Source organism: Rutilus rutilus, assembly GCF_951802725.1.
Source record: "Rutilus rutilus genome assembly, chromosome: 10".
Lineage (NCBI taxonomy): Eukaryota > Metazoa > Chordata > Actinopteri > Cypriniformes > Leuciscidae > Rutilus > Rutilus rutilus.
In genome coordinates, this window is record NC_140215.1 from 19,128,059 (window position 1) to 19,260,718 (window position 132,660).

The window sequence follows — 132,660 nt, forward strand, 5'->3', positions numbered from 1 at the left end:
CGTGTCTATCCCAGGAGAAAAAAATAGTTATATCTAACACACACACACACACACACACACACACACACACACACACACACACACACACACACACACACACACACACACACACACACACACACACACATTTAATGCAAACACATTAAAGAAACAAACTGAAATAAAAAAAAATACTTACTTTCAAACATGTTCTCTTTTTTCTGTGTAAGACTGTAGTTCTGCATCAGGCATTTAAGATTTCAATTACACTTTGCATTAGGGTTCAACTGGTTAATGCATGCAATAACAATAATATTTTGAATTGTACTGCATTGAATGAATACTAATATTACTATAATGCACATTAGTTAATTGTAAATGCATTCTGAATAAACATTTAACAATGAGCAATAGTATTTATTAACATTAACAAAGATTAATAAATGGTAATTATTACAATTTGTTTGCATTAATAATGTTTTTTTTTTTTTTTTTTTTTTTTTTTTTTTTAAATATGCATTCTTTAAATGTTGGACAAAACTCATGAAAATATGTTCTGTCAGGGTTGAAACCTCTGGTATGGAGCATTAGAGAGACATTTTCATTCCATAAATCTTCTGTTAGATGTAGCACACTTGACTCTGCTCTGTTGAGGACAGCATTTGTATTCATATGTGCTTTATTCTGAACACTCAAAGACCCTCTCACTTGATCTCACTCCAAACTCCTGTGTTCACATTAATTCTGTGCCGTAAATGAGCTGTATGGGCCAAATGACTTATGTATTTATGAATGGAGAGGTAGACTGTTCAGTGAAGCGGAACGGTGCATCGGATATTAGAAGACATTGTGATTAAATAATTATCTGTCTTTCAACTGAGATGAAAGAAAACTTCAACCTCTCCGTCTAAACCCAGTCAAATGGTGTTTTGGCAGCTACAGTTGCCAAATCTCAGCAGGACTAACAGCCATCTGTTTGGCTGAGGAAAAAATGCAAAATATCAGTAAATGTGACTAATTAGCAGGAATTAAAAGGGCACTGGCAATAAGGGATTTTTTTTAGGAATTACTAACACATACCACTCACCTTTTAAAGGGACTGAAGAAGAGAAAAAGAGAAGCACATTTTTATATCCAGGGCACTCTTTGAGAGTGTCAAGCTAAATAAATAAATAATACATTTAATATATATATATATATATTTTTAGGTACATTTAAATAAAATGTAAAAAGACAACTATATAATATAAATAAATTAAGGAATAATAATTTAAACAATGTAAACAATTACAACATCACTGTACATCACATCTTCATAGCATGCATCGTATTCTTGTTATATTACTTCAGAGTATGAAGGGACACAAACTGCCAGCCCACTCTAATATGCAAAACACCATGCTCAAAGACAAAGGGTTGTAAACTTTCCCTCCGACGGAGTGACCTCCACAGAAGTTAAAGGTCACTGTCCCAGTTACTCTTCTCTCTTCTGTGCATCTTTGGGTTGCTGTTTGTGTGGAACACCATGAGACCTAAGTTACAACCATTGTAACTTCCTCAACCATAACAGAGTCAAACTAAGACTTACTGAAACATCGAGACTTTCTCCTGAGACTGCAGCCGGACACTTGTGCAAGTATCATACATTTGAATAACTAAACAGAGGCTTAGTATGCGCAGTAGACCGCTTGTTAACAAGGTGCTTTGAAATAAGAAACTGATGGTTCTGTTCAGACGGTTAAAGGGATGGTTTGGAGTAAAATCAACCTATAGGGTCCTTTGCACCATGACCTCGAGCCAAACACCCCCCCAGAAGCCTTTTTCCACCTGGTCGAACATTATTAAAGTTAGAGCTTATTTAGAGATATCAGCCAAATGGCTTAGTGCGGGCGATAAGGATGTAGTGTAACAACAAAATAATGATTATTTTTTCCGAAATGTTGACAACTTAGTGTTAACTAATAATTGTTGCAAAATGGTACTACCAACAAAATATTAGTGCATTCCTGGAACTGGTTGTTGTTACACTGCATCCTATGCATCGCTTTCTGCCAGGACTTTCACGTGCTTTTCCCAAACCACTGAAGTGACGTCGACGTCCGGGTTAGCAGTAGCATGAGCCGTCAGGCAAGTGTTATTTAAATAAACTCCTGATGTACTTACACACTTTCCAATGCCTTGTTTTATTAGTATAGAACCTATTTGTACTACTGTAGAAGTTTGGTACCATTCTGGTCATTATTAGTGGGGTAATCTACGAGATACAACCTAGGTTCCATTAGCGCCTGCACTAAGCCATTCGGCTGATATCTCTAAATAAGCTCTAACTTTAATAATGTGCGACCAAGGGAAAAAAGGCTTCTGGGGGGGTGTTTGGCTAGAGGTCATGGTGCAATGGACCCTATAGGTTGATTTTTACTCCGAACCATCCCTTTAAATTACTCTTTTAGCTTCATTTACTTTCACTTTACATTTTACCCATGTATGCGTGATTGTGTGTATGTGTTTTAGATTAGTTATGCGTTTATGATTTAGTTAAATAAAACTTTTGTGCACATTTCACATGAGTTTTGATTCTGGTCCCTGCTTTTAAATCAATGTCCCTTTAACGATGCGAAGCTACATGCTAAGAAAGAGTTATTTTCTGTGGCCACGAAAAATATCCTTTCTGAGAGTTGATAGACGATCAATACTGAGTGTTCGCTGGACGAACAGATTGATTGTTGTAATATTTATTCAGCTACATCAAGATAATTTAATTAACTGATCCAAATATTTATAATTAATTATAACAAGTTATTTAACAAGTTTATTAATTATTCATGTTTCCCTTTTGAGCTAATTTGCTACACAACAAATGAATTGGTCTATATGACTCATGTGGCTTTTCTTAGATCTAAAAAAAAAAAAAAAAAAGATCACAACCACACACACAATGTTCAATAAACTTGAGAACCAACTCTCCGTAAACGATTTTATTGGAACTGCAGTAGTGCTCAAATTGCACGTATTTTTGGGTAAAATAACATTTTAAGATATATAAACACTATAAGCCATTGACTCCACAACACATTCACAACCTGAGAATGTTCAGTTTGTTATTTCACCATATACAAATAATTAAATATGCAAATACCTTCTTATCCTGCACAGTCTGTAACAAATTTCATTACAAAACAGGTGCACAACATCTGACACTTTCTAGCATGTCTGTATATTAAATAACAATAAAAGACGCTCCAGAAATAAGCATGAATAATTATAATAATCACCATATTAAGAAAACAACGATCACAGCCAATCACAGTGACGCTGCTGTTTGACCAAACAGGTGTAAGCCAATGATGTTAAATCCCGACCGCCAGTAGAAGTGCTAATATGTTAGCATACACGTGCTAACAGACAGTGCTTCATCACAGATCAGTATAAAAGAGGCATTGACAAATGTTTATTTACACTCTCTTACAGTTTAGTTACCGCACATGAGTGAAATATGTTCATTACAAAAGCACTACAAACCAAGCAAAACAGCACTATAATCACACTTGTATTACCTTCTACATCTCTTAGTAAATATTTTGTAATATTATGTTTTAGTGAGCAATTTACAACTGCTGATTTATGCTTTCATTTGAAAATATTACAAAATGTAAATACTTATTATTCAGCTTTCAAGTGAGACAAGTAATATAAACTCCTTACAATACAGATTTACAACTCTCCGTTACATAAAACAGACGAGTCACTGTAGTGAGTGAGTCACTGCAACTATATTAAAGCAAAACAGTATTTAGGTTCATGAGGCAGTGAGCTGCATTTTATTAAAAAATAAATAAAAAAGTCAAAACAGTCACAGCTAAACTTGAAGCCCATCATCTGAGACCCCACTCAAAACCAACAGAAATACTGAATTTGTGTTTCTCACACAGAACATGACTGTGGGATGTTCAGGCTTGTAGGCTTTTGTTCCCTCCAATCACATTTGTTTTTAAAGGTTGATTATTGTTCGACTGATCTAAAAAATAAAAATGTTATACTGAACATTTTGTTTTGTTTTGCTTTATAATTCAATTTTTAATTGTCAATCAATTTTAACATTACATTTTTAAATTCAAATTTAATCTATTCCATTTAATCTTTAGGGGTCGGTAGGATATTGGTCACCAAAGCTGCATTTATGTGATCAGAAATACCGTAATATTGTGAAATTTTTCTTATTTTAATATGTAATTTATTCACATGAATTTTCAGTAGCCGTTATTCTAGTCCTCAATGTCACATGATCCTTCAGAAATTATTTTGATGTTGACCAATGTTGAAAAAGGTTGTGCCAATTAATATTTTGTGGAAACCGTGATTTATTTTTTTCAGGATTCATTATATAAAGTTAAAAAGAAAAGCATTTGAAATAGAATTTTATCACTTTTGACGAACTGAAATTAAGATATCTAACTGAACCCAAACTTTGGAAATTTCCAGTGGGGAATTCCTGTCTTTACAATTAACATTGAACATTGTGATATTAATCACATAACACAATCAACACAACACTCTATTAAACAAAATAAGTTTATGCAAGTTCTTCATTAAATTTCACTCAGCAGAAGCCTCGCTAGCATCAATACAAACATTGCTGTCATTGCTGCAGAGTTAAAGAGTTTCTGTTGGATCTGTTTGGCTTCATTGCAGACGGTGAGTGTACTCATTACATGACCAGGACAGATCTGGCCCTAAATAAGCAGTCCTTGCTTCGAGACATAAAATCAGATCCTGGCCTCAAAATATCGTGGCACATCACAGTGAACATCGATGAAAACGATCAGTCACAATCATACTGATAGAAAAAAGGCATCCTTTCAGACTTTCACCACAAAAACAGCTTAAATTTAGCATGAGGCAGAGCAAGATTGCAACATACAGTTACAGTACCATAAAAAAGACAACACACATCAAAGCTCACTGCAAAACATCTCAAATACACACACACTCGTACATTCACAGTGCAGAGGACACAATTCCGTGCCATAGGATTATTTTTTTTTTGGTCAAGTACATCCTGTGAGAGAAGGAAATCTGATTTAAATATCAGACTACTTGGATGGACTGACAAATATCCTCAACATCCGTCCTCAATGACGAGAAGGTTAAATTGCAAATCGGTATCAGAGAAGCAGGGGCATATTACAAGAAAGGCACCGTTTCTCTCATTTGATTCAGGATGACAAAGTATCTTTTCAGCTCTCAGGTAAGCGATCCTGAATCATGAGCAGATCAAATGATGAAAGAGCAGATGGACGCTGCTGAGCAGTGTGTGAGGAACACAGACCATCAACAGCATTCTTCAAACATTACAGTAAAAAAAAGCTATTCAGACAGCAACAATCTCATGGCTACTGTGACTGTGGCAGTGTTTCTAATAATTCGTCTCAGGTCATGAGACTGCTCTATAACCATAAATGTAACTATGATGTCTCTTTAACACCACAAATTGTGCACATTGATGCTGATATAAAATCATCATATTGCTCATCTGTCCAGTTCTGTGATTGCACCTATGTTATGTTTCTTGCCTTACAGCTTCAGCTAATGCAAAAAAATTAATTAAAAAAGGCGTGTTAATACGAACAGATCTGAGATATTTCAGAATTTACAGGCATTACATGTGCATTCTAAGCTAAATGGTTTAAGGCAGAAATGACAGATCGAAGATAGAACAGGCAGAGATCCGATCATTCTCACAAACAGACGTGAATTGCAGAAAAGCGGAACAAACACCTAAAGCTGCTTTTACACCCTTAAAGTCAACATGAAAAAGCATTCGCAATCCAACTCATTTTACTTCTGTAATGTGACATTTTTTTTTAAATGATGTACGAGATGAAACTGGAAATAAATTGACTAAAGAATGAAGTGAAGATTTCCATGAACAGCATGATTGACAGAAACATTTGTAAAAATCGATTGGTTAACAGGGGCTGGAATGAATCGTAAAAGCATTTTCAAAATTTGCTTTTCAAAATAGTTCTATGTGATATGACTACATTTTTTGATTACTGTGAATCAGAATTGAAGAAAATGCTTGTTTACCGTCAACTGAAAAAAGAAAAGCCTCATTTAAAAAGTGATAACATTAGTGTAAGTGAACAAAACGGTTTTACAACACATTCACTGTGAACTTTTCAGTTACTATCCACACTACAGTTAGCTGAATTTGACGTAAAATAAAATAATTCACATTCTGGAGCGAATGTAGGTGTTCTTACTGATCTGTTTCTCAAGATTTTTTTTCTTTCTTTGGAATAAGCAGCACTGATGATTTATGCACAAGAACAGGAAGTAACCCGGGCAAGTTCTTAGGGCACCTTTTTTTTTTTATTCTGGGTGATACAGATAATCGATTATTACATTATGGCCGATAACCATTACTTGACTAATATTAAAATAACACATAATTTTGTATAAATAAATAACTAAAAACAGAAAAAAATATTTTTAAATGCTACCTGTGAATTTAGGCATCACAATATTATAATGTAGGTTTTAAATTTCATAAAGATTGCATTTAACAGCGTTATTAGAATATTAGTGTTTTTAAAGATGAATTAAGTGAGTTTTAGATGACAGCAAAGGTAATCTAAATTTTATAATAGGGGAAATGAGAAGCAAAATTAAATATCCAATGTCATCAGATGCTGATAAATAAAAAAAAACCTTTACCATATCTGTTTTCAGATATAATTTTTTTACTGATATATTGTGTATCCCTATCAATTATGATTTCATGTTGACTTTAAGAATTAACACTAAATCAGAACAATACACTCTCACCACCCCCAATACACACACCAGTACAGGCTAGCTTCCCAGACACTGATTAAATAGCATGCTCAGGTTTGACTGTAATATTGTGACAATTGCAAAAAAAAAATGCTAAACTTTGACAATTTCTTTATTGTTATAATGATTTTATAATGTCTAAACATAAATCTAAATGAAAACCCATTGAGTAATCATCTGCAGCCATCTAGTGGCTATAGTTAAAATTTCATGTTAATTGAATTGAGGTTAGTGGCATGATATAACTGATGTGATGTGAAAACGAGCCGATCACACATTCCATTTTTTGGGGTTTTGCAAGGGCGCCCCTTGCTGCCCCCCCGGCAAGATGCCGGCCTGGGCAGTTGCCCAAGTCGCCTATGCCTAAATCCACCACTGGTTAAGGCTTAAAATGTGTCTGGAAAACTAGCCTTATGGACAAGAGGTATTTCTCATGAATACAGACATACCATCATTAACAAATGTAATACCCTGTCAAGAAACTACAAATGATGACATATGACAAATCACATAACTCTGGATGTGCTGGTCCACTGATGTCACAAGTCCATGTGATCCCAATGAATACACACAGGGTTATAAGGCTGTTTTGGTCTGATCTGGTCTAAATTTATACAAAACTCAAGTCTTGTTCTAATCTCAATGCATACTCACATTTAAAGTTTGTTGGGAGGTCAAAAGAAACAAGAACAGACCAAGAGGGTAAGTGCTGCGGACAAGAAGTAAGTGACTCTGTAAATGTGCAGCGGACAAAAAGCCAGCATTCCCACACACAGCGGCAGCAGTAGATGGAGCATCAGATTAAGCATCAGTTTGCTGTAATACAAGTGTAAATACAGACACACAGCCTTGTTTTAACTTTTTTTTGTAAGAAAGAAATTAATACTTTTATTCAGAAAGGAAGCATTAAATTGATCAAAAGATACAGTAAAGGCATTTGATTTCAAATAAATGCTGTTCTTTTGGACATTCCATGAAAGAATCCTGACAAATGTATCATGGCTTCTTCTACAAAAATTTAAGCAGCGAAAAAAATATTTCTTAAGCACCAAATCAGCATATTAGAATGATTTCTGAAGGATCATGTGATACTTCAGCTTTGCCATCACAAGAATAGTTACTACTATTTTACAATCCTGTTTTACTGTATTTTTGCTCAAATAAATGCAGCCTTAGTGAGCATAGACTTCTTTCAAAAAAATAGTGCGCGCATATGTCTGTTTGTATATACTGTATATATACAGTACTGTGCAAAAGTCTTAGGCACGTTAGTATTTCAAAAAAGGTTTTAAGCCAGTTATTTATATATTTTGCTGTAGTTTGTCAGTAGGAAATATCAGTTTACATGTCCAAACATTCCTTTTGCCATTTATTGTAATAATCCATGATATTTTTGTATGCACAAGGAGCCTGACAACAGCTGGTATGATCCACACACAGATCATCTGGGATTAACAAAGAAAACCCAGAAGAACTGCGGCAACGTCTCCAAGACGCTACTGCCTGTTGTCAGACTCCTTTTGCATACAAACATCTCACTGGATTATTACAATAATAAAAGTAATGTTTGGAAATGTAAACTGATATTTTCTACTGACACACAACAGCAAAATATATAAATAACTGGCTAAAAACCATTTTTTTGTGAAAATACTAACGTGCCTAAGACTTTTGCACAGTACTATATATGTATTCACTACATATTTGTGATGATTTTGAATTATACTTAAAGGCACAGTCAGTAAGTTTCACTGCTAGAGGTTGCTTATTCAAAACAATGAATGAGTGTGGAATCATGGGAGTTGTCGTCTTCACCTCCACAGCCGACAGAAAGCAATCTGATGGGACTCAGAAACCATGTTCATGAGTGAGCTAAAGTATTAAAGTTTTATTAATGTTACTGTGGTATGACGCAGGGTGAAGAAGAGAGCCAGGGAAATTTGACATTGCTGTTTTTATTATGCTTGTCTGCCGCAGTCGGCCGTTCATGCCCCTTTCGTTTCGTTGCTTATGTTTATTTTACGATTAAAGTTACGTTTAATGTCCGCCTCCTTCCTTGAACTTGAAGCAGCTGAATTGCTACTCATACAGGTCACTTTATCTGACAAATTAAATTGCGGGGTAATGTAGCAATGTTTTACTTGGTCAAAACTATCATACTAAAAATAAGTGTGAGTGTGTCGAAAGTTATGTTATAAATGTGTGCTCTGTGCGTTCACTCGGTGGCTGGTTTGAGACACTTGTTGCACATTGCAGTAAGCTAGATCGATATTAAAATATATTAATAAAAGCTGGATGATTTGTGTTGAAAAATGGCATTCATTTTCAAATATATTGTATGGTGGAGAAAATGCTGTATTACTGTTACTGCAAATAAAGCTCTTTCTGATTATGCCATGCAAGGCATGGTACAAACATCTTTCTCATAGTAATTCAAGAAAACAAGAGATTCAAACAAACGTGTTGAGCTATATGAGCTATACAACAATTATTAGTTTTCAGTCGATGCAGGTATCCAAACAGTTGCTCACCTGTCTAATAAAACACATAATATATTAAAGCATCTTTGTTGTTTCTATGGTTTCTACGGAAGTAAAACCGGAAAACGAGGGTAACGCAGATATGACGTCGTTGACAGGTGACGCAATGACAAGGGCTGTCACACTGGTTAAAATAGCTGATTTCTCAGGATTTAAACATTGTTGGAAACATTTAGGATAATGCAGGTATAGAAGTCAACAAAATATCTAACATTGTTCTAGTGGTTTTTGGATATTTTAACCCAAAATGTTTACATATTGTGCCTTTAAGCAACATCATAAATATTGATTGAGATGATTTTAAATGCTCTTTGATGTGGCCATATTAAGCTTCCTAAAGAGTGTGTCAGTAATGAACATTGCGATTTTAAATTATGTAAAATTACATGACTAATTCTGTGAGAAATGCACACAAACCTGCGGAGGAGTGTATCTGTGTTACAGTTGATGAGCAGTACAGAGCTGATGAGCAGGGGCACAATGTGAGGCCAACAGGGGTCAGGATCCAAATGAACCCAATATCTGAACAAGACACAAACACATGTTTAAATTAAAAACTCCTACAGGTCTTTGGCTATAGAGTAGTTTCTCTTCACCTTCAAGGCATTTTCTCTCTTCTAGGACTTTACTTGCACTACTTTAGTAACCTGTATTAAAAATTCAGAAATTTCTAATCAACTTGCACCTTAAATTGCTCTGTTACCTGAGATTGTTCTTCCAGTGGATAAGGGAAGGGGCGCTGAACATCATGGTAAGAGTAAGCATTGTGGACAAACTAAAGTGGAGCTCCAGATCATCTCTGACGTCTTGTAGCACTGATTCTGACAGTAAAGGGCTGCCGTTACATTCTTTACTCTTGCTGTGAGAATCACTGCCATGAAAACCATTTTCTGTGTTTTGTGAAACTTTCTGGGGCGCCTGGTTTAACGGGAACAAAACATTTAGAAATTACAGGTACTGTGAGCCAACTAGAGTAAAAAAAAAGAAAAGAAAGAAAGAAAAATTATGTAAAATAAGGCCTTTATACCAGGTTCAACATGTGGCTCAGTGATCTCTCTGTCATCTGTAATTTAAGCACCTGGACAAAGACAGACAATCACAGGAGACTAAACTCATTATGAAGACAATTGTTAATTAAGAGAGATTAGAGATTAAGAAAGAGAAAGATTTTAATAACTATTACAGGCATCAGCAGGAATAACTTCTTAAGTCAAGCATCCAACTTGAGGTAAAAAAGATTAGAATAATGATTTATCTTACCAACTCCAACCTACTTTATATGAAGTAGGTATGAAACTAAGGAAGGGAGGACAGATCACTCACTCTGTAGAGGTGGAGAAGAGTGGAGACCATAAGAGCCAGCGCTCCACAGGTGACGCCTCCAAGCACACTCAGAGAGACTATCAGGAGAATCTGAGTATGAAGACGAAGCGTGCCACAGTCCCGGGACACTGAAGGTCTGTAAACAAACACAGTGTTACACATGATTTGTGGAAACATTTCTGAAAAGACCAGCAGCTGGCAAGTAGTTTCTATGCCAGAAAATGAACAATCTCAGCTATTAACTGCATTAGGGACGTTGTTATAACATACATAATGCTTTTTCTATTTTTTAATTCAGCATCAAGATTTTAGATCAAAATACATAGTGCATAGTCTATATATAAGGAAAGCAGTTTATTTTATGTCCTACAAACAACGCTGAAACGGCAATATATGTCGATATAAATTTATTAATGGACACTTAAAGGGGTCATCGGATGCAAAATTTACATATAAATGTGTCTTGCAGTGTGTGGACACAACCACCATACAATGAAAAAAATCCATACACTCTTTTTTTTTATCCTCAAAAAGCCTAAACACTCTCAATAATCAAGCAGTTTGGATTTTCTGAGCAATATGATGTCATATTGCTCATGCTCCGCCCACAACCACTGAAGGACTGTCCGGTATTAGCATATTTCCGCCCTCAGCCATTTGTATACCGTCCACCAGGGCAGCACTTTATATGTTTTGTGTCAACACGCCCCATGGAAGAGAGGGGTGGGGTGAGCAGTTGCTCATTATCATTTAAAGAGACATGCACCAAAACGCGTTGCTGTGAACAGAGCTGTTTTTGAAAAAGGGTGTTGTTTCACACAACCATCCGATGACCCCTTTAAGATTTATAGACACCTCAAGATACAGTCATGTTAAAAAAAAGAAAAAAAAAAGAAGCCTTCTTGCATGTGCATTTGAAGGGTGTCCGTAAGGTTTTTGAGAGTCTCTTTTGCCCAGCAAGGCTGTATTTATTTGATTAAAAATACAGTAAAATAATAATTCTATTTGACTATGTTTTAAATGCAAAGCTGAATTTTCAGCATCATTACTCCAGTCTTCAGTGTCACATGATCCTTCAGAAATTCTAATATGCTGATTTGATGCTTATGAAACATTTCTTAATATTATCAATGTTGAAAACAGTTGTTCTGCTTAAAATATTGGTGGAAATGTGATTCTTTTTCTTTTTTTAGGATTCTTTGTAAGAGCATTTGTTTGAAACAGAAATCTTTGTAACATTATAAATGTCTCTACTCAAACTTTTGATCAATTTAATGTATCCATGAAGGATAAAAGGATTAATTTCTTCAAAAAACAAAATCTTACTGACCCTAAACTTTTAAAAAGTAGTGTATAAATATGAAACATTTTAACATTTAGATAAATGCATTGTTGAACTCACAGAATGACAAATGTGTTTATTTTTGTTTGTGGATTTAGATCAAAACATAAAACTTAATTCATGCAAAACATCTATTTATTTAGAGCACCTACTACAAAGCAATTAGTAACATGATTTTCACCTGTGCAGTGGAGCAAGAAAAAAGGACAGGAAGTAGACAGACACTCTGAGGACTGTGCTACCCCAGAATGCAATGGCTGCACCGAGCACACAGAGCAGTGGGGATACCAGACGAGGCCATTCCTGCATAGAGGCTTTTGGATCCTGGGATATGCTTTCCACAGAGTTTAGAGGAAGAGTATCCACCCCAGGCAGACCCAGAGAGGACCAGACATCATGAAACCAGCTCTGCCTATAGCAGAAAACCCCTCGAAAAGATTAAAACGGGAGCACTGCCTGACTAGGCTCCTGTGTTTTGCAGAAAAATAGAATCCGCATTCAAATACAGCAGATAGACACTGTGTCAAGACTCACCTGAGCAGCAGCAGCAGCAGGAGGACAGGTAGTTCCAGTTTGTGGACCTGTAATGATTTACTCATGGCTTCTTGCATTCCAACAGGATGCCCCAATCTTTTGATGGAGCTCAGCTGAGCCCTGATCATCAGAAGAAGCACTACTGCTGAGTAGACAGGCAGAACTGGACCACAGAAACGTAGAATCTAAAGAACAACGATTTTTTTTTAATACGAGACTCTGGGTTCCAAGTTAAAATTGGCAGATGAAATACCACAGTGTAAGCACACCTGCCCAAGCACTTTTGGAAACGAAGTCCGAATAGACACCTGTAGAAAAACAAGACAATGTTAGTTGTCTTACTGGTAGGTTTACCTGTGAGGAAAACAAAGGATGTGGATGAAATACCTTGTATTGGCAGTTGGGGGCAGTGTGGAGCTGCAGGAGGGCACTGGAGGTGTTGTCCGGGCGGCTGGTGTGAAGCATGCTGTAGATCTCAGATACCGAAGGAATACTTGGATTGAAAACATTTAAGAGTTTTAAAAGACACAATCATCTCTACTCTGATGCAAAAAGAGAGCTGCGGTGAGATGAAGAAAGCTGGCTGATTATTCTACCTTGCCATAGCAAAGGAGTCTTCTTGAAACCAAGGTACCCTCACTCTGTACACACTTGGCAGTCTGTCTGTATAACACAACACGTATAGTATCAGACGCGAGTCTTTTAAAACACCATGCTGAATTTCTGGCAAATGAAGCTGAACTGGTTACCTTTAGTGGTTTTACAGTGACTCATGACCGTTATTCTGAAAGCCTGATAAACCTGAAGGAGCACAAACTAGAGTTCACATGTCTTTTGCTTTGGGGTATCTTATTTTAGTAAAAGGATTAATGCATAACCAATTACTACTAATAATAATAGGAACATTATCCTCAAAAGACTTTATAATGATAAAGATTATTATGGGATTTAAGCCATTACAAATGCTTCTATGTATAAAACTGAATATTTGAAAAACCAGAGAGATTAAATCTATAGAGAAGCTGAGGTTAACAGGGAATGTTGTGAGCGATCACCTGATGAAAGTCTTGTAGCAGTAGTGTATGGAGCAGCCCAGAGGAGTTAATGCTGATGTCACTGACGGTCAGACCTGCAAACAGTCACATTCAGGTTAAAGTGTTTGCATACATTAAACACAACTTACTTGGTTTTAAAAGGTAAGAAAGAAAGACTGTATTTGACACTGTATTTTATTCGACTATTACATGCTTATTTTTTTCTGCCAATTTTAAAGTTAAAATGCCCCTATTATGCGTTTTAGGATATTACCTTTCATGTAGTGTTTAACATAGCTGTTTGTATATGTAAAATGTCTACAACGTTTCAAAGATTAAAGTGCACGATAAATGAGTTGTTTTCCAAAATAAAGAACCGATTCTGAACTGCCTGAAACGAGTCGTCAGTAAATCCAGTTTTACTTCCTGCACAAATCTACATAGGTCTGTAACAAATTTACATAATGTCAGCCTATGGTCTTCATTGGCTTCCAGCGAACAACGTCTACTTTGACCCGCCATCAAACACTGTAGTTATAGTAGAGGCCCGAAAGGGTTCGTGTTGTCGACATGTCAAATCCACTTTGTATGCACTTCCAAAGGATGAGGACTCAAGCTCAAATTGATAATATGGTAAAACTGAAGCCCTTGTTACTAAGTGCTGTGTAAGCCTCCAGAGCTGAAAATCAGATGTGGTAATGGACGTGTCCGTTCTTGTTTTTTTACTTTGGATGCATGTAAACCTATTTTAGGAGACCTCCAAAACAAAATTAGGAACCTTAAAAATGCCATAACAGGGGAACTTTAAATGTGCATAAAAATAAAAGAGTTCATGCAGCTGTCATTACAGAAAAAAGAGAACAAAAAATACTAAAACACTGCTCTGGATTAAAGTGTCTGCTAAATGCCTTAAAAGTAAAATGTCAATATATACATGTATGTGATTTTGGCTCACCAAAGGACAGCGTATGAGGCACTTGCACTGAGACGGTCAGGCTCTGCTCTCTCTGCAGCTCACACTCCACTAAAAACTACAATCAGACAATCAAGCATTTAGAATGGATCTTTAAATAGTTCATCATGCAAATTGTTTTGACATGAATCAACCTATGCATGTTTTAAAAAGAAAGATCTACTAATGTGGTCTGTCATGTAATGTAAGTTTTCATAATGAACATGATAATGTGGACTGTAAGTTAACCTGTCCTCCGCTGGGGTTAGAGGCATCAATGATGAGGTGAGAGACCGACATGAGTTCACTGATTTTCACTGTCACCGCCTATAAAAGAACAGACTGTTTATAGATCAAATTTATTTTAAATGTAGTACTATAAGTTGTGTTTTTGCATGTGTAAGAAAAACTAGACTGACCTTATAGGCTGGAAGGAGCTCTGTCTCAGATGACAGATCTATTGCCTGAACACTAGAAAATGAGGAAAAACAGAGAAAAAAACACTTTACAAAGCAAATCTAACATATTCAACAATAGTCCAGAGTGCTGGTATGGATATGGATCAGCATGTGTGCGCGATGCACCAGATAGATGAAAATGTGTCAACTTTGTGAAAGACATTTTTTTTGTTTTTATGCACATGCAGAAATGACTGGCGCAGATTCTGTATGGGCCCTGGTCATTTCCAATTACAAGAGGATTAGAATTCATCTGGTTCATTTTACTCACCACATGGAGCCGCTCATTTGTGAGCAGCCGTACAGCCAGCTGGTCATTTCCTGTTAAACATGCAGAAATAAACAGAGCTCTTCAAAACATGCTTGAGAACATTCACAATCAGCATAAGTCATGACAGATACTTGGACCACAGCCTGCCTGAAGGAAAAACTGTATTTTCCTGCAAAATATGTACTTTTTTGCTTATTACAATACTATTATTATAATTTTTTTACAAGTGTGAGCAGTGAGAATCCAAATGCTTTGCAAAATTAACAAGCGAGTTTCTTTTCTTAATTTATACTCAATAACTAAATTCTGCTTCATAATATTTGACCTTTTTTTTTTTTTTTATTTGTACATTAATTTATATTTAAATGCACAATAATACTGCAGATTTTCTTTAAGACTGGGACAGCTGACACCACATAAAAAAATGTCAAAGGAATGCTCTTAAATAGACTTAATTTCACTGTAATGTTTGGTGACATTCAAATCAAAATGATACATTTAAAGGAAAAATAGGGTTCTGAGTGTGACGCTGTTGGACTCCCTCACCATATTATTACTGCGGCAATGGAAATGACTGTAGGCCTTCCTTCGACTGGAGAGAGCAAACAGGAAGTACTTGACTTGAGCTTCCTGCCAAGAGGATAGTTTACATCAGTGCAATGTTCAGAGAGAAGCTGCTGGCATAATTTTTCCCAGAGATGATGAAACATATTGTCACCTTGGGGGCAGTGTAGAACAGACGGAGTGTGTTGACCTCCTTCCATGCCTCAGGAGGAGCTGGAAGGATGGATGAATGAATAGAATCGGATAAAAATAGTAAGAAGTAACAGAGATTCAGATATTATCTTCCAGCTGTGTGGAAGACTATAAATATGTTCGCACAAACACAGACCTGAGAAAGTGACAGGGTCTTCCTGTGCTTCTCCAGGCTGCAGCACTGGGTGTCTAAAGAAGTGATAGTTCAACACTGACATTCGCTTCTCAGGACTCTCTGTAAACTAAAGAGAAGCATCAGTCAATAAAAACAACTTGAACACGAACATTAACACGGTATTAATTTAGGACAGTGTAGGAATCTCAGACGTGAACACAAGGAGACTCGGTTGTATCTTCAGCAGGATTCTTTATTGAGAAAGAGCTGTTGGTACTGTAGCTGTAGTCATCAAGACTAACTAAGGCAATGTACATTGTAGTTTGTATAGATTTTAGGAGGCAGTGCTTAGAAACAGAGACAAAGCACCTGGCTGATGACCTTATACAAAGCATGCAAAAATGAAGAATCCAGGTATAGGAACCCACACCAGACTCTAGACTAGAGTGTCACCAGTCCTAATCCAATCCACATAACTATTCAAAGAATAGGACAGGGGCTCCAGGAGCCATTAAAGACAATGGGTGAGAGCCTCAGAAATCAGACTCATTAGACTTACAATAAAGAGAACAGGACTGGCAGGAACCAGTTTTTCATGTGATGTTATGTGAGGATGTAAGATCAGAAGATCTTAAACAGATTCTTATATTTGTAATTCCACACAGTGCTCACCTGCCCCGTTTCAGGTTCAATAAGGTCGAAGAACGCCCGAACTGTGGCCAGAACCAGCTCCTTGCACCTTGTATGAAGCATTTGAAATTACAAAGAAGGAAATTCACTGGTTGTTAAGAAGCTAAGTAGCTTAAAAGCAGAATAATTAGGCATCAGTTTTTAAGCTCAATGTTAGCATACAAAAACATACCAAACAATGGAAATATGATCCGTGGAAACCCATGTTCGAGGAACTGCAGTCACCTAAAACCAATTTACAAAACACACATGTAAGGAAGGACATAAAAAAGGCAGGTTGAGCTCTTTAGGTTAACTAAAGAGAATTTTTAAAGAAAGATCTCAAAGAAAATGGCTTGTAGACCTACCACAACTGACATCTTATTGAGGTCATCAATGGGACAGGACAGCGCCGTCAAGCCAGAGCGCACTTGGAAGTCAAGGTAACCACCACCCACAGAGAGAACGGTTATATTACGAAAGTCTTCAGCATTTGTGGCCCAGCGATTCCTGACTGTGGAGTAAAACTCTACAACAGACACACAATTCAGATGTTAGCGTACCAACTATGTTTACATCAACATTTTTGTTTGAGAAAGTAAATGTACAATTATGCAAGTCCATACCTTCTGAATACACTATCGTTCAAAGATTTGGGGTTGATAAGATTTTTTTTATCTTTTTGAAAGAGTCTCGTGTTCAGCAAAGGGTACATGTTTTTGATCAAAATTACAAATTACAAATAAAAATAATTGTTTTCCATTTTAATATATTTTGAAATGTAATTTATTCCTGTAATGCAAAGCTGAATTTTCAGCATCGTTCGTCCAGTCTTCAGTGTCACATGATCCTTCAGGAATCATTATAATAAGCTGATTTTGTGCTTAAAAAACATTTATTATTATTATCAATGTTGAAAACAGCTGTGTTGCTTAATATTGTTGTGGAAACCGTATTACATTTGTTTGTTTTTTGGGGGGATTCTTGGATAAATATAAACTTCAAAAGAATATCTTTTATAAAAATAAAAATGTCTTTACTGTCCCTTGTTATCCACTTAATGCATCCTTGCAGAATAAAAGTACTAATTTCTTAAGAAAATACCTCACCCCAAACTTTTGAACAGTAGTGTACCTTCAAAACTCTCAAACAAATTTTCTGTACAGTTGCAATCAAGATTATTTAACCCCTCTGGAGACTGTAATAATTTACAAATGTAAGCTTTTGTTAAGATACAGAGTTTAAAAAAAATGCATCTATAACAGTTTAGTGGCTAATTAAATGTGATACTGTTAATTTACAATGTAATGCTTTTGAGTTTTTTTTTTTTTGCAAAACAGCTATTTCATAATTATTCAGCCCCTATTCAACACTGCTGTTTGTGTAAAACACAATTAAACCTGTAATGTAACACATACATACATTTAGCCCATGCATGTGCTAAAGTTGAGTATCAAATATGGCAAAAGGCAAAATAGCTCTCACAAAAGCACAATTTTTTATTACATTAAAAAGTCTATGGCTACAATAAGATTTCCAAAACACTAAAAGTTTCTAGAGACACAGCTGGCAGCCTTATTCATAAGTTTAAAATTTGTTGTACCAGAAAATCTTTGAGGGTGTTGAAGAAAAAGCACAATAAGGGGAATAAAATGTTGGTTACACTTTATTTTAATGTGTCCCTGTTACAGTGTAATTATAGATTTAAGTACTGAGTAATAATAATTAACTACATGTACTTACTATTGGGTTTGGGTAGGATCAGGATTTGGTTGAGGGTTAATTGCATGTAATTATGCATAATTTAGAGTTATTACTACAGTAAATACATGTAACGTGTGTAACAAGGACACATTAAAATAAAGTGTTACCAAAATGTTTGATCAGAGGAACTGAGAAAACCCCTCAATTTACAGCCAAAGGATTTCAAGATGACCAGATAAAAGGAGGAAAAATCATTTTAGATATTCATCCAAATCTACTTCAGCTTGGTTCAGGGATCAGTCGTAGAATGTTCTCGAGTGGCCTGTACAGTCTTCAGATTTACATCTCATTGAAAATATTTGGTGGAATTTAATGAAAGCAGTAGTATGGGGAAAACCAAAGATTATCAGTGATCTGGAAGCTTTTCAAATAAGGAATGGGCCAAGATTGCAGTAGAGAGGTGACAGAAACGTCTAAGCACTTACAGTTTATTGGAGGTTATAAAGAATAAAACATTCTGCACAAAATGTGACTCTTGTAATTTTTTACATAATTGTATAGAGCAAATAAAAAAAATTTCTTCTTCAATTTTTCATCAACTTAACAAGAATCACTCAAATGTGTATTAATAAACTTTCTATAATGCTTTTCTTTAACTGTTTTCATAACATTTTGTTCTCAGCGGCAAAATGTCTTGCAGTATAATCATTTTATAAATAATTTTGATTGCAACTGTATGTGTGTCTGTATGTTTTTTTCCCCTACCCAGTATATAAGGGTCAACAGACAGGACAGGTGCCTGGTGGGGGGAGGCCTGGGTGATGATGAGGCTGACCAGCCGTGGATTGAAGCGTGCCAGGGTGAACAAGGCTCTTGCCACCACTCCACCCATGGAGTGACCCACCAGAACCACACCTGTGGGGGGGTCTGGACGGTCCTGCAGCCATGAGAATGTAGTAAAAAGACCATTGGTTTGGATGTGGATAATCTACTAATTGCAGTGAGCTTTAATTACTAAATCAATAAAGGCTGGAATACACCACATGACTTTTAAAGTCTGGCATCATACACTTGCTGACTTGCAGAGGGAAAAACTGGGCATCATACACAAAACAAACGAGAATCATATGCCAAAATATCAAACATTTGTTAAATCTTCCACGTGGATGGAATCATAGTCTGAAGCTAAAAATCAGAATCTGTGCCCATCATACAGTACGTGATTTTCTGTGAAATCTGTCAACTCCAACTTCCCAAAATCTGCAGACTCACTCTAACTTTCGGCAACAAGCACTGTCTCCTCCAGACTGAAAATTGCACAAAAAAAATCTGTGCCAAAGTCATGTGGTATATATTCCAGCCACATTAACCCTTTGGGGTCTGAGGTGTTTTTTGGGGCACTGGAGATGTTTTGACATGCCATGACATTTGTGCTTATTTCAGTTACTTATAACATTTTAATGGCTAAAACTGCAAGTAATCTTTTATAAGCATATATATTTTCTGTGCGGTCAACCCAAAACTGATACTGGAAAGATACTGGTCCATAAATTCGATCATTACTATTATTGCTCTTAAAGGAGAACTCCGGTCAATTTTAACATTGAGCTAATTTTTTTGTACATTTGGAGTGCTGTCAGTACAGAGAACAACGACAAAAATCGGTTCCTCAGTAGTCAATTGTCGAGTTCACGCGCATAGGTTTAGTACCTATGATCACGTGCGTGAACTCGACAATCGACTACTGTGGACTTCGACCGAAAACAGGAAAAAAATACAGGTATGTGCGCTGGCTGAATAAACATCATTTTTATTAATATCTTTCACATCTACTGCAGTCAGATTCACCCGCGTTCACTCCGAAGGAATCACTCACATGACCTGTGCACTTGTAATGACACATCAAGGATGTTAAGAGGCTAAAAGCAGGTTTAAAACTTGCCCCATTGAAGTCAACAGGGTGCAAATTTTAAAACGAGGATAACTCGGTGTAGGCAACACCGATTTTTGTCGTTGTTCTCTGTACTGACAGCACTCCAAATGTACAAAAAATGAGCTCAATGTTAAAATTGACCGGAGTTCTCCTTTAAACCACAGTGCATAAAGTGTGAGAAAAGTGTAGAATACTGTAATTTGTGATCTGTAATTTCAACAAAGAGACAGAAAGGGACAGAAAATGATAGATAGGAAAGGGTGAAGGAAAGAAAAGTAAAGGAAATAAAGAAAATTAAGGAAGAAAAGTGGAAGTAAAGGGACAAAAAGATACACAGTAAAAAGGACCTTGACCTCTGACCTTATAAAGGCGCAAGATGGCTTTGATGCTTTCATGTAGAAACTGAGTCTGTCTGCGCAAACTGCCCCCGTACAGGGCCACCAGCTCCTCGTTGAAGTCAATAGTGAACACATTCATATGGATCCCTCTCTCCAGGTTCTCAGCCTTCCTCAACGCCACTGAACCCAGAGAACGAGCTGCAAGAGAGAGTATAACAACATTTTTGTTTTGCAATGAGCTCTCACATCCTCCATGTGCTATTTATAATCTGAAAATTTCATTTGCATTGGGAGTCGGGACAAATTCAGTAGGAGGATCAAGACTGACTGAGCAAACAAACCAGCTGTCAAAACCCAGGCAAATTAAACAAGGCCAAGCTATTTATATACATGTGTACAAGATGTGCTGATTGAAATATTGAAGACAAAACAGTTCCATCTCACCTTGCTTGTAGCTGCCCGCATTCCCAGGCAGGAAGAGCACAGGTGCGCCGGTGAGCTTGAGTCCTCTGGTCTCCTGAGCATATGCGCCCTCTCCATACAGATACAGGCCGTATGATGGGTACTGGCGCGCGACACGCCTCGGAAGCGGCACGCGCTGCAAACGCACGCGCACAAAATGACAGGTGTGACTGTGAATATTCACGCGCAGAGTATAATAATGCAAACCGAGTTGTGGAACAGGATTTCTGACACAAACGAAACTTTAAATGAATGTACAGGTTTTGATGCAGGTATGACATTTAGAGCTTCATTTTAAGATGTACTATGTCACCATAATAAGTAAACATCTAAATACAAAAAAAGAATAACAATTAAGAAGTAAATATTGTTTACACAAAATATACAGTCAATTCATTAAAAGAAATGTTACGCTTACTGTCTTCGGCTTGGTTTGACTGAGGAACACAAGTGTGACCCCTTATACCACGGTTTTACCCATAAATATTGTGTAATGACTGATGTGGCTGATTAGGTTTGTTTATTATTGCCAAAACAACAGGTATGATGACATGTATGAGGAACTGATGGCCTGCCAGTGAATTGTGCACACTATCCTTAGCCAGTAATGTTGCCTTATTTATAATAAATGGTGCATTTTGCTAAATGCAAACCAAACATATCAAGAAAACAACAGTGATAAAGACTATATTTGCAGTGATACTCACTCGGTATTCTGGGTACTCGAACATGTATGTCATGCTGCATCGATTCTCCTCGAAACTAAATAATAATTCCCGCAAACCCACGAGCAAAAGCCCAAGAGCAAAGCCGTAAAACGCGTATACAGCGAGTCTCATGTCTCCACAAAATAAGCTTGATTATATTCACAAATTCATTGTAATCGTGTCTCCGCTTTCCTTGTTGTAAACCCACACTATCTGTTTGAACCTATAGGAAACCACCCACGGACCTGTCATGCAGCTCCTGGGACGACGTCACGGCGCAGACAGGACAGTTAGCCAATAGAGAGAGGGAATGTGTTCTTGGTTTGACCAATCAGAATTGAAAGTGGGAGGGATGGCAAGAGAACAGTGGGATCATCGAAGAAAATTTCTCCTCTATTTAAAACGCAGAAAGGCGTAAATCGAAGTCCATCTCGTCACTTTGAATAAGTTTAAGGCGAAGGGACGTATAGTGCCTGCATCGCACGATTACACATCAAATATCAGTAATTCATCTTATGTAGCAGTAGCACACTTTCATATTGCCTTTATATGTCTTAATATAATAGATAAAACATTAAAGACAGCAATTTTCTTTAATCACAATCATGTGGGTATTGACATTTTTACCATGAAAAATGGCACTTTCCATCTTGCTAGTATTTTGTATTTTCCCTGTTACTAACACAATTATTTGCCAGGATAGCCAGAGCACAAAAAAATAAAAACAATGAGCAATAACATCTGTACTTTTTTTTTTGTGGATTATGTTGGATTGCCTTAAAACCTTTCACTTCAAAACATTGCATTTAGAAATTACAGAAACCAGTTATGAAAAAATCCTGTTCATTTTCTTGCCACTGAATTAATAATCCAGCTATAATTAACACTGTTTAAAGGTGTCTTAGCTTCACCAGAGCATATTTCTGAAAATCCTTATAGAAACACTTCCTTAACTTACTACATAACAGACATATTAAGTTCTAAAGTTCTAAAAGGTACTGCATTACATGTTCAATAGAAAACAAGCCTGTACCAAATAGAGAAAAAGAATAACGATAAAAAATATGGCTATTTTTCAGTTGTACTGTATATATGACATATGGCAAAATAACGATTCCATTAAAATAACTAACCATTTATAATATTCAGCCAGAATCATTTAAATGTACAATATTTTGATGAATTATGATATTTTAATATTAAATAAAAAACAGATTTTACTTGTTGCTGCTGTTTTGCATAAGATGTAATTTCTGATAAAACCGTTAAAGAAGGTCAGTTCATCAATCTGTATTAGCCTGTCTTTCAAATGATCCAAGCAGTGATTCAAGGGTTTTCAGATGCTTCTGATACAATGTTACAGTTATAGAGCCAAACATTAATCACTAATCTTAATCTAAGATCAGTGAGATGTGATCCACTGAAGCACACATGAAACCAACATTCATAACTTTCTATTGTCCATGGAGAGTATCTGGAGCTGACAATTGTTTTTTCCAGTGAGGGTTAGAGATTCATGGCTAATTTTTTTTGCATGTTGAGCAATATTGAATGGGAAAAAAAAATATTGCTCTCCAAGTTCAGCACACTTAGTCAAGAAGCTTTGAGTGTTCTATCCTTGTGATGATCCAATCTGGAGTCACACCCTGGGTAAACTCCCTTTGGAACCTGCCAAAACAAAGAAAACAAGACAGACATAACTTTTACTGATGTTTACATATTTACTACAATTATAACATAATACTGATATTACTGGACATTAACTCAAGGTAAATGGTAGTTTCTCTTAATCATAAAATCTATAAGCAATTTAAACTATAATAAACAATATTTAATAAGAAAGAATCTTGCAATCCATCTCAATCTCACTATGAGACGCAATACACGAGCAATGAAGAGTAATCACAGTACTCACTCATAATTGGCTGTAAGCAATCTCTTGGTCTCTGGACTCTCTCCCTCTCCACCAATGTCAACCTGGAAAATTCTCGCTCCCTCCATACCATCTTCAGGAATTCTGGCACTCGTTAAGTACCAAAACCGCATCAAAATACTTACAAATTTCCTCCCTGAAAATGAAAGAAAGACACTGCAAATATTTGTGTCATACATATGATTTTATGGACTACTTCAAACAAAATGATATATTTTTTTAAAACATCTTGGCCTGGTTTCACAGACAGGGCTTAAATTAAGCCAGGAGTAGGCCTTAGTTCAATTAGGACATTCGAGTAGCTTTTATAAACGTGCCTTAGAATCACTGGTGTGCATCTTGAGACAAAACAATGACACTGACATATATTAAGTTATTTCAGTGCAAGTTGCTTTCAGTAAAAACATCTCAAACATGCATTTTAGTCTGGGACTAGGCTTAAGCCTTGTCTGTGAAACTGGGGGCTAGTAACCTAAATTGGCTTTCATAAGAACCAGTCCGATAAAAAGGAGGAGAATATGCTGGATGCACGCTACAAGGCTATTATATTTATTTTTTTACTTAAATTACTCGCCCACAAACAATAATTAAACATATTACCTGGGCGAATATTGCATGGTATGACTATGAAGCTTATAGGGTCTCACCGTTATCATCATAGTAAATGCCCACATCTCCAGTAGTTGTGTACATGATCTCATCAGACTCGGCTGACAGCGCCCTCTGGTGGCTCAAAGGCAGATGAGCGCATTTTTCCTCAAGTTTTTCTATTAGCTATGGGAGAGAATATAAATCATATATTATGGGAGTTTATTAAACATAAAATACTCCTATTGACATTAAATAATCTTCAACAGGAAAATAATAGAATAATTGTTATCTTCATGACATGTACTTACATCTTTAGCCACTAATCCATCAAGAGACTCAAACTGACACTGAGACAGCAATCTTGAAACGTGTGAGAAAGCCTGAGAGAGAAGTTTTAATATTCAGTTTAAATCATGTAACTCAAAACAGTAAACAGTTGACAAATAACAAAATGTATGTGTATTAAAATTATCAAGAAAGATAAGAAAGATCAAGAAAGAAAGAGGCATAAAAAGAAAAAAAGAAACATATATTTGATTTTGTTATTATTGAGATTTAAAAATGATATAAACGTATAACATTATAATGCTCCATATCCTTTACAAATTGTGAAATAAGGTTTACAAGTTGGCATTTATTGATATAGGCTAAAAATACACTGAGATTTACAAATAAACATGCATCTTTTTTTGGTATGTTCATTCATAAAGTATAAATCTTATATAAATGCATAAAAGACAGTTGGGGAAAGTCTTATAAAATGTTATCAATTAAGACATAAATTTTTGGTCCAAGATTATTATGAACAAGTACTGTTATATATCTAACATTATTCATATTTAGTGTCCATAACATGTCGGTTAAGCAATTGAAAAAATAATAATACGCCGTCGGTTTAGTTCATAATGTGATGACATTAAATAAAGAAGACACATATTGGCATCTATAACTCACCTGTTTGGCTCCTTCCGAGAACTCCTCGATGTTAAACTCTTTGTCGAAGTATGTTCGGATGAGAAAGAAGTAGATGCGGGTTCGGAACCAGATGAAGGGGTTCGGGATGCCGACAACCACAACTTTTTGGTTCTGTTTGTGTCTCCCCCGTTCAGAGCTGTACTGACGAACACTACACACAGAAGACGATAAGGGTGCGAGACCTCTGGACTGACTCAATAAATGCGGCTTTGATGTAAAGTACCGGATCAGAATGGAAACGGGCCTGTTACAGCTACAGCACCTCAGTAAGGGCAGCGCCATCTTTCTCCCATCATCCTCAGTGGGCCGACTGTTAGAGGAATCCGACTGACAACATACAAAAGAGAGAAGAGTTCCACATTTACAGACAAATAAAACGGATTTCAACACTATATCAGTATTGTTCAGACAAAACAAACTTACACTTTATTTAAATTAATTAAATGTATATTATGTGTGTTGTTTGTAAAAAGAATACGTTGAACACGTTCCTAGTAACTAACGGTGTCCAATTTGTTCACATATTGTTCTTTTGAGTCAGTTTATTTGATCATTTGAATCGGTTCTCAAAACGGGCTGAGCGATTCGTTAACGAATCAGACTGAATGGTTCTGAGAGGTTATTCTCGGGTCAACAACTCACCTACTCATTTAACCACCATTATGAATAAAAAAAACACAGCAATAACCAACAATATATGTCTTCGTGGCTTTACTTGAGCATTTTTTTTTAACCGGTTCTTTGAAACGAACTGTTTGAAAGAATCGACTCTTGGAAACAAGTTGGACTTCCTATCAGTTTCGGAAGGCGAAAGAGTGCAGCGAATGGACTCGCAGTCAACTTCAGATTGTCAGAAATGGACTGTCAGGAAAAGCTGGAGGTGCCCGTATACACCGATGTGGACAGAGAGACTTTCTTGAGGGACATATATCCTCTGGTAACTCGTGTTATGTATAATAACAGCAATGTACTGCGGTGTTGTGAGTGTGTTGCGTGTAAATGAAACACGTGTCTCGTTCAGCGCAGACCAGTGGTTCTAAAGCGCGTGCCCCTGGGGCCCTGTGTGCGCGCGTGGACGGTGAGTTATCTCGCAGAAAAAGGGGGTGACCGCGAGGTCAAAGTGCACGTGTCCCCAGAGCCCAGGATGGACTTTCTGCATAAGAACTTTGTGTACAGGTGTGTGATTTAACACAGATCATGAGTCTAACAAAAACTGTGCAAGTTAAAACATTATTCTGTATTTCAGGACACTGCCATTTGACAAGTTTATTCAGAGAGCTGCAGAGGCAAAACACTCTGATTTCTTCATTAGTCAGGTTAGTGATAATGTGCAGTGTGATAAGGAGTATATTCTGTAAGATTTTTAATATCCAAAATACAAATATTATATTTGAGTGTAAATGCATTGCATTGTGCCACTTAATTCTAAAGTTGGAAGTAGTTCTGGCTTCAGACAATCTAACCCATTTTAATGTATCTATATTTTCATATACTTTGATATTTATTTATTTATCAATTTGCTATGGCCCACAAGTTTTTTTTGTGAGCCAAACACAATTTTCTTTCCCAACAGGATGAAAGCTATTACTTGCGCTCACTTGGAGAAGATGTTCGTAAGGTAGTCTGAATTAGAAATTAATATTCTACTTGTTTGGGACTGTAGATTTTCATTCGAATAAAGCTGTAATATGCCTCAGTATATTCACTGTAGAATGCCTAGAAAATATTCTTGTCCTTTCCCTTTGAGGAACCTGCTGATTTAAAGAAGCAGTTCCCTGAGCTGGCAGAGGACTTCTATATACCCCAGTTCTTTGAGCCGGAGCAGTTTTTCTCCAGTGTCTTTCGTATTAGTTCCCCTGGTCTACAGCTGTGGACGCACTATGATGTGAGTTCCACGTAACTATAAGTTGTGCCAATTTTTTGCAGAAAGACAGACAATGAGAATCTGACCATGCAGTTTCTTGTAAAGTTGTACATTTTTTAAAGCACTCTTGGCTTATGGCGGCTATGTTAATGTTTACCATCAGGTAATGGACAACCTTCTAGCTCAGGTTACAGGACGAAAGCGTGTTGTTCTCTACAGCCCCAAAGATGCCCTTTATCTCTACCTCACAGGTGATCCTTAATACTTTACAAATGACAACTATGTGTAGAATATAAAATGTTATTAATTGTATCTATGTGTGTGATAAAGCTGTGTCTGCTAGATTTTAAATTGGTAAAATGCATCTGCATAATTGTTGAATTGTCATTTTTTTAAGGGGACAAGTCTGAAGTTTTGGACATCGACACTCCTGATCTGCAACGTTATCCTGACTTTGTGAAAGCGTGCCGCTATGAGTGTTTTCTGGATCCAGGAGACCTGCTCTTCATCCCAGGTATGATTCTTTACCCGCACCAATTATTTAAACTTCTATATCAGGGACGTGCACAGACATTTTGAGGGGCAGGGGCTCAAGTGAAATAAAGGGCACTTCTCATAATTACGTATTTTTTCCCCTTTTTTTTAAACAAAAAAGTATATATATTAACGCAACTCTGACTTCCTTTTTAAAAAAAATTATTAAAAAAGTTAATTAATTTTATCTTCCTCAAACTCACGCAATTGTTTCATTTTCAAAAGATGCTACTAGTTTCAAGTATATATTTAGAATAACCTAAATACCTGCATCAAGCAGAGGGACGTGTTTTACTAATAATTTGTTTATTTTTGCACAAGGCACTATACATAATTTTAATTATTTTGGTGTTATCAGAATACATAACACTTTAAAATCAACACAAATATTCACTCTAAACTGAAGAGGGCTGTTGCTGCTATTTTGTTAACTTTACTGAAAAAAATCACTGCAAAAATACAAAAATACAGCAATTTAATACAATAAAAAAAAAAGGTCTTCTACTTCAAAATAAAATCTGTTACTTCCATTCCCTGGTTGTCTCTCCCTCCTCCCTTACAGCGGGCAACCTTCTGAAGGTCCATGTCCCTGTAGATGTTTATGCATGTACACACACATACACAATAACTGATGGTGACTGACATGGACTTAGTTTCACATTTGAGGGAGGACTGTATCATCATCAAATAAAACCTTCAAAATCCACATTTAGATGGAGTTTGTTTTAAACCTACTACACTCTAAAAAATATTCTGTGGCTTAGTAAATATTACAGAAATATTTAACTTTATTAACTTAATAAAATCTCTGAAAATCTTACTTGATTGTTTGAATTAAACTTAACAAAATAATTGAGTAAAAATTCAATAAAAGCCAATGTCATGTATGTGGTTGTATGGAATACTATTTTATAAAGGTTTAGAGGAAATAAAAAAAGTTAAATTACTCATAAATAAAAAGTTAATTTATAAATATTGTTATTTTTATTGTTTAATGTTAACTTATTTCTACTCAGTTTTATGTATTAATGTACCAGATGCAGTTACTCAGATTTACTACATTTTTTAGAGTGTACCCTCCATCTGTTTGCATCTGTAGATTTCTTCTAAATTCACCTATTTAGATTTCTAAATTTCAGGGGGGAAGACTCTTGATGTAAGTCATTAACTGGGGACGTTCTTTATGCAAATTAGGCGTCAACTAGTTAAACGGATAGTTCACTTTGAAATAAAATTTTGGTATGTTTTAGCTTACCTCAAGGGCATCCAAGATGTAGGTGTCTTTGTTTCCGCAGTAGTTTCAATTTTGATATTTTTAGGTCAAACCGTTCTTGTCTGTCAGTCATATAATGCAGGTCTGTGGTCACGGTCTCAAAGAGGATGCATCCAAATTGAAACAATTCCCCATCGTCCAAATTAAACAATTCCCCATCGTCAAAATTAAACAATTCCCCATCGTAAGTACACATTGATGGCCTAAGACACGAAACGAGCGGTTTGTGTGAGAAAACGAACAGTATTTATATCGTTTTTAGCTCTTATACACAGCCACGTCCAAGTGATCTGAGGGCGCGCGCACATCCTGGTGTGTGACGTGTGCGCAGACTGGTGCATAGATATATACACTAGATCAGTGTTTCCCAACCCTGTTCCTGGAGGCACAACAACACTACACATTTTCCAACTCTTCCTAATCAATCACACCTGAATCAACTCATCAGCTCGTTAGTAGAGACTCCCAAGACCAGAAATATATGGGTCAGATAAGGGAGACATCCAAAATGTGCACTGTTGGTGTGCCTCCAGGAGCAGGGTTGGGAAACACTGCACTAGATGACGCCTTAAAGACATTCGTTCCAGTGACCTGCCGTAGACAAGGCGACATCTAGTGTATATATCTATGCACCAGTCTGCGCACACGTCACACACCAGGATGCGCGCGCGCCCTCAGATCACTTGGACGGACCTGATATTTAGATATACTATTCTTCAATAAATATATTTGTTTGACAGGGAAGCTGTGCGCAAACAGGAATATATATTATTTTTCAAAAATAGAAAAAAAGCACCCCAGAAAAAAGGGCACTTTCTCTCCAGTAATAAAAAGGGCAGGTGCTCAAGCCCCCTTTGATGTCTATGTGTGCACGTGCCTGTTCTATATACTTACACACAGCACTCATAACTTGAAGTAATGTTGAACTAATTGCATTCAAAGAATAGCATTTTTTTTTTTTTATGAAATGAAATTTTAATTGCATTTCCTCAGCTCTTTGGTTTCACAATACCCTGGCTCTCCAGTTTGGAGTTGGTGTCAACGTGTTCTGGAAGCATCTTCCACCTGAGAGTTATGATAAGAAAGATCCATATGGAAACAAAGACCCAGTAGCAGCTACTCGAGCGCTGCAGGCACTGGAGAGGACTCTAGGCATCTTAGAAGAACTGCCACCTGAGTATCGGGATTTCTATGCTCGCCGCATGGTGTCGCGGATTCAAAGTCGGGCGTACATTAGGCAACCTATGGAGGCGGCACAGGAAGATTAAGACACTAAATAGTTCTGTCATTCTAAAGTGACTAAATGGAGCTGTACACTTGGAAATGCCAAATTAAGACTTTGCTGTGCCATCGCCGTCAAAGGAAATCTGAGAGTGATGAGGAGAATGTGTATGGACCATGAACAAACTGTTTAAATTAAAATTGACATTTTATTGCAGATAACAGTTCATAAATTTAACCTACATGTTAAAGCATTGTAAACAGGGTGGAACCGCCTCTCATCCGGGCTGGTGGTTGTGATCACAACAGTCTTCAACAATTAATGCTTCTGATAATTGGTTTCAATGGTTTGGAAAACATGAGAATGACTCTCAATCTAGTCTTCTTCATCACCTGGAGGTTGAATGTTAAATCTTGTCAAAGGCAGTTACAACATCAAGAGTTGTTGCTGCTCAGCCAGAACTCCTTGAACAAATTCCTGATCAATGTGTTTCTGTTGGGTGACATTGTCAGCATCAATACAACAATAACATTCACTAAGAATCAGTATTCATCTTAATTTATATCACTTCAGTCTTTCTGACATGTAGGGAACAGCATGATAGGAAGACCATTGTAGACAATTCATTAGAGGAACAAAAAATAAAAGAACACAGATGGCAAAATCCAGCTGTGTGACCTCAATATTCCAGAAACTTTGGATTCAGATAAATATGGAAGAGCTAACTCAACCAGTGTTAATAAAATATCTGAAAGTGGAACACATAAAAGCATCACACATACTTATCTTTCATCTTTGTGAAGCAACAGGTGTCTTACACACCTACAACAAACCAAACAAACGACCACCCAGACTTCCTTGAGCTGGACAACATATGTCCTGATCTTCACAGTCAGAATTCCAAAGCATAACTTCTCAGATCCTTCTACAAATAATCTCAGGCAGCCTTGCACGTTAGGTTTGAATAAATTCAGTCATAGCAACATTCAAATGAGACAATTAGCATTCTAACTTTTTGAACTACAGTGTTTGTGCTTTTGAACATGCCACACTAAGAGTCATCTTGCATCATTCAAAAAAGTCCTGACTGGGTTCTCCAAAGATGAAGAACTCAACTTAAACAGGAAGAAATGGCACGGTTGCAGGATGTAACATATCAGGGTTCTCATGGGCGTGAATGATTATGAGCAGAGAGCTCTTTTGGAGGCTGCCCAATGGGAAATGGACAGGCAGTGGAGGTGAACCTAGGCAGATTATGGGACAGATCTGAAACCATTAGGGAGTTGCTGCTGTTCCTCGGCCATTCTTCATCTTCTCCAGCCTTTTTGAGAGGTGGCTGTTACTAGACTCCAACTCTTCAATCTTGTCCAATGCAGATCGTAACTGCCATGAAGCAAAGTTGAGCAAGCCATTAATTTTATTATATGTACATATTAGTAGGACTTTGTCTGTTATTTTGATGAAAGCAGTGCTATTGTACCTCTCGCTGCAGTTTGCGTTTTTCAGCTTTGAGTTCGTCTTCCACCTTCTCTGAATTTTCAGATGCAGCTTTGTACCGGGTCACCTGACCCTCGAGCCTTGTGACCTACAAAATGAGTTTCAATTAAAACCATGTCAAATTTTAATTCACTATTTCATATTTTAAGAAAAGTAAAATGTGTTAAAAATATAAACACTTATACAAATATAAAAAAATATATATTAAAAGAACTCACATTCTGTTCAAGTGCTGTGACTTCTTGCTCTGATTTGACAAGTTTAAATTTGAGGTCATTGACTTGCCTGTTGGCATCCCCTGAAACAAGGAACAATTACACATTTCTCAACAGCTGAGGATGAAAGTCTTATTTTCTTGAACTATGAACCAAACCTGTTAAAAATCATTGTTAATGATGCAATGAATATTTTGAGCTGGTTTCCAAAACTTTTACCCTGAACCTGATTGAGAGTGCAGGCATTTCCTTACTCTGTATATCCATGATGTTGGAGTCAGCACCATTCTCCAGCATATCCCCCTCTGGGGTGGATGAGTCCTCTATGCCATTATTCGGTTTCTTCTGCTCAAGTTGACCTTTCAATCTCTTAACCTGGATAAAACAAATACATGCATGTTACGGCACAAAATGAGGACAAAGCGAGTGTGAAGCAAGCAACTGCCAGATACGCACCTGCTCTATTAAGTTCTCCCTCTCATCAACCAGTTTTCGCAAACGAATTTCTGAAAAGCAAGTGCAACAGATTGACTATAAGACAACAACAAATGTTCTATTTTCCTGCAGTTTTTGTTTGGGGGGAGGGGGAGGGGGGGTGATATGATAATTTTGTAACAAATCTAGTAAAATGTAAAAACAAAAAAGTATTCTGCAATAATAAAATACATTCATGTCTTAAAACAAACCAAGGTTAGACAGGAAAATGTTCACATACCAGGGGTGGGAGGAGCCAAAGGCATGGAGGGGGAGGAGTCAGGGCATGCAAAAGTGAGGCTATCCTATGCTGGGATGTGAAGGATGAGGATGGACAACATGCAGAAACTTAACTCAGAGAAACTCAGAGGCCTCAGCCTCATGCAGTCAATTCTCTCAGCATTCACTCAACTGTACATCTATTACATGTCATTATTTTCCATGATTGTGAGCTTACTTGAGCTTATGCAAATGAGTGTGATCTGGCATCAAACAAAAACTCCCTAAAATTCATGAATGTACCTTGACTGTAGTTTTGTTTGTATACTTGTAGCAGTTTAATTAAATGTCCTCTATCATTATATAAAAAAACGTATTCAGTTAGCTGGGAAATTAAATTATAAAATATTAAACTGTAACACAATCAACAACAATAGTTTAAAATATCTATTTTTAATTTATTCATTTTATTTGAACATAGATGTTTAATTAACATGCATGTTTCAATGTTCCAACACCATCTTCACCAAACAGAATTAAAATGAAATATTTGTTTTCAATCAGATCTCCCAAAAAATTAATTGGAAAAACTCAGAGGAATGTTTAATAGGGTTGGCACACAATAACATTTTTTTTATTTACCACATTTGGAACAACATACCACCCATTTAAAGTACATACAAAGTACATTCTGGGTCCTTTGCAATAGAAAAAAACCTAAATGCTAATCATGACCGCAGCATAGACAGAAAGATGGCAGTTCCAAAAAAAAATGTTTTTATTAATCTCATATTCTCATAAAAAACATTGTATTCATGATTATGTAAAATTTCTAAATAAATATGACACATTACACCCATTACTGCTAGCATTAAATGTGTGTGTGTTTTTTTTAGATTTGGCAAATTATTTGACCTAATTTCCAGATTTCATTCAGTATTGTTATTCAGATGTAAAACATGCTTGCTGAAACAGCTGTGATGACTGATAATCTGGCTTGACTGTATGATAACTTTGGTTTTCTAGGGGTCTCCGAAGTAATGGTCCCAAAATAATTTCGTTTGGACCAACAAGTGCAATGTTAATTGTTGAATTGGACACTCAGCAACATCCTTGTATTAAGACATTTTACATTCTTCTTTCCCCTTGCCCTTTCCTTTCCCTTTTCCATTTTTTTTAGATTCTTTTCTATCATTTTCCTTGTTGATCCCTGTGGCTTCCTGCTCTTCAGAAATATTTGATGCCTTGTTTTCATGGTGAATGGAGCTATTGATCTCTTGGCCTACATCTCTTGTCTCCATCTCTGAACTTTCATTAACCCCTTTACTGAGTGTCACATCTCCTGATGCCTGCTGATGCTCCTCAAATGCATCAGGTCTGTCATGCTGCTGATCATTAGGTCTGACTTCACTGTTGGTTTGACTGATTTCTTCTGTTAAACATCTTTCTACATCTGTTGCTGTTTGTGGGTTTTCTGTGGCATGACAATCGTCTTTCTGCTCCGTTGGCATTGATTCCTGATCTGCAAGTTCCAGATTTTCATCTTCTTGAATCGGGTCCTCATCCTTGACATTGCTTTGGTATTCATGGCTTGCTTCTTGTGCACTCTCTTTTAACAATGAGTCCTGATTTGAATGATCAAGAAGGTTTTTTAAAGGGGCACTTGATGATGCTTCAAGATCCATTTCATCAAAATCAAATGATTCTCCTTCGTCTTCCTCATCATCATCTTTTTCCTTGAGCTCTTGAAGAACCACATCTGACTTTACCTGAGGGTCAACCTCATCTTCAGGCAGTTCCACATTAAGTGTAATTTGATCTTGGTTTGATATTTCCTCCTGGACATGTTCTACCTTGGGTTCTTGGTCAGAAGCGTCTGACTCTACAACCGATTCCTGATTTGCTTCACTGGCAGACAGGTGATCCTCATGTATAACCTGAATCTGTGATTCAATTAAAGGAGTGTCGTCAACTTGGCATCCATCAAACACTTTTTCACTAGGCACATTAAGGTTTTCTTCATCTGGTTCATCTTGTGTCTTAACCTCTTCCTGGTCCACGTCTGCTACAATACTGTCTTGAAGTTGACTTTCCATTGGCTGATCAATAGGTTGTTCCTGGAATACCTTTTCAGCTTCGTTTTCCAACTTCTCCATCATCACAGGGGAAGAGGAATGAGCAGAATTATCTTGATCTTCAGAGTTAGTGTCACAATCTAGAGCAATATTTTGGAGCCTTTCCTTCTGTTCTTCTACTTCACAGTCCAGCTGACTCTTCTCTTCCTTGACACCTACCAATGAAGAATTCTCAATGTTCTCAGAGCTGCTGATGGACTCGATGCACACTCCAACAGCATCCATGGGCTGAGCAGAAGGTTCATGAGGCAGTGAAGTCTCTGTTTCTGAAAGCATACGCTCACTGCTGAAGATTCCAGGTTCTGGGTCAGGATTAGTCAAATCCTCAGTGTGGTCATCAATAATGGTGGCAGGGTTAGAGATAATGTTGTTGGACTGCTCATCTGAAAGGACACCGTTGCTAGATTCAGGGCAATCAAAATTTGTGATGGTTTTAGACATTTCTGCAGAATCAGCTTCATCTGTAACTAACTGAATTACATTATTAACTAACTCTTGAGCATCATCAGCATTAATATTTGTGCTTGTTATTTCGATACAGTCCAATTCATTGGTTCCTTTATCACCATGTGGGACATCTGTATTCATGGTTGTTTCGGATATGTCATTCCCTAAGGGCTTGTCGTGGTTTTCTTCTAGATCACCTTCCACTTCTTGGTTTGGATTGTCTTCACTCAAAACCATTTCATTATTGTCATCCAGCTTTGTGTCACTCTCTTGCTTGTCACTTTGTTTCTGCTTCTGTTTGTTTTTCTTCTTCCTTTTCTTTTTTTTATTGGAAGCACTGCCACCCTGTGTTTTGGGAAGTTTCTCCACTTGAGATGATTCCACAGACTCCTCTTTGAGTTGATCATCAATCACTGCCTCACCAGGTTTGTCGGTTTCATCATGGATTGAACAAGAGATAGGCTCTAAAGGAGCTTCCTCTTTGATTTCATCACTAGGTTTGACAAATTCGCTCTCTTGTTGTTCTGTCTCCATAAGTCCATCCTTGTGAACTTTGCACTCTAATTCTTCAGTATATTTTGAATCTTCCGGAATATGTGCCTCAGATTTGATCTTCTCCTTGGGTCTTGTTGCAGTGAGTTCATCATCACCAACAGGACTCGGAGGTTCTTCAGGTCTATTTTCAAGCTGCCCTACACCCTGATTCATTTGGTCCCCAAGGTCTCTATGCTCATTTGCTTCTAAAGCTGTCTTTGTAGAACTGAAATGGGCATGTGAAGACTGTTGATTCCCTTGCATCCTGTCATCCAAATCTTTTTGTTGCTGGTCTTTACACAGCGTCAACTGATGAGTGCCTGGGAGATGATGGAGGTGTCAGTAGTTAAAGCCAGAATTAATGCGTCTGTAGAAGCCAATGAGTATCTTGCAAATGTTTAAAGCAAGAAGTAAAAGGAAGAAGGAAAGGAGGGAAAAATGAAGACTCCAAGGCAAAGCTCTTAAATCTATACAAATCAAATGTGTTTAAAGGATGTCCCAAAAAAGAAAACCCCAGAGTTTAAAGTCAAGAACCGAAGAAACTACTCAGCAAATCCTTCTCTTGATTTTGATTTCAAAGTCAAGAATGAGTAAACATTTGCAGCAATTTGATAAACACTTGTCCAGCAGAATATTGAAATATGTACTCAAGAAAGAGACAAGATCCTGTGTAGTGTTTGGTTCATGATATGCCATTAATTAGTTGTATATGCAAAATGAATACAGGGAAACAGGAAAGTGTGAGAGATGTTAATGTAACCAGGTTCATAGAAACAGTTTAGTTGGATTTGGCTCAAGCTCAACAAGATGGAAATGCAAAGTGGCAAAGATAAAGTAATGTAAGCATGCAATGAATGACATTAAGAAAAGCAGCTTACCTAGTACACTACTCCCCTCTCGGATTTCAGTTGATGCGGTTTGAAAATTCTGTTCAGCTTCTTCCCCAGTTTCTATATTGGTGGCCAAGTCGGGTCCAAGGACAATGCCATGTTTCTGTGCAGGAAAACAATTTAATATTAGTATACTTAGTTTACTCCAGCAGAGTTTAGCTCCAACCCTAATCAAACAAACCTGAACAAGCTAATATAATGTCTTCAGGATTATTAGAAAGCTACAGGCAGGTGAGTTTTTTTTTTATTAGGGTTGGTGCTAAACTCTGCAGAACAGTGAGTTTCCAGGACCAAAGTTGCCCATCCCTGGTCTAGAGTTATTTTTTAAACGCATCAGTATTTGTTGATGCACCAATATTATGATAACATTCTAATATAATATATTCAGTTCATTCAGTCATAAGTTGAGAGTTAAAGAATCAGTCTCGATTTATATTACATTCTGGATCTTAGTACCTTTATATTAATACATATCAGTAAAAAGCTGAACAGTATCAAGTCCAGAAGGTCTGTCTACAAAAATATGCAAACTATTTGTTCTGTTAGGAAATGTTCATGGGAAAAGAAAGAGTCCTATTTTTCACCACACATATCAATACCTTTAAAATATCTTTGAGCTGAACAACCTCATCTCTGAGCTCATCCCGCTCATTTCGAATGGCATCAGAAAATTCCTTCTGCCTCTCTAATGCCTGAACAGCACCAGAAGGGCAAAGATGCAGCAAAGAGGAGAACAAGGAGAAAGCAATGAAAACACAAGAATGAAAGCGACAAGAATAGTTTGGCAAAGTACAGACAGTTTGTAGCAGGAAACAGATGTAGAATCAAGCAAATATTATAATTATAATTCGTAATATCTTAATGTGAAGGTAAAGACAAATAAAACTTTAACAGGAGTTGGATACTGAGGGATCATACCCCAATTTTTTTATTCTTCCACTCAATAGTTTCCTGGAGGTCAGAAATCTCTCTAACAAAGCCGTCTTGCTTGAGCCGTAATTGACGGATATCCTAGAAAGAGGTATTATGCATGGAAGTAGACCAAATTTAAAGGAAGGGAAGAAATTGTTCAGGCAGATGAGCAGAAGCCAAGCATTTGAAAAAGACAAACGTTTCATGACAGACACATAAATACAACAATACTCACAGTGAGCAGTTCTTCACTCTGTTTCAATGTTTCCTTTAATTCACTGAACTGGAACTGCAGTATACTATGAGCATGCTTCTCTCGTTCAAGGTCCTGAAAAATAAATAGAACTGCTATCAGTTATTTCATTTCAAAAATCCTTTAAATTTCAAACGAAGAACAGTGCGAATACACCAAGTGTACACTTTTGTATTTTAAATCACAAAAATGAGAATGAAATTACAAACAATAACAAAAAGTTAATAAATATACAAATTAATAAATTAAAGTTCCAATTAAAAGCATTTACTATTTGAATCTATTCTAATAAATTATTCGACAATGTATTACAACAGATTTATCTGCAACGTACTATAATGCACACCCGACTGTACAGACCTTAGTCTTTTCCTCAAGCTCACGACGCGTTTCAAACAGCATCTCCTCCAGTTCCATTAAAGAGTCTTTTAAAGTGTCCACTTCATACATCATATTGGTCTTCTCATTGTCCAGCTGTGCATTAGACACCATGGCCTTACGGTACTTCTCTTCCACTTCCAAAAGGGAATCCTTCAAAAAGTCAAGACACCATATTAAAAAGAGCACACTCACAAACACACCTCTGAACATGTATTACAAAATACTAACTAAATTAACCATGAACACACTTTTAGACTAAATTCCAAAATATCATGAAGAAGGATGTGTAACAATATGTTTTGGAGAATAATATCAAGTCAAAGATGGAAGCAAGGCAGAGAAATCAGACTACAGACTTCTGTGGCACAGAAGTATAAACATGCAAGACGAGAGCCAGATAAGAACCAGAGGCTAGATATCACATCGTTTCATCATGTTCCCAGTCAGCCACTTGCTGATTAAAAAGCACAAATTTGTATATGTAACTCAGATAAAGTAGGTTTGCTGGGGTTTTGACTGGCACTGTCTTTACCAGACATGTACCTTGAGCTCTTTGAGGTTCTGCATGTGCTTCGCCTCCACATCTTGAATCTGATCCTTAAGCTCATGGATCTCCTGAATGAAAAGCATGAAGAGTGAGAATGAGAAGGAAGGATAAAGAATGCAGTGGAGTAAGAGCAATGGAAGGGTAAAGAACAGCTGACTTATTTTCGGATTAATTACTGTGCAAGAAAGTAAAAAGCAAAAAAAATAACAGGGAAGCAGATTGTAGCAGGTGCTCAGTCCTACTCATTAAGAGTTTAACACACAAACATCAAAATCTGCAAAGGGGGTAATAATGGGCCAAAAATTTAAAAAAGTGATTTTTCACTATTATTTACAAAAGGATCTGCATTTTAATGGGTTTAAATAAAAGATTTTTGTTATAGGAGACAATAAAACAACTTTGTGCATCAAAACCCCTCCTTTCCTGGTAAAAAATTTACTTGATTTTCAAAATTCAATGAATTTGTGATTGTAAAATTGTTAACAAGCCAAACATGTCAGTCTCTAAATAACATGTAATTTATTTAAGCCATGAAATAGACTTTCAGTAATCAATCACTTCACTGAATACTTGCTGGCTAAGAAATAAAATATTATTACCTTACTATCCATCTTTTTTTTTTTAAATCTAAGTCTGTCAGAAAATAACGTGCAAAATGTACGGCAGCATTTACGAGAGGTTCAGCGACATACATTTGCTGTCTGTCAGAGGCGGTAACATGCATAATATATAACGCACATACATAACGAGTATACATTTATTCTTCACTCGCTGAAATTGAATGATCAGGGAACGATCTTGAGTCCCTGTATAGTCATTCAATTTGACTCTCATATGATGATGTAATATAAACTTGACAGGTGATTTTTTTTATAAAATGTAGTTTGAATACTATCTTCCCAGTTGTTTAAAAGATTAAGGCAATTATCAATGTTTGATAAAATGATTAATTTTCCAATAAAAGATGATACATTTTTAAACGATTTGTTACATTTAATTGCCCCTTAGCAGATTTTGACTCTTATCTGGTTCAGGTGTGTTTAGAGACTAAACGGAAGGCAGATCTCTAGGAACAGTGTAAATGACAGTGTACTGAGCTTCTGTGAAGAAGGTGAGTGATGAAAATGTTATCTTAAATCAGATTCTCAAGCTGAACAAATATGGCTGTACATTTTTAAATCAAATCAACATAATCACAAATATAAATGTGAAAATAAATAAAATACAAAATATCAAACAAAGACTTGGAGTATAATGACATTTAATTAATTAATAAAAAAATAAATGAATAAAAAAATGTATATTGCATACTGTAGGTATGTGGTCATGGGATGATACCATGTGTTTATATTAATCTGCTGCCTAAATTTAAACTGGCACCAGACAAAAAGATAAGGACACCTTGATTTCCCGTATAGATGCTTCTGTGTCAGCAGAGATGGATGTATCTCCGCTTCCTCTCCGTGAGGATGTCCCACCCAGAGAGGTAAGAGTGGCGCCAGATATAGTTGATGCTCGTGAAGAGCCCTAAAAATACAGCAGGTCATAAGTCATATGGATTGTTTATACAGCTCACCATGACAATTTGCCTAATTGGTGAAATATCTACACAAATTAAACAAAAATCACAAACCTTTTCTAAGTAGTCTCGCTCTGACCTGTCATCAACCTGTAAGTAAACAAAATTATACAGTCAATAGGTTTTGTAGTCTTGCAAGTCAAGTCGAGCCATTACAAGTCTCTTATTCGGTCATTGTGATTCATGTTGTCCACTGAAGACATGCTGTCGAGCAAAAAAAGAAATGTTTCTATTTATTAGAGGAAGTTCAACTTAGTTCAAGAAGATTCAAAACCCAATGATAGTATTTGATTAAAAAGACTGATAAATCAAAATGCAACCAGCAAGCAGTTCTGTAATAATTTTCAAGGTGTTGCAAATATCTTTTCACAATAAACTTAAAGTAGAATATTAACAACTGGAAAGTTCCATCAAACATCATGTCACTCAAGACGTCAGTGTTTTTCCTCACATAAATTCAGTTTGCTGAAGCAAATGACCACTGACCATCTCTCACATGCAGACCACCATCTCAATCCAACATGCCATTGCTTTTATGCATAAATACACACACGTTTTAAACCAGGGCATCAAAGCACCACAGATCAAATGAACCCCAAGATTTCACTCTCGTACCATAAGCAGCCTCCCATTAACATTCGGCAGGTCAGGAATGACAACGCGGTCAAGGTCTTTAGAGAGGCCACTGATACTAGCTGTGCTGCGCATAAAACTAGCCACTGAGCTGCTGCAGTCCTCCTGGAAACCACCAGATAGCAGCAATTAACATCAATGCGAGAGGTATTTCAACTATTTAAGGCTCAAGTTTAACAGTCGGTTTTCTGCATGCACCCAAAGGAGGAATGCACACAAAAACATCACCTCTGGAGTCCTTTCTTACACTGTTAACGTAATTTAATACTACTCAATATGTAAACATCAAATGTAATTTAGCATTTTAATGGAAAGACAAAAAGCACATTCATGACTCAAGTAGAAACATCCACAATCAATGACACACACATAGTTAACTATACAGGCACCAGATTTAAGAGACATTAAAATCAAAAGCCATGTAAAAGTAGCCGTTACTGAATTTGTCACTGTGAAATAAAATTGTGTTGGTCCATGATCATCTTGGGAATCAGTGACACCCGGTTGCTCACCACAGGGCTGCCACACGCAGAATTTGCCCTGGACGAAGTCCTAGAGCTGGAGCCCAGGAAACCACTGTATTCAGAGGACTAGAGGAATACACACACTTGCACTATGAGTATGTGAAGATATATGTATATACACAAATAGGTTTGGAGATCGACAGACATTTCAGGCACAAAACTCAGAAAAGCAAGCTGGTAGATGAACTACTTTGAGAACACACATGCCTGTTATTGTCTTGTAGATCCTCTGAATGTGCTAGATGGGTAGTTGATATGAAATACCAATTTGACTTATTACCTGAAGTGTGACAAGCTGTACTCCATCTAAAACTAAACATGTATTAATTTGAGATACCATACTATGGAAAAAAAAACAGCACCTGAAAATACACTTTCACTTACAGGAATTTTAACCAAATATTTTGATGAATATTTGGAATATTTTAATTGAAAAAGACAAATGTCACGTGACATGTCAAGCATCAGCTGCATGCATAAAGCACTCTCAGCTTTACACCATTCCCAAAACACATTCAAAGTCTTTTCAAAGCCTTATTTTGACATCTTCATGATACACAAGCAACCTGTTTTAGCCTCTAAATCTCTCTCTCTCTCACACACACACACACACACACACACACACACACACACACACACACACACACACACACACACACACACACACACACACACACACACACACACACACACACACACACACACACACACACACACAGAATGTTAAATAAACTTGAGAACCAACTCTCCGTACTCTCCACTGTGTGTTAAAATGAACACAATTAGTATTTTGAGAATAGAGTGCATTAGCGCCCACCCCAATTTTCAGTGGCTTTAGGTGAGGGAAATAACGATCATAACAATCCCATGAAGCATTGCAAACTGCATACTTTAATTAAAAATGATGGAGAAACATACAACTACTCATTTACAAATGTATACAAATTGTATTACAAATTATATGTATACAAATTGTATTACAAATATTATATATATATATACACACATAAACATTTAAGTATTTTGAGAGCGTAGTGAGATCGACTAGATTACGTAATTCGCAGTGCTTCATGGGAGTGGGCAGAGTCGATTTTTTTGGCATGTGTTGCTTTTTTCGACTCTCTGATTGGTGGAATTTTCTGTACAGCATAATGGGTAATGTAGGTTTTGACCAGAAATTCTGCTGTTAAGCACAATTGTTTTAAAAAAAAAATCTAAAATAATGTTCAACAGAAGCAAATACTATCGATTAAAAACCTTGTAGCTCACAGTAGGTCTGTCTTTAAAGGTGTATAAGTTATTGTTCAAAATCAATTTCCCTATGTAGAAATGAATGGAGTTTTTACTTTCGGAACCTGACTGTTGCACTCTATAGTCTGAGTGAGTAACATAACATTATAAGGGTAAATAATAATGAGCCAACTATGCAAAATAATTAAAAAAACTCACACTTTGGTTAGGGAACTGAATCCACAGATTAATAGGGTAATATTTCATGCACATTTACAGTTTAGCTCTATAATTCTTACAGCACGAGCACTGGAGCGTCGAGAGCCACTGTAGAGACTGTCCTCATATATAGAGCCCTGATAATAGACAGATATAGACACACAGACAAGAAACAACATTTATATCACACCTCAAGGTCTGACAAATATCTGTGCAAGTAAGCATGCAAACTCTCTAGTCTCAGTTCTCCTTTTATGCACAATGCATCAATACAGCTGTCTTTCATCACTTTCAGATGATTTAATTTCATCTGATTTCTGCCAGGCTGGTGAGGGAAAAATAATCTACAACTTTTAAAGCTGAAGTGTGTATTTTTTCATTATATTAAAAATATGTTTGTTTGTTTTTTCATCCCAGTTACAGAGACCACTATTCATAGAATGAATGGCTTCCCACTGTAACTATGTGGCACTTTTAAAAAATCAACCTCTGGCTCAGCTAATGGTGGAAGTAAGAGAAAGATCACAGCTATGTAGGAATTTTTGTTAAAACAGTAAATTACTGCATAATTTTCTAATCAATTCAAAAAAATAAAATAAATAAATTTACCAGGAAATAAGCATTGTAGGCATTGAATATGCAATAGTACATTAAATATTCAATAAGTAGGCCTATTTAGGAAGCCTGGTTGGAAAATATATATCACACACTTCATCTTTAAGGATGGTATGTCAAAGCAAAAGCACAAGCAATTAGCTCGGTCCTCAGGCGTTTGTGGTCTGTGTGGGTTTAAGATCTAATAACCCTACATGACCTGCTGTGGATGAGAGAGTGAAAGCATGTGAAATGTGTGTACAGAGGCAGAGCTGCACATATTATTGTACAGGAAGTGCTGTGGGGCAGAGAGTATAAAATGAGGAGCAGCACAAACCCTGTGCTTCCTGCTGTGCAGCAAAGGGAGCTAAACAGACAGGAGAGATGAACATTTCAAATCAAAAACAGACCGAAAAAGCAGAGAACAGCAAAACTTGTCTGAAGAAAAAGAAAGCTCCAAATGCTAAAGTACAAGAAAAGAGGGGATTTGAACACTGGACAGAGATTAAGTGAGATGGAAGGAGAGGATGAAGATAACAGACCTGGTAGCCACTGTAGGAAGGGACTTGATGTTTAGCGGAATAACTACTACTGCTGTTGTACAACTCAGATGAATAGAAGGCACTCTAAAATAATGGGAAATAATATAGATGGGAATGAACGATGAACTGAGAGACGACACGAAAAGCTGCAATGCAAGGGCGTCATGCCAGCTAAAGTCAGAAATTGTACTACATCGGCTTTTCACACTTGAAAACATTCACCCAGGATATTTTAAACTAATGATCTTATTTCAGCTTTACACTGTTTATACAATCCCTGGGTTGGGATTTCACACTGCTCACACATTTAATTTAGTAATTTAGCATTCTACTCTGAAAATGCTAACCTCTTTTTACAATAAGTGTGAATCGTTGCTTACCTAAGTGGCTTTAAAGGGTTAGTTGGTTAAAAATAAAAATTCTGTCATTAATTACTCACCCTCATGTCGTTCCAAATCCATAAGACCTTCGTTCATCTTCGGAACATAAATTAAGATATTTTTGGTGAAATCTGAGAGCTTTCTGTCCCTCCATTGAAAGCAACGTCATTGCAACTTTCAAGGCCCAGAAAGGTTGTAAAAACATTGTTAAAATGGTCCATGTGACTACAGTAGTTCAACCTTAATGTTATAAAGTGATGAGAGTACTTTGCGCAAAAAATAAATAAATAACGACTTTATTCAACAATCTCTTCTCTTCAATGTCATTCTCCTACACTGTTGACATAGTCTAAACAGCGCAGCGCTTCTGGGTTCTAGGGCTGTAATCTCCCAATCGATTAGTCGATTATTTGGTCGATACGTTCTGGCTCGACCAAAATTCTGATTGGTCGATTTTTTGCCGCGTTCATTTCATCAGTTTTGCCGCGTTCATTTCATCAGGTGGAAAGCACTAATTGCTAATGGGGGTGTTTTCAGAGCACCCCTGTTTCACAGGTAACAGTCTGTCTTCAGAACACCCCCCTTGTTTTCACTTCTTTTGGATTAGTACAACCCACTGGAGAGGAGAGACAGATTGAAGAAAGTAGGCTACTAGAAGGTTTGCTGAATATTATTTATTTAATTGTGAGAGCGTTTAATTCATAGTCAGTCAGTCCTCTTCTACCATGTCAACAAAGACATCGGCAGTGTGGCAGCATTTTTTTTAAAGTTAATAGTCTATTCGTGTCTCAGCCGCGAAGCTGAGCTCCACAGAGCGGCTGAAATGATAGTGTCTGTCAGTTATTATAATACATATGACAAAAACAATTGTCTAAATTATGTTGCATATTCCTCAAAAGTTCTTGTGATGATATCACTAGTTGACAACATAGTACTATTTTCAGAAATCATAGGCTATGATATTGCGCAGGTTCATATGATGCAACGCTGTCAGAGCCGACAGACTCATGTGTCAGACTCATTTCAGTGCAAAATAATTAGGTCAAATAGCCTACTAGTTTTTTATGTTTATTTATAATTCATTTAGGCAGACAACAAGGCTACCAAGTACTGCGCACAGTGCGCAGCTAATTAATTTAACGTTTTTTTTCCTACCGTAATTTTTTGTAGATTTTTTGTCGAAAATTTCAGGACTTCAGTCGACCAAGATTTTATTTGGTTGATTACAGCCCTACTGGGTTCTACGTCAGAACATTATTGGCTAGCTCCTGGGTCATCACTCACGACCAGCGTCAGCCAATAGTGAGCCTACGTTGTGACACAAAAAGTATTCTCGTCGCTTCATAATATTAAGGTTGAACCACTGTAATTTTAACAATGTTTTTACTACATTTCTGGGCCTTGAAAGTTGCAATGACGTTGCTTTCAATGGAGGGACAGAAAGCTCTCAGATTTCTTCCAAAATATCGTACTTTGTGTTCCGAAGATGAACAATATTTTATTACGGGTATTACGGGTTTGGAACGATATGAGGGTGAGTAATTAACGACAGAATTTGAATTTTTGGGTGAACTAACCCTTTAAGATGTTACCCTAAGACAAAGTTTTAGTGTGAAAAGCCTTTTTTGATACAATTCACATGCATAAAACCATTAGAACCACACCTAGTATTTAGTCATGTTGAACCTACTATTTTTCAAAAATATAATGCCTAAGATCTTTAGTTTGTTTTAGCTGGTCTCCCACACGTGCCAAGCTAGTATTCATAAATAAATAAAATAAAGTCTTCGACAATTATCGGCCGATGCCGATAATTAAAAACAAAAACAAATATAAGCCAATTTTCGTAAACAAACACATTCCTTCTCAAACACAGTGGCAATCATCCACTCATGTTAGACATATTTTCATGTTAATAACATAAAAAGTGACAAGGCCAGAGAATCAGGAGGTTAAAGAAATGCAGGATTGAGACCCACCGACTGCAGATCAAGTCTAGAGGAGCGAGACCTTTTGCTCTCGTCACTGAGTTTGGAGCTCTGTGTACAAATACACAGAATTCAGTTTACAAACATCACACCACAATTAGTCACACTTTTGCATCATGATCACTGCGAACGTGTGAACAACACAGTCTCCTAGACTTCATTAAAGGTGAATCAACACGCTATTAATCCTCAAACACTATCATTGCACAGTTATTTGGGTCACTAACCCGACTAGACAATGTGCTGAGATCATCATCATAGCCATTGCTCTGTGGGAAAGACAATATGTCATGATTGATATAACATTCTCTCTTTATAGAACACAAATATGATGTGCATAATTGCTGTGAACGTACGGTTTTAGAAGAATGTTTTTTCTTTTTCTTGGACTTCTTATGTGAGTGAGAGGAGGTGGCCTGGGGAAGCTGGGCAAGATGGTGGGAAATGGAAGTAGGATTAAAACGGCAGAAATTGCTGCTCAATACTTCATAGTTGTGCACTGTGACCCTGACATGCAGGTGAAGTGAACAGACATTTAACTGTCACACACAGTCATATTTGTTAAAACCCATCACACCCCATTTGTAATGTTGATGAAACAATTAAAACATCACAAATGTAACATCAGGTATTACAAGTGTTAGCTATACTTAGTTGAATCACACCACAGTGCAAAAACAAAATGTCTTGTGAACTCAGTTATGTGCTCATCTTACTTTTACAGGAACCCAAAAGTAATGACATAAAACTGGTGCCTGAAACATTTCCCAGCCTGCGATTCTTACCCCGACATAAGCACCCGCCGCATCCAAATCCAACTGCCCAGACAAACAAAACCATCATCAGAATGTAGAACAATTTGGTCTGTTTTATAACCTTTAGACAACACACTCACATGTATCTTCACCATACACTCTGACCCACAGTACAGAATGTCTGAAAGGAACAATACAGTTACATTGATACTGACCCGTATGTTGCTCTTGCTCCCCACTGACATCTGTTCTTCATCATCTGACACCTTGGATAAAAAAAAAAAAAAAAAAGAGGTCAAATGAGATGGAGCCCACAGTTAGCACAAGTTTAAAGATATGAAACTCACCACTGTGCACATATACAGCACATCAGTAGTGAGCCCCAAAATGTAAGTCTGCCTTAACGTCTCTATTGAATTGCATTTAAAATGGAATTTCCAGTGTTTTTCAAGTGTTTTTCAAGTGTTTGAAGAAATGTTTTGCTTGAGAAGTGTTCATGGAAGTTTGAGGAAGACAGACAGTGAAAAGACAGAAATACAAACCGAAGCATTTCTCCGTGAGACACGAGTATATCGCTCACTATCCTCCTGAGAGAAGAGAAGAGAAGAGAAGAGAAGAGAAGAGAAGAGAAGAGAAGAGAAGAGAAGAGAAGAGAAGAGAAGAGAAGAGAAGAGAAGAGAAGAGAAGAGAAGAGAAGAGAAGAGAAGAGAAGAGAAGAGAAGTATAATATATGCAAGATGGCAGAAGAGACACAACACTCAGCAAGCAAGGTGAGCAATGGAAGCAAGCAAATCAGTAATAATTGATACAAGAGCAATCTCTTTTAAAAAAAACAGACAACTCAATACAAAACACAACCCACACTATTAATTGTACACAGTTGTTATTGTTTTTTGTAAAATAGTGTGAAACACATATACACTCACATTGCCGATCAAAAGTTTGGGGTAAGTACGATTTTTTTAGTAATTAATAGTAATTAGTAATTAATAATACTGTTAATTATCAAGGATGCATTAAGTTGATAAAAAGCGAAAGTAAAGACATTTATAACGTTACAAAAGATTTTTTTTTAAATAAATGTATAAAAAATATGACAAAAAATATTAAACAAAAATATGAATACATGTTTTCAACATGGATAATAATAAGAAAAAACTATTTTTTAGCATCAAATCAGCATATTAGAATGATTTCTGAAGGATCATGTGACACTGAAGACTGGAGTAATGATGCTGAAAATTCAGCTTTGCCATCACAGGAATAAACAATGTTTTAAAATATATTGAAATAGAAAATAGTTTTACTGTATTTTCTTAATCAAATAAATGCAGCCTTGGTAAGCATAAAAGACTACTTTCACAACAAACAGTAGTGTACATAAAAGAATCTACAGTGCCATTAAACACAGATTAATATAAAGGCTGATTTCACTTGTTGAAAGTGCAAATCAGCCTTGTAGAGGTAATGACCTAGTGTTATGAGACAAGTAACCATGTGCTGACTCTCTTAATTATTAACAGATAAAACATGAATGCATCCTGTTTCGCAATGGATCCCTAATATCATGCAAAAATGCTGATAAAACTAGAGGCCTGAAACATGCACAAAATCCCAACAGTGAATGTACCATCCACTGTTCAATGTCCCCCCATTTGTTGTCCAGGTTATCCAGTCCATAGTATTTCTAAAATGAGAAATCCAACAGAAAACAGGAAAGAAAAAGAACTTCAGCTAACAAGAATGACCTGAAAGTAATTACATTAGACTAACAAAATATGACAGAAACAGCTAAATAAGCAAGAACAGAAGGAAAGGAATTAAAATAGTAGAGTAGATCTACAGCATTAGATGTCCTACCTTCTGCACCTGATAAATCTACATCACAGGAGGCCAGCAAAAGAGGATCAGATGAGCAAAGGAAAGAAAGAAGCCAGATTGGGAAAGAAAGGGAAAAAGAGAGGCATTGATTATTTGACATGACAGAGAGCGAACCAAGCGGAAGATTGTGTACACAAAGATAATGGAATGGAAAGAGAAAGCTGTTAAATTTTTAGCGATCCATCAGGCAGGTGTCATATTACTTGGCCTAACAGGTGAAAGTGAAAAACACCAGTTCACATACTTGACTCAAATGCATGAAAGTTATGTGGATCAACAAGCAGCAAAATTCAAAGGCATCACAGATAAGATAGAATTATCAGTCAGGAATTTTAAGAATCACACTGCAAGTTAATAAAAGCATCGGAATTATGCCATGCAGATATCTAAAGATAATTAAGGATGGTCATGTGATTAGGTCTGTGGGGTAACAGGATTCTTTCCACTGATATTTAAGGTTTCATTCAGTCCACTAGTGACCAAACCAATGAACAGCACTAGACTAGTAAAGCAGTGGTGCGTTTAAAATGACACATTTTCATATTTGTTCTTGGCCATCATTTTTGTAATTTTGTAAGTAACCATAACATCAGCAGAAAAGCTGAAGATTTGGGTTTTAAAGCTACTTTAAAAAACTACTAACCACATGGTCCCGTCCTCACAGTAAACTTAAATTGACCTCCTGCTAATGACACAACTAAACATTGTAAATAGTTTTTTAAAAAGCCTAGGCTATTCTTCCATTCATTTCTTGATAGAAAAAGAATTTTAATAATATAATCAATAATTTGGAATCTGATTATCTTATTGTCTAATATTCTACTGAACTTCTTTTTACTATGACCTTTCATTCTCACTTACTGTGAAAAACCTACAGAATCTCACCCAACTGGTTTCCCATTCCCATGTATTTGCTCCAGTTTTGATGAGTGTTTATTAACATAACATTCCTGTAACAAAATCTCTTCCTTGGAGGTAATCTTTAATTAGAGACTTTACCACAACATCAGTGCTCATTTGTTTCTGCAAAACTCTGCACTCTCATAAAACAAAGAAACTGTCAGGGTATGATAAGAAAATGTTTAAGATGACCGTGTACAACATTTCTCATCTTTCTAATGCTCATCTAGTAAATTCAAGCTCACCTTCCTCAGCACAGGGGTCTGGGGTCGCCCAACGATCACTTCCCTAGCCCCTCTACGCACTAGTCGCTTGCAAGCCGTCCTACTAGTATCACAGTGTCCCCGTCTACCTCAAGACTGAGGAAGACAGAGACTTTAAATGATCCCAAAGATATAGTCTGTCATATAATCCAAACCCCACAGCCTGTTTGCGCTACAAGTTCATCTTCACAAAGTCCTGATTGAACTCTTCCAGATCTATTTTGTCACAGCATGTTCAATCTTGAGTCATCGTGTTCCTGATTACCATAATGATCACATCCCAGATAGTGAATGGGAACTGAGTCTGTTATCCTGCTGCAGGTATGGCTGAAAGCTCATAATCTACTTTAATACTTGGCTGGAGTTTTAAAGCCACAAAGCACACACCCTTAACATTCTCACACACCTCCTGATCAGACCGGGTTTAACTCTGAATACTAGCTAATCTTTCAAGTGTGACCTGGGTATGTGTAAAGGCTGTGTTTATCTTCATTACATAAGTTTGTTGCGTCTGAGCTCACAGTGTGAGTTTCTGGTTTTCCATTCATTTACGAACCCTGAGCAACAGTTCATTCATATGCAAGCACGAAGCACCTAATCAAATCCCCCTAAATAGCTACAATTTGTTTGTATTCGTGCTACTGAACCCATGCCATACATACCTGTGTGTGCAGTTGGCTGTAGCAAACCAGCATGAGCAGTCATAGTGCATTAAATTACTAATTACACAGAATCAATCATACACCTATTGGAACCAAACCTTTCTTAAAATTCAGCTCCCTTTACAATGAGGAATGTTCAGACAATGTACTATTACAGTTCAAAAAGCCTGACACATCAAATGAGTAACTCAAAAACATCTATAAATTCTGTTTGTAACTGTACTGTAACTGGGGTAAAGTACAAAACCTGCAGTAAAGCTGCAGAGTGCTACACCAAAATAAGCATAAAGACAGACCAAGCTTTTTCATGAATGGTAATGCTACTTGAGCAAATTCCACAGACAACCTAATCCAAATAAATCAATTGCATGTTATTGTTCATTTACAATTGCTGTCAATAGACCTTAAAAAGATAGTTTACCCCAAAATGTAAATTCTGTCATCATTTAACTTATGTCAAAAAGACATTTTGAAAAATGTCTTCTTTTTTTTCCATGCAAAAAGTAAATGGGGCCTTAAGCAACACTGGACCCCATAAAAACAAAAAACAATCTATTTAAAAACACCAAACCGCTCATGATATTTCTGAGTATTAGCTGAGGCTGAAGATCCAATGTAGCAGTTCAAAGGGCCTCTTAGGAGGTCCTGACCCAAGGGGTGATTAACTGACCCTGATCCCTGTTAACCCAGCCAAAACATGTCCGTCAAACCACAGAGCCCACAATCATGATGAAGATTAAACAAATTGAACATAATCGGCTGACAGCGTTGTACAGAAGCAAGTCAACAAGCATGAGAAAGATTTAATTTTGAGAATAAAGGCGGCGTTTTCTGCTGGCAGTTCAATAGAAGTTTTAAAGGCCTACAGCTCAACACACTCTTGAACGCTGTTGGAAAGGTCTCTTCCTGTGTTTCAACATTGTGTAATGCAGATTATTTGTTTTTGAGATGCTTTCAGTGCTTAAACTGTTCGTAAGTGTGATGATTATTACACCAGTCAAAGGGGACATATCCACCGTATGCACAGGAAGGAGTTAAGCAGGTAAGACCACATGGATGAGATTTTCCCAGGATTTTTCCAGAAAGTCACCTCTTGCTGGTGGGCATCTAAAACAAATCTAGGTGCTGGAACAGCACCGTCATGCTAGAATATTTGCCGAACCCCTTTTTAAAATGTCTACATATATCTGATTTATACTGAGATCAGGTCTAAGTTCTATACAGATAGATAGATAAGATAGATGACAAGATGTATAAATGGATAGATTGTAACAATATGTACATAAAAGTTGATACCAATCATATTTTGACAAATGAACACATGGAGCAAAACTAAGGCTAAATTTCAACCCGAGATTAAGCTCACAGTGCTTGTGTGTTTCTTCACCTCTTTCTGTTGTCTCTCCAGTTCTCTCATTCTGATCTCACGAGCTTCTGCACGGGCTGCTCTCTTAGCTGCCAAACGGGCTTCAGCCTGCAGGGGGCGGGTGGGGGAAAGAAAAAGAGAGAGAGGTAAATTCATTAAACCATGATTATGAGAGCATGAGCAATGTAGTAAATGCAAAAAAACACAAAACAAACACATAAAAGCTTTGCACTAAACTTAAAAAAAAAAAAAAAATGTACAGAAGGATCACAGGAAACAATGTCATATGTGATTACATGAATATGTTTGTGTACCTCACTGTCATAATGTTTCATGTACTGTAACTGTGAACAGTGTTTGTAACTCTGAACTATGAATGTGTTTGTTTACATGAGTACGCATGCGTGTATTTGTGACTTTAGTCAATCACACTTTGAAAGTCCTTTTAAGGAAAAGACTCCCTTTCAGGCATGAGGGGGAGAGAGAGAACATGCACATTTCCTTCCTGTAGATGATGCCACAAAATGTGCAACAACCAGAAAAAAAAAGAAGAAACCTCAACTCCAATATTACATCACAGACACCCTCACATAGTGATGTCTCTACCTTAACTCCACCTACTCTTCCACACAATCCCATGCTACAAATAATCTTTACACCAGAGCAGTGACTGTAACATTCCCAGTTTTGCACCAGTTCCACAACACATTCCTGAAAAAGCAGCAAAATATGTATGATTTAAAGAATAGGGGTTAAAATAGTGAAATTACTGCTTGAAGGGATGCATGCAAAGCTTTAAAATGATTTCCTGTGTTTGTTTGCCGATGGAGAAAACCATAATGTCGTGTTCCCGAGTAAATGTCAGATCATATCTTAATGTCTCAGACTGAGGCCTTCCGTCCTTAACAGAGTCGAGCAACTTTCCAAGGAAGCAGCTGTTTCTCACCACAAAGGTCTTGCATCCCTGTGCCAACAACGATGAAAGAAATATGGATCCAAAATAAATATTTCCACAGTTTCAACTTTCAACCATAGTTATAGTACTAGTAGTTATAACAGAAAATTATGGCTCTAATTTTGTTTTTAAGGACAAGCAAACTGGAACTGTAAGCTTTCACATCCTCAATGATATTTTACAAAACCATTTGACTTAATTAAATGACGGTGCTGTGCAGCGGTCAAACAACATCAGAATTAAATGTCCAAAATGTTAAAAACATCTCTCTTTTATATTTAAAATCACTACTTTGTTAACAGGAAATGTGTGACCATGTCTTGTTAGTCAGTACGGTTGTAATGAAGGCAGATAATTATGTAGATAAACTGCTAGGGAGAAGTTACCAAAGCAAACCCCAGCACTTAAGCAGCTGTCTAAACATGTTTAGAACTTTTCATTTTCCACGAGCACAACAATACACCCATGCATACAAGCTTTAAAATAACAGCATTACCAGCCAACATGGCTTTGACTCTGTTGAAAATGTTGAATAATATTTCACTTAAAAAAAAAAAAAAAAAAACTTAGACTAAACATCAAGAGTAATAGAGTCTTCTAAAAACATGCAGGAATAAATGCACTCTATGACTGTGGGACTAACAGGGTAACCAAAACTATGCTTTTTTTGACCATAGCAGGAAGTTAGAGGGCTGAGTCATTCACAGTCTGATCACACCCTTCCTGCAGTATTAACAGAACTAACTGCTGATCGCACAAACACCCATCACTGCTGCTCGGTCCTGATGTGGACATCATGTGCATGTACTATGATTTGCATCAACAGGAAATAATAATGCATTTTACTAAACAAAATCTATTCACTCTATGCATAAAATTGTGCATATGCACCTAAAAGGAGCAGGATAGAGGCAGCCACCTTAAAGAAAGCATGCACTATTCTTCCTCTCTGAACTAATAACTTTTTTTGATAACCCATATTCATATTAAGGCCTACCTTCTTGCAGTTATCAAAGTAGACCATTATATCTGTCACGGTGAGCATATGATAGCCTGGGTCATCCGCATTTCCCCCCATCATGACAATTCACACACTCTTATCACAGAAGAGAAAAACAAAGTGGCCTATTTCACACACCTCTCTCCTCTCACTCTCTCCTCAACAGCTATTTTTAATGACCCAAATGGAGCAGGCTCTATCAATAAACCCAAAATGCTCTAATTTAATGAACGTTCTGTGACGCGGCTGTTCTCAACGGGAATGAAGAGCTAGTTCCACAGCTGCCTGGTAGAGACCTTTTTTGGGATAAAACACATTGTTTAATTGTTCATCAAGTTTACGTTGTGCCTGCATCAATTTTTTTTGTTTGTGTGGCGCTAGCTGATACGCCTACATCTTGGATGTAAACTACTATACAACACAATAATAAAATTCTCTGACATTTCCAGGTGTTCCATGATGACCATTGGAATCCTACATGCACGTGAGTGTATTGCACTGTTCTTACTGACCTTTTTTCCCCCTAAATTGCAAATATGAGCACCCATGGAACATCTTAGGGTTCAATAAACTCTAAGATGGAATTTTGTAAGATAATGACATATTTGTCTCAAATGATTGTGGACAGCTTTACTAAAACCCTTTATGTGGTGCCTTTTAAGGTAGACATGCAGAACAGTTCTGGGAGTTCGATGAATGCCAGAGTCCAGAGCTCTTATCTATTGACATAAATACCACAGAAGGAGATGCCAAGTTCACCAGATCTCTCTCTCCCACGGCCTCTTGTACCAGCATGCTAGGCTGAGCGGGTACATGCTAATCAGCGGGACTGCTAATAGACCAGCTGTAATGGAAAATGAAGGGAACAAACAGAAGATATGCAACACAAATGACTGGAAGTCCACAACTGCTTCTTCTTCACTGTGTTTTTGGACAGTACTCTGGAAGCAAAACTTACTATAGTGTAAAAAATGTGGCATTATTAACTCCAAAACTATGACTTATATAAACCAATAGAGACTCTGGCCAGTTTCATTCATTTTAATGTGGAAAGCTCAATATTCAAAATGTGAATCATTTTGCCATCTGTGTAAACTGGATTAACTGTCTTCAGTATGAGACATAAACAGTCTTTCTCACTCCAGTACAAACGTAAGAGCCAGAGACTGGAACATATGAGATCACTGGAGACGTCTGCCACATTTCTGGTCTGCCCATATTAACACCTACATAAATTGTGCCAGCCTGCCATGTCAAACATAAACCATACAATGTCGGATCTGTGTGTGGTGGGTCCATATTTTAGCAGTCCCTAGGATCTGTGACAGGTTTTAATATCAAAAGTGAGCTTGAGCAAAAAGAAACCGACCATGTAGGGCTAAAAGTGTTTAGGAACATGAATTTGGGTCATTCCCAGAATGGAGAAAATGATGGCAAAAAGGGAGGGAAAGAAAAAGAAGGAAAAGAGATGATAAAATTAAGTGACCATTACTTAGTGGTAATACATCATTTCTAATATAAACCTCAGACAATGGAAAAGTAAATTTTCTACGTTTAAGGGATAGTTCTAAATATAAAGTATTATATATGATCGCCCAATGCTAACTTGCTAAATGCTACTATGTTAACACATTCTAAACATTAATATCATGATTTTGCTTTGAAATCATGTGTATTGTTAAAAACGCTTTACAAATAAAATTGACTTGAAAATGCTGTCATCTTTTACTCACCCTCTTTTCGTTTTGGCTTATTTGACTTACGGTCTACTGTGAAAATGCAAAAGAAGATCATTTTAAAAATGTCTTCTTGTTTTGGACCCCAAATGACTTTCATTATATGGACAAAACTGTTGAAACATTCATCAAAATATTATCTACTGCTTTCTGCAGAAGAAATTCAGACAGGTTTGGAATGACATGAAAGTGAGTAAATGATGAAGGAATTTTCTTTAGGTATTTACCTATCCCTTTAAATACTTTGCCGTTCCAAATTAATCTGCAGAGGGAACTATAAGTAAGCCATTCATATTGACATATCGACCCAAAAAGTCCAAACACTGTAGCTCTGCGGTGCTATCAAAACATTAGCATTTTGTTTGAACAGTTCGACATGTCCTGTTCTGTCTCAACCAATGAAATTTGCATATTTAAGCAAACCCTTTTGATACATTTCATCCTTAAACCCTGAGAAACCTGAGGCAGGCAGGGTGATGTTTTGATGCCAGAGTGCCCATCTCAGATGACTGCACAGAAAAGCAGCTCTTCACAGAAGAGAAGACCTAGAGTACTTGACCAACGCTTGCTTCACTGACAACACGAGTTACTCAAGAGTAAGCGCAAACCTGTGAGAGAAACTCTAGCCTGTTGAAATGTAAGAATAAGAAGAGAGTAGCATGATGGTGAAAGAGTGTCTCATCTACTGGTCTCTGGTTTCTAATGGCATTCATTACTCTCTGTTCTAATACCTAAGAAAATGACTCGCAGGTGAGCTAGGTTTACAATGCAGTAGAGCTGATAGCACTCTAGATTTCTCCAGAAGAGATTAAGAGTACGAGTCAGAGACCAGGGGCCGGTTGCATAAACCTCTGAGACAGTCTTACAACTTAGACATCAATTTATTTTCTTTAAGACTGTTCATATCTTTTTTAAATCAGTTACATAAAAATGTAGATTAGCCTAATCTGATACCAAAAACTAAGACTGACTGCCCCTGATTAACTGCTAGTGGGTCATACTTGAACTTAAGACACTGTCTTAACATAATGGCTGTGTTTATGCAACCGGCCACAGAGCTCATTCAACAGACTGGAGAAGGTGGTGAAGCACTTTGAATTTATGGAAATTGTATTTGTTTATCCTGCATTTTTTATGTGACATCTTAAAATTTGCATTAAAATATTCAGATGGAAACCCAGATATTTAAACCCTAGTAATTGTAATATGTCTGTGGACTCCTTTCTCAATTTTTAATGATCATACTTTTATATTATATTGGGCTCATGTAACAAGACTTGTTAGAATCTCTGAGATGGAGAGGTCAGCTGGAGTCAGGTCAGAGTGAGGGAAAACAGAAGACAAATTGTTTCTTCATACAGAGGAATGAGCAGTGTCTTTGCAACATAACAGAATGTTTTACACATCAAGCTGTTTCACACCTACATTTGTCAAATAAACAAACAACTTGCACCAAATGGCCAATCCGATACCAGAGCAAGAGTTTGTCCGAATTCCTTTCCCTTTAGCAAATGGTTTTATCAGACCAAAATCCACAACATGACCTTGTACACCAAGTTAATAAATCATGAAACAGGAACCATTTTCTCTCTCTCTGCATTTCACATTTTTGAGCAGAAATGTAACTTAAAGGGATACTCCACTTTTTTTGGAAATAGGCTCATTTTACAACTCCCCCAGAGTTAAACAGTTGAGTTTTACCGTTTTCGAATCCATTCAGCCGAACTCCGGGTCTGGCGGTACCACTTTTAGCATAGCTTAGCATAGAGCATTGAATCAGACCATTAGCATCTCTCTCAAAAAAATGACCAAAGAGTTTCGATATTTTTCCAATTTAAAACTTGACTCTTCTGTAGTTACATCGTGTACTAAGACCGACGGAAAATGTAAAGTTGCGATTTTCTAGGCTGATATGGCTAGGAACTATACTCTCATTCCTGCGTAATAATCAAGAAACTTTGCTGCCGTACCATGGGTATAGCAGGCGTAATGATATGACGCAGCGCCTGAAAATAGTCCCCAGCTCTGTAACTTCCAACGTGACCGGGACTAAGTTTGTCTAACCTATTAGGACCTATTTTCAGGTGCTGCGTCATATCATTACACCTGCTGGACTCATGGTACGGCAGCAAAGTTTCTTGATTATTACGCAGAAATGAGAGTATAGTTCCTAGCCATATCAGCCTAGAAAATCACAACTTTACATTTTCCGTCGGTCTTAGTACACGATGTAACTACAGAAGAGTCAAGTTTTAAATAGGAAAAATATTGAAACTCTTTGGTCATTTTTTTGAGAGAGATGCTAATGGTCTTGTCCGATTCAATGCTCTATGCTAAGCTATGCTAAAAGTGGTACCGCCAGACCCGGAGATCGGCTGAATAGATTCGAAAACGGTAAAACTCAACTGTTTAACTCTGGGGGAGTTGTAAAATGAGCCTATTTCCAAAAAAAGTGGAGTATCCCTTTAAGGGAATACAAGTTTAACACTTTTTTAAAAAATGGAGAAAACCCCCCCAATAAAACAAGTTGTATATGCGTAGGATTACCATGTACCTCAAATCCAACAAAAACTATATTTTAAAGATAAGTCATTGTTGGTTATTCTGAGGATTATGACAGAAAGCATCATTGTATGGTGCTAGGTCACTGAAAACCCTCTTTGACCTTGCTATAAACTGTTGAACTACTAAAATTAGGAGCACCTTATATTGTGTTTACATTTACTCATTTAGACACTTATCTAAATCAACTAACACTAAAAAATACTTAGGTCTTAATGTAAGATGTATGCATTTTAATTGTATGTAATGTGATGCATATTTGTCAGTCATACATAAATGAAACAATAATGTGATTTTTGTAATAGTACTTTTAAACAGTATACCCAATAACCAGGTTATATATTTATCATTAATAAATCAAACATCATACATTTTATCTATCTGAATCTTACTTGTTCCACAGCTAGCCATATTTAACCATGTTCATGCTTTTTAATTGATTAAATTGAACTATTTTTACAATTTACATATTTATGCTGATTTTCATTTGAAAATATGATTTAAATAAAATGGATACTAAAACCTAATAATAAACTATGCCATTATTTTTTTTTAATGTACAAATGAGGAACATCGCAACCAATTTGTCGCAAGAGGAAATAATATTCATAGTACACAATGCTAGTTTTACAACACTAAAGTCAAGTAAAAAAAAAAGATAAGTAAACAAGCTAGAGGTGAAATACAGAAACGAAGAGAAAGAGACCTTTAAATAAATAAATAGGAGTTATGTCTAAGAAGCAGTTATCGCAGCAACCATGCTTATACACAAACATCCTGACCAATCAGCATAAAGAGCACTAGAAATAAGGACTCCGCATTACTCCTTTAAATGGGATGCATCCCAACAGCAGAGAATAAACAGGAAAGCAATTGTGATAACAATCTTCAGGGGCCCATCAGTGACGTCAGGAAAAAGGAAGAAAACCCTTTCTGAATCCATGTCCTTATATGGAGAGGTTCCATTCTTGATGAAAGATATCAGCATGCGAAAAATGTTTCTGACTTAAGTGTGCTGACATTATTTGAGAGTTTTCTACAGTGTCTTGCTTCAACCTGTATAAACAGTTCTGCAACAAGGCTCTTGAAGAAAACTGAAAGGAATAATGCGTTGTTGAATACAATGTTGAATAGCGCAAGTTTAACCTTGGGGGCACTCAGAGCTTATCCTGAGGGAGGCAGAATTTTTTTTTATGATTGTCATTGACCAGTGATAAGCAGGTGATAATGCGTCAATGAGCTACTGTGCTTGGTATTATTCATATACCCATATTTGTGTGTAGGCTCACACATTATGTATTATGATGTCAGGACTCTTCTTCTGAATGCAGAAATACAAAACTGCTCCTGACAATGAGTTTAGATTAACAAACAGCTCTCATCCCACAATCCAAAGTCTGAGCCCAGATTAATGATCTAAACACCCTCCAGAGCACAAAGCCTGGCATCTTAATCTGCTTGTAACCATCTCAGATGCATTCTGGCACTGTCACAGTGTCAGCCAATGGCTGAGCTTGCTAGTAGCTTCCAGTGGAGAAGTTTAACAAAATCATTTTTGAAATGTTGAGACTGTTAGCAATGAGAAATGTTAAGTACAAGCTAGTTTACACTATCAAATATTTGGGGTCGGTAAGATTTTTAAATGTTTTTGAAAGAAGTCCTCTATGCTCACCAAGGCTGCATTTATGTGATTAGAAATACAGTAAAAACAGTAATATTGTGAAATAATTTTACAATTTAAAATAACTGTTTTCTATTGTGATATATTTTAAAATGTAATTTATTCCTGTGATGGCAAAGCTGAATTTTCAGCATCAATACTCAGTGTCATATGATCCTTCAGAAATCATTCATGCTGACTTCCTTATATATATATATATATATATATATATATATATATATATATATATATATATATATATACACATTCCTTATTATTATCATACTTTATTATCAATGTTGAAAACGGTTGTGGTGCTTAATATTTTTTCAGGATTCATTGATAAACAGGAAGAACAAAATGCCAGCACTTATTTGACAGAAATCTATAACATTAGCCTATGTTTTATTGCGCATTTGATCAATTTAATGCATCCTCGCTGTATAATATTTTTATTATATTTTTCAAACACACTTTTGAACGGTTGTGTGTGTGTGTGTGTGTGTGTGTGTGTGTGTGTGTGTGTTTTAAACAATAAGATGGAGAACATTGGCTCAGCCTGGCCTACTTTGAACTATCCATGTGCTAATCTCACTAAAACTATTCTCACACAATTAATTAAGAGCTCTATTGTTTTAAACCAATCCAATCATTCTCTTATAACAAAACTATTGAACACATTTTGAACAGACTTGCCAACATGCGTCTGTCTCAATAGCCGATTTTCAGCTGTAAGCCTCTTTTACATAGTAGGGACCAGTCCTGCCAGCAACTCAACTTCCTATTGTGAGTTAATTGCTCTAAAGACTGGAAATCAACTTTCATCTTGCTTGAAATAACACTGGTAGGGACATTGACAAATGTGCTTTTGACAAACCATTGTCCTGCACACATCTGATTAATCATACAGACTGACATGGTACAGTTACGCCATAAATCACATCATAAATCAGTCAGCACACAAAATGGTTTACAAGCAGAGAGCATTTCTGATTGGCTAGTTTTCTGGCTTAAATAATAATTAGCTTAATAAAAGCACAGGCTGCTCCCCTGACTGTAGAAATGTGAAATGTTAATACAATTCGAAATAACTGTTTTCTAAATTTAAAAATGTAATTTAATTCAGCTGAATTTTCAGCACTATTACTCCAGTCTTTAGTTCAGTGTCACAAAATCCTTCAGAAATCACTCTAATATGCTGATTTGCTGCTCAGGTCACATTGCTTATTATCAATGTTGATAACAGTTGTGCAACTTGTGCTGCTTAGTATTTTTGTTTAAAAAAAAAACATGATACCTTTTTCCAGGATTATTTGATGAGTAGAAAGTCCAAAATAAAAGCATTCACTTAAAATAAGTATTTTATAATATTATTATAAATGTCTTTACTGTCATTTTGGAAACGTTCAGTGCATCCTTGAAGTTGTTCTGCATTTAAATTTAAATACCTCATCTAATAAATGAGGAGTGTTGTTGTAAGAAACTTTTTGTGCCAAAACTTTGCGAAATGTGGTCATGAACCATACATGATAGCTGAAAACAATCTATTTATGTCATGCGTTTGTCTTACCAGATTCCACAATTTGAATGTGTAACTAGAAGGACAAACAAAATACCAAATCAAAGTGTTGAGTAGCAATTGTTGAAATTGTTTTACAGGAAATCCTTCACTGACTCATGTTTTACTGAGGCCATTTCTCACTCTTACCAGCTTAGCTACATAAGAGAGCAGCAGAAAAGCACAGCCATTAAGGATTACTAATGCAGATGTTATCAGCATGTGTTTCCATAGCATTCATCATCAGATGCCCCTGTTCCCTACTTCTGCTCATTGTAATGGCCCCCCAGAACTTCATGTCTGGGCTTGAGGCTGCACTAACAGCTGCCCTGAGGGCCTTCTATTTTTAAAGCTCTTGTTAGAGAATCAACGATCACATGAGGGCCAACATACCAGCCTGTCAGAGAGCAGCAAGTGTGGGACGGCAGCCTATATCAGCAACAAATGCAGGTACCAGGTGAATAAATGTGGGACATGCATGGAACTGCAGGAAGTAAATACTGAAACAGGCCCTCAAAAGAAGATAAAGTGGCTCTGAAAGAAATATATATAAACATTAAAAAAGTCCTAGGAAAATTTAAATAACTAGCTTATTTAAAGGCATTCAAAAACCCTTGAAACCGTGCCAAGCAGCAAGTAAAAAAAAAAAAAGAAGGGTTAGACCACAGTATCTTGTCATCGTCTAACTGAAACTAAACCTGCTCAGAGAGAAGCTCTAAGACCTTACGTGACCTCGCTGTTTAAATTTGCAAAAGCTCTGTTGCAAAGCCACAAGGGAGAATACTAAAAAATGTATTTCCATTTCAAGAGAAACAGGTTTGATCAGAAAAAAACATTAGCGGTCATGCTGAAATTATACAAATGTGAGACTGAAAGATGCTTCCTGATTCGATGTTCCACAACATTGGTGTGTTTAACCTGAATCTCTCTTTATCCACATGCTCACTTGTTACTAGAGATCAACTCAATGTGCTACAGAAAACAAAATGCACTCTTACAAATGGGCAATTGTCAAGTTAGGCTACTTTTAAACATTTCAAATAGGTCCTTCCTTCCATCAGCAGTCAGACTCTTTAACTGCAATAACAACATCATGCAGCACTTTTTGTGTATTTTCTCACCTGTTGTTTTGTCTGAATTTGTAGCTGGGGTAACAAGTGAATTTCCCCGGTGTGGGATCAATAAAGTCTATCAAAGTTTTACACATCCTCTGACACTTGTGTATGTATTAAATATTTTAGCTTATTGATAATGCATAAACACCAATAAGTGTTTCATACTGTAACTCTGACTTCCCCTAAAACCACTGCATAAATTACAAAAATTACAGATGCATATTACACACAGATATAACATGCTTCTCTGACTGTATTTCTCACTCTAAACTGAGAGTACAGTGCATGCTGACAGTAGAGTGAGAAGGCCTCTATCCTGCCTACTACTAAGCATGATGTCTCAAGCAGAGACACACTTACTAATAATAGAATTAAACATTAGCTACAAATGATATGTATAACTGTCTATTACACTCTTTACTTGTCACTATGGGTGTGCAAGGAAGGAACATCATGTCAGTCGAAGATCTGACTGGCCAAAATCATTTCCTAAGCACTCAAATCAAGGTTCTCTCCACCATGACCCAAACACCTGTTCCAGCACATCAAACTCAGCTTATGTTGCACAGTGCTAGCACTTTCAAACACATTACTGCCATGTTGCAGAAAAAGAACACCTTTGACCAAAACAGCTCAGAAACTTGTAGATAGGCGAAAGCAACTAAAAACACTAGGAGGAAGCAGACATAAGGAAATGATCTACAACTTGTACATAAGAATAAAATATGAACAATGCAGGGCCACGTGAGGGCAAAAGCTTGGACTTTACCTTAGTTAGGCTTCTGTTATGTTAATTGGGTACTTGTGAAACTGTGTAATGCTCTTTGGTTTAATAAATAAACTGACTCAGGATGTAGAACCATGTGATTTTCTTATTTTCCACGGGAGTTTAACCCTGTAATTCTGCAAATGAGACCATTACATTAATGTAGCCTATCTCTTATGAGATCAATTTACCTCTTTTGCGATTACGTTGAGGGCATCTTCCTCGGCAGTCAACCCATTTTTGCTGGTGGTTCTTTTACGTCCTGGCCCTTGAGACCCCATTGGTAACCTTTAATAACTCTTTCCGAGAAACACACGCTCCTTTACGCGTGAGAACCGATCCTTTGGAGAGTTATTCCTTCAGCAGAGGCATAAAAAAAAAGAAAACACGTTTCCAACTCTAACCAAAAAAACCCACACAAAAAACAGCGCGACTACGTCGTGTCGTTCGCGACGCGGCTCATTGTGTTACATCCGTCTTTTTGCACTCTTCCTAGTGCTGTACTGAGAAAGACTGAAGAGTCACCGGTTCTGAGAGCGCAAACGCCTTTTCATGACACACGTGTCGCCTCAGAGGAGCTGCCAAAATGGCTGTAAATGATCTAGACTGGAGTTTGTTCGCTTAGAGAGTTGGGTTCTTTAACAGTGTGATTGTCAGTATAACCGCTGGGTTAAAAGTTTTCTTTCAGTTCATTGTTGCGCGGATGTACTGTGAGCGTCTTTTCGGGGAGTTTTAGGGCTCGCACTCGCAGACCCTCTTCGCTATTTTTAATCATGGGAGTCTGCTGCTAAAAACAGAAACCTTATCTTGCACTTCTTAAAGTCATACCCATGTGCTTACGCGCCTTTCGCAATAATAAACTGCTGGATTTCATTCTGAAGTGAAAAAAGGCACTGCTGGGTGGGCAGTGCTATATCATTGCTATAACAAAATATATTGCTACAGTCTAACTAGCCTCAGCCTGACCAAGTATCCGATTTAGGTGGTCTCAAGCACATCAATCCTAACCAGTTAAAAAAAAACACACAAACTACACCAAAGACCAAAAAGTTTCCTTTTTCCCTAGCAGAAAATTGTAGTCATAATTATAACCTGGCCATGATACAAACAATTTCTAAGCAAAACAGATCGTTGTCTAAACCGAGTCACCAAATTTATAGTTGGCCTATTTTTTTCTTTAACATGATATTTTATCTGTATCATATAGGTATTTTATTTGTATGGCTCTAATAGACGTCTATGCATATAGCTCCAGTTGCTGGTGCATGTTGACATCTAGTGGTAAAAAGGTAAACTTAGCAGGCATAATGCGATTCTAGTTTTTTTTTTTTTTTTTTTACGATTCATATGCCGCTGTTAAGAAGAAATACATCCAGGTAATAATCACTTTTGTTAAACTTTTTTTGCTGTAGATTTTTGGAAAGCCCCTAGCCTGCCAAATTGATTAGTAAATTACTTTCAGCTGTGCTCAGGTGATTGGGGGGTTTAAAAGAAGCTCACAAAGCTGTTGTTTTAGTTGACGCTCTGAGACCTGTGGAGAGAAACATGGGTATGTTTTTTTGTTTTTGCAGTTTATATTTGTTTGTTTGTTTGTTTGTTTCTTTTGTTGCTGCAGGTGTTTTTTTTTTTCTTCTTCCAGCTGCAAAGACAGTGTTGATCGTGTATGCGCACCAGAGTGCTGGCTCTTTCAATGCGGCTGTTAAAGATGCTGCTGTAGATGTGCTGAAGAAACAGGGCTGCAATGTTCTTGTGTCTGACCTGTATGAAATGAAATTCGAGGCCACAGCAACCAAGGAGGATATTACTGGTGTGGAGGCAGTGTTATATCTGTTTAGAAAATATTAAACTTAAAACTTTTGCCCTTATTGGAGCGCAATGGCTGTTTTGCACAATTTTCTGTTTCAGGAGCAGTGAAGAACCCAGAACATTTCTGCTATGGAGAGGAGACCATGCTGGCCTGGCAGGAGGGACGACTAGCTTCTGATATTGTAGAGGAGCACAAGAAACTAAAAGAAGCAGATATTGTTATTTTTCAGGTAAAGCTTCTATATATCAGAAATCGGATTTCGTTTAATTTTTTTGTGTTGCTCTTGGGTACTTGTTCTTTAGTTTTTTTTGTCTGTCTTTTGCAGTTTCCCATGTACTGGTTCTCGGTTCCTGCCATCATGAAAGGTTGGATGGATCGGGTTCTTACCCTTGGTTTTGCATACACCTCAGAAAAGCGTTACAGTGCGGGCATCTTCAGGGTAAGGCCTACAAATCATAAACTAATCTCTCATTACATGCTTTAATCAGAAAAGGTTAGATGAAAGAAATTTAAAGAAATGTGAGTGGGTTATTAATAGGTGAGTGGGTTTTTTAACTTGTGTCAGGACAAGAAAGCCATGTTATCATTCACCACTGGTTCCCATGAGACCATGTTCAGCTCCAATGGGATCAATGGAGATATGAATGTTACTCTGTGGCCAGTTCAGGTAAGAAACTTCATCCCTCATTTTACAGGCTTAATTTTGCACTATTTGATTTTTTGCATGTCATACTAACCTGGGACTGCTGTTCTAATGTTTTACACTTTGTAGAATGGTGTCCTCAATTACTGTGGCTTCCAGGTCCTCGCACCACAGGTCTTCTGGGCACCCACACATCTCTCTGCTGAGGCTCGTGACAGCCTGTTGAAAGGCTGGCGTACTCGTCTTCAAGGTCTTTTAAGCGAAGCGCCTCTCTCCTTTCCACCTGTAGACAGTTTTGATAAGGTGAAAGGCTTTCAGCTGAAGCCTGAAGTTCATGAAAAGCAGGCTGATTCCCCCTTCGGTCTCACTGTGGGTCACCACCTGGAGAAACCTCTGCCACCGCACAGTCAGATGAAAGCTGGTGTATGAGATATGAGCAACACTGTCCCCATGTGGCCATGTTCCTGTTTAACTATCATGAAGCTTAATTTTTTCGACTTGAATAAACTGTTCATGGTTTGAATTTGAGTATTGTAATTCATTGTAAGCCATGTGGAACCCACAACTCCTAGCTTATTTCCTAAAGTTAATATCAGATTGGGAAATTTAGAAACCAAAACAGTGGTTTATCTGTGCTCCCTAGTCAAGTGTTTCCTGACTTTTTGTTTTTGTTGCTGTTTAAGTGGTCTTCTAACAGTTTACCCAGAACACATGGAATCTGAGAGCTTGACAGTGAAAAGTCTGCATTTATTGGCAGTTACACAGGCAGGTCAATCCTCTCCTACAGGGACTAGCTCTTATGAGCTTTACAAATAAAAGGTCAAATCTTTCACAGAGGAAGAGCAGACATGACCACTTTTCCCTGCACAGTCATGCAGTCTCATAAGTGTGTTGTCTAATGCGATGCATGTAATGCCTTGTTTTTGCCATTAGTCACCCTTAGCAGGCTTTATCCAAACAATTATATGGTCCAAATACCAACCGTGTTTAAATAAGAACAAGCAGCACCTTAATGACACACTTATTTGGTGCACATAATTAAATTGGATTCGTTTACTCTCTGAAAGATGTCTTGTGTGCACAGCTTCCCCATTTCCTATGGCAATTTCTTGGAGGCATGTCCTTTTCTGCATCAAAGTGCTTTGCAGATGTCTGCTGATAAAGCTTTGAAATGCATTTGGATTCTAAAGTAATCTAAAACCGATCCTAAATGGTAATCTAGAAACCGGTACAGTCCCAGGAAACTTGGAATATATTACTCATTAAGAGTGTCAGGCCGCCTTCTTGCTTTGTGTGAATTAACCAATAAGTGAAATTGTCATCTCTTATTTTAACCAAGTTAACTGTTGGATGCGAAATAGTTTAAGGTAATCAGATCATGATGTGACAATGTAACGTTAGCATTTTGCCATTTTAATTCATTACTTGTGTGCTGTTTCACATATTATTGATGTATACTGTGCAGATAATTTCCAAGTGTTCTCTCTAGTAACCACTCAGACCTGCATAGTGATTTGAGTATACTTTTAATGAACATAGCCTATAAAGGTCCATGTTTAATAATTTTCACAAAACTAAAATGTTTAAGAGATCTTTAATTTAGTTGTATACATGTTCTCATATCCATATCTTTTGTTCTGATGTCATAAGTAATAATCTCAAGGTTTGCTTACACGATTCTTTTATAGCATATTGGTAGTGTACTAAAATAAACATTGTCACGTGTGTAACTTACTTCTTCTCACCGCTGATTCCTGATTGTTTAGAGGACATTTAGTCCGAGTCGCCCCCTTTCGTTTCAAAGAATAGTACAACGGCGAGCGCGTCAAATGCCTCGTCGAGTCGTCCGCTTGGGGAGGTGCGCGCGCTGCAGAGCCAGGCGAAAGTATAAACGGCTCTCTGGAACAACGTCAAACAAACCCATCATTTTACCATCAAATTGAAGTTTTATCAGAAAACTATAGAAAGAAATCACTGGAAACTAGCGAGATCGCAAAACGAATATGATAAAAGCGACCTTGCTGACATTTTTATTGTTTAGGCTACTTAAAGATTATAACCCATGCACGCATCGATGTTTTACCACAGGTTTACAATAAAAAGTGACATTGATCATAATGAATTAACCTGTGTCAAGATTGCACATTAGTCACACAGAAATAAAGTGATTTACGTTATTTCACAAAAGAAAGAGGACACACACGGATAGCACGCGCAGCTCGCGGAGACATCTGTGTGACGTCGTCATTTTCATGAGTAGAGCTGTCACACACACACACACACACACACACACACACACACACACACACAAGGCTTGTTCGACTTGAACCGGCGCTGCACAGACCGATCGGTTTATGACATCAAAGTACCGCGAGAGCAATTCAAAAGCATATAGGAGCCGTCTACTTTCTATTCGCTCTCGCGGTACTTTGATGTCATTCACCGATCGGTCTGTGAAGCGCCGGTTCAAGTCGAACAAGCCTACACACACACACACACACACACACACACACACACACACACACACACACACACACACACAAAAACTAGGGTCCTAGAACTGCGGTCCTGAAATTGCGGCCTCCGGGACTGCAGTCAGGTAATATTGGAATGAACTGCTGGATCTCATTTAAAAAAAAAAAAAAGCACTGCTGGGGGAAAATAGGCCTATATCAAAATTGTCTAACTTGTGAGTTAAATTCAGCCTGAGCAAGTGTCCGGTTAAGGTGGTCTCAAGCACATCATCCACCACAAACTACACCAAAGACCAGAATATATATATATATATATATATATATATATATATATATATATATATATTTTTTTTTTAGCAGAAATTTTTTGTCATAATTAACCTGGCCATGATACAAAAATATCTAAGCAAAACAGCTCGTTTTCTAAACGGAGTCACCAAATTTATAGGGCCTATATATTTTTTATCTTTATCATATAGGTGCATGTTGACATCTAGTGGTAAAAAGGTAAACTAACCACCAGGCATAATGCAATTATAGGTCTTTTTTTTGTTGTTGTTGTTTTTTTGTGTGTGTTTTACAATTCATAGATGCCGCTTTTAAGAAGAAATAGGGTACATCCAGTTAATAATCACTTTTGTTTAACTTTTTTTTTGCTGTAGATTTTTGTTTTTGGAAAGCCTCTAGCCTGCCAACACTAATTGATTAGTAAATTACTTTCAGCTGTGCTCAGGTGATTGTGGTTTTAAAAGAAGCTCACAAAGCTGTTGTTTTAGTTGATGCTCTGAGACCTATGGGTGAGAAACATGGGTATGTTCTTTTGTTATTGCAGCTTATTTTTGTTGTTGTTGCTGCAGGTGATTGATTGGTTTTTTTTTTTTCAGCTGCAAAGACAGTGTTGATCGTGTATGCGCACCAGAGTGCTGGCTCTTTCAATGCGGCTGTTAAAGATGCTGCTGTAGATGTGCTGAAGAAACAGGGCTGCAATGTTCTTGTGTCTGATCTGTATGAAATGAAATTTGAGGCCACAGCAACCAAGGAGGATATTACTGGTGTGGAGGCAGTGTTATATTTAGAAAATATTACACTTAAAACTTCTGCGCTTATTGGAGCGCAATGGCTGTTTTGCACAATTTTCTGTTTCAGGAGTAGTGAAGAACCCAGAACATTTCTGCTATGGAGAGGAGACCATGCTGGCCTGGCAGGAGGGACGACTAGCTTCTGATATTGTAGAGGAGCACAAGAAACTAAAAGAAGCAGATATTGTTATTTTTCAGGTGAAACTTCTATATCAGAAATCGGATTTCGTTTAACTTATTTTTGTTGCTTTTGGGTACTTGTAGTTCTTAGTTTCTTTCTTTTGCAGTTTCCCATGTACTGGTTCTCGGTTCCTGCCATCATGAAAGGTTGGATGGATCGGGTTCTTACCCTTGGTTTTGCATACACCTCAGAAAAGCGTTACAGTGCGGGCATCTTCAGGGTAAGGCCTACAAATCATAAACTAATCTCTCATTACATGCTTTAATCAGAAAAGGTTAGATGAAAGAAATTTAAAGAAATGTGAGTGGGTTATTAATAGGTGAGTGGGTTTTTTAACTTGTGTCAGGACAAGAAAGCCATGTTATCATTCACCACTGGTTCCCATGAGACCATGTTCAGCTCCAATGGGATCAATGGAGATATGAATGTTACTCTGTGGCCAGTTCAGGTAAGAAACTTCATCCCTCATTTTACAGGCTTAATTTTGCACTATTTGATTTTGCATGTCATACTAACCTGGGACTGCTGTGCTAATGTTTTACACTTTGTAGAATGGTGTCCTCAATTACTGTGGCTTCCAGGTCCTCGCACCACAGGTCTTCTGGGCACCCACACATCTCTCTGCTGAGGCTCGTGACAGCCTGTTGAAAGGCTGGCGTACTCGTCTTCAAGGTCTTTTAAGCGAAGCGCCTCTCTCCTTTCCACCTGTAGACAGTTTTGATAAGGTGAAAGGCTTTCAGCTGAAGCCTGAAGTTCATGAAAAGCAGGCTGATTCCCCCTTCGGTCTCACTGTGGGTCACCACCTGGAGAAACCTCTGCCACCGCACAGTCAGATGAAAGCTGGTGTATGAGATATGAGCAACACTGTCCCCATGTGGCCATGTTCCTGTTTAACTATCATGAAGCTTAATTTTTTTCAACCTGAATAAACTGTTCATGTTTTGAATTTGAGTATTGTAATTCATTTTAAGCCATGTGGAACCCACAACTCCTAGCTTATTTCCTAAAGTTAATATCAGATAGAAAACTAAACACGGTGGTTGATTTGTGTTCCCTATATAAGTATTTCTTTTATTTTTTTGCTGCTTTAGTGGTCTTGTAGCTGTTTACCCCAATTTTGGTCAAACTTGACCGCAAAGCCTGTTTATTGGCAGGTACATGGCAGCTCAATTCTCTCATACATGGAGTGACTCTTATGAGCACTACAAATAAAATGCAAATGTTTAACAAATGGGTAGAGCAGACATGACTACTCTTTGCAGTGTCATCCAGTCTCTTATTGCGTACTAATGTGATGCATGTAAATGCCTTGTTTTTGACATTAGTCACCCCTAGCAGGTTCTATCCAAACAGGGACCCTGTTGTAACATCCTACAAGGTAAAAAAAAAAACCTCTAGTGAAGACCAGTAATATTCACGCCATTCTGAAATTGCCCCTATAACCTCATATCAATATAAAATTTCTAGAGTAGTTCAAGTAGTGGGATTAAATGTGAGATTAAGTGCACTCAATGTCCACAATGGTTTTGGACACCCAAATGGCTGTTCCCTCAAATAGTGCCCTATTTAAAGTCTCTATGCAATGTTTTGGCTTTTAGTATGACTGTTAGCCATTTTTCTTTATCTGTAAGCCAGTGTGCTCCAAAACAATGACAAAATTTGCATTTAGAAGACCAAACCCATAACGTTGAAAATGAAAATCAGGTTGATGTCAGAACGTCAGATTGTCGTCAATCTCTAGTGTTGGACAGACGTCGTATTGTGGTTGAAAATGTAAATTGGGTTGACGTCAACCTGACTTCATTTCCAACCAAAACGCAACACCTGCAACCAAAATCATCCCGACTGACGTTACTACTTCTCAAGTACCTTGACAGAAATGTAGTGAAAAAATTGACATCTCATTTAAACAGTTAAAATTTGGATGTGAAATAGTTTGAGGTAATGAGATCACGTGACAACAATGTAGCATATTGCTATTTTAATTCATTACATTGTGTGCTGTTTCTCATATTATTGATGTATACTGTGCTGTCAGCAGATAATTTCCAAACGTTCTCTAGTAATCACTCAGACCTGCATAGTGATTAAGTATACACTCAAACATCTAAGGGTGCCAGGTTTGACTGGTTAGCATGATCTTTAACCCTTGGTGGTGCAGAAAGTAAGCATGCTGCATCCCAATTCGCATACTAACTGTCCTAAATGGTATTCGAAATTAGAATTTGTTTCCCAAATCGTAGTATATTGAAATGAGTATTCCAAAGATACCCGGATGGTCAACTTTTTCCCACTTAGAATCCGAAGTTCAAATCTGTGCACACTCAAACAGCTATTTTTCACAAATATCTATGAGGTAACACTTTAGAATAACAGGGCATACATAATCATGTACTAATAGCTGAATTAATAGTTACTTCAACATGAACTCATGATTAGTGAAGATATGAACTAAGCATGAACCAATGAAGAGCGATCCTTAACTACGACTGGAGTCATAATGATTCATGCATGAATAACAGCAGCCTTAAACATGCTAGTACATGTTTGATAGTTAATGCATTAATTAACATTTAGCGGTGAACTAAATCAATCAGGCTTCATAAGAATAAAGAAGTCATCTAAATTTGAATTAAACATATGATTTAATACTGACATAATTTAAACTGTAATATCATAATCTGTCCTCTGAAGCTTTGTTACTAATAATTGGAATGGCACATGATTATTTAGCCATTAATTACACAGATCCATCTAACCAAACTTGGAAAATAGACTAATAACTACCACTAATACATTTATTTTGATGTAAATTGATGTTATAGTACATTTAGGCCTGTGTTTAGTAATAGCTACTTTTCTTCCTGGACCTACAGTATGTAGGGTTTGTTTCTGGTGGGACTGTCATTAGTGGTGCACTCTGTGCTCGCTTGGCACCATCAAGCATAGATATCATATAAAGGCTAGATGTCTCGTCCGCGCTGCTGGCCAATGGAGCTCGACATCCGCACACGGCGGCCATCTTAAGACAGGGTGCTCGCTCACTCATAACATGGTGCATGTTCTTTTAAATAACCATACTGATGAATTCAATAAAACAGGGAGGATTTGATTTTTTAGATTTTACTACTTTAAACAACACTTTTAAAATTAATTGGCTTAAAAATTCCCTTAATAATCCCTCTTCACTTTGGAATATCATCCCTAATTATATTTTCTCAAAAGTAGGTGGCCTGAATTTTCTCCTACTTTGTAACTACAATGTTACAAAGATCCCTGTCAAACTCTCTAATTTTCATAAGCAGATGCTCTTGGCATGGTCCCTAATATACAAACACAACTTTTCCCCACACAGATATTACTTATGGAACAATAAGGATATTCTCTACAAGAATAAATCACTTTTTTTTGAAAACTGGTTCAAAAACGACCTTCTTTTAGTTGGACAGCTTTTTAATTCACAGGGCAGACTTTACAACTATTTAGATTTTTTACAGAAATATAAAATTCCTATAACTGCTAATGAATATGCTATTGTTTTCAATGCTATTCCCTCTGGAGTGTCTTTTCTGTTGCAAGGTTCTACATTTCCATGGCCATGTACTTACTCTTTGAACCTAACTGACACAATGATTGGAAATGTATGCTTTTCTGTAGAGCAACAAAAAAGAAATTATAAAATCAGAGCACTCTTCCAGAAAGAAATAATTACAATTCCTTATGTAATACCATATTGGAATAATGTTGTAGAGAATTTATCATGGGAAAAAGTATGGTCTTTGCCTCATAAGTATCTGCTTACCAATAAAGTAAAAGAAATAACATTTAAATTAATCCACAAATGTTACCCATCCAAAGCCTTTCTTAGGAAATATAAGTCAGACATTGAAGTGAATTGTTGTTTTTGTCACTCTCCTGAGGAAGATGTCACTCACTTGTTTTGGCAATGTACCCACACTGAGAAATTTTGGTCAGATTTGTTAATTTTTATCCAATCTTATTTTGTAAGTGACTTTTCTTTCTGTTTTAAAGATGTTTTCTTTGGTTTGTTTGACAACTCAAAAGAGAAAACAGGACAATATTACATAATTAATTTGTGCTTCCTACTAGCTAAATTTCACATACATAAGCAAAAATTTACTGGCTCTAAACCTCTCTTTTCTCTATTCAGAGATGATCTAGACAAATACATGGAAACTATCCAAAGCTCTGTTAATCCCAAAGCAATGAAAACTGTATCTCTTTATTCATCCTTTTTGTCCTCTTAAGGTAAATGCATAGCATTGTTCTTGTTTTGTTTTTTTGTTACCCTGGCAAATTATTTGTGTCTGTGTATTTTTTTGTTTGTTTTGTTCCATGTTTATCTGTATTGCTTAATGCTTTGTAATGTTTAATAAAAAAAAAAAAAAAAAAAAAAAAAAACTTTTAAATAACCATAACTTGCTCAATTTTCTACCGATTTTCAAACGGTTTGGTTTGTTATAAACGTCAGAGATGTAGCTATTATACTGCATACATATGAATAATTATGTTCAAAATGTTTAAGCATTCAGAATTATAGCCACGTTAATAACGTTTGTAAGAAACCAAACCGTTTGTAAATCCGTCCAGATTTCAGCGAGATAAGAGGATTTGTGTGCGTGCTGCTCACTCACCTTAATTCACAGAGCCCTGTCCTAAGATGGCCTGAACGATGATGCCGGAAGTGACTCCGCCTTAAGACATCTAGCCTTTATATGATATCTATGCCATCAAGGGGGTAATCCAGCATCTGGAAAGCATACCTTCTATGGGGGAATCCATTGGCTAACAAGCCATCACCTGCTGTTAGCATTCCATTGACTCCCATTCATTTTGGCGTCACTGACAGCGAATAACTTTACATCTGAGGCGTTTAAAGACTCTATTTGTCCATTGTATATTTCTAAAGAAACATGACAATGTATAAAAGTCTCTATTACCTTGTATCTTACGTTATGGCCCCATAGAAGCCGTTTTTGTAAAAATAGGCGAACGATTGCGTCATAACCACGCGACTCTCTGTCGCACAGTAGAGAAGGAGGAGAAGCTCGCAGACAATCGGGGGACGTGGACTGGAGGCAAAATGACAAAATAATTGCACGAGCCGCATGGTTAACGAATTGTTCAATTTATTTATTTTTCTAGTTCGTTACATTTACTGTTATTTCTTCAGCAATATGTAATATCTTAAACATTAAAATAAAGTAATAAAATATTTATATGTAGGCCTTTTTTCTTCTTTCAAGGCATTAGTAGCCTTGGTTACAACAACATAATCCATTGGGTTGATCACGAGATATTCCTCACGAAGTGATACTTGGTCTCTCATCTTTTCGGGATGCAATGTGTTTTCCAGTGTTCCCGGAACCGTCCGTGCTTGTGTTCAAACATGGAATAACACAAAATATGTATCATTTTAAATCTTAGAATCTCAGATTTTTAATCCATTTTACCACTTCAATCAACTCTTAATGAGTGTCGAGTAATCCCATTAAAACAGAGTGTACCGCCCGCGGGCGCCACCTAGCTGCGAAAAGATTCATCATATTTTTCAAAACTATTGCATTGATCAATACAAAATAGGTAAAAGCTTAGAGTCTGAACTTTACAATGAATGTAATGAATGCCATTTTGATTAACTCCTAAGTAGTTATTTGAGTTATTTGCTGATAAATAGAATTTCTTTTTTTCATAATTTATAAAATACTTTTTTTTTGCACTATGTACTGCAATGAGTCAAAAACATCATACAGCTCATGAAACATTTACATATCGTTGAAAATGGCACATCATTTTTTACAGCATATTACACCAATTAAAATGAGCCCAAAATGAATATAATCTATTGTGTTGATCACAAGATATTCCTCATGGAGGAACAACTTAAAAATGCCCATTAGGGGGCGTCAAGGACTGAACAAAAATGCAGTCTTGGTTCCAAATGCTGTAACTTTTGATTACTTTATGCAATCAGCACAAAATACAGATTCAGCTCACATGTAGAGGGACTTCACCAAAAAAGACTTTTCCTCTTACCTTATTTCCTTCCTGAGTTATTCCATGTCAAATAAGAAAAATATGCTTAATCAAAAAAAAAAATATATATATATATATATATATATTGTCTTTTACCAGCAGTTCCTCTGCATAAGAATGTCCTAATGTAATGTATATTTTCCTAAAAATTCTCTCCTATAGTTTTGGAGTTATGAGTCTTTTTGTGTGTTTCAATCAGAAAAAAAACAATTTAACCCCAGGTTAATAAACTTTGCATTGAATACAAATATTATTGGTTCTGTGATGAATTGCTTTGTTCCTCTATTGTAATTGCTTTTGGTAAAAGCATCTGCTAAATCATCCCATTTAGAATCCAGTTTCGAGTAGATTATAAATCAATGCATTTCTGACACACACATGCTAGAATGCATAGCTAAACTCTGAAGGCTCTGTTGACATATGGATAAAACAAATCATCTTCTTGTCCTGTCCACAAGTTGGTTTGTTTTAATATGTCAAATTACTGTGGAAAAAATACATCCACCAACAATGTTAACCAAGAAATGATGCAACTAAATTTATTTTGGAAGATATATTCCTCTAAACAATGGTCAAAGACTTAAAGACAAACAAACATGGTGCACACTTCACAATCTTAATCTTCAGTGTTGTTTTATGGCAAAATGCAACACTTATATTGTCAAAGGACAGAGAAGCAGGTGACGGTCTTATTCCATCAGTCAAGACGGTTATGTGGCTCTGCAAGGGAAGCCTTTGCGGTTTAGGTTGGTTTTTTGATGCGCAGTCTTCTGGGCGTAGTGCAGTTTCTGCATTCACCACACCTTTCCTGACGTGCCAGTCCATAACAGACACTCTCAGAACATGCAAACCACAAGCAAGTCTAGCATATGAATGCACATGCAGGACGTTTTAGAGACAAGTGTGTGTAATACTAATAATAAATACTGAAAGTGACAGTTGAAGGCTTCTAGTTAACTATAGTATAATACTTATAGAAAGGACAGATAAGACAATTATTAACCCAAAATGTAGCCTTCAACTCAAGATGCATCTGAATGCGAAGCTTTTTGCGAGTTCTGCAATGACCAATCTTTTTTTTTTTAAACCATGACAATCAGTTTTTCATGAGACCACTAACTGAATTAAACTGATTGTCAAAATTGATCAATTATTTGGTGCTTGACAATGGATGAATTACATCTTTTATTTAGATGTAAAGCACATGGTGGGATTGTTCCGTTGTTGTTTTTTTTGTGTGTCCAACAACCCATAAGGAATCGCTTATATTATGTTTCCTTTATTGAAAACAAGGAGCCAATTAGAGACTTCAAAACGGCACACAGTATTCCGCCATGTGCTTGTGGTATATCAAAGGACCTTCCTCTGTAAAGAGACTGTCCTTCTGGGAAAAACGTGAAAGCTTGACGTGATTTGGGGTTCTGTCCTCAGTTATTAGATGAAGTCATTTAAACTCATGGCCTTTCATTCACTAGATCCTGATACTGATTTTTGAAAATTGAGAAAGTCAAGTGACAACAGGCATACCAAATTTGAAATTTGGATTATTCAAAGGACAAAAGATGAGAACATTTTTGACAAATAATGGAAACGTTTTTCTGTAAATATTAGCTTTGTTTTCACTTATTATTTATTTTCAGTCAAGGGATAATTCATCCCAAAAAAATGTATTCTTTCTTCATTTACTCACCCTCATTTCTTTCTTTTTCTTTCTTTCTTTCTTTAGTGTAGTTTTTTTTTTTTTTTGCTCCATACAAGGAAAATCAATGGGGACCAAAGCAACATCAGACCCTATTGACTTTCATTATATTGCCCAAAAGAGGGACCAACAGTTTTCAAAAGAAGAGGATGAGTGAATGATGAAAGAATTTTAATTTTTGTATGAACTATTCCTTCAATATCTTGTATACAGTCTTAAAAAGGTTTCACCTTTATTATACTCAAAGTTTTATTGCTCTGTGGTCACAGCTGTTTTGCTAACACAGCGGGGGAGCTTTCATCTTAAAATTTCAGAGTGCACAGAATATTTAATTACAGTGCAAGGCTTTTTGAGTCAGGACAGAACTAAATGAGTCAGTCTGATATGAACACCAATAAGGATGGAGTTTTCCCATTAATAGCACAGACTGGGAGTCACATGTGTAGATTCCCATCTCCAATAAACTGTATCACTGAGTTAACACAACTAACTCATGAGCTCCTGATGTCAGACAGAGTGCTGGTCCATCCCCCACACTGCTTTCAGCCCTGCATGGGCACTGAGAATGCACACAAGGGAGGCTTGAAACTGGAACCACCTGGAACACAATGGCGTGGCCTGGAGTCTTTTTTTTCCTCACACGATGGCACTCACCACCACATGTGCATATTTCACAGCAGTGCTTCTTTCTGCAGGCTAAAGATGTTTTTTGATGCATGTCCCTTATGCGTGATCTTTGCAAATTTATGACTTTTATGAATTTATGACAACTCAGCTGCTGTAGTGTGGATGAAATACAGAATATTATGTATTTACTAAGTGAAACAATAGCTAATAACCTCCATTTGTGCACATGCAACACTAAATATTTAAATGTAGCTTGTACACTATTGTTCAAAAATACTGTAAAAACAGTAATATTGTGAAATATTATTTACTATTTAAAATAGCTGTTTTCTATTGTAATATATTTAAAAATGTAATTTATTCCTGTGAAGGTAAAGCTGAATTTTCAGCAGCCATTACTTGATCCTTCAGAAATCATTCAAATCTGCCCGATTTGGGTTGAAGTCTTATGGTCAATGTTGAAACTAGTTGTGTTGCTAAATATCTTTGTGGAAACTGATCGACTACTTTTGACTGACAAAATTCCAGCCACCGGAAACACTAACTGAAAAAGTGAGTCGTACAAAACCTTTCTTTTTAGTAAACTTTGTGTACACAAACAATGTAGTCAATGCTCAAGTTCATGTGTAGAGGATACTTCGAGCAGTTTTATGTTGTGTCGAGCCTGTCGAAATTAGCGATTTTGATGCTATCATAGAAGTGAACCATGCACTCCCATTCAAAAGGCATTTTGACCTATAACGAAAATACGGTCAATCTTAAAAGTGGTGTTTCTATTCTTATTATGCTTTTACACAAAAGTTTGACTCCGGTAGATTAACAAAAAGAACCTATAGGTTCAATTTTAGTGAGAGTTACTCTTTAATCTGCACGTTTCCACCCCCGGCACCGCCATTTGGTTTTCGCAAGACAACAGTGTAACCAGTTCTAACGCAATTGCAAAAGTTCGAGCAAAGCATGCAAACTATTCTGTCGTTGTCTGCACATAAGAGATCAAAACACTATTTGACGAAAAAATGACTCAGCTGTCTTATAAAGACCTCAGGGAACTGTGTCAACTTGTGTAAAAGTTAAACATGACGGTAGGCTACATGCAAGTCGATGAGATCAATGTAACTCTACAACAACTACATAAATGTATCCACTAACCATTCAGAAACGTCCAGGTGCAGTCTAAAAGTTGTAACCTCTTTCTGAGTCTCTCTGTTAGGCTGCACTCCGCTACTGGTTATTTATGAGATTTTGGATGAGTGCGATTATTCGCATGTTATGTTATTGAGTATTCAAAGCTTGTGTAAAGGATTGTCCATCTTCTGAACAGGCCGGCAGCAGCAGCAGCTCATTTGCATTTAAAGGGACACACACAAAAACGTTTTTTGCTCACACCCAAAAAGGGTAACATTTGTCAAGCAATAATAAATGATCTGAGGGGTATTTTTATTTTTATTTTTTTTTGTGAAAAGGGGGATAATATGTCACATTTAAAGTTTGCAGCCCCCTAATATTTGCACACACAATGCAAATATCCACCACTATGTTTCCTCCTCTACCTAGTTGAGAGTATAGATTATTTCTGGTGCTGTTCATCACTCTAATGAAGTGTGAGTTGTGGATTCCGTGCTTGTGAGAGAAGCATAGTATGCCCGTATAAACAAATACCAAGACCTTGCTTGGCAAATTGCTGCCATGGGAGTTGCTATTGGTTACACTACATAACTGCCCAAATGTACCAGCTGAGCTGTTTTTCAATCAAGTAGAGAACGTGAGCTGTTAAGTGTCTGGGAGCTGTAGAATAAATGGACTGAAATTGGCCAGACAGAAACTGATAAATCAAACCACAGTAAATGTCTCCTGCTTTCCTAAAAGTAGTAATATCATAATGGAATGATGCAATTAATTAGTGATTTAATGTATGAAAACTGCAAAGGTCACTAGTTCATGTAACTGTGACCAATAACCGTGGAATTTAAAAGTTATATAATTATTTTCTGATTTGTTGTAGCAATGCTCATGTAAAATGATGTCTTTGTATAGAAAATAAATTCATGTTTCATGTTGTCAGATGATGGATTCCATGCATTCTGTTTTTAATTATCTTCTTTTCGGTCAATAAAAAGTCTCAGACATATTAAAGCCAAATTTATACCAAGCCCACAATTCTGTTATGTACCAGAAAAAATATTTGACACCTCATAAAAACATAATCTACCAGCTTACAGGACTAATTATTATGTAGGCCTACTTAAAAATGTTGATTCTACCTATGAAATACATAATAGATGTAAAATACACAAAAGGATTTAGAGATTTTTTTAGGTGTCTAATTGTTGGAAAAAACAAATACAAAGACATAAACAGAGAAATAAGAGACAATTTCTGTTATGTTTTACTTAACTTTCATTTAACTCTTATAACAGGGAATCAACTTCAGAAAGAAAACACTTATATAAACCATTTCCAAGTAAGTTCATGGTAAGAAGTTACATATTTGCATATGAGTTATCTGCTGGGCAGCAGCGAGTTGTTCAGAGAGTCGATGTGATCTCCAGTTCCTGGCCTTGACCTTAAAGCAGAAGAGGTCATGACCCAAGTGACACCTTTGGACAAGTTTATCCAGAGCAGTTCAACCTTCAGCTGTCACCACCTGTCTTCCATGTTTATTGAGGCATCTGCTGGATGCTTTAGTCCAGCTACAATGTTGCACCATACCAATTGACAAAATTATACAGTTTTCTTAAATAAACAAATTAAGCCTCCACTGCAGGAAGTTATTTAAAGGTCTTTTGTTCTTGTTGCTTAGCAATGGAGGGAAAGTGTGTGTTTGAAAAGTAGAGAGAGATTTTGTGCTCTGTTCCAGCAGCTTTGGACCCCTGCTCTCTTCCCTGCTTAATTCACAGAATTCAATCTCTGTTTCAAAGCCTCCACCAAAAGGAGCTCAGATAAAGAAGCTGGCAAGTGTTAAGGAGAACCAAGATGCTTATCAGTGACTTTTTGAAATGTGCTCTGATACTTTTGATAGCTGGGAACAATGGATATCCGTGCATGCTGAGGCTGCCCTTTCATGAAAGTTCTTATAATGGAAACAATCACCCCCTTTATCGATTCATGTCCTTCATGAGGTCAGACCCTCTCTGTCAGATAATGAAGAAAATCATTACATATCCATCCACATGTCCTTACCCTACAACAATAGTAGACATATAATGCTTTATTTCATAATTTTTTATATTTTCATTTTATTTACATGATCGCATTTGGTAAAGATACACGCCTTTGCTTTGAGGTTTTGCAGTGCAGACTCTTCCTGCTACTATAGTGGTTTTGATTGTAGTGATTATTATTATTTTTTTTGATTGTCGTTTTGGGTGGTTATGTTTCATAATGTATAATCAGGCATGCATGAAATGAGTGCTCTGAGGTGTCAGACAAACACCTCAGAGCTCTGAGGTGTCAGACACCTCATGTTACAAAAAAAGAAAAAAGACAAACAATACTTTTTTTAAATAAAGAACATTATTTTTAATGTATTGTATTAGTTTTTTGTTTTGTTTTATTTATTGTTTTACGATTATAATATTTGAATTTATAATTTGTATATTTAATATTTATACAGAATTTTATTTGAAATATAAAATGTATTTTTGACTTTTCCTGTAGCTCAAACTGTACAAAACCGCCCTTTGTAAAAGCGCCTGCCAAACGTGTATAATAGGCTATATTATATATAGTATATATAGCCTATAAATATAATATAATATATAGAAACAAAATATGGTTTCAATCATTAAAAAAAAAACTATTTTTTTAAATTTATAAGTTTTTTTGTTGTTGTTGTTGTCGTTTTTTAATGGGGGCACCACATTATGATTGGATTCGGGGCATTCATTGGCGAGCCGCGTTCCAGGTCGTGGTCACTCAATGAGCGTGTTCAGACTTCAGACTGAGGTAGGCTAGTGCGCAGCTCTGCTATTGTCAGGCGTAGATGGGCGTCACCACTTTCATTCACTCTATTTAAACAACCTGCAGCAGAAGCGATCGACGACGGGATCGCTTCATCATCGGCTGATAAGAACGAATCCGTGGATTAATTTTGCGCACTGACCAAGCATTAAAGGCAAAATGACAGAGGTGAGCAACATCGTTTGTCCTAAAGAACGATAAAAACTTGAGACAAGAGTTTTAGTAGGCTATATTAGTTAGTCTACTGCCTGCTTCAGACACCTGCACTGCACTAGACGATATGTTAAGGTTGGGATTTTTAAGCAGCTCTTTCTGCTGGATGTCTCTTTTGTTAGTGTAATATGGCTTCGTAATAAAGTTGTAAGCAAATAGTTAATGTTTCAGCAAAACGAAGTTGTGCTGAGTATAAGTTAGGCTATAGTTACAGCGTGAATTCTTATAAAGCGCAAAATAACGGCATCAGAAGTCGCGTATAATTGAGGACGTTGGCTAATCATTGCAACACTATGCTCGTGCTCTTCCAATTTGGATAAATACTGTGGTAGTAGCCTACACAGTAGCCTATTTGGGTTTTACGCAAAAAAAAAAAAAAAAAATAATCAGACACGGTCACAATTAAATTCCACAAAGCTCTACTATAAGACCCAACTTTAACTATGTTAAGATTGTGCATCATATTTCATTATGTCCATGGTTTGGCTTTTACATTATTCTGCTTTCTGCATTTCAGTCTGACATCAGTTCATGCGTAGAGCTTTACTCAATGTATCTTTATACTGCTTACATTTGTCGAAATCCATAACTTAAAAATAAATAAATTCATTCGAAACAGAAGATTGGCTTGGGAAGCAGGAACAGAAATGCGCTTCATTTTAATTGAAAAGAAAGAAACATTTGCTGTGTTCATGGAGAACTTGCACTGTATGTGCTCACTTATGAACAGAAATTAAAGAGGCACTACAGAGGTAATCTAATTGGATCTTTAGCATGTCATATAGTCTTTCAAAGATAATTCACGGTTTTGCGCAAATCATGATTTATTCGACATATCCTACTTCCTGCCAACAAGAGCAGTGTTACAGGTTCAAGGCCCTTAAGGGGTTTGTTGTAACAAAGTATTTGACCTTTGGCGCTCCAGTGTACTTGCTGCTTACCACTGTGTACTGCTGGGAGCCCAAGGTACATTTAGATTCAGAGTTTACATGGTCAGATGCAGAGCTGGAACAGTGGATAATCTAGATAGCCTTGAGTAGGCTATATTTATGCATAAATAACTAAATATAAAGACCGAAAGAGAGACAATGAGACAAGTAGAGAGAAGGCAAAGAGTGTTTGCATGTGTATCTCCACATGTTACCGTCCTTAAACGATTCATCAATTACATTTTGTGCTACAAACTTCCTAAACTGTTTCCTCTTAGGGCGAAAGCATATAAACCATTCTTAAACAAACAAACATAAAAGCTTTTATCAAACAGCACTATTGTGTACTTACTAAAGGGAAAACAATAAGATTTAACTTTGTAATGAACTTCAAACAGAATACAGGCGGAGTAACAGGTGGAGTAATTTCCTTTTGTAATGGAAAGTAATGTGTAATTCAATACCCCATTTATAACATTTAAACATAATCACACACTCTTTGTGTTATGGTTTGTCTTGAAACACAACATGAGGCAGGCTTATTTTATATTTTTTGAGATTTACGTTAATTTAGAACAGCATTATACTAACATTCACATCCACTGTTGCAGCTCTGCTGATGGGAAGGTTCCACTAAAAAAGGATTTAGTGACCTAGAGAAATCAAGGGTCAAGGGTCTGTGACCTCACCAACCACATAGCAACATGTCTTTTAGAAAGGACCACTTAGATGTTTAAGATGGCATGACAGAATCCCTAAACTGAAATTACTTCGCTCATAGAAATCACTGTGAAGTGACTTTGATTTTTGAAAAGCAGAACCAGCTTAAAGGGTACTTCAGCATGACTGGCTTAAAGCCAAACAGCTTTGTGCTTTTGAAGTAGTGTCAACTTTCCAACCGAACTGAACCATGAAATAATAATAGGATGCTTTGACAATTTCACAAATATGAAAGGCTCTAGTGCCATAGACAAGTTTGTCTTGGATGATTGGATGGTCTCATGTCAAATAAATAGTTTAATAAATGGTTCTTTTCTTTGAACAGATTGCACTTTTAACCTTGTGAGAAAAAAATAGTATTTGTTAGTTCATAGCAATACTTTAGGAATGTGCTTAATGCTAAATAAAGTGTATTTATAGACTACAGTTCAAATGCTGGGGTTTTGTTAAGATTTTTTAATCAAGTCTTTTGTTCATCAAACCATTTATTTGATCAAAAACTGAAACCAAGTGTTTTCTATTTTATTGTTTTATAGTCACATAATCCTTCAGAAATCTTTTTAATATACTGATATGGTGCTCAAGTAACATTTCCTATTATTATTAATGTTGAAAACAGTTGTGGAAATGTTATACTTATTTTTTGAATTATTTGATGAATTGCACGTTAAAAAGAAAAGCATTTATTTCTCTTACTGACCCTAAACTTTTGAATGCTAGTGTAATATTCACAAATATTTAACACTAAATAAAGTTATTTTCTACTCAATCCCACTTTCTACCCATCAGTTCATGTTATTAAATTAATATTTGGTATTTATGATTGATATTTAATAATATAATGACGTAGATCTTTTGGTAATCATAACAGAGAAAACTTTACTCCATATTGATGGGTTCTTTTTCATTCCCCTTCCACAGTTGCAGTCTTCACCACCAAATGAAAAGATCGGTCTAAGTGGCAGCGAACTGACTGAATTATTCACCATGTGGGAAGAATTAAACTTCACAGACGCCAATGACAACAGCACACGGGTGGAAGTGCAAATGTGCCCCATCTCCTTCAATCATTCTGCTCTCCTCAATGCTATGTGCACCCTCTACGCCTTCATTTTTGTTGTGGGCCTGGCCGCCAATGCGCTAGTAGTGTGGGTCAACTTGCGCTCGGAGCGTCATTACCACGAGACACACTTGTATATATTAAACCTAGCGGTGGCTGACCTGTGTGTGGTTGCTACTCTCCCGGTGTGGGTGAGCTCGCTGGCACAGGGTGGCCACTGGTCGTTTGGCCAGGTGGCCTGTAAGCTCACACATCTTCTCTTCAGCGTCAACCTTTTCGCCAGCATCTTCTTCCTGGCCTGCATGAGCGTGGACCGTTATCTTTCGGTGGTACGCTCGGAGGAGATTTCACCCAGTCGAGGACGACAAATACGCCGTTTAGTGTGTGCGCTAACATGGCTGCTTGCTTTATTCGCCTCAATACCTGACACATACTTCCTGCAGTCCGTAAAGTCACAACACAGTCGTTTGACCTTGTGTCATCCTATATATCCAGTGGACAACCCTTTGCAGTGGATGGTGGGCATTCAACTGAGTTTTGTGATTCTTGGTTTTGTCATTCCCTTCCCCGTTATTGCAGTGTCTTATGCACTGTTGGCAAAAGCTCTGGCTTCCTCTTCCTCTCATTCCCCTTTACATGGTGACCAGGATCGCAGCGTGAGCAGGAAGGTCATCCTCACGTACATAGTGGTGTTTATCGCTTGCTGGGCACCATATCATGCTGTGCTGTTAGCCGACGCTCTAGCCATGCTACATGTGCTGCCGTTGGGCTGCAGTTCAGAGAACGGCCTATTTGTGCTTCTGCACCTCACGCAATGCTTGTCGCTGCTGCACTGCTGCGTGAACCCTGTTGTCTACAGCTTTGCTCACCGTCACTACCGCTATGACCTCATGAAAGCCTTCATCTTCAAATACTCCACCCGTACGGGGCTGGCGCGACTCATGGAGGGCTCTCAGGGCACCGAGACAGAATACGCAATAGCGGAGAGCAACGCTATGGCTGTGAATTAGGACCCTCGAGACGTCACCCTCAACCGAAGTTCTGCACTGCTTCAAAACAAGAACTCGTCTGGCATGTTATCCTGAAATTTAGATAAACAAAACCGAATTTGAACATGTTTTACGTCAAAGTTGCAGCAAATGCTCAACAGTGACCCCAAAGATAGTGATTCATTCATTTGAAATGTGCCAAAGACTGGTGAAATCAGAAACACTCTGACATGTTTTCCTAGATTCATATAAACAAAACTGAATTTGAACATGTTTTACATCAAAATCGCAGCTAATGCTCAACAGTGACCCCAAAGATTGTGAATAATTCATTTGAAATGTGCCAAAAACTGATGGGATTTTATTGTAAAATCAGAACCATGAATGTTCAGCCAATCAATTGTGACCATGGATCACAAAACCAGTCACAAGACGCACGGGTATATTTGTGGCAATAGCCAACAATACAGGCTGGGCCATTTATATGGATACACCGTAATAACATGGGAATGGTTGGTGATATTAAAGTCCTGTTTGTGGCACATTAGTATATGTGATGGTCACCACCCATCTTGAGGAGTTTGCCCCCTCACATATTCTAATGTGCCACAAACAGGACTTTAATATCACCAACCATTCCCATGTTATTACGGTGTATCCATATAAATGGCCCACCCTGTACATTGAATGGGTAAAAATTATTGAATTTTCTTTTATGCCAAAAATAATTTGGATATTAAGTAAAGTTCATGTTCCATGAAGATATTTTGTAAATTTCCTACCGTAAATATATAAAACATTTATTTTTGTGAGTGAATGCAGCACAATCGCGAACATAAATGGACAACTTTAAAGCCGATTTTCTCAATGTTTCGATTGTTTTGTCTCGGCCAAATATTGTCCTATCCTAACAAACCATACATCAATAGACAGCTTATTTCTTCAACTTTCAGATGATGTATAAATCTCAATTTAAAAAAATTGACCCATGTGACCCAGGTCCAGGGTCACAATTGGTTCCAATCTGACTAGCAGCCAAAAATGTATACTTCATACAAAAAAATGTCACTTTAGAGAAACCTGTATGCTACAGCTTGGTGCTGTATCATTCAAGAAACGAAATAATTGTGTCCAATAATCACTTCTCAGAAATGCGTGATGACTTTCAATCATCATAAAATGATTTATGATGCAATATATACAAATGTAAGTAACGTACTGTAACAGCAAATTAATGTAGTTCTAGTTCTCTTCTTAATTGTGTTAATATTTAGATGTGGCTCAATTGCTACTGACTGATTTCTTTGACGAAAGTGGGGCTTTTGTATCTGTGGCAAGAGAATTGCCATTACTTTTGTATTTTGAACAGTGTTCACATGTTCTCCACAACAGCACATTCCAACATGTTTGAAGAATAGAACAAAAATAACTTATTTTCAACTGGATTTTAATGTGCAACTGTGTGTGTACTTCATTGTAGGCTTTGTTCATGTGAGTAAATTATGTTTGTTGACTGGCTGTCATCTTGTAACGTGTATACTTGGAAGGGCATTTACTTTATTTTGTCTTTGATATATGTGTATATTTCAGTTATCTAAAATGTAAGTTAAGTATGTTGTTATATTTATCTTTGGCATTTATTTTTGATAGTTTTGAGTGGAATGCTGAATACTTAAATGTGCTTGGAAAGAAATAATTTGATTCACAGTGCCAATTACATTAACCTCATCTCAGTTTAATTTGAGAAATAACTTAACATCACTGGTCCTTGTTTAAATATGTATTAGTATCTGATGGAAAATGCATGGTTAGGATTAACCCATGCTTGAGCTGGACGTAATATGGATTCAATCTAGCCATGACTTTTATGTTTGATTTTTTTATTGTTTGATTGGTTTACCATCTGTTCAACAACGGTGGCACTTTTTATTTTCACCCTAAAGGCATCATAAAATGACTGCAATAGTACAACAACATAAGTTGTCATGGTGAGAGAAGTTTTAAATACTGTCTCAAGATGGTCATAACTACAGGATATTAACTTGCAGTCAAGCAGATTTAACCACATTCTGCTTATTCAATTTAGCTAAAATATGTTTAAAATGATGAAACTTAAGGGGATGTAACTGGAAATACAAATGCCATCTCAAGTATCTCATGCTGTCCTATAAACTCTTACTAGAATTTTCATTATATAAACAAGAGTACAATTCTCAAGATGAACTTATAATAAAACCTTTCTGACTGAAGCCTGTTTTGTGTTGATTATTCAGGGTAATTGTCAAAACAATAATTAGCTAAGTAATCTCACACAAGCATATATTTTTTTATAATAAAAACAATATTAGACCCAATCGACATTTGGTTTGTTTATGACAGTTGAGTTAATGATTCAGTGACTCAATAAATAGTTGAGTTAGTTATAAAAGTATAATATAATATTATAATATAATAGTTATAAAACTATGATTCCTCTTTGTTTTTGCAGGTTTCCAAAGAGTACATTTCAAGTAATTCATTGGTTTAAACTCTTAAAATTTTTACCTTGATTTTTTTTTCACCTCAGTCAGCTAATGCTGAGCAGCATTTCCACACCAACAAGGACACTTTAGAGTCTGATTTATGCTGATCTGAACTTCATGTGCAACCAATGTCAGGTCTGTAGTAGACGACTTCCAACACTTTCCTGTATTTAGACACCTGCAAGCAAGGCCTGAGCAAACTGCTTAAGGTTGCATTAGCGGCTGGATCTAAATGACACAGTCTTCTGCAGCCACAGTCAACGGCTGTTCATAAACTGCCTTGTTATTCAACATCTTCTGATGGCTTTTTTCCCTCAAAACTTGCTTTACAAACTCAAGGTCTCTTAAATTTCTAAAAAAAAACACTACATAATATGAATAAATGACTTGTCTCACAGTCAAGTTTATAAACTTATGGATCAAATAAAAAGTCAAATTCATTCCGTATGTTCCACACTTTTGAGCATCAAAGAAGATTATTGTTGTATAACTGAAGAGGTTTCCCATAATTAGCAGTTTGGTTGATTAACCCAGTTTGACCCCTCTTGAACTCATCTGGTTTCAATTGGTCTCTAATCTGTTAATTCCTTTTCACACTAATCATGGTGTGACATACTTTCATCACTAAACATCCCCTGTGTCTTTCTCGGCAGCTATTAATTTATTTTGTCATGCTCAAAGTTTTCATTTCTGGAAAATAACACCACAACAAAACTGTCAGACACTTTTCACAGTCAAAACTTCAAAAACATTAAACAGCTTCATAAAAATGTATTCTTTCAAACACAACATTGTCCTAAGTGTACTAGGCTGTAGCCGTGTTAAACTCACACAGGGAAAGAAAAGAGACCACCGGATTGAAACAGGTCATGACTCACAGCAGTTTTGTTTCTGCTATACAGGGCCTCAATTTACAGGCTGCCCAACAGCAAAGACAGTGAACAGTCCGATTTTAACAGTTCTGAGACTCTGAGGCTAAATGTTTAAATACACCACAGCATATTGTGCAGCACATTAAGAATATACTGAATATGCTGTATTTAGACTGTAAGGTCGTGTCAAATTACATAATATAATATAATATAATATCTAAAATGTCACTAACCTCTTGTTTATATAAATGAACTATTGCATGACAACAATATTACAATATTGCAATCGTGTTGTTGGTCTGAATGTTCAGTGTGACACTTGATTAAATGTTCATGACATCATTTTTCATGTAGGGCCCTGTTATTTCAATTTAGCCCTTCATTGCATTTTTGCTTGTGCAGAATCAGTCTTCAGAAGACAATTTATGTCTTTCGTTTTGGTCTCCTTGTGGTTTGGCTGGTGCTCCAAAAGGGATTCGAGAACAAGGCAGAGAACCACTGGTTCAGGAAAGGCTGAATGAACAATCTAGGATAGCGTGTAATGTGAACAGCCGGTATTCCTGTATGTTAGTTTTACAGCAAAGCTACCGGTATATGGATTTGTCTGTGATTCAGATACGAATTTGTGTCCATAATTACTGCAATTGCTAAGAATCTGTAATGAGAGTGATCTGTAAAACATGAACATGCATAATCAAGAAGATATATATATTTTTTCTGCAAACAAACTTTATCAAAACATCACAAAACTCGTGCATAGGGGTGACGTACACTCCCAAGCACCTGCTAAAATATCCAGCAAAAACAGAATCATTCATTCACTTTTTTTTTTAATCTCTGGTGTAAGTGTTTGTATTTCTCTGACAGGACCAGCAAGAGTTTATTTCTCCTTAGCTACATTTTGTGTAACAGCCCTGGAGGTCTCAGTTACAGTATCTCTTCATAAAAAAAAACATGGTATGACTTTAATATTATTATGAAAAAGAGTCTTCAGCAGGCAATAATGAACTCTCAAATGTTGTGGGATTTCAGTTCTTAGACTTTTTAGTGGTATAAAATAAACCACTGATCACATGCACTCATAGTTTCTAAATTCACCCAACAAATGGCAATTGTTTTACATATATTTTGTGTGTTTGGCAGAATTAGGTGTGTTTTCATTTCATTTAATATTGTTGATGACAACTTGTAAGCCAACAAGGCTATGTCCCCTCAGGAACTTCAAATGGGCTTTTATTATGTTTGTCACGCATGCAAACTCTCATTCTTGTGGTAGTTTATGTATGTTAGCAACTTGATAGCAACTTACGTTTTAAAGCACACAGTGGTATCAAAATCAACATTTGAGGTATGATTGTAACTTACTGTAATGTTGTAATGCAATGTGAACAATAGTTTCTAATAAGCTGTAATTACAAAGATTGTGCTGTTAGACCATTTTATTATACCATATCATAATATTCCTGGCTTATGTACTTATCCTGGCTTGCAAATGGTCATAGATACAAACAATGATATTGACAAAGATTTAATCAAAGATATAAGACTTTATTAATGAACATGATTAATGCTCATAGCTTTTATAGTTTTTGAGTAAAACTTTCTTACAGTTCTCCATAATGTAACTGCTAGTGTCAAAGTCAGAATCCTGTTCTCTCTTTTTTTACTTTGCTTTACAAATATTGATGTCTCACATTACTGCCATGTCATGAGTGAGTTATTTTTTAAATGTACTCTCTGGATTCAGTCCTCTAAGTCCCCCACCCCCAATTTCCAGCCCTGAAAAAAAAAGGTATTTGACTGACTAAAATTACATAATGGCACATTGAGTTCAATTTTTTGTCTAAAAAAAAAAGTCACACAATCTATTCCAACTCCAAAGTTTTCACAGTCAAAATGTTTTTGTAGGTACCCGAACAGATATTTGGTAAGGATGACTGGAAGGTCAAATAACACTTAATTTTGTTCCATGTCTTGCCTCGAGTCATTTGTTGAATCGTTTCACCATCTCTCCATCACCTTCACAGTTACAGACATCAATTGTCGAGTCTACGGCAGTGAACTACGGCAGAACTTCATTGGAAAACAGATTGTAAATCTGACTGCCCAAGTTCACTGTGGTCCACTTGTGATCTCACTACATCCTGCACTGTAAAAAATTTGCTGTAGTTATGCAGCTATTTACTGTAGATTTAAATTTATGCTATTTACTGGCAACAGTTTGTTCAAAGTTAAATGAACATTAAACATTAACAAGTCTTTGTCTTTACAGAATAAAACTATAAAATAACAATCTAATGCAAAGCATTCTGGGAACCAGAAATCTTCATCAACCAGAATGTTCCCAGAATGCTTTGCATGAGGCTGTTATTTTAGTTTTATTCTGTAAAGATAAAGACTTGTTAATGTTTAATATTCATTTAATTTTGAACAAATTGTTGCCAGTAAATAACATCAATTTAAATCTACAGTAAGTTACTGGCAAGTAGCTGCCAGTAATACCGTAATTTCTACAGATTTTTCTAACAGTGTGGAAATGTACAAAAGCTCTAGAGTTTATATACTGTAGGTGGTGATACAAGCATTACCCTCTCAACCTATTTTTTGCTCTACAGTTAAGAGTTGGTCACTTACTATATATTTTACAGAACAGATCATCTCTTGCTTGATTATCCTTAACCCTATAACCCTATTACCCTATAAGAATTTAACACCATGTTGTCATTTGGGTTCCAGTCAACTGTTGAATGTTTGGGCTGGTCCTAAGTTTAAACCTTGGAAGGGGAGAGATGTATGAAATGGAGAATTTTCAGTTCTTCCATCATTATTGTGACCTTGAGCAAGACACTTCTGTGGACAAAAAACATTCAAGTGATTTATAACCAAACCCACAGTCAAGGAGAAGCCAGTGAGAGTCAGGTTTCTCTCTAGAGGTACATAAGTGTGTGTAGATGGGCACAGAGTCTTGTTTTCACATCCCTTAAAAAAAGTCAGTGTTTCTCCTAGACCCAGTATGAATTCCCACGGGAACCTCTGGTCTGCTTTGGTAAAGGGAGTAGAACAATCCTCTGCCCCTTTTCACATTCACCACAAACATCAGCTCATACAATATGCTGGATCAAATATGTACAGGATTGAGTTTCACATGGAAACTGTAGCTTGATTAAACCAGGGAAGCAGGTTTTCCCCACCCACTATTCTTTCTATTCATCCATATGTCCATATGTCCATATGTCCCAAACTGGATCCCTGAGTCAGACAAAGACTGTGGCATCTCTGTGACTCAGCAAAATGAAAAGGAGATTAGGGTTGTTCCACGATAGGAAACTACAGTATTTATCATTCTTCCTTTTATTTACATATTTTATTTACATATATGCAAACTCTCATAGAACAATATTCACTATAATAACTATAATAGGAATGTCCTCACTGTAAAAAAATTCTAACCTCTCCAAGTCAAAATGTTCTAGTGACTGGTCACATCTAAATTTTTAAATTGGCCCAAGTGCAATTCTTGTTGCAATAGTCTGTTAACATTGGCTCAATGAGAAATAATACGTCAGACTAATTGAAAAATTTAGTTGTGACCAGTCACTAGAAAATTTTGACTTGGGGATGGAATTTTTTTTTACAGTGCTTGTATCCACATAATTTGGTTACATACTGGGTATATTTCATTATGAATATTTTTTCTTCATAAATAAATCAGTTTGTTGTTTGCTTACACATTTGTCATCCTTTTTTAATGGCTTTTTCACATTGGTTGGTCATTTCCTTTCCCAAAACATTGACTGTTTCGTTTGGCCTGTTTTGTGCCCAGCTCCATTTACACCGATAAATAAACAGGTGACTCCAGACTCCCCGTAGGCATCATTCATCACTGCGGCATAGCATGACAGGTAAACTCACCATGAGGAACATGATCCAAACCACAGCACCACAATTCAAACCAAAGAGAAAGTCTGCCACTCTGATTTGACAACAAGACAAGATTGTTCCGAATATCTCAAGAAGCTTTATCAGCTAATAAATAAAAGTTTTTTTTATTTATTAGTTCACCAATGTCACTAATTATGATGATATTCATAGCATATAAATTTAATATTAAGAATGTCATATATATCACTATTTACCTCAGAAAATAATCGTAAGATACACAGCAACGTGTTATGTTAGGCTACACTGTATCTGCCAAAAAGCAAAAATATATGAGTGCTTGGCCCCTGTCTCATCTAATAAAAATTCTGGTTTGTTGTTACCACAGGAATTTGAGACTGAGAAAACTGATGAATTATTATATACAGGTTTCAGCAGCAGAGAAATGATCTATTTCTGTTATTAAGTAATGTTTTCCTTTTTTTTAAGATAATGTTTGAAGCAAAAACTAGGAATAATGTAACTTTGTAAATCCATCCTCCATTCTCATTTTTACCATCTGTTTGTGCCGTTGGCTCAGAGATCGGACCCTGCAGAACTAGTGTTGTCCTCTAATATGAGGAATCAGAAGAACGCAGCTGAGACACTGTTTCTCACGTCAGAACCATTAGGAATGAGGTAAGAGAGGCCAAGACTATTCCCAGAAGCAAAGTACACCATCATTCCCATGCAGACACACAATGGAAACCCTTGTTAAAAGATTTCAGATGGCTCTCACAAAAAAAAACATGCTCAGAATTATTGTATTTCCATGAGAAGGTCAAACATGCAGATTTTCATCTGTCTATGGCAGAGGTGCCCAAACTTTTTACTATTGTTACGTTCCCCAGTCTAGGTGTCACGAGGGGTGGTAACAATAAATAAAATATGACCAAAAAACAAGTAACGTAGAGACGTAAAAATATGTTGAGAACACACTTCAGCCTCAGTCTCAGAGTGAAAGCATAACACAACTTTAAGGAAAAGTAAAAGTAAAAGTATTTATTTCCTTCATATGTCAAAAAGGTTAACAAAAGATGGGAATAAATCTTTAGGAGAGAGTATGGCCTAAAATAATAAACAAAACAGAAGCTAACTAAGGTTTAAGGGAGCTACCTACCCTGCACAAAAACAAAGATGAAAATCAACAACACAAACTTCCCTGAGTCAAGTCAAGTCAAGTCATCTTCATTTATATAGCGCTTTTAACAATGTATATTGTTCCAAAGTGGATTTACAATGATAATAGGAATATATATATATACTAAATAAAAAGGCACCCTTTCCCTACATTTCCCAGATAATCATAAACAAGTGAACAGAGCTAAGAAGTTATACAATACCTTTTAATTATACCACAGGTAAAAAGTCAACACTAATGTAAGCTAAGTAACTGTTGTTGACACACAACAAATGATCATAGGTTCCACTCCTAACTCAAAGCACAGGTTACAGGCTCACTTAATGTGCACACACACAATTTCCAGTCTAATGCTGGGTACACACCAAAAGATAATCGGGCTGAGTTTGGGCCGATTTCCCCCCTTCCGACAATCCTAGCTATGTCCCGATTATCTTGATGGTTTAACAGATTATTTTATGAGATTTTCCCTTGGTGTGAGGTGTGTTAAGAGTGTCCGAACCTGCTCGGAAGAACGTCGGAGCCACTCCGATCGCGAATCGTAAATATTAAACATGTTTAATATTTACGATCAGAAATCCTGATGTGTGGGGGGAACCCCGAGGACAAATGCGTGCACGTTCTGGAGATTATCACGTGAAACAAAACAATATCCAATCAGAAAGCGAGATGATGGAAGACACGGCCATTCTCTCTCACACACACACACACACACACACACACACACACACTTGCAGGAAGCTTAATGTTGAGATTAAGTAGGCCTATTCATAAGTGTAAATTTCGAGGAAACAAGCCTTTGTTTTTCATTTTAAGTGCAGAAATTTTACAATACCTAAACACAATATTGAGTTGTAGTTGCAAAGCTGCAAAGTGCGTTTCAATCTGTAAACATTTTCAAATTTTTGTTTAACTTTTAAGTTTGTCACTGTTTATGTATATGTCTTTTTTATGTTTGTTTATCGGCTTTACTCTTTGTACCCCCTGACTGTAATTGTCATTCTTAAAATCAATAAAAAAAAAGATAAAAAAAAAAAAGAAGCTGTTAAGGGTTCAGTGAGGTTCTATAGAGGGATTAAATAATTTTTTCTAAAGAGACAATAAATCCAATAAAGAATAAATAAAGACAATAAAGAATTAATATATTTCTGTATAAAAGGTTATATATAATGGTAGGTACAATGTTTTTTTCACGTGGATTTTCTGTGAAAATCATTACAAACACTATCGCAATTTCTTCCTGCATGTTGTCCGTCATGCTTTTTCTGAAGTCTCGCGAGATTTTGCGAGATTTCCTGTGTTCACAGTCGAGACTCTGGTTGAAAATCTGTTTGTGTGTGGTGTGCTGTCTTTGTCACATCATGGCACACCACACACTAAAGGAGCAAAACGCTTAAATCTAGGATTTTTTGTCCTCATGTTTGTGGTCTGTCACATTTTGAAAATCTTATAAGATGTAAAAAATCTTTTGGTGTGTACCCAGCATAAGGCTGGGGAGAAGTGTTCCTCAGCACAAGGTTTTCTGAGTGCACCATTTCTACTCCTCTGCTCAGTCTCAGACATGCTCACAATGAGTTGCAGCTGATGGTAATTAACTGGAGAGCAATAGAGAAGGAGAGAAACAGAGCTCAACACAGAGCACACAAGCATTCTCACAACAAATGATATTAGAGCACCCTGGGACGTAACACTATGAAGGGCCAAAAATAAAACTTTATGAAGGGCCATGGGCTGAAAGTAGCCTACATGTTGCCTTATATCCAACATTATTATTTTAAAATGTATTTAAAAAAATCACATTCACTTATATTCTCTACATTTAAATGCAAATATAAAAGGGAAACAATGTTAAAACAAAAAGATAAATTAGGAATGAAGATATGCTTCAATGGAATGTTTTTTTCCATTCTCCTATGATTTGGCATGGCAGTGCAAATTAAAGGTCATCACAGCTTTGATAAGGCAGATGCTTATTCCTTTTATTGTCATATTTTCACACAATTACTGGATAGTCGGTTTTCCACCACATGGACCTTGTATAAAATTGTGGTTACATGAGATGCTAACTGTTTCATACAAATACTAACTACTTTTCTGGCATAAAAACGCTTATAAAAAAAAAAAAGTATGAAAATAAATATTGGAAATGCAGTGTTTGGTTGTGTATCTCTTAATATTTCCTGAAAGCCCACTTTTGTGCTTTGTGGTCCTGATTATTTTGTGCAGATGCTTTTGTGTCTCAAATTTAGATTAAAATATTCTCATTTTATAAGAGCTTCTTTATATTTTAAATATATTGTCTGTTTCAGCTCATAAATGTAAAGGTGAAATGCTTTGTGAGCACCATTGATTTAATTACCAATGTCATCATCTCTCTCTCTCTCTCTCTCTTTTAAACAGCATCCTGACCTAAGGACATAAAACAGTTCAGGAAGACAAAACAATTCTGTAGACAATTGTAGCTGTTTACTCCTGTGGAGATGGAAGGACGGTGGAGGAGGAGATTGGAAAAGGACATATCCGTCACAGGCCGAGTTATCAGCCGGACTCAAAGGATCGGAAAGGAGAGGCTTTCAGGATGTTCTTTTGTAAAGCTCATCAGAGCTACTGTACACTACACTACATCAGTGAAAGCTGTAATTAATATAAGCATAAATCAGACCATAACATGAAAGGAGGAGCCTGCCTATACTGGTTCATCTTATGAGGTACATTTTTGTCTTATAGCTCAAAGGTGATACAAAAACATGAACATGAAAGCATCTGTACACCTGCTTTGCAGATAGGAAAAATGGTTCTGTAAAAAGCATGGGACCGGGAGTCATGCAGAAAATAATGTGAAACCTGTGTTTATGTTGACTACATTTACAGTTTTTATCAATCAATTTGACACATTTCTCCAAATGAATTGCTCTCAAAACAATTAGCACAGTAACAATAACAAAACAATAAACCTGTTGGCGAAACAGTTCAATTTTCACTGCATAATGACAGTGAATATTGAACTGTTTCGCCAACAGGTTTATTGTTTTGTCATTGCATTTAGCCTATCAAAAATAAATACTAACATCAAAACTACTTAGTGTTCTCTGTTGATTTGATTACAAATTCAGCTATAAATGCACAAATACATGAATGAACACAGCCTACAACAATGACATTTTGCACAAAAAATACTCAAATGAATGAATGAATACACTGCTATCACTGAATACATGAACTTGATTTATCTTGCCTCTCATTTACATCTGGCCAGAGAATTTCAACCCATCATCAAAACATCCTGTTTTAATATTTCAAGGATTTTTGAAATCTCAAGCTACTTGCATAAACACTTCATTCTAAACTACTCATTTGAGGACAGGACACACGAGAGCAGAAAATCTTTGTTTCGCTTAGAAAATGACTTAATATATTTATGCGTATGTTTTGTGATGTTTTAACAAGCTAACTGTAAGGGACATGTGAATGTCCTTATAGGCTATTTCCACAAGTTTTGACGCGTATCTTCTTGTCTTGTATTCAAAAGTGAACAGTTGGATCAACTTAAAAAAATTACTTCAATTGGTAACACCTAAAGAAATTAAGTTTTCTCAACTTAAATTATCACGTTTTATCGTGAAAAACGTGATAATTTAAGTTGAGAAAACTTCATTTCTTTAGGTGTTACCAATTGAAGTAATTTTTTTAAGTTGATCCAACTGTTCACTTTTTACAGTCCATAGTTCCTTTATCACTGTTTATTCTTTCAAGTCAATAAAGAATCGCAGCGATGTCTTCTCAACAACTTATTTGTAGAGATACAACGTGTGAGCCAATTTATGCTATTATGATATTAAACAGTCAAAAGCTTTGTGTTCTCCTGCTTCTGCACATTGCATGTGCGTCAAACTTTTTTTACACGCGCTACAAAATAGACGACACTGAACATGCGCGGTAAGAACAAATATAAACCAAAAAATATATTTAACAGTAAATGACTTATTGTTAATTACCAAAAATAATTATTATACCAAATTTACGTAATAAAAAATGTGAAAATTTGGAAATATGGCTCTTACACTATACAAACTACTGACATTTTGTTTTTACATTAGGCCTATTATAATTATTTTTAGAATACAGAAATAAAAACAGTTTAGAAAGAATTTAGAAAGACTTTTATTTTAGTGTGCTTCAACACAGAAGTTGTGAAGGTCAAAGCAAGGCATTACAAGGTGTAAGAGAAATGTATTGCAAGGAAGGTATATGAATGTCAATCCTTACAACCCATCAATGCAAGTTTTATATTATTTATTATTATTATTATTATTATTATTATTTCAATTCAAAATATAAAGCAGTGGATTCCCACCACATTCGATGTGTAAAAAAAAAAAGATAATCATCAATGTCAATGATTAGGTCTCTGGGCGTCGGTGTTTATTTTTTCAAATCGTGCCACCTCCTGGCAGTAATGGAAAAGCATGACTTTTGTTTTGAAATGCATCTGTGAATAGCGGAAGTGTGCAGCAGCAGAGCAGAGCAGAAGCATCATGGCGTACACGGCGAAAATCGGACCGTCAATTTTGAGCAGTGATCTGTCGCAGCTCGGGAGGGAATGTGAACGAATGATGGAGTGCGGTGCTGATTATCTGCACCTTGACGTTATGGATGGGTGAGGACTCAGGAGGAGTAAAGTTTGCAATTCTTTATGTAACTTTCTCATCTCACCTAATGTTGACCTGCAGGCAGTTACAGCGATCAAATGGCCCAGAGAACCAAGACCATAAAAAAGTCATTTTAACTACCAAAAAAAAAAAAAAAAAAACCTGCATATTTAGTTGTCCCACATTTTGCCACAGGAGTGCTACGGTATGAACTCATCCACATTACAAACATTTAACATTCTTCAAAACTGTGACATACAAGAATCTTGGTGAAGTACAGCATTGCAGAGTGACAAGTAAATGATCTTATTCCACTGCCTGAATTTTTTACATAAGTGAAGTGTTGACTAGATCCGCCAAGATTAAACATTCAAAGTTTCGGTTCGATAAGATTTTTTTTTAAATGTTCTTGAAATAAGTCTCTTGCTCTCCAAAGCTGCATTTTAAAAAAAAATTTAAAATACTGTAGAAACCATAATAATGTGAAATATTACAGTTTAAAATAGCTTTCCTATTTAAATATATTTTAAGATGTAATTTATTTATATTTCTTTAAAGCTGAATTTTCAGCATTATGCCAGTCTTCAGTGTCACATGATCCTTGAGAAATCAAAAAACATTTGTTATTATTGTTAGTGTTAAAAACAGTTGCTTCATATTGTTGAGGAAACTGTCATTGTTTAGTATTCTTTGATGAATTGAAAGTTTTAAAGTTATATTTTGTGACATTATAAATGTCTTTATGCTGTCTTTTTTGATAAATTTAATGAACAAAATTATATTTCTTACAAAAAAAAAAAAAATCTATTGCCCCCCTTGTGTAATAGTTTTTTTGGGCTATATTTGCATCTCTGTTATCCGTTCTGCCATGGTGTCCATTTATTTTGAGTTTTAGGCTCTATTTTGTACCCTATTCATGGAGAGTGCCACATATACATAGGAGTTTATAAAATTAAAAGTTGATGAATCATGTGTCAGAAGTTAAGAAATCTAATTCTGCCTCCCTGGACTCTTTCCTTCATCTTTGCATCTAAAGGCATTTTGTTCCAAACCTCACATTTGGGCATCCTATGGTGGAATGTTTACGACGCTGTATTGGACCTGATCCATTTTTTGGTGGGTTCCAGTCTTTGAAAAATTGTATCTACTCTTGTTTCTAATGCATTTGAGCTGCATACATTCTGGCGCTCCTCTTTGGGACAGTTTTGTTAATAATCTGCTAAAGTGGATTCTTTCACGTTTTCACTCTCTCTCTGAATTAAGTAAACATTGCTTGTTGGATAAACCCTTGCAGTGTTTGGAGGCTTTGCTTACTCTTTTCTTTATTACAGACATGCATATGATGGTGTCCAGGCCAGAGCAATGGGTGAAACCCATGGCAGCAGCTGGAGCCAATCAGTACACTTTCCATCTAGAAGCCACTGCCAACCCTGGCAACCTCATCAAGGAAATCAGAGAGAGCGGCATGAAGGTCTGTGCTAAAGTATTGCAAAACCAGTATTCTTTTATATCAAATTATGTGGCTTAAAAAGATCATGACTGATGATTAACAACTCTCGAATGCGCTATTGTTTTGAAAAGCACATGTAAAATGTAAAAGAAGTTAATTAATAAAAAAAATTATAAAAAAAATAATTAGTTAATACATTTATATTATAGGCAGATGCTACAGTATATGCTGCTTTGAATGCTATGGCTCTGATTATTTAGATTTTAGGCGCCCTCTTCTGACTAACAGAGGAATTTATTTTTCTTTATTTAACCCCTTAAACCCGAAGTGTACTGCCAGCGGTACACCCCCCACGAAAAAAAAAAATCATAATCAAATTACTAAGCAACCACTGAATGGAACAACTCAAAATAGGTATAATTTTAAAGCTTAGAATCTCAGCTCTTAACGAGTGCTGAGTAATCCCTCCAAAACTAAGTGTATTGCCCCCGGGTGCCACCTTGCTGGAAAAAATGGAACCTCGTTATTTACAGCAGGAGCTCACAATTAAAAAGAGCCCAAACTCAATATAAATCATCAATCAGATCTAAAGATATTCCTCATGGAGTTCTAACATAAAAAAAAACCACAGACACACGTAGCCAAGTATATACTCGATTTTGGTTTTCGCTGATAACTTCATGAAGCATGCACAGATCGTAGAAAATGGCACATTATTTACAGTAGACTCTCACAATTAAAAAGAGCCCAAACTCAGCATAATTCATAATTCAATAATTCATCTCTCAGATCTAAAGATATATTCCTCATGGAGTTGTCACACACTAACCAGCACAGGCGTACATAGAGCCTTGTATACTGATGTCGTGTTTTTGCTCATAACTCCATGAAGCATGCATAAATTGTGGAAAATGGCACATCATTATTTGCAGCAGATTGTTACGATTAAAAAGAGCTCAAACTCATGGCGGTTGAATATTCCTCATGGACTTCTAACACATGAACCTGCACAGGTGCATATCCAATGACGTTTAAGCTCATAACTCCATGAAACATGCATGAATTGTGGAAAATCAGAGTCTCACGATTACAAAAAGCCCAAACACAACACAATCCATTGCGTTGGTCACGAGATATTCCTCACGAAGCGATGAATACTTGACTAAAAAACATGTCTCTCAACTTTGTAGGATATGGAAATATGTATCAAGCTTAGAATCTCAGCTTTTTATTGATTTTTATCTTTAATAATCATATTTTTCAAAACGACTGCCTTGATAAACTCAAAATAGGTGTCATTTGAAAGCTTGGAGTCTGAACTTTACAATGAATGTAGCCAATTTGATTAACTCCCAAGTAGAGCTGAGTTATTTGCTGATAAATAGTACAAAAAAGTATTTTATAGATTATGAAAAAAATTAATTCTATGTACTGCAATGTGTCAAAAACATCATACAGCTCATGAAACATTCACAGATTGTTGAAAATGGCAAATAATTTTTTACGGCATATTATTACAATTAAAATGAGCCCAAAATGAACCTAATCTATTGCTTTAAGTCTGAACACAAGATTCAAACAATTATATATTTAAAAAAAAAAGCCCATTAGGGGGCGTCAAGGACTGAACAAAAAGTCTGTCTTGGTTCCAAATGCTGTAACCTTTGATTACTTTATGCAATCACCACAACATTTGATCCAGATGCAGCTCACATTTAGGGGAACTTCATCAAAAAAGAATTACCCCCCCTACTTTATTTCCTTCCAGAGTTATTGCATGTCAAATAAGAAAGATATGCAAAATCATAATAAAAATTATATATAATTTTTATCAGCAGTTTCTCAGCATGAGAATGTCCAGATGTAATGCAACTTTCCTTGCTATAGTTTTGGAGTTATGAGTCTTTAGTTTTGTGTGTGTCACTCAGAAAAAAACAACTCTAAAAATGCCCTCAGGGCTTAAGGGGTTAAGGCATGTTGCATTTAATGTAACTTTTTTGTGTTCAAAAATGTTAAAATCCATTTTCCAAACCGTGTTTTTGTCTTATCCTGAATCACTACGGTACACCTATAATAAGTGTTTATATTCTGACCATTTTAGACTGGTACAGGTCTTACCGCTGCGGAGTAGTCCAGTACCTTCGTGACTCGTCATAGACATAAAGGACATAAACAGAGAGAAGTAGCTCCACCTACAATGTTTTTCCGCAAGGCTTATGCAGTTTTGTTTATTAACCGCTAGAATGCCTAAAGTTACATACTGCAGCTTTAAGTTGCACCAAAAAAAAAAAGGCTTGAGGCTTGAATTAGACTTGTAAGATTTTGACTTGTACATGAAATTAGCGACTGTAGAAGTAAAGAAAAGGTTTTTTTTTTTTTTTTTTTAAACCTGTCCTAGACCAATTGCTACTCATAGAAAAAGATGTAACAACCATCTTATGATAATTTTTTTTTTTTTTATGCAGGTTGGTCTTGCTATCAAACCTGGAACAACTGTTGAGGAATTGGCACCGTGGGCTAGACAGATCGATATGGCTCTTGTCATGACAGTAGAGCCTGGCTTTGGTGGTCAGAAGTTTATGGAAGATATGATGCCAAAGGTATGCAAATGTATTTTTACCTCTAGCATTCTCATTTAGATTCCTCAGACAACAATATTAAATATTGAAGATGCTTGTGTATCTCTACAGGTGAGTTGGCTCAGGAGTCAGTTCCCTTCTCTGGACATCGAAGTGGATGGAGGAGTCGGCCCAGACAGCATCCACAGATGTGCAGAGGTACACAAGTCACTTAAATCTCACATATTTATGAGTATGAATACAAAAGCAAGAAATTATTAGAAGCGTTTTACTCATCTTTACTTGTTACTTCAACAACCCTAGGCTGGAGCAAACATGATCGTGTCGGGCAGTGCCGTAGTGAGCAGTGATGACCCTCGTTCTGTAATCGCCCTCCTCAAAAATGTTGTTATTGAGGCGATCCAGAAACGTTCTTTGGACCGCTGAGCATCTTGACTTTTTACCTCAAGTCTGTTTTCATCCACCACTTAGTCATTCCTGCAGATTCATTTTTAATGTGTACAATTTGTTATTGAATGCTCAATGGTGCTTTGTGAACGGACATTACCAAATGTTGGATGTGCAGAGACCATGAGAACTGCCTTTGCAGAGACTCTTATTTGGATATTCAGCAGTTTTCAGATGCATATGGCCTTTAAGAACTGTGACCAGACAGAATCTATCTGTTCTCTCCCCAGTGACATCAGTTTGACTATTCCCCTCATAATTAACCTCATTTGGTTTGATTTCTTTCTTTGTCTCACCGTGGTTGAGACAACAAACATCGATAAAGCTGCACATAACTACTTCAGCTGTTAATTGTTCAGGTTTGTTGGTCATCAAGTAAAAAAATGACATTGTAATGCAGCTGCATAAGCTTCACATACTGTTATACATTTTCTGCAGTTTAAATGGATTTTGAACATTCCATCAACCAATCTTTCTAATACCATGATATGATAAAAGTGTAAATCAGAATACTTGAAATTGTTATTTGTCAGTCTGATTTGTCCATCATATGAACATGCATTTATCTGTACTGAGGGTAGCAGTAACAGCAATGTTTCAGCACAATGAAGTGACCAAGCAAAGCTACGTCTGTTAACAGTTTATCAAGGACAATGACACATTTTAACACATTAATATGTATAATATAGTTTTGAAATTAAATGCATTGAACAAATAATAAAATAAGTGTGTACATAACATAAGCAGATGCTTTAATGTAATTTGTAATAATCTGTAAATTTGAGTTGTCAGTCTACAGCCAGGACCTCAGGATAGCAAAACCCGTGCTTTCCAAAATATGATCCTTTGCCTCTTTGTGCCATCCTTCGACCAAATCTCCCAACAGGTCGTATTCCTCTGCCTTTATACCAAACGGCATCAATGTTCGGATCTACAGGGAATAATAGTATTAAGAATAGGTTACATTTGATGTTATATATTATAGCAAACATTTAAAATATTTGAATCAGTAAAATCGTACCCCTCATCCCCATTGAGCGTAATGGAAGCTCATCATGAGGTTTTGGCTGGGTAAAACATGCTAACAGCATAAGGATACAGAGCAGAGCACACAGCTTTTCAAGCATGGCTTAGTGTGGAATCTATCACTAGAACTGAGAGAAAAGTGTCACCTGCAAACCAACAACAGAAAAAACAGCGATCAAATGTGTAATCAGTGTTTTTTCCCATTAAAAACACTAAACAAACAAACAATAAAAATGCTTACCACTTTGGTTTCTATGTTTTGCAGATTACGTATATAAATCATGGCTATAAAAATGTCTTTGTGAGAAAATATATGACAAAATATATACTGTTAGTAGAACAGCACCAAATCTTTATAGAATTTTAACGGTAAGGTTTTCTATTTGAAGCTGCTACATTTTACAAGATTCTTAATTTAAAAAAAGTAATTTAACTAAAAAAAGTCTTCTACAACATATTTGGTCAATTACAATTCATTGACACTTACAGGATGTTGTAAGCTGTTCACCTCTTGGTTTTCTGTGTTCCTCAGCTGTCAGATGAAAAATCCTTTAATGCAGAAGCAGCATAAATGTGTCTTCAAGGTAGGATTTGTGATCTTATAGTCTTGTCATAGCTGTGAGTATATGAAAACTTCTAAAGCAGCATTCTTGAGTCGTTCGCAGAGGTTGAGAATATTTTCTCCTGGATAGCCTGATCCACCAATTTATATCACCTCTGGGGGAGGGTGAAGGCTACACAGCTTACATGTACACACAAATCATCCTTACCCTAAATATGCAAAAGATAGTGGTAATGTGGATATGAAGACTGGGGGATAACCCAGCATATGTTGAAATTGAGCTTGGCAATGTTATTGATTCATTAATACATCACTGACATAGAGGACAAAGTGACAAAAGAAAATGGTTTTAGATATTTAATGAGCAGAAAAACAAACATTTGTAATATTAAAAATATATAAAATACAATATTTCAGGAAATATACCAAAGCAAGCTACATACAAATCTGAATTAAGATATTAAATAATGACTATATTATAAATACTGAGTTATCAATATGACAGCAGTTAAGTAAAGGAAAAAAAAACTATTGTGTGCATAATTTATATTTTCTATTCTAAGAAACAGCAAATGCTACAAGGTGAGCCTCATTTATCTGAATAATCTGACACTCATCTAATGAAAGATTGAAGCAGGTATTAATTATATATTATTTAGCTAGGAGTTTAGCACACAAGCCCTTGCAGCTGACTTTATTAACATATGAAATATGTTAATGTGTGTTTATTCTATCATGGCCCACTAAAAATATGTAGAGAACGCTAACTTGATGAAGTTGCTTCACATAGTAAGCATCTTCCGTAAAGATCTTGCTCCATTGCTGCCTCCTTCAGAGAAACCAAAAAGAACATTATTAGTACACAAGACATGTTTCCTCATGATGTCTCTTACATGAATCCTGAGTGGATTTTGATTAAAAACTGACCAGTAGTAAAGAGATTTTGGTGACTTTCTAAAAAAGGAATTTAATCAATTTCATTACAGCTCCCATTATAACCAAACAAGATTTTTCATAGGCCCTTTCATGACCACAGGAGATGGGTAGTCCATTTGTTCCAGAGACTGAGCAGCAGACCTGATTGCTATCAGTTTATGCGTTAAAATCACTGTGTGTGGTTCAGAATATATTATGAGGAATCAAGAAATAAAACTAAAACTGTGGTAGCCATCTTTATGTGTTTTCATTTTAAACAATATGTCTATTGTTTTACAAAATCAGTTTGTGAAATGTTTTGAAAAAAAAGCCTGTGCTATATTTAAAATAAATGCCATTTGGTTTTATATTTTGTTATGTAATTGCAACATATTTAAAGGGATAGTTCACTCCAAAATGAAGATTCTGTCATCATTTACTCACCCTCAAGTTTTTCCAAACCTGTATGAATTTCTTTCTTCTGCTGAACACAAAAGAAGATATTTTGAAGAATATGGGTAACCAAACAGTTGATGGGCCCCATTGACTACTATAGTGTTTTTTTGTGTTTTTTTTTTTTTCAGATTATGTAAGTCATCAACTGTTTGGTTACCCATATTCTTCAAAATATCTTCTTTTGTGAACAGTTTTGGAACAACTTGAGGGTGAGTAAATGATGACCATTTTCATTTTTGGGTGACCTATCCCTTCAAGTGTAGCAAAAGAAGAGGAAAATAAATCATTGCTCTTTGCATTTTATACAATACAAAGATGATTGAGTAAATGACAGATTACATGTTATTGAAAATGCAGTATAAAACTGCTCTTACTAATTGGAAATTCATGCAACATCCTTGATGGCTGAGGAGCCTGAATGAAAAAGGGAAGAACAGAAAACTATATTTAGCCTCTTTCTGAAGTTGCTATATATTGCTCTATTGTGTTAAAAAAATTGAAATAATTTTTTTTATATATTATATAGTTTCATGCTTCTGTACTGCCAAGGTCATGCAAATCTAAACAGGAATATGTGACTGTGAGCAGCTGGATCTCCACATACCCGTCTACGGGACGTCTCCACTGTCATCCCTGCGGCACTCAAAGCAGCAATTCTTTTCTGAATGTCTGTAACCTTTAAGCAAGAAATAAGCAACTTTTAACAGACAACTTTGGCAAGATATGGGAAGTTTTTGAATTGGAGTGCATTTTGGAGTACATTTTGATGTTTAGACTGGGTGGCGTACCCCGCTTTGAGTGCTCTGGACACTGGCGGCTGCCATTGCAACTTTACCCTCCAGTTGCGACAGTTCACTGATGGTCGTGTTACTAAACTCAAAGGAATTCACTCGCTTCTGCTTTTTAAAGGATTTATGTAAATTCGGCTTTGCTTTCTAGAGTATAGAATTAGAAACACATCAAAACTATTAAGAACAGCAGAGTGGGTTCAAGTCAAAACTGAACTAAAACATTTGTAAGGAAATATAAATAAAAATTCACACCATGTTTAACAGGCTATTAGTGCTGCTAGTTCTCATTCTCTTACCCACTCAACCTCAAGAGGCCACTCATGCCTGACATTTCTCATAGCTGAAGTATGGTAAAGGGCCCCTTTCTTTGGGGAGTCCTCTGAAGATTTCGTTGCATCCTCCTCATCAGACGACAGGCCTTTGTCACTTATATTTTCAGTAAGTTCATCAAGCTTTTTTCTGAGCTCAAGCTCCTCTAAGTCAGCTGGAGACAGATCCTCCTCTTTCTGCTCAACCTAAAGGGAGAGCAGAAGAACTACATGAGGATTTAAAGTCAGGAGGGTCCTTTTGATACAAGTGTTTCAGAGATGCTAAGTTATATTTCATGGACTTATTCAGAAATGTTGATGACACGTTTATCCTTTTGTGGGTGAAACCAATAAAGGATACTACTAAATGTTTTTTTCTTTTTAAATAGCAATGTATAAATGCACACTCCCATTCAAAAGTTTAGGGTCAATTTTTAAAGACATTTATGCTTTTATTCAGCAAGGATGATCAAATGTGACAGTAAAGACTTACATTCTTACAAATAAATGATTGAATGAATTGAAATGATTGAATTGAATGTTCTTTTTTATCAGAGAATCCTGAACAAAAATCTATCACGGTTTCTACAAAAATATTAAGCTGTACAACTGTTTTCAACATTGATAATAATAAGAAATGTTTATTGAGCACCAAAGCAGCATATTAAAATGATTTCTGAAGGATCATGTAACACTGAAGACTGGAGTAATGGATGCTGAAAATGTACCTTTACAATAAAAAATAAAACAGTTATTTGTAATATTACAATATTACTGTTTTCACTGTATTTTTGATCAAACAAATGCAGTCTTGGCAAGCATAAGACACTTCATTAACCTAAAATAATCACCTGTTGGGTACGCAAATTTACTTTAAACTTACCAGCTCTGCTGATCCCCCAATTACCGGCAAGGTAATTTTCTGCTCCAAACGGCTCAGAAGAGTCTCGATTGCTGACATACGCTCGTTGAGCTCAAAAATCTAGTGTCATAGAGATACAAAATGTACTGTATGTGTTGCATTTAAAAGAAAACTGTGAAGCCACATTAGGTTATAATAGTATAATGGATGTTAAGTCTCTTTAGCTTTGCATTTGAACAAAGATGTAAAAGTGTCACATGTCAACAAATGTCACATCAGTTTGACAGGTGATCATTACCAAAATGTTTGTCATGATTTTTTTTTTTACTACCTGTGGAGGAACTTCATGTGGTGAGGGCTCTCTAAGTAGGGCAGGACTGTATATGACATGCATCTCAGATTCATCATCATCCTCCGAGTCTTCCAGGCTGTAAGAAAGCTCACGGTGGAGGTGATAGTTAGCGCTGCCAGCTGAAGAGAGGCTCATCTTGGAGAGGGAACGAGATTTTGTCATCCTCTGTTCTAGGTATGGTGTGCAGTCATCTACAGAGAGCAAACAAAACTTTTTTTTTTTTCAATGTAAATACTGAAATTAAATAAAGAGGAATTTATGAGTCTATCCACCAGTCCAGGCAAAAATGTTGTCCTGTTTGTTCAATTCCTGAATTTTTCTGTTTGTTTTTTAAATGTAGTATTGCGTTTATAGTGTCTTAGGTTTATATTCCCAGCACAAAGTAGCCTAAACCTCACTGACAGTAGGAAAAAAACATTGGATGGCCCAAAGGGGAAACCCATTCACCTCTACAGAGCCTTGGAAAAATGTAAATCCTCAGAAATCTGTAAGGGAAATTGAAACGGACAGCGCATCTTACCAAAATGAGAGGGTTTGTCCAGACTTCTCTGGCTGATTTGCAATATGTCCTTCATCTCATCACCTCTGCCATGAGTTCTATTCTGCTTAAAAGTTGTGGACCAGTTGTCTTCATTTCCGGAGTCCTTACTCTGGGTTACTTTCTCTTGGCTACCTGAATACTTTAGAAATTAATTAAAAAAATTAATGATTAAATAATACTAAATTATTTAATGAATTATTAAAAAGGATATGGTCACATATAGCACTGACCTGACCTGAAATCATGTGCTTAAAAATGTTAACATATTTTGCCAAATAAAATGTACTATTTTAACTAAATACTGTCTAGTATACAATTCAGTAGAGTTCACAAGAGTCTGTACTGAAATAAAAAGGAAACAAACCCAGATGCTGTCATTTTAACCTTGGCTTGACTAATTTTGTGATGATTTTCTTCAGTGAAGAAACAATCAAGATTTAAACACACAGTCTTATCACTGTTAACAATCAGAAAATACTCAGCAGGTGCACTTTACAGCATTTGTTTAGCACACTGGTTGGACAAATCACAAATTTTTCACACCACTGCTAACCATTTATTCTTTATTTGCCTATCTTATGTATTTTTCCTAACAATTTAAAATTCAAAGCAGCTGGCACTGCCATTTAAGGTACTTTTTGTGGCAACAGAGTGTGGTAGTGTTTTTTTGCACACTTCAGTATTTCAGTGTTTGCTATATTATATGTTCACAATATTTGCTTATTTCTGACATCAGATGTGCAAGAACAGAACATACGAACCAGAAGTATGGGAGGCTGGGAATAAGTGGAGTTCTCAAAGCCAATATTAAATTCATGAGGATCAACAGGAAGCAGCCGTCTGCCTTTTCTCATCTTAAGAGAGAAAGAAAATGGTTTGTTTTTGGTTTGAACTCAACCATAAAAACAGTAACAGTGTAGTTCCAATATCTATCTATCTATCTATCTATCTATCTATCTATCTATCTATCTATCTATCTATCTATCTATCTATCTATCTATCTATCTATCTATCTTAAACACAGGCAGATCTACAGAATCTCTATAAGCAATAGCTGTACTACGATTAGTACAGAAGGGTTATACAAAAGGTTTCACTGTCTGGCAGAGTGGATAGTAAATGTGCTCATGCAGGTTCAGATCTGCCTTGCATCATGCCCAAATTCTGTTCCCTCTTTACTTTCCTGTCTACTCTCAAAGGCCCATAAAACTAAACAAAGAGATTAAGATAGACAGATTTAGACAAGGACTGAGCATGGCCTTCAGACTGGCTTTCTGTCTGTAGAATTACAAAATCACCTCCAGGTGACAATGTGAAGAGTCAAAATCATATAATGAGAACAAGGGAAAATTCAGGCCATATTCAAATACTAAACTAAACTAACCCATTAAAACTAAAATAAGATTTGAGCAGCAGAGGGCGATCTTGCACTACTGTTTAACTGACAGAACTGCTAACACTATAATGCGCACTGGTCCTGCCACTGGTTTTCCCTGCGCTCTAATAACATCAGTTTCTGATGTTTAAGGGATGGTACAGTACCAGGCTGAAGTGCCGTCTGTCAGCCCTCTCAGATTGCTCATCTTCCTGGTTAAACAGAGAGCCGGCTGTGTGGATGACAAGAGTAATAAATATGAATCCTTTGATATCAGACAAGAAACACTGTAGTAATTAACAAGTATTAATGTTCAAACACAATTTAACTAATATTCAAACTTATGTTTTTCATTTTGTGTAGGTTTTAAACACTTTCTCTGTGATTTGTCCGGAAAAAAAAAGACATAATTTTCTTTCTTAAACGGTTCCCTTTTTTATAGCTCCAAATATATAAGTTGTCAGATAGAGAAGTACCCTCTAATAGAGAAGAAGTAGGGAATTATTTAATATGTTTTCAGGTACTGTTACACTGCTGGATAACACTGATGAGATTTACCTATATTACTGAGAATGACGAAGTAAATCCTTGATGCATCATTTAGAATGGGTTGTAAATTATAAATAAATTAAATTAAATCCTATGGCATGTTTCCTGAAATTAAAAATGAGTTTAAAATGTCATATAGCTATAGTCATGGGCTCACAAAACTATTGTTTACAGCTATTATTTTAAAACATAATACATTTATTTTAAATTGTATTGTATATATGGATTTTTTTATTTTTCTGGTAAAGAAAATGCGACATTTAATGAACATTTTTATTTTCCCCCTTGATATATATAAAACTATCTTGCTAAAAAGCATAATGTTTGTGTGGTGGCACAAGAGAAAATATTCACAGGGAATGTGCAAATCTGAACAACTGGCTTGTACTGGACAGCAGAAAATATATGTATTGTTAATCCCTGTGAAAGAACCAGTGCTTCTGTGTTCAGTTCTTTTCATGGCTATGTAAGGTGTTTTTCTTCCAAACTTTTTTTTCTCTCCATCTTCCCTGCCTTATTAAATCAAAGATAATGTGAGAGCAGATGGCTGCTGTATTGTTTGGACAGATGAAAGACATTCACTGATTACTTTAGATTCTTGCATGACATCAGTGTTCAGCTTAATAATGTTTATTTACATTTACATTTACATGTTTATATCACAAAGAAAGAGGACTTTTTTTTAAACTCACTGTGAACTTCAGGCATGCTGTGCGTGTCATCGTCTCGAGGCTCTATGTGATGGGGGTGGGGGGTTAGAGAGACAAAAGAAATAAAATAAGCTGTGATTGGTTACAGAAAGCAAAACAGAAATTAAATAGTGGTAAAGGGTGGTTCACACTGCCACACTACACTAGTTACCAAACACCAAATATCAATGGCTGTTGGGCTTTTGCTGGATCGGTGGTTTAACCACGTTGTTGTTTTTTGGAGTAGTATGAACACAACATTTAGCCTACATTTCCCAACATTTCAATTCAAACAGCAAGTATTGTGTTGGTGTTTGTTGGCATTTATTCACCAGTGTGACCCACCCTTAAATATTATATAATTAGAACATCTTTTTGTAACATATTTGTATGGAACATTGTTAATCTCATTTCACCCAAACAGCAATGTTTTCTCGCTGAGCTCTTTATTCAGGACAGATAGAAAATTGGATAAAAGAGAGACACTCGAGTCCAGGCACTGAGAAAAAGAAGACATGTGACTGTGTAAAGTAAATCACATGGATGATTCGGCCCAGCCAATTCTCTCTCTCTCTCTCTCTCTCTCTCTCTCTCTCTCTCTCCCCCTGGATCCCTCACTAAATCCCTCAAAGTTATGAGGGCCTCTCTCCTCTAAGCTCTGCCTTCAGTGTTCCGCTGTAAGTCATCTGTCAGACATTGCTTCAAAAATTGTTTTCCATTAACAGATGACACAGTAAGAATCAAATCTCATTTTGTAATAACTAACTGACTTTCTAAACGGATAGTTTTTCTATTAGAATTCAATCTGTAGAAATAAATAGAATGCAGCATGCTAACCTGAGTGCTTAGAACAGGTCCTACAAGATGCAATTTACAATGAGAGGATAAAGTTGCGGGTCAATCCATCTTAAGTGGTCCAATGGAGGTTGCTTGACCATTTTTCATTTAATTTGACTTTTTTGGGAGTGATTACCTCTACTATGTATTGGTATTGGAAAAACACCTTTTTTTCTTTTTACTTGTTTTAACCACATGGGACCATCTTTGTGTCATGGACCACAACAAATTTTGGGTTTTACGGATGTTTATGGAAACCTCAATATCTCAGCTCAGGATAGTCCAAGCTCTGTGAAACAAAATCGGATCCCCAGACCCTAGCGTATATAAGTATATAAAAATGAGCAAATTCTTGTTCATTAAACTAAAGAATCAAGTTCATATGTGATGATCAAGATTGCTTGATGCGCATGATTCCACTTTTAGGGCCAGTATATAATGGGAAGGTTTCGAGTCTCATGGAATGACCTTAAACAGGCTACCTCTCAGGTCAGTTTGAGAGCAGGCACGGTCGCTGTTCAGCCTCTTGAAAAGTGAATTCATGACCTTTGCACTGCCAAAACGCTTGAAGCGAGAGCGTACATTCTCATGGAACCATTCCAGAGTTCCAATCTTAAGGATTCTGTAGAAACAAAGATAAAAAACAAGAAAAACTAAATTTATTCAGTCAATCCAACCTGATTTCATGAGAAAACATAACTATTTTAAGAATTGGTGATTTCATATGAATTTGTATGACGTAATTTGTATTGAAACGTATGATTATTTTAGAAAACAAACATAAGCATAAAGGTCAACCACTAAACCTAACCGTCGGTGGTGGGGTATAAGAGGATTGCACGAAAAAGAACAAATGAGATCATATTCACCAAAATTCGACCAATTCACCATAATATAAAATAGTTACTGCCATGAGTGTGATGATCATTAAAAAATATTGTCATTTCATAGGCTGAATCTACCACCAGTATTGTGATGTAATTTCTACTTGGTTCTTCTGCTTCTTCTCCGTACAACATAATTTACTTAAGCAATAAGACATGAGAGGTCATGCTTTATTGTGAACTAATAGTGTTAATGTAAGACTAAAGAATGTTTTTAACCCACCAACACTGGCCAACAATATTCACAAATCCACATTTGTTTCAATAGAGTTTGCTAGAGTAGTAAATATACAGCATAAGTGAAAATGCATAAAAGTTTTATTTTATTTTATTTTTTAAATAAAGTTTATTTACAGGAAGTGAACCTCTTTTTATGGTTGTGGTTTAGTTAAGTGCAAGCAGAACTGGTGAAGATGAGTCATCAATTAAAGCATTCAAACAATATGTATTCAAAAATGAATGTGAATGTGACAATTTACACTGTTTTTTTTTTGTTTTTTTTTACGTATTCGTAATGATTGTTTTATGTCCTGTGTGTTGCTCCTTTATATAAGGACACAAATCAGAAATCACAGGCATGTGTCTGTCTGTCAGGTGCTCACCTAGACATATGGCATGGATCACACACCCAACCACGGTCCTTCTTGTTAAAACGGCTGCAGGACTTGCAGACAAATAGTTTGCAGTCCAGACACTGGCGCTTGCTGTTGACAAGGAATTTGAAGGGCTGCAGACAGCGGATGCAGAGGGAATCACTGAGTTTAGGCTGATCTTCCAGCAGCTCTCTCTTTGTATCCTCTTTCAGTATTTTGGTCTTGAGGTCCCTGCATACAGAGAGATTCACTGGCTTACATGCTGATTCTTTTCATTGTGGTGTGTAAAACCAAGTTGTGGCCTCTTGTCCAAATCGTAACGTAACTGCAATCGACGAAGTAAAATTACGTATTTTAAATATGAAATATCGTTTGACAAAACTGCTAATATCACTGATATTAGACATAGCATCATCGCGACGCATTCGCATTCAGTCAGTGCTGGACAGCATCTCTTCCTTCATTGCAGCGCACGACCAATGATGTACTAATTCTAAAAGTTTACAGCAAAAAAAAAAAAAAAAAAAAAAAATTAAACATGTCAAAAAAACATTTTCGGAACGAAATAGCAGGTGTTAATAACAGCTAGGTGTCCAGCTGGTTATTTAAAAATAACTTTTTCAGTTTTTCTTTCTTAGTTAGTTTTGTTCATTATCGTTTGTAATGGCCGTTCACACTAAACGATTTTAGGCCCGATTTTCGCTCGCCGACAGGTTTTGTGACGTTCACGTGAGTGACAATCACGTAGTGTGAATTATCAAAGACGCGATCCGAGAGAATCGCCGACGCTTGTGAGATATTTGCCATGCTAAATATATGGACCTGTCTGCGATTCAAAATCCTGCTGTGTGTGTGAACGTGTTCTAGCGGCACCGTTTGATGGCGTCACACCACATGGGATCGGTTGATCGATCAATCAATCAGTCAGTCAATCAACCAATCAATCAGTCTCGGAATCAGATCAGAGGGGAAAAAAGTATCCAAAATGCTTGTTATAATCAGTAATTGAAAGTCATAACAGAACTTTTTTTTGTTAAATATTCATTACAGTTGTCTAAAAATATTCAATTAGTGCCATCAATATTTAACAATGGCACTGTAAATTCAGCATCACATGGAAAATTTTGCTTGGAATCAAATACAGATTTTTAGTTTGTAAATGGGCAAAGTGGGGTTTCAACTGCAAAGGCCCAATTCTTAAAAAGAATTTTAGAATAATACAGATCTGGAAATCAGTAGGTCTAGGGGTTACGCTTTTTTTTTTTTTAAGGTGTCATTGTTATAGTGTAATTATTTATTTAAGTACTGAGTAATATTAAGCAACTACATGTACTTACTAAAGGTTAGGGTAGGATTAGGATTTGGTTAAGGGGTTACTTGCATGTAATTATGCATACTTGACTGTTATTAGTATGGTAAGTATATGTAACATATGTAGCGTAGCGTAGATCAGCGTACTTGGCCCTCATCCCTTCCTGGGCTTCCTCCATTCGATCTTCCCAGGGGACAGTTAGTTCAAGTAACACCACCTGCTTGCTTGCCGCGGACATCAAGACCATGTTCAGTCAGAGTGATGTAACTGCAATGGTGTCTGGGAACCTCAATTGTCTGCCTAGGTCCACCAGGAGGTGCCAGTCTCTTGCTGTTGCGAGCAGGCCCCCTTGGGTCTTTCTATCTTTCTTTCACGGACAAAGGCAATTACAGACGTGGTTGGATGATGCTGCTTGCTGATGTTAATGCTAGTGCAGATGGCATTTGCTACTGCCTTCAGGACCTGGTCATGGTGCCAACGATAACGCCCATCTCCCAAGGCCTTTGAGCATCAGCTGAGGATATGCTCTAATGATCCCCTTTTCTGGCAGAGTTGGCAAGCAGGTGAGTCCACCAGGCCCCAGGTGAACAGGTTGGCAGGGCTAGGGAGGACGTCATACACTGACTGGACCAAGAACTTAAAATGGAGTGGTTCCGCCTTCCAGATTTCTGCCCAGGTGATCTTACGGCCAGCTGTATGCTCCCACCTGGTCCAGGCCCCCTGCTTGGACATGCCCACCACTCTGCTGAAGCGAGCTTCCTCCACCTCGGCTCGTACCTTCTCCTGGATAAGCTTCCGCTTCTCCTTTCCTCTGGCTTTCCTGTAGCACGGTTTGGGATTGCTACCAAGCCCGCCCAGTAGCCACCGTGCCCACCAGGGTGCTATGCTGCAGCCTTGCCTCCGCCCGTTCCACTGCATCCTGGGCGCGCCACTTCCTTCCTGTTCTGACCTCTACCCCTGCTGAGGAGACCTTGGTGTCAACTGAGTCTCGGTAGAGCAGGACTTCTCTGGCTCGGGTGACCTTGAACTCCTCTGCCAGACTACTAAAGGGAAGCTGTAGCTTGATGTTATGGCCAAAGAAAGCAATGCTGCTTAGGCTCCGTGGCAGGCCCAGCCACCTGCGCAGAAATCGTCTGACCTTCCGCCCAAAGCCCTCCACGGTGGTAATTGGGACTACGTAGATTAGCAGTGGCCAGAGGAGACGAGGGAGGATGCCATGTTGGTAGATCCAGGCCTTAAACCTACCAGGAAGTTCTGACTTGTCCACTGCTGAGAGCCATGTGTCGAGGTCATCGCTGGTACCCTGCCGTGCAGTGGTGTCCTTCAGGTTGAGCTTGCTCAGGCTCTTCACTGGCTTTTCTGACACTGATGGAATTTTGGTGTCTCCCAGCATGAAGCGGAACTGATCAGCTACTTTTCCTTTCCTAAAGACCAAGGACCTGGATTTCATGGGCTTGAAGCTCATTCTTGCCCAAGTGATGAGCTGTTCGAGGCCTTGAAGAAGCCACCTGCATCCGGGCACTGTGGTTGTGGTAACCGTGAGATCGTCCATGAATGCTCTAATCAGTGGTTGTCGGGTGCCAGATCTGGACAGTGGACCTCTGCATTCCACTTCCGCACACTTTACGAGCATGTTCATGGCCAGTGCAAACAGAGACACAGAGATTGTGCAGCCTGTAAAGATATCCTTCTCCAGTCGATGCCACTCCGATACTAAAGTCCCAGAGGACACCCTAAGACTAAAGTTGTTATAATAGTCAAGGTTGAGATTTCGAATCTTCTCTGGGACGTGGTATCTGCTCAGGGCCAATTCCACCAATCTATGTGGTATCGATCCATAAGCATTGGCAAGGTCCAGCCACAGCACTGCCAACTCCCCTACCCTCTCGTGCCTCCCTGATCAGCTGTGTCACCACCCCTGTGTGTTCAATACACCCTGGGACCCCTGGGGCTCCTCCCTTCTGCACCGAGGTGTCTATGTAGGTGTTCTTAAGGAGAAATCCCATTAGACGATTGGAAACAATCTTGAAGAAGGTTTTGCACTCAACACTAAGGAGGGAGATTGTCCTAAACTGCTCGATGTTACTTGCATTCTCCTCCTTGGGAATCCACATGCCTTCTGCGTATCTCCACTGCTAAGGTACTCTCCCTCTTCTCCAGATGGTTCTCAGAATCTTCCAAAGATGTTCCAGAAGCCTGGGGCAGTGTTTGAAGACCTTGTATGGGACTCCACTTGGGCCCGGTGCTGATGTTCTGGCAGATTTTATGACATCTTTGACTTCCTTAAGGGTGGGTTCGTCGATGTTAAAGAGGGTGCTAGGTTCAGGTGGGCATATAAGGGCTGCACAGTGACCAAGGTCTTGCTCCCTCATACCATCGCTGTAGGTGTTGCAGATATAGTGGTTGATATCCTCCTCAGGACATGAGAGTTGACATCACTGTGTTTCTCTCCCAGCAGCTTCCTTGTAAAACCGAATGGATCTGCAATGAAGGCACTGCGCCTCTCCTTGCCCCTCTTCCTGTGCCACTCAGCACGCCGAAGGGTGATTACCTCTCCCTTACCACACCCCTAAGTTCTGCCAGGGCTACCTTCTCCTCCTCGCTTGCCTTTCAGTACTGGCTCCTGAGTGTCCTCAGCTCTTGTCTGTGTTGGGTAATCTTGGCCTCTCGTCAGTCGGAATTGATGCCGCAGTAGACATCTTGGTGGCGCGTTGTTCTTTGCCGCTAAACCTTACTGAAGCGATGCTGATTATGAACGTGCTTATGGGTCGGAGCCTCTGGTCCACACTAGGGATGGGCATTTGTCAAAAATATTGTATTCGAATATTTGGGCTCATAAAAATGTAATATTCGAATATTCGTTTATTTAAATTACGTTTGAGAAAGCCGTTTTTTTAAGTTACGTTTTTTAAAAAGTTTTTGTCACCATTTCTGAACAAGCTTACAATTAGGCAATATACACATCAAGCTTACTATATATCTTAAGGTTTTCTTTTAGTTGAAAACATTAAACAATATGTGTAAACCAAAAATATAAAGAACAAAAGCATTTGAGCTCAAGCAGCGCGAATGGAAAAAAACGCTAATAAAGCAGACTGCACAGTTATCGTACAGATTGTATGCACTCGAGTCAGCATATGGTTATCGTTTTTATATTGTTTCACGTTCATGTTGAGAAAAACAATAATATCCACTTGCTCGAGTGAGAAAACGTGCTGCGCTGACAGACGTTGCAGAGACACAAAGATAACGGTTTGCTAAGCGAAGTTTCTAAATGCACTATGGGTTTTCTGTTCTTAAACCTGTCTCCCTTAAGGAATCTTAAAGGAAGTATATGCCTCAAAATCATTTTGCTATCAGAAGATATCATATCTGATCACTCGCGCTACAGCTACCTGCAGTCGTTAATGCAGTGATGGACAGCTGTCTTGCCTCAGTCGACTGCTGTCATCATTTGAATGAAATCATGTGATTTCTCATTGTGGTGGTGATATTATGATAACTCTCCGTTTCATTAATTAATTTGATTAAAAGTACTTCCATTTTGTAAAATAATTTTCATCTAAGTAATTCCAAACTTCGCGAGGCAGACGACGACATTATGTGATCAAATACCATCCACTTGTTAGACACGCTCCACAGCGCCACCCAGTGCATTTAATTATAACTGCGAGTTAGTGATTGGGATTTATCATGGATTCACTGCATTAACGGCCAGCAAAGCAACGTAGTAAAATTCCAATAGTAGGCTATTTTATTTTTCGAATAATAATTACACATCGAATATTCGAAAATTCGAGCACATCCCTAATCCACATCACCCTTGGCTGTTGCTTCAAGGGCTGCATCAACATCTTCATCAAACTGTAGCCACACTGACTCTTTGTTGGCAGCAGGCCACAAAATCCGGCGCTCTGATGTTCTGCTTTGGGGTGTAGCTTGTGGTGCTTGGAGGCTAGTAATAATAAATTACAGTTAAATAATATTTGTTTTTGTTTGATACTTTACTGCACTGAAAGAATAAAAGGTCACCTAATGTCTATCGACTTTATCACTTTATAACAAATCAAGTGCAAAATATAAAAGTGTACAGATGATACAAATGTTGTTATATTTGACCAATTTTAATGTTTTATTACATTTTGTTCCTAAAATCCACTCTGAATGTACCTTTAGGATAATCCTTTTTTTTTTTTTGTCAAAGGTATCCCAATCTTACTAAAATGTTTAGAACAACACATATTGAAAGTTTTATTCAGAAACCAAGACTTGATTATAAATCCGATTTCAAAACCCTTTTTTTCCCTTTTAAACAACCCATTTTTAAGATTTGATTCAATCCGATAGATGAAATCAATCCGATCGAATTTCTTTTGAACAACTAGGCCCAGATTGCTTTAGATCATCAGCACAAGTCAGTGTAGAGAGAAAGAGAGAGAGGAAATTACTCCACATTCTATCCAATGGTCTCTAGTCTTCTTTTGAAAACCTCCATTCTTAATGTGCCAGGTTTCAAGCTTTATGGCCAAAGTGATGGCCTTCTAGCACAATGACCTCTCTGTATCACAGCTGTGTAGCATTAAAAATGGGATATTTAAGTCATTTCTGCTAAAGCTGCTCTTCTTAAGAAGAAACCAGCTAAGAGCTTTCCTCCACATGTTGAATGGTTATGTGCCTGTGGCTCTTTCAACTTTTATTTGGCAAAAGTTAAAAGCACCACATGTAAGTCAAATATCTTACATTACAGCATAATCAATTCATAAAAGACACATGAAACTAGAGAAGATTAGAGAATAACTATTTTTTAAAATTTGTAAAAAATAAATAAATCTTTTTTGTATCTTTTTCAATAATATTTTTCCCCATGCATATTTCCCCCCACATTTCCCCTTATTTTATAACTATGTTCTTGGTTTTGAATATGTGAATTAGATCTAATTAAGCCATAGTGCTTGAACATGAAACAGAAACATAGTAACAGACAACATAATTATTATGAAAGTTCTAATTGCCTTAAACAATTAATCTGCTTAGATTAGCACTTTTTTTTTCTTTTTTTCTTAAACATTCAATGAAATCAAAGTTTGCAATGCATAAGTGAATGTAACATTGCATTACCACATCCTGTTTCCAAGGTTTTTATCATCACCACATTACAACAAAGTCTCCACGGGACTATTTTGAGCTAGCCTTTGCCTTCCAACTGTTAAAGAATTGAGAGAAAAATGTCAGTCATGTGATGTTATTCAAAATTCTGAGACAAATCCTATTACCTCTTTTAAAATGACTGGAATTTAGACATACATGGGCTCAGCCTGTTGATGAAGTGTCTGAGGAGTCTAAAGCTTAAAAATTCTGCTGTTTTTTTTTTTTACAAACAACATAAAGTAATCATCACAACAAATTAAAGACAGCATAGGAATGAATATCATGCCTGTCACAGGAATGGCTTTTTACATGCTTTTTTCTTCAACATTGCCTATAAATGTAATACTTGACAGACATGCAAGTGGCGTGAACAAGTAGTACCACATGTCTGTAAGTGTGACTGTGGATCACATCCGTGACCTTATTATAAAAGGATTAAAAAATCGGATGGTTATGGTCCAGACAGAAGGCTCACAAGATAGGATGTACGTTATATAACCACGACTTACTGCATTCACAAGACATTTTCTTGGCTAGCTGAGTCATTAAGCCACTCCTTAAAAGAGATTAAAAAAAGGCCAATTAACTGAACTTTAGTGAATGTTTTTAGTGAATCACTTTTCCCACTATAGAGAGGTTAAAGCCAGTTGATCTTCCAGAATAGATGAAGTGTACTCATATCCTTCTCTGTTGTTGACATTACACAAACATAATCATACTTGAGCATTGCACCAATAGACATGTTTTGGGTGTTTGAAGGTTCTTTCATAAAGTATCAACGGTAAAGTAACCTAAAGATATTCTCTTCATAATAAGTTATCCGCTGTAAATGATTTCAGATTTATTTTAAATGGGTTCACATAAGGCTAAGTGCTGTGGAACTGTTCCTGAGATAAATATTTTCATGCAGAAATAAATTAATGACAGACATTCCACAGATTCAGTTAAATTATAAATCACAGATGAACAGACAGCAGAAGACCTTTATAAGCAAAAACCAGCACACGACTTAAGGTTAGTAGTCATTCAGATCGGTCCAATGATGGGATAGTCAGACAAAACCATCAATGAATATCTGAAGATGAGATCAATGATTCTGATTCTGTCCAAGATACAGTACAGCATGCATATAGTAAAAAATTATTTACAGTTGGTTGTACTGGATGTTAATGCCATATAAATGTGATTATGGGTGTCTCACCCTAGTCTGTCCTCTTCTTTCTGTCGCAGGCTGAAGTCTCTCTGGATAACCTGCCAAACATGCTTGGCTTCGTCATCTGTCAGCCTGGAGAGATCCAAATTCTTCCCATTACTGCTGCTGGGCATCATCTTGAATCTCATCTGGTAGAATCAGGAAGCCAGTGGAACCAAACCACAGTGCCACTTTGTTAACAAACGTGTAGAGTAGTTTTCAGAGACAGAACAAATATTCGGCCTCATTAATTGCATGCTAGCACCCAGCTAGTTTAAACAAGTAATTTACTTCTCACAGGTTGAAAAGTTTATTTTAAGATAATTTGCTTAAGAATGAATTGCCACTTCAGAGGTTTATTATACAACAATATTTGGGAGTGAGCTTATTTGTTAACGAAATGGTTATGTTGCATTTTTCATTCTGTCATTAGACTGTCATCCATTGATAGTTTGGGCTGAATCTACTGCCTCAAATAATTTCTACTTTAAAACTTAAAAAGTAAAATTTAAAAATGTCTTAAAATGTTGAAAACTTTAAAAATGTAATATCGTTTTTAATATCGTATTTAAAAAAAAAAAAATATCGGACAGTTTTTTATTTTTTGTTTATTTTTTTAATAAACATTTTACATCTCTGAACCTTAGAATTTTTTTTTTTTTTTTTTTTTTTTGTCTAATGTGCAGATTGTGGGTAAAAAAGTGTCTGACATTGTCTATTTGCAGATAAAGGGATGTTTTTAGTTCTCCTAAAAGAAAACAACATCAGTTTGTTTAATGGTATAAACAAATCAGCCAATGACATAATTATCGGAAAGATGTTAACATCTTCCCTTTACAATGATGAGTTGAAAATGCTCAGTTAAACAATGTTTATTCAAAGAAGCATTAATTCCTTCTCAACTGCAAAATGGGCACCTAATCAGCAGTGCTCTACAAGTTATACTGTTTTCAAGTTCTCTGCCTTTCCTGAATAGTTCATGACATTAAAGCAACAAGGAGTGTTTCCTCCTGATTTGCCATTCTGCTAAAGGAAAGGGTTGGGGTTGTTGACATTTTGCATAAAAAGCACAGTTTCAAACACACATATTGTGGAAAAATATATTATTATCCAGTCCATTGCATTAGCCTACATAATTTTTAGGGAAATGATTAAAATGATTTAAAAAATAATAATTGAGGTGATATAGAATCATTTTGTAACATTGTACAAACTAAAATTATAGTATTTTATTTATTGGAATGGGTTCACACTGTATCTGCCATTCCACTGAACATCTGCGCTTAAGCTCTTATATCCTACCGCTGGCCTTTAAGGTCTTTATACAACGGAAAACTGGTTTATTGTTAAGCTATAAGAAATAATGCTGCAGCCCTCTAGGCATGGTATTTTCTTCATACATAACAGAAGAAGACTACCTGATACATAGCTATGGCAAGCTTGGCTTCAAGACACTTAAGGATTTAGAGGAATGCTGCAAAATCATCATTTTACACTTATAAAGTGTACACAGGACCTTTATACAGATTTTGTCTTTATATAGCCTGATAACAACTATATATATATATAAAAATAAATTACCTGAACTTGATTCAGCAGCATGTAGTAGTCCAGTTGGATTGGAGCTGAACAGTTTCAGGCAGAAAATCAAACTGCTGTGTTTATCACATGTCCAATTAACTATGGGGTTGGGAAGGGCCAGTGAAATATTTCAACCCCACCTCCGAGTTCTCTTTGAAACAGCATAATCTTTTAACATTGTTATGGCTTAAATCAGCATAATGGTCACAGGTTTCAAACTTGTGTTCCAAGTTTGTTTTAGTAGCATACTTGTCATACAAGTATCCATGTTTGCATCACAACCCCCCCCCCCCCCCCCCCCCCCCCCCCCAGGTAGGCCAGGTACAGTTGGTTTTTGTGTGTGTTTATTTGTTTGTTTTAACTGTATAGCATAACATAGTGTTGTTATTGCTATCTGAGTCTGATACATTTGTTATTGAAATTATTTAACAATTATTTTGTATTTATTAAAATTATGGTAGCAGATCCATATTTAAAATGTGACGGCAGATTTGTAAAATTCCATATAATTATTCATCTTATAGACCCCTCAGTAGTGGTTACAATTCTATGATTCATAATTGATTTTCTACCAAATAAGTGTTTACACTGTTTCCATTCAAAGCAAGTTTGAAAAGTTATTGCCTTTGCCTGACCATGGAAGGAAAAGTGCCTATCGCATGACGTTATTTCAACCGGAAAAAAATATTCATTCTAGACTGGTGACTCTGATTAAGTTTGCCCAAGTTAGATTCTTTTGCAATGCATGTAAAATGGTTCAACCATTTGCATTTTCTTTATACAGGGGCTTCTATTCATGACTGGGAAAATGACAACCCTTACGAAAAAAAAGTATACTTCAAGTTCATTTTATGAAGTATACTTGAGTAATGTTCAAGTATATTTTTAAGTATACTTTATGTAGTAAGTATACTAATGTCAATATGTACTAGTAGTAAACTTGTAAGTGTACTATTTTAATACCGCTTGGGACTAAATTGGCCCACTTGAAGTATATAAAAGTATATGTTTAAGTGTACTATAAGTGTAACAGTAGTCAACTTTAAGTGCACAACTAGTTCATAATTACGTTTCTCATTTGTACTGCAAGTGAACTTATGGGTATACTAGTAGTTCACTATTGTAATACTTGTAGCAACTTTGAAGTATACTCTCAGTAAACTACTAGTTTAGTAGTTTTATACTACAAGTTTACTGAGAGTACACTAAAAGAAAACTTTCTAGTATACTTGCGGTATAAAACTACTAAAACTAGTAGTTTACTGAGAGTACACTGAAAGAGCAAAAATAATATATAAATGGTAAACTATTAGTATGATGTTAAGTTCACTTAAAGAAAACTTGTAGTATAAAACTACTAAACTAGTAGTTTTCTTTTAATGTACTCTCAGTAAACTACTAGTTTAGTAGTTTTATACTACAAGTTTTCTTTAAGTGAACTTAACATCATACTTACAGTTTACCATTTATATATTATTTTTGCTTTTAGTGTACCCTCAGTAAACTACTAGTTTAGTAGTTTTATACTACAAGTTTTCTTTAAATGAACTTAACATTATACTTAGGCTATAGTTTACTATTTATATACAATTTTTGCAGTTGCAGTAGGCCTATACTACTATGGTCAAATGTTATTTTTTATACTTGAAAAATACCTTTAACTCTAATTTTAAAAACATTTCATTAGCTTGCATCCTTTTTATCAACACTTGAATGTCGACAAGTTTCATAAAGAAAGGCAACATTTTAAACAAAATAGTTGAGAAAATCACATTTTTGTCAAAGACTACGCCTTGATCAGATTCAGAACGATGATCAAACACAGATGGAGTAAATCGAGTCCGACACCCCCACAGCTTCAGTCGTTTTTCCTTCATGGTTTACGCTTCATTTCATTTGGAAACATTAAGCAGTTTTGATTTACAAGCTGTTTAATGTTTGATGATCACATTATTTTACATTTGAGTGAGCAATCTTCTATCGCTTGTTTCAGCTTCTTCTTCTCCTGTATTTTGATCCGGAGATTCTGTACTAGAAGATGTGTCATAGCGCCCCCTACCGTATACCAGTGAAAACATGGGTAGCTGGAAAATTCAGTCAATGGTGGAGAAAAGTTGAATTAAAGTAAATTCCTATGTACACCAGTGGACTAAAATCCAGATACGCAGAATTAAAAACATATCTGTTTTATATAAATATTTTAATCAATATTTTCAAACAAAGTTTCATAAGACTGTTTATGAAAAACAATGTAAAAAAAGTATATTTAATAGGCTACTCGATCAAAAGAGTTAACAACTACAAGCCAAGTATACTTTGAATAGTTAAACTTTTAAGTATATCTCGATCAAAAGATTGAGTACAAGTATAGGCCAAATATACTTGGACTTTTCTCTCAGTATAAGTCAAGTACACTTAAAGTAAGTGTAATCAAGTATATTTTTGAGAAGTATATAAAATGTAGACTGAAAGTATGCTTTCTTCTTTTTAGTTGAAAAGTATACTAATAGAACAATTGAATAAACTTATTTTCCATGCTTATTTTATTTGCTCTATAAGCTCTTCCACCCGAAAGTTTGTTACTATATTAAGCTGAACATGTTAGGCTATAGTTTATAAGACGGTGTGTAATATTATGTTTTTAAAAAGTATTTAATAAGCTACTCAATCAAAATAGTAAACACAAGTACAAGCCAAGAATACTTAGAATACTTAATTATACTTTTAAGTATATCTCGATCAACAAGTAGAGGCCAAATATACTTAGACTTTTCTGTCAGTATAAGTCAAGTATACTTAAGTGGAATTTGAAGTATATTTCTGAGAAGTACATCAAGTATATTTCTGAGAAGTATATAAAAAGTAGACTGAAAGTATACTTTCTTATTTTTAGTTTAAAAGAAGTATACTAATAGCACACTTGAATAAACTTCTTTTTCATAAGGGAAATCCCAAGCCACAACTAAGTTCAGAAAGATCTACCTGCGGGTTTCTAAAATACTACACATCCTGAAGCTTGGTTTGCTCCTTGTGTTGAGAATAAATCTTGAATTTAGGTGAGCGATATAAAAGTGGAGACTTTTATATTTCCGAGATTGAGTTGAATTGATGATCTATAAGATTTATGCAAAATGTAGACTGACATGGTAAAAGGCAGAAGTGTTAAATCATAGTAATTCTTTGTATCATATAAACACGTAGATATAGAAAAACCAGGGTACATGTTGTGCTAAGCCTAAGAATTTAAATAAAATATATAATGAACTGTCAGCAGAATGTGGCTCTGGAAGAGGTTGTTAGCAAGAACAGCCCCCTCTGCCGTAAAGAAAAGAAATAACATCTCTAACGGCTTCTGAAACGTGTTGCAGTGGTAGATGGCATTTTTCATTCTACATGAATGACAGTGATGCTTTGTGGGATAGACATATAGTCTATTCAATGGGTTTTATTGTTTTAAGGTTCCATCCGATTTTCACAACCCATAATTTCCTCTGGAAAGTTCAATGCATTTTTTTTTTGAAAAGTTGTGTAACCCATTAAAATGACTGTATGTCTATCCATCACATTTTTGGTAATATTTTAATAAAATATGACACTGAATATTGCTTGTAGCCTACTCTGGCTAAGTTACAAAGCTTCTACCTTCATTTTTTGTATTTAATTATACATTACATCACATCCATACTTTCCATACTGTCTTTAAGACACAGTCTTGCCTCACATGAAATGAATTCTGCTTTAGGAAATTGTATGTTTTTTGTTTACTTGACACAGACTTGGCACAGACAAGAAAGGGACGCCTATCAGTTTTAGACAAAACATGGGGAAGTAGCAAAATTCCTTACTGAACCAAATGAGCTCATGTAACTTTATTTGAGAGCATGTTTGCTGATGGAGTTTTGCGGATTAGGTTATGAAATGCAAGATAAACACACAGTAACATTTAACTTACAAACATGCATCTTGTTCTCATTATAATGAACACAAAAAAATAATACTGTGTAGCATGTAGCATTAAAAAAATGCTATATGTTATGTGAATGGAGCTCTATCATGATGGCCCTTAGGCTGTAGAACTTTTTTTTCCCCATGTTTTTGAACCTTCATTAGGCCTACATCAAGACAAACAGTCTTAATTGATAAATCTTAGCTTGCTCATCTGGTTCAAGAGCACAGAGTAGAACAGAATCATGATCAGATTCTCAATCGAGAATGGATCTCTATTGCACTCCATTTTCTTAACTGCCTCAGTGTAGGACTCTGCCTGCAATGTATGTGTATTAAGAGTACACTACTCCAATGTAGTTTCTTTCCTGTACTACACTCTTTCCTCATTACTCTCCCTTACGAAAAAAAAAAAAGTATACTTCAAGGTCATTTTATGAAGTATACTTGAATAATGTTCAAGTATATTTTTAAGTATACTTTATGTAGTAAGTATACTAATGTCAATATGTACTAGTAGTAAACTTGTAAGTGTACTATTTTAATACTGCTTGGGACTAAATTGGCCCACTTGAAGTATATAAAAGTATATGTTTAAGTGTACTATAAGTGTAACAGTAGTAAACTTAAAGTTCACAACTAGTTCATAATTATGTTTCTCATTTGTACTGCAAGTGAACTTATGAGTATACTAGTAGTTTACTATTTTAATACTTGTAGCAACTTTGAAGTATACTCTCAGTAAACTACTAGTTTTCTTTTAGTGTACTCTCAGTAAACTACTAGTTTAGTAGTTTTATACTACAAGTTTTCTTTAACATTATACTTATAGTTTACTATTTATATAAAATTTTTGCACTTGCAGTAGGCCTATACTAAGGTTCAAATGTTATTTTTTATACTTGAAAAATACCTTTAACTCTACTTTAATTTTAAAAACCTTTTATTAGCTTCATGCATCCTTTTTTTTTTATCAACACTTGAATGTCGGTAAGTTTCATAAAGAAAGGCAACATTTTAAACAAAATAGTTGAGAAAATCACATTTTTGTCAAAGACTACGCCTTGATCAGATTCAGAACGATGATCAAACACAGATGGACTAAATCGAGTCCGACACCGTCACAGCTTCAGTCGTTTTCTCTTAATGGGTTACGCTTCATTTGGAAACATTAAGCAGTTTTGATTTACAAGCTGTTTAATGTTTGATGATCACATTTTAAATTTGAGTGAGCAATCGTCTATCACTTGTTTCAGCTTCTTCTGCTCCTGTGTTTTGATCCGGAGATTATGTAGCCTACTAGAATATGTGTCATAGCGCCCCCTACCGTATAACAGTGAAAAGATGGATAGCTGGAAAATTCAGTCAATGGTGGGGAAAAGTTGAATTCACGAGTTCACATGTTAATGAAATCTGATGTAATATTAAAATGCGTATTTGGCTTGCTGTCCGGGGGGAGGGCTCCGAGCTCGGAATTCAGCCCGACCCCAGAGTACTCCCCCCTATAAATGTATAGATCATAGGTATCTATGAGCAGACCCAGCCGAATGTGAGGTGATGGGCTGGTGGCGGGATGCTGAGAAATTAGTCATGAGACAGGAGGTAAGGGAAGGCTTTATTTATACTGGCTTCTTCTTGTGCTGATTGGATGATTACCTGAACATGCTCCTCCCGAACTTTGTTACATAAAACTTCATTTAAAGTAAATTCCTATGTACACCAGCTGGACTAGCCTACACAAAAATTCAGATACGCAGAATTAGAAACATATCTGTTTTATATCAATATTTTAATCAATATTTTCAATCAAAATTTCATAAGACTGTATATGAAAAACGATGTAAAAAAAGTATATTTAATAGGCTACTCGATCAAAAGAGTTAACAACTAGGCTACAAGCCAAGTAGGCCTATACTTTGAATAATTAAACTTTTAAGTATATCTCGATCAAAAGATTGAGTACAAGTATAGGCCAAGTACACTTAAGTGTAATTAAGTATATTTTTGAGAAGTATATAAAATGTAGACTGAAAGTATGCTTTCTTTTTTTTGTTGAAAATAAGTATACTAATAGAACACTTGCATAAACTTATTTTCCATGCTTATTTTATTTACTCTATAAGCTATTCCACCCGAAAGTTTGTTACTATATAAAGCTGAACATGTTAGTTTATACGACAGTGTGTAATATTATGTTTTAAAAAAAGTATTTAATAAGCTACTCAATCAAAATAGTAAACACAAGTACAAGCCATGAATACTTAGAATACTTAATTATATTTTTAAAGGGGTCATATAATGTAATTTTTGTACAAGCTAATATGATTCTTTAGGGTCTAAATTAAAAGTTTGTAATATACTTTAATTAAAAATTCTCATTAGTATTGTAAGAAAACACTAATTTTACCTGGTCAAAAACAGCTCTGTTTTCAGCACGCCGTTTAAGTGCATGTGTCTTTAAATGATAATGAGCTTTGCTCACCCCCCCTCTGTTCTGTGCGTACACCGTAACACAATAACACAATAACCATAACGCGTTGTTCATTATAAATGTGGGATTATGAATTATATTGAGAACGTCATACATAGAAAACATGCCGTAATGTACCCTGAGTGTAAACAGCCGCATTCATCGTGAAGCGTGCAAGCGATTTGCAAAGATTAATATAAAGATTAATATAAAGGTCAATAAAACGTTACACTCACTTCAGTTTTTCTGGAGATGCAGCAGGAACACGAATAGTTGGTACCGATCCTTTTTTCAGGAGCAGCTTCTTAGCAAATAACCAGCTTTTTACTGACCTCGTTTGTAAAGCAGTCTGGTGTGTGAAATGATTCGCGCAAACATGAAAGCATTGACGTTGATCGTGGGGAATATTAGCCTGACTACGTCAGACTTCTTACTTCCGCTCAATTTCATTTCACTTCTGTACTCAGTCTGAGACAGCGTAATAGCTTTCCGTTTTCCTCCGGCCTGAAAACAGCCAGCCAATCAACGAACAGAGGGCGGGCTGAGAGCCGTGACGTAGACGCTGATTGTACCGTGGATGCGTAGATTTACTTCACATAATCTGCAAAAGTCGTTCACAGCCATGTTCACTCCGGTATTTCGCTCGATGGTTTTGTTTTCGCATCATACATGTGTTTACAGTGGAAGTTAGATGCGGCTGAGCATCCGCATAACACACGCCATAACCAAACGTTATGTGATTGGCTTACGGGAAGCCATAAATGATTTTAAACTTCAGACAAGCGCCTCCCCGCGAGAAAGAAAACGCTTTTCAATTATGCCATGCCAGACTCTGTCTACGAAGCAAAGCGAAGTAGCAGAGTTTGGTATTACCAGGCTAGGGAATATTCCCTTCGAGAACAAACTCAGCCACTGCGTCTTCAGCTGTACGGATTTAGGAACATCAGCATGACTGCTGTGTTCCTTATTACACCCAAGAACAGAACACCACAATCGCTTAGACGCCATTCTACTCAGTGCTCCAGCTAACAACAATGAACGCGCCAGTCGGCGCGGGCTATGATTGACAGCTCGCTCACAAGGGCGCGAGGGCGGGTCTGTGTTGAAATGCTGCTGTCAATCAACCATCGTGGGAGGGGCGTCGATTTTGTGACGTCACAAAATCGAACAGCTTGATTTGAGATGGGAGGAAACATATAAGAAGATTTAAAAAAAACACTGGATGGATTTTTATCATTTTATGATGGTTGTGTACAGGCACTGCCAACACACATTTCAGTACAATCAACTTGTAAAAGTGTATCTACCATTATATGACCCCATTAAGTATTATAGTATTATAGAGGCCAAATATACTTAGACTTTTCTGTCAGTATACGTCAAGTATACTTACTGTAAGTGGAATTTGAAGTATATTTCTGAGAAGTACATAAAGTATATTTCTGATAAGTATATAAAAAGTAGACTGAAAGTATACTTTCTTATTTTTTGTTTAAAAGAAGTATACTAATAGCACACTTGAATAAACTTCTTTTTCGTAAGGGTCTCTCAGTTTACACAAAAACCTTTCCGTTTGAGCTGGACATGAGTTGAGGGAAATGTTATGCCTAACGATTGTGATCCTTCCCAAACAAACATTAGGCATGATTCATTTTAATCATGGAAATTCTAATTTCCAGTCTCAGTACATATACTTCATGGAAAAAATGAGTACGATTTTCAAGCACACTGTCTTTTTCAAAGGCACATTTTCAGGCCTTATGTTCTGCAGTATATTCTAAAAGTTCCATCACACCCAGTTTCACTACATTTCCAGCCCTGAATACTGTATGCATTATGAGGCATTAGTCATTGCGGCATCGTAGTCATGGTTACTAAGTTCAGAATTTTAAAACAGCAGCTGTCTGTACAGGACACCCAGTGAGATTTCAATCGAGTTTATTGTTCAGATAGATTGGTGAGTCAATGAAGCAACAAGGGAGGGTTAAACTGTGGCTGCTGCTGGCAGCTGGAACGGGGGATTTGATACATAGTAAGCACTTAGACCATTCTGAGGGCCAAGGACTTTAACACAGGGGTTTTTATTCCTGATTTTTAGTCTGTTAAATAGTGGGTATAAAAGTGATTCTTGTTCATGTAGCAAAAACCTATTCTAAGCTGTAAACAGCAAACAGGTAAACGAAGGCCTGGTTGTATGTTATCTTTGATGGAGAAAAAAAATAATCATAACACCAGTTTTTATTTATAGAGCATAAGTGCTGTTATTGATTTATTGTATTTATAACAGATTTGCTGAAATGGTCACAACTTTAGCTATAGCCAGAGCAAATGTGGACACAGTATGCGACCACAGCTTTTTCTCTCATCAGAATGTGTAATCCTGACTCAGTATATGCATATTTTTTTCCCTAAAGCTTTGGATGTGCCGATTTGTTTAGTGCCAGAGTTTTTGTCTTTAGGCTGCAAGACCACAGGAAGAATCTTAAAATGCTGAACTCAAATTCAAAACAGATTTACCCCTCGAACTGTCCAGAGAGA

At 36.5% G+C, this 132,660-nt stretch overlaps 10 protein-coding genes across 23 annotated transcripts; 5 read left to right on the top strand and 5 right to left on the bottom strand.

Moving 5' to 3' along the window:
* Positions 1–4,530: 4,530 nt before the first annotated feature.
* Positions 4,531–22,196, bottom strand: pgap1 (post-GPI attachment to proteins inositol deacylase 1). 2 transcript variants are annotated; one of them, XM_084421654.1, is made up of 26 exons: positions 21,955–22,196; positions 21,230–21,383; positions 20,808–20,983; positions 19,280–19,451; positions 17,179–17,339; positions 17,004–17,056; positions 16,814–16,880; positions 16,163–16,268; positions 15,989–16,047; positions 15,817–15,900; positions 15,271–15,320; positions 14,961–15,012; positions 14,791–14,868; positions 14,545–14,620; positions 13,611–13,684; positions 13,305–13,356; positions 13,152–13,218; positions 12,943–13,048; positions 12,825–12,863; positions 12,556–12,740; positions 12,203–12,433; positions 10,680–10,815; positions 10,384–10,434; positions 10,060–10,274; positions 9,774–9,878; positions 4,531–7,632 (listed from the first exon to the last, which is right to left on the bottom strand). In XM_084421654.1, the coding sequence occupies exons 1-26, from the start codon at positions 22,084–22,086 to the stop codon at positions 7,491–7,493; spliced, it is 2,823 nt and encodes a 940-aa protein (XP_084277780.1). In that variant the 5' UTR covers positions 22,087–22,196; the 3' UTR covers positions 4,531–7,490. The 2 variants fall into 2 exon arrangements, with proteins under 2 accessions (XP_084277780.1, XP_084277779.1); XM_084421653.1 differs by lacking the exon at positions 4,531–7,632 and having other exon boundaries at positions 9,157–9,878.
* A 337-nt stretch (positions 22,197–22,533) lies between these two features.
* On the bottom strand, positions 22,534–26,545 carry maip1 (matrix AAA peptidase interacting protein 1). 4 transcript variants are annotated; one of them, XM_084421661.1, is made up of 7 exons: positions 25,877–26,545; positions 25,677–25,780; positions 25,433–25,604; positions 24,787–24,858; positions 24,535–24,661; positions 23,870–24,023; positions 22,534–23,622 (listed from the first exon to the last, which is right to left on the bottom strand). In XM_084421661.1, exons 2-7 carry the CDS (start codon positions 25,733–25,735, stop codon positions 23,544–23,546), a joined length of 663 nt encoding a protein of 220 aa, XP_084277787.1. In that variant the 5' UTR covers positions 25,736–25,780; positions 25,877–26,545; the 3' UTR covers positions 22,534–23,543. The 4 variants fall into 4 exon arrangements, with proteins under 4 accessions (XP_084277787.1, XP_084277788.1, XP_084277786.1 ...); XM_084421662.1 differs by having other exon boundaries at positions 26,096–26,524; XM_084421660.1 differs by having other exon boundaries at positions 25,433–25,780; positions 26,096–26,524.
* tyw5 (tRNA-yW synthesizing protein 5) lies at positions 26,259–30,561 on the top strand. Its single transcript, XM_084421655.1, has 8 exons — positions 26,259–26,390; positions 26,475–26,629; positions 26,700–26,769; positions 27,027–27,071; positions 27,201–27,338; positions 27,481–27,568; positions 27,715–27,831; positions 30,118–30,561. The coding sequence occupies exons 1-8, from the start codon at positions 26,310–26,312 to the stop codon at positions 30,390–30,392; spliced, it is 969 nt and encodes a 322-aa protein (XP_084277781.1). The 5' UTR covers positions 26,259–26,309; the 3' UTR covers positions 30,393–30,561.
* Positions 30,535–64,656, bottom strand: lrrfip1a (leucine rich repeat (in FLII) interacting protein 1a). 9 transcript variants are annotated; one of them, XM_084421652.1, is made up of 27 exons: positions 63,910–64,656; positions 52,388–52,474; positions 49,155–49,172; positions 48,925–48,981; positions 47,837–47,881; positions 47,510–47,560; positions 47,325–47,357; positions 46,767–46,964; positions 46,531–46,590; positions 44,172–44,255; positions 43,967–43,996; positions 43,116–43,172; positions 41,575–41,652; positions 41,075–41,167; positions 40,484–40,519; positions 40,252–40,377; positions 38,847–38,918; positions 38,283–38,453; positions 37,905–37,997; positions 37,676–37,768; positions 37,357–37,449; positions 36,746–36,860; positions 32,515–32,564; positions 32,313–32,433; positions 32,062–32,141; positions 31,827–31,931; positions 30,535–31,729 (listed from the first exon to the last, which is right to left on the bottom strand). In XM_084421652.1, exons 1-27 carry the CDS (start codon positions 63,997–63,999, stop codon positions 31,622–31,624), a joined length of 2,244 nt encoding a protein of 747 aa, XP_084277778.1. In that variant the 5' UTR covers positions 64,000–64,656; the 3' UTR covers positions 30,535–31,621. The 9 variants fall into 9 exon arrangements, with proteins under 9 accessions (XP_084277778.1, XP_084277770.1, XP_084277772.1 ...); XM_084421644.1 differs by lacking the exons at positions 30,535–31,729; positions 31,827–31,931; positions 32,062–32,141; ... (10 more) ...; positions 48,925–48,981; positions 49,155–49,172 and adding an exon at positions 33,189–36,187 and having other exon boundaries at positions 63,910–64,624; XM_084421646.1 differs by lacking the exons at positions 30,535–31,729; positions 31,827–31,931; positions 32,062–32,141; ... (10 more) ...; positions 46,767–46,964; positions 47,325–47,357 and adding an exon at positions 33,189–36,187 and having other exon boundaries at positions 63,910–64,287.
* Positions 64,657–65,198: 542 nt separating this feature from the next.
* On the top strand, positions 65,199–66,691 carry LOC311298591 (ribosyldihydronicotinamide dehydrogenase [quinone]-like). Of its 2 annotated transcripts, XM_084421658.1 has the most exons (6): positions 65,199–65,267; positions 65,358–65,525; positions 65,624–65,754; positions 65,851–65,964; positions 66,091–66,192; positions 66,298–66,691. In XM_084421658.1, exons 1-6 carry the CDS (start codon positions 65,264–65,266, stop codon positions 66,595–66,597), a joined length of 819 nt encoding a protein of 272 aa, XP_084277784.1. In that variant the 5' UTR covers positions 65,199–65,263; the 3' UTR covers positions 66,598–66,691. The 2 variants fall into 2 exon arrangements, with proteins under 2 accessions (XP_084277784.1, XP_084277783.1); XM_084421657.1 differs by having other exon boundaries at positions 65,624–65,964.
* A 2,663-nt stretch (positions 66,692–69,354) lies between these two features.
* On the top strand, positions 69,355–71,203 carry LOC311299075 (ribosyldihydronicotinamide dehydrogenase [quinone]-like). Its single transcript, XM_084422460.1, has 6 exons — positions 69,355–69,452; positions 69,527–69,694; positions 69,789–69,919; positions 70,009–70,122; positions 70,249–70,350; positions 70,454–71,203. Exons 1-6 carry the CDS (start codon positions 69,449–69,451, stop codon positions 70,751–70,753), a joined length of 819 nt encoding a protein of 272 aa, XP_084278586.1. The 5' UTR covers positions 69,355–69,448; the 3' UTR covers positions 70,754–71,203.
* An 11,103-nt stretch (positions 71,204–82,306) lies between these two features.
* Positions 82,307–88,398, top strand: ackr3a (atypical chemokine receptor 3a). The gene is made up of 2 exons (XM_084420818.1): positions 82,307–82,413; positions 85,029–88,398. Exons 1-2 carry the CDS (start codon positions 82,405–82,407, stop codon positions 86,175–86,177), a joined length of 1,158 nt encoding a protein of 385 aa, XP_084276944.1. The 5' UTR covers positions 82,307–82,404; the 3' UTR covers positions 86,178–88,398.
* Positions 88,399–99,019: 10,621 nt separating this feature from the next.
* Positions 99,020–104,477, top strand: rpe (ribulose-5-phosphate-3-epimerase). Its single transcript, XM_084421494.1, has 6 exons — positions 99,020–99,266; positions 100,295–100,374; positions 100,590–100,729; positions 103,174–103,308; positions 103,399–103,485; positions 103,591–104,477. Exons 1-6 carry the CDS (start codon positions 99,145–99,147, stop codon positions 103,711–103,713), a joined length of 687 nt encoding a protein of 228 aa, XP_084277620.1. The 5' UTR covers positions 99,020–99,144; the 3' UTR covers positions 103,714–104,477.
* A 45-nt stretch (positions 104,478–104,522) lies between these two features.
* prlh (prolactin releasing hormone) lies at positions 104,523–104,966 on the bottom strand (the record flags this gene model as incomplete). Its single annotated transcript, XM_084421495.1, has 2 exons — positions 104,756–104,966; positions 104,523–104,665 (listed from the first exon to the last, which is right to left on the bottom strand). Exons 1-2 carry the CDS (start codon positions 104,859–104,861, stop codon positions 104,523–104,525), a joined length of 249 nt encoding a protein of 82 aa, XP_084277621.1. The 5' UTR covers positions 104,862–104,966.
* Positions 104,967–105,775: 809 nt separating this feature from the next.
* Positions 105,776–123,747, bottom strand: mlphb (melanophilin b). The gene is made up of 15 exons (XM_084422425.1): positions 123,708–123,747; positions 122,136–122,275; positions 114,484–114,705; positions 113,480–113,619; positions 112,164–112,205; positions 111,090–111,154; positions 110,309–110,401; positions 109,527–109,686; positions 108,986–109,197; positions 108,676–108,774; positions 107,781–107,999; positions 107,482–107,628; positions 107,298–107,369; positions 107,068–107,107; positions 105,776–106,151 (listed from the first exon to the last, which is right to left on the bottom strand). The coding sequence occupies exons 1-15, from the start codon at positions 123,726–123,728 to the stop codon at positions 106,105–106,107; spliced, it is 1,719 nt and encodes a 572-aa protein (XP_084278551.1). The 5' UTR covers positions 123,729–123,747; the 3' UTR covers positions 105,776–106,104.
* Positions 123,748–132,660: the final 8,913 nt, after the last annotated feature.

Coding starts and splice junctions, on each gene's coding strand:
- pgap1 (XM_084421653.1), bottom strand. CDS start 22,086: ATGAGACTCGCTGTATACGCGTTTTACGGCTTTGCTCTTGGGCTTTTG. Junction 12,741..12,824: donor TTCCAAAAGTGCTTGGGCAG/GTGTGCTTACAC, acceptor GTTGTTCTTTAG/ATTCTACGTTTCTGTGGTCC. Junction 9,879..10,059: donor CACTGGAAGAACAATCTCAG/GTAACAGAGCAA, acceptor TGTCTTGTTCAG/ATATTGGGTTCATTTGGATC.
- maip1 (XM_084421660.1), bottom strand. CDS start 25,735: ATGGCGCTGCCCTTACTGAGGTGCTGTAGCTGTAACAGGCCCGTTTCC. Junction 24,662..24,786: donor ATGGATTAGTGGCTAAAGAT/GTAAGTACATGT, acceptor TCTCTCCCATAG/CTAATAGAAAAACTTGAGGA. Junction 23,623..23,869: donor TTGCTTACAGCCAATTATGA/GTGAGTACTGTG, acceptor TTGTTTTGGCAG/GTTCCAAAGGGAGTTTACCC.
- mlphb (XM_084422425.1), bottom strand. CDS start 123,728: ATGCTGCTGAATCAAGTTCAG. Junction 113,620..114,483: donor GATCCATGCCATATGTCTAG/GTGAGCACCTGA, acceptor TTGTTTCTACAG/AATCCTTAAGATTGGAACTC. Junction 108,775..108,985: donor CACATGAAGTTCCTCCACAG/GTAGTAAAAAAA, acceptor CTATGACACTAG/ATTTTTGAGCTCAACGAGCG.
- LOC311299075 (XM_084422460.1), top strand. Junction 69,920..70,008: donor CAGATATTGTTATTTTTCAG/GTGAAACTTCTA, acceptor TTTCTTTTGCAG/TTTCCCATGTACTGGTTCTC. Junction 70,123..70,248: donor ACAGTGCGGGCATCTTCAGG/GTAAGGCCTACA, acceptor AACTTGTGTCAG/GACAAGAAAGCCATGTTATC.
- lrrfip1a (XM_084421644.1), bottom strand. CDS start 63,999: ATGGGGTCTCAAGGGCCAGGACGTAAAAGAACCACCAGCAAAAATGGG. Junction 38,919..40,251: donor CATCTATACGGGAAATCAAG/GTGTCCTTATCT, acceptor CTTTTCATTCAG/GAGATCCATGAGCTTAAGGA. Junction 38,454..38,846: donor AGAACCTCAAAGAGCTCAAG/GTACATGTCTGG, acceptor GACTTTTTGAAG/GATTCCCTTTTGGAAGTGGA.
- tyw5 (XM_084421655.1), top strand. CDS start 26,310: ATGGACTGTCAGGAAAAGCTGGAGGTGCCCGTATACACCGATGTGGAC. Junction 26,630..26,699: donor CATAAGAACTTTGTGTACAG/GTGTGTGATTTA, acceptor TCTGTATTTCAG/GACACTGCCATTTGACAAGT. Junction 27,569..27,714: donor CCTTTATCTCTACCTCACAG/GTGATCCTTAAT, acceptor CATTTTTTTAAG/GGGACAAGTCTGAAGTTTTG.
- rpe (XM_084421494.1), top strand. CDS start 99,145: ATGGCGTACACGGCGAAAATCGGACCGTCAATTTTGAGCAGTGATCTG. Junction 99,267..100,294: donor CACCTTGACGTTATGGATGG/GTGAGGACTCAG, acceptor TTGCATCTAAAG/GCATTTTGTTCCAAACCTCA. Junction 100,730..103,173: donor TCAGAGAGAGCGGCATGAAG/GTCTGTGCTAAA, acceptor TTTTTTATGCAG/GTTGGTCTTGCTATCAAACC.
- LOC311298591 (XM_084421657.1), top strand. Junction 65,526..65,623: donor AACCAAGGAGGATATTACTG/GTGTGGAGGCAG, acceptor TTTCTGTTTCAG/GAGCAGTGAAGAACCCAGAA. Junction 65,965..66,090: donor ACAGTGCGGGCATCTTCAGG/GTAAGGCCTACA, acceptor AACTTGTGTCAG/GACAAGAAAGCCATGTTATC.